This window comes from Nicotiana tabacum, chromosome 16 (assembly GCF_000715075.1).
Source record: "Nicotiana tabacum cultivar K326 chromosome 16, ASM71507v2, whole genome shotgun sequence".
Lineage (NCBI taxonomy): Eukaryota > Viridiplantae > Streptophyta > Magnoliopsida > Solanales > Solanaceae > Nicotiana > Nicotiana tabacum.
In genome coordinates, this window is record NC_134095.1 from 153,878,814 (window position 1) to 154,022,992 (window position 144,179).

General features: G+C 38.0%; 7 protein-coding genes across 9 annotated transcripts; 2 read left to right on the forward strand and 5 right to left on the reverse strand.

Annotated features, from left to right (window-relative positions):
- Positions 1–7,092: 7,092 nt before the first annotated feature.
- LOC107808169 (uncharacterized) lies at positions 7,093–11,184 on the reverse strand. 2 transcript variants are annotated; one of them, XM_016632664.2, is made up of 3 exons: positions 10,906–11,173; positions 10,731–10,824; positions 7,093–7,966 (listed from the first exon to the last, which is right to left on the reverse strand). In XM_016632664.2, exons 1-3 carry the CDS (start codon positions 11,036–11,038, stop codon positions 7,501–7,503), a joined length of 693 nt encoding a protein of 230 aa, XP_016488150.1. In that variant the 5' UTR covers positions 11,039–11,173; the 3' UTR covers positions 7,093–7,500. The 2 variants fall into 2 exon arrangements, with proteins under 2 accessions (XP_016488150.1, XP_016488149.1); XM_016632663.2 differs by having other exon boundaries at positions 10,731–11,184.
- A 6,333-nt stretch (positions 11,185–17,517) lies between these two features.
- On the reverse strand, positions 17,518–24,487 carry LOC107808167 (DNA replication licensing factor MCM2). The gene is made up of 17 exons (XM_016632660.2): positions 24,158–24,487; positions 23,882–24,060; positions 22,775–22,953; positions 22,491–22,680; positions 22,127–22,346; positions 21,839–22,046; positions 21,624–21,758; positions 21,274–21,465; positions 20,996–21,168; positions 20,738–20,926; positions 20,507–20,623; positions 19,933–20,017; positions 19,689–19,841; positions 19,483–19,608; positions 19,190–19,372; positions 18,048–18,209; positions 17,518–17,932 (listed from the first exon to the last, which is right to left on the reverse strand). The coding sequence occupies exons 1-17, from the start codon at positions 24,421–24,423 to the stop codon at positions 17,813–17,815; spliced, it is 2,877 nt and encodes a 958-aa protein (XP_016488146.1). The 5' UTR covers positions 24,424–24,487; the 3' UTR covers positions 17,518–17,812.
- A 2,512-nt stretch (positions 24,488–26,999) lies between these two features.
- On the forward strand, positions 27,000–31,648 carry LOC107808168 (putative protein S-acyltransferase 7). Its single transcript, XM_075233485.1, has 5 exons — positions 27,000–27,538; positions 28,519–28,701; positions 29,427–29,735; positions 30,580–30,813; positions 30,897–31,648. The coding sequence occupies exons 1-5, from the start codon at positions 27,422–27,424 to the stop codon at positions 31,203–31,205; spliced, it is 1,152 nt and encodes a 383-aa protein (XP_075089586.1). The 5' UTR covers positions 27,000–27,421; the 3' UTR covers positions 31,206–31,648.
- A 573-nt stretch (positions 31,649–32,221) lies between these two features.
- LOC107808166 (uncharacterized) lies at positions 32,222–33,801 on the reverse strand. The gene is made up of 2 exons (XM_016632658.2): positions 33,126–33,801; positions 32,222–32,888 (listed from the first exon to the last, which is right to left on the reverse strand). The coding sequence occupies exons 1-2, from the start codon at positions 33,689–33,691 to the stop codon at positions 32,474–32,476; spliced, it is 981 nt and encodes a 326-aa protein (XP_016488144.1). The 5' UTR covers positions 33,692–33,801; the 3' UTR covers positions 32,222–32,473.
- Positions 33,802–40,926: 7,125 nt separating this feature from the next.
- LOC107808170 (small ribosomal subunit protein eS27y) lies at positions 40,927–42,314 on the reverse strand. The gene is made up of 4 exons (XM_016632665.2): positions 42,183–42,314; positions 41,932–42,033; positions 41,813–41,841; positions 40,927–41,238 (listed from the first exon to the last, which is right to left on the reverse strand). Exons 1-4 carry the CDS (start codon positions 42,183–42,185, stop codon positions 41,112–41,114), a joined length of 261 nt encoding a protein of 86 aa, XP_016488151.1. The 5' UTR covers positions 42,186–42,314; the 3' UTR covers positions 40,927–41,111.
- A 29,658-nt stretch (positions 42,315–71,972) lies between these two features.
- On the forward strand, positions 71,973–79,738 carry LOC107769077 (uncharacterized). The gene is made up of 4 exons (XM_075233486.1): positions 71,973–73,350; positions 76,857–77,428; positions 77,568–77,787; positions 78,305–79,738. The coding sequence occupies exons 1-4, from the start codon at positions 72,127–72,129 to the stop codon at positions 79,655–79,657; spliced, it is 3,369 nt and encodes a 1,122-aa protein (XP_075089587.1). The 5' UTR covers positions 71,973–72,126; the 3' UTR covers positions 79,658–79,738.
- Positions 79,739–108,315: 28,577 nt separating this feature from the next.
- LOC107793082 (protein NRT1/ PTR FAMILY 6.1) lies at positions 108,316–112,014 on the reverse strand. Of its 2 annotated transcripts, none has more exons than XM_016615363.2 (4): positions 111,866–112,014; positions 110,747–111,280; positions 109,913–110,493; positions 108,316–109,540 (listed from the first exon to the last, which is right to left on the reverse strand). In XM_016615363.2, exons 2-4 carry the CDS (start codon positions 111,206–111,208, stop codon positions 108,613–108,615), a joined length of 1,971 nt encoding a protein of 656 aa, XP_016470849.1. In that variant the 5' UTR covers positions 111,209–111,280; positions 111,866–112,014; the 3' UTR covers positions 108,316–108,612. The 2 variants fall into 2 exon arrangements, with proteins under 2 accessions (XP_016470849.1, XP_016470850.1); XM_016615364.2 differs by having other exon boundaries at positions 110,747–111,275; positions 111,866–112,010.
- Positions 112,015–144,179: the final 32,165 nt, after the last annotated feature.

A 144,179-nucleotide genomic window follows, 5' to 3' on the forward strand; every position in this document is an offset into this window, starting at 1 on the left:
TTTTAATTTATAATTTTTTTAGTTTTTCAAATACAAAATAAGAAATATGATGACGCGAGACTTGACAACCTCAACTATACTATGACAAACTGTTACACCAACTAAAAGACTGAATACAACCATACAAGACTAGAAAGCAAAAAATAATATAAAACAGACTCAAAAATAAAAAGTCTCCTCAAACAGCTCCCAAATGTGATGGTCTCAGGATATCTGTCGTGCTCGAGCTCTGGTAAATGAATCCATACCTGAATGAGAAAAATAATACCAAACAGATTAAATGACTCGAGACACTATGTGAGACCACACCTCCTATTAGACACACGCAAGATATGATTGGGCTAGTTTTGAAAATTAACTTGCATGGCCAAGAGTGGCTATTAATGCAAACTCAACAAGATTGACCTCATGGACAAGGAAAATGCCTCACTAAGGCTTTTATGGATTCAAACTCCGAACATCATGGCCCAAAATTAATTTGCGAAAATGCCCCATTTTGCAAAAATGATCGATATGGCCCGAAGTGGCTAAAGATACAAATTCAAAAGGACGGACCTTAAGGTAGTGGGACACTTAGTTGCGAACTCAGGATCCTGAGACATGGGTCAATGAACCACTTTTGTGAAAATGACCTCATTTTGCAAGAATGGCCGATGAGGCCAAAAGTGACTAAAGATGCAAACTCAATAAGGAAGTGCCTTAAAGTAATATGACACCTAGTTGTGGACTCAAGATCCTAAGACATGGGTAATTGAACCACTTTTGCAAAAAATAACCCCTTTTGCAAGAATGGCCGATGTGGCTAAAAGTGGCTAGACATGCAAGATTTGGCTAAGACGCCGCAAAACCAAGAACCTAAGACTCACTAGGAAAACTGGACCCTATGTAGGTTGCCTACGTATCTTGCCCCGAAAGACGAGAATCAGGTTCGCGTAGTTCGGGCAGATCGAACATGGAAGAAAGCTTTAAAAATGAAGTGCAATTAGTTTGGAAAAACTATTATTTTTTTGTCTTTTTTGAAAAATGATGGAAAATGTAAAGTCTTTTGGATTTTATTTTCTCTTTTTTTGATCTTTTTTGGAAAATGGTGGGAAAGTGCAAAATCTTTTTGAATTTTTTTCATTTTCATTTCTTTTTGATTTTTGGAAAACTATGAAAGAAAAATGCAAGTGGGCCCTACTTGCTTCATTTTATACTTCACCCTCAAATATCGTTGGTCCGCCAAATAACCCTTCTACCCTGAAGAAATGCAGCATGTAGCACATAAGGATGATTAAATGTCTTTTTGGGCCATAAGCCCATTTTGACGTAATTTGGATAAACCTCCTACAACGGGACACGGTGCTTGAGACCGAACCCTTCTAGGTTTAAATGATATGACGCAAACAAGAATGTCCTAAAGGCTAACCTACGTTTGGGGTTCACTAGACAAGGCAATTTGGGGCGACACGTGGTCGATGGCGGCTCATGTAGCTATCCGCCCACTCCACACTTCCACGCCGCCCCCTAAAGACACGGGTGACTCACAAAAAGCCGTGTATGCTCAAACGTACTCCGGAAGACTTGTTGCAGAAAGAAGACTCGGGGTTATGCAAATGATGACAGTTATAAAGCAGTAAACACATAAAAAAAATAAAAAAATGTAAACATATAAACAACTAGCAAATAATAACAAAGTATAAAACATAAAAGTCAGATAAAGCTAAAAAACATAAACACCTCAACCGGACATTCTAAAAGTCAACAAGATCAAGTATCAGCTCAAACCTGCAAATCCCCAACAGAGTCGGCAGAGATGTCACACCCCTTTTTTTAACAAACTTTCACTAAACCCTCTTAAATTAATAAAAGATTTAATTAAAGCTTGAAAAGGTTTTTCAATTAGAAAGTGACAAAAATATGTGTTCAAAAGGAAATAACTCAAAGTCGCCACCTGACATTGATTTCGGTGTGTCAGGTCACCGTTTTTAAAAATGATTTTTCCTTTAAAACACTTGGGACTCCAAAACTGAGTCTGCACCAGAGATTTGGGTAAGGGGGTTCATTTGACTCGGGGAGAAGATGTTAGGCACTCCCCAAGTCCAGTAACTAGTACGGTTGCATACTTGATCTAGTTGGCTTTTAAAATATTTGAATTGAGGTAATAACACACAAAAAGAAAATAAACAATCAAAAGAGGCTCGAGGTCGTCCCCACCTAAATAAAAGAAAATTAAAAGAAGAAAAATTAAAGTTCTAGATTATCCTACACTACTTCTTCTACGATGTTCGCCATGACCTCCAATTACATTCACTTCGGGGCATACCCCTGAAATATCATATATATACAAATCCCTCGGGGCATTCCCCGGATAAATTTAACTAAGGGAACGACCTCCCACCTCAAAACTAACGAAAATCCTAAGGCTTGCCTACCCAAATGTGGTCGGCCTAAGCATATTCCTAGCGATGTGACAATTAAAAAAAGGTAAAATTTGTTTATCCCGAATCCCGCAACACAATTCAGGTCATCGAAGGCATCAAATTCTACTTCTTCCTTTAAATCATAAACTGGTACCAAATCTAATTACCAATATCACAAACATGAAGCTAAAGGAACCAACAGCATCAAAATTATGGCATTTTCAAGCAATTATTTTCTTAATAGGACAAACAATTAAGTGACGTGGTCAACCAACTTCCTTACCCTAAGCAACGTTAATTTCTCAAGAACTCAAAAGCAAATCCAAAGGCATGCAGATATTTCAGTTGAACACGAAAAAACACAATTTGAAAATTAAAGGATGAACAAGAGTTTAGAGTTGGACTTTGGGTAGCAAAAATCCTTTCCAATATATTAAACATAATCTCCAGATCAAATCTTACACCAAGAGGCCATGGGGTGATATAGAAATCCAAAATTAGCGACAAACTTTAGATGGAAGGTTGGACCACCATCGAAACAGCGCCGGCGACCTCTAACTTGAACGGATTTTCGGAACTCGAACTTCGATTTCGCTGGAACAGTCATGGAAATGGACTATTTGGGGTGGTTTGCGGTTGTTAGTCCCCTGTACTCTCTACTGTTCATGCCTGTGTGTATGTCGCAGCATTTCCGGCGAGTTTGCCGCTGGTTTGGTGAGAGGAGGAGTTGAAGGGTAGTCTGATTGATGGAGATCGGTGTTCTCTTGGGTCTGTTCGGTTGAAGAAGAAGGTCTGGGTGGTGTCCATTTGTCGTTCAAGTTGCTCATCTGATGTTGAAGAAGAAAACGAGGAACAGGGGGAGGGGTCGTGTAGTCTGGTGATGGCTGCCCTCTCTTTTTTGTCTCTAAGGTTTATGAAGAAGAAGGTTAATGCTCTTTTAGGGTTAGGGAAAAATTCAAGATGGGGTAATGGGCTTTAAAATTAAAAATGGGTTGGGTCCATATCTTGTTGGGTCTTATTTTGGGCTAAGAACAAATGTCCAAATCTTAGTTGAATTTCTTTTAATATAAGATAAATATACAACGTAATGCAAAAATTAATCTGATTAATTAAACTAAATTATATATAAAATATGAAACTAATTTTGGCATTTTCGAAGATTATATAAAATAAAAATAGGTTCAAAGTAATATATCCTTCTAAAAATATTTAATGTGAATTAAATAGAGAAATATGGAACTATTTTTTTTTTGTATTTTTTAATTTTGTGATAAAAATAATGTAAAAGATTCAAAATTAGTTGAAGTAACTATATTAGGCCTAAACAAAGTATTTAAGTGCTAAAATATGTAAAATCTTGGGGAGGGTCAAAAATCACATGTATACATGACCCGATCATAACAACTTCGAACAATAATAAAATAAAGGCAAAACACCTTAAAACCTCCCTAAATTTGACACAGATTATTAGTTATAGCCTTAAACTATTCATGATCTTAATTACCCCCCTTAATTTGGCCTTTTGAGAGTCATTAAGGCCGGCAGATGAAGCAAAAACCAACCTCCCCTGCCATGTGGATTTTCTCTATATGTGGCATTTGTTTGAAAAATAAAATATATTTTACATTTTTAAGTATGTTACTTTTTTAGATAATTTTGTTCGAATACAGTTTATAATAAAACCCGGATATATTACTTAGGCTATTTTTTTTATTTGGCTAAAAATAATAAAGTTTTAGTTAATCTTTTTAAAAATTTGACCTGAAAATAAAGATTTATACAATTTAAATAAATAGTCAAGGCATCTAAAAAGTTATAAAAAAATACATAGTTTGAAATCATTATTTTGGATATAATTTTTTTATATAGCTCTAAATTAGGGTGCTCTAAGAATATTTCTTTTACAGATTGTCATATTATTTTGGCTATAATTAATTATATTTTTAGAGCACTGTAATTTAGAGCTATATAAAAAGTTATAGCCAAAATAATTAATTCAAAACTATGTATTTTTTATAACTTCTTAGATTCTTTGAGTATTTATTTCAATTGTATGAATCTTTATTTTCAGGTCTAATTCAAAAAAGAATAACTAAAATTTTATTATTTTTAGCCAAATAAAAAAACAGCCTAAATAATATAGTTTTATCCAAGTTTTATTATAAATTGTATTCGAAAAAATTATCTAAAAATGTAATATACTTCAAAAGGTATTTTATTTTTTCAAAAAAATGCCACTTATACAAGAAAAATCCACGTGGCAGGCGAGTGCACCCAGACTCTTTGCCACATCAATGTACAGGGGGGTAATTGCTCTCAAAAGGCCAAGTTGAGGGAGGTAATTAAGACCACGAATAGTTTAAGGCTATAACTAATAATCTGTATCAAGTTTAGGGAGGTTTTAAGGTATTTTGCCTAAAATAAACATGTCGCAAATCGCGGGTGCATTTCGTGTAGCATGGTTTGCAACGTGTTCCAAAACGGCAAGTGTACGACAATCGTAACTTGTTCAAGAAATAATTCCATAAATCCTAAAAAACGATTAAAATAATTAAAAGCGGTTATAAAGTTAAAAATGCACAATAGGTTTAAAACATGTAATAAATCAGATAATTAGGCCAATTATTGATAGTTAAGCGACCGTGCTAGAACCACGGAACCCGAGAATACCTAACACCTTCTCCCAGGTTAACAGAATTCTTTACCCGGTCTTCTGTGTTCGTGGACCAAAAATAGAGTCAATTTTCTCGATTTGGGATTTAAAATAAACCGATGACTAGGGACACCATAAAACTATTCCAAGTGGCGACTCTGAAATAAATAAAATAATCCAATTTCGATTTATGTCACTTTCACTGGAAAAACTCTCCTATCCCCCTCAGGAAAAAAGAGGTGTGACAATTGTAAACTGTAGATATATTTTAAATAACACTCTTAAAAGTGACTACCTGGTGTCCTTGCATTTAATTTCTATATTTTGATTCTTTTTTGGGGAAAATCTTGCTCCGCCACTAACATCAGCCTAGGTGCGCATGTTCTAACAAGTTTCAATATTCAGAGTATTCATCATTAGTATACTACATTTATACTGGTCGTTAATCTATCGTATCGTTCCTCTACCCGGACTTGTAATCAGGGGTGGAGGCACAAGCCGGCCTACGGATTTGGTGGCCGAACTTAGTAACTTTTGCTTAAATAGTATATTTGGTGTTTTGATTTCATGAAATATTTATAAATATTAAATTTAAAATCCAATTAGTAATACTTGAAATTGTGGTCTTAAAATCCAAAACCCATAACTTTGAAATCCTGGCTCCGCCTGTGGCGTGAAAGTTAAACTCTTCGCGAATCTCACATATGATTAACATATAAAAGTGGTATTTTAGTCATGGATATGTGCCTAATTAATAAGTGCGAGCAGCGCAGCTGAACAACCAGGAAAGGAGTCATGTGTCGACTGTAAATCTAATCATAATAATATAATTAGAGATAATTGAGGAATCAAGAGAGAAAAAAGAAAGAAAGATAAAAGGCAGGGGATCTAGGATTTTAACTTTATGGGTTTTAAATTTTAAAACGACTAATTCAAGTACTAATAACGGAATTCTAAATTCAATATTTGTATATATTTAATGAACTTTTATACAGTATTTGAGCAAAAATTATTGGATTCAACCGAACTTGCATGCGGGCTTCTTGCTCGCCCCCGATAAAAGATGGATTAAGTAATGGTTAATCACTGACATTTTCATCTGCTCGTGTGAGTTTTGCCTCAACTATGCATGATTAGAGATAAAGAATCTTTAGCAATTGCAACTGCAAGACAAGAAAATGGAAATCAATTAACAATACATTATCTTGTCTTGCAATTAATTAGAAGTTGCATGCCAAAGTCCTAACTTGAAAGAGACTGCATACCACATATTACATATTCTTTTAGAGATATATTAATTGTCTTTAGAACTTGTGCTTCTCTAACTACTTGCAGCATAATTTATGTTGGCAGAAATTACTTAGTGGGCATTTGGACATCAGAATTGTGAAATTTCGGAAAAAATAATTCAAAGAGAAAATAGTATTTGAATGCGAAAAATTTGAAAAATAATTTTTTTGGAATTTTTCAAATTTTCGAAAAATTCCGAAATTCAACTGAAAAAAAGTGGAAAAATTTTATGGCCAAACGGGCCCCTAAAAGAAGGTCCTAGACTAAAGGAACCAAACAATCAAGAACACACAGCTACTAAAGATTACCCTTTTTGTTCCACCAATCATCGATATTGCCTCGCTACCTACATAAATGTAGGGGTAAGGCTGCGTGCTTACTATTATTATATTATTAATATTCTATTATTATCTTATTTTCCAGATTTATTACTATTGTTGCTTCTTTTATTTTGGTTAGGTTTACTATTTTGCTGGCAATACCTTTTTACCCTTGAATTTTCAAACCTGTTTTGAAAATGATTTTCTCCAACCGAAGATCTATCAAAAACAATCTCTCTACCTCACACAAGGTAGGGATAAGGTTTGCGTATAGCCCACCCTTCCCAGACCCTTGTTGTTGTTTCACCCATAACCGCTTGTACATAAGAACACGAACTATATTGTAAAGACCACAATGAAAATGATATGATACATCCTTACCTATATCATTCAAGCTGCTTTCTACAAGGTGAAACAAAATGCACAGTGAAGGGAAGAATGGTAACCATTTATCTATTAAGCTTTAATTAGCAAATCAGTTTCCAAGGTCAGTCATATTGTTTCTTTGGGTTGTAAATATTGAATTTACCTACGCACAAACATCAAATTTCTTGACCATAACACAGGAAGATGGCTATAAGATTTAACGAAATTGGCTGAAACATCAGCCAGCATAAAACAGAGCATTTTCTGCCTCTAGAAGCGAAGCAAAAAGATTGTCAACCTCTTCTTTGGAAAAAAACATCATCGTCTCATACCAATTCCTTTTCTTACCTTTACATTAGCAGCAACCAGACCATGGGCTTTGACAGCCAGCTCGATACATCCTCCCTTTCAACCACCATCAGGGGGAAATTAAAGAGGGAAAGAAGGAATGCAAAACCTATAGATGAAATCACCGTTTCTTTGAGCCTTTTCCTTTTTGCCGTTCAGACAATCTATTGTTGTCATTATCCTCCGTAGGAACTGTTTCAGCGACTGAGATATCCTTGGAGTACTTTTTCACCCTCAAAGATATGAGGATACTCGCTAAGATCCCAAGAAGAGGAAAGATGTATGACCGTAAATTGGATGCCTTAGATCCAGAGCCAGAGGATACAGCAGCACCAGCAAGACTGCCGATAGAAGTATTCTGCAAGATCATGGGAAGGCAGCCAATTGCTGTTGGAAGCAGGAAATCCAAGAAGAACCTAACTTTGGTGGCTGCCAAGGCATAGTTGATGACATAAGAAGGTATAGGTGAGAAACGGGCAAGAAGAACAAATTTCCATCCATCTCGTTCAACACCCCTTGAGAGTATATGAAAGTATTTGTTATTTTGCGCCCACCCAATAGCAGAGCTGGAACTCCGAAACACGAACCTGGGAAAGTACAATATCAGAACTGCAATCGAAAAAATCCAGAGAGGGAGAGAAATATCTACACCATTTAATAAATTAACATTCATAAACCGAACCAAAGGCTGCTTTGGATGAACAGCTTGAACATACACCTCCTGAGATACAATACACTTATTTCGCTTAAGCAGAAGGACAAGCTTAAAAGAAGGGAAAGGGAACAGATAGACAATCTCGTCACCTGAATTTCTGAAATACAACCACTATAGTATATTTTCCTTTGTCCATAGGAGTGAGAGATGAAAGAAAAGGCTGAGCCTTCCAGTTTAAATTTGTACGTTGTGGTTTCAGTTAATGGAAACAAAGTAGTCAAATCAGAAATAAACTCTTCTCATACCAATACCACCTCCAACTCCTCCACATCAGGTTGTTTATCTGCTTAAGAACAAATTAAGTTGTTATTGAGCTGATCCCACTTCTTGATTTAACACCCCCCACCCCCACCCCCCAAAAAAAATGATCGCACTTAAAACACCCCTCCCCACCTTTTTTATTACAAGTCCCCCTCCCTACATCTTTTTTGATTAGTAAGTTAGTCTTTTCTTAACACAAACAGCCAAACACTTAGTAAGGTCCCCCTCCCCCATTTTTATTTGCTCTGTCCCATTGTTTACATCCTTACACGAATGTAGTTCATTTTCCGTCAGCAACATTTTTGCCTTCTTCACTTTCTTATTCCATGGTTTAATCTAGCATGCCAGTTAGAAGAATCTAGAGGATCACTCCTTTAGAGACCTATGAATAAGTTTTTCACCAACTATAAGAGCACTTTATGCAGACCTCTACCTTGTCACTGTGGCTCATCCTTGTATACCATGAGATACCTGAAAACACAGTAAGTTTAAAGCAACACATGGTCAAGCTACAGATCTGCCACTGCCACCAAATGAACTAGCTGAATACTTCTGAGGGCAAAACACTATAAAGGCACTTAATCCTATAGGAAATTGACATTTAAGTCCTTGAATATTCTTTTGTGATCACTTAAGCACTTGAATTCTTTTAAACTCGAGATCATTACGATCTTTTTCCCCCTCTCTTCTCACTAATCTTTCTTTTCTTGCTCTGTTACTTCTTTTTCTCTTTTTCTAGCCCCTACCCACTCTTCTTTTATTCCCTTATATTTCCTTTCCTCATCAAAAGCTACCTATTTACCCCAAGTTCTAGCAATCTCGAATGGAAATACCAAATGATGTTTCCAAATGAGTCCACATGAAAATTTTAAATGCTTAACCAATCAAAAGACCACTTGAGGACTTTATCTTATTCCCCTAAAAGTTCTTTTTACCTCCAAGCAGCTTTCTCTCAAATTCTTCCTTTTGATTTACTTATCTAAAGAGTGAAAATAATTGATATCATCACTCTGTTTTTAGTATTGGGTACATCCTTCAGGCTGCAGCTTTAAACAATACCTTCAAAATTTGGGAATTTCAATAAAAAAAAATCTTCCATAAATCAGAATTCGAATATTCCATGATTCAAACAGGAAAACAATTCTACTGTAGCAACTAACATATGTTATAATGACAGTTTACTGCCTTTCCTTCAACAAAAATGCTAAGACTTTTTCCGATTTTGTTTTCAAACAGCATAAATCAATTGGCACTGATGCTTGCATTAAGGTAGGCTGCAATATTACACCTCTTTGGGGTGCTACCCTCCCCACATCTTGCGTGAACGGGGGATGCTTTGTGCACCGGTTGCCTATAATCAACTAAAAAGGTCCAAGGGCGAAGCTAGAAGGCAACTTACAAGTTCAGCCGAATCCAGTATGTTTGTCCTAAACCCTGTAATTGTGTTATGAAGTTCACTAAATAAGTACAGATAGCACTACAAACAACTTTATGATGAAACCCCTTTTCACCATTCTTAACTTTATCTCCTCATTTTGACTCACGAGAAGGAAATGATATAATTTATTGTAGACAAAGCATACAATTCGGCAGTCAAATGAAATTGGGAAACCTAGATGGCTTGATGAATTTCGAAAACCAAGTTCATGAATATCTTGTCTCTTAAATCAATCAACCACCCAAATCACAAATCCCCTATGATTTCTAGTAGACAAAATACACAATTCAACTGGCAAATGGTATTCCAAACCCCAAACAATCTTTCTCAATTAAGCAAACAAATTCACGAGTATCTACTCTCGTTTTTCCTTGTTTTTAATAACAATGGTGTCAGGACCAGCTTGTGCGCCTTAAGGGGTCGTTTGGTATAATGGTGGAATATCTCACGATATCCCACGCCCATGGGATTAGTTAATACCCCACCATTTCAGTGTAATAATTGTCCTGGAATTAGCTAATACCCCAAACCAAACATGGGATAAAGTTAATCCCAAATTCTATCCCGGGATTATTATCCTTATCCATGTACCAAACGATCCCTAACTATTCCACCTGGTAACTTCTACCAGCACAGATACCAGATAACTTAATCCACCAAGGCTTACACATATGGGAAGAAATCACCCAGTATTCTTTACCTCTGCTGCGATTCCTCTATAATCAGTCAACTAAACCCCAACCCCAAATCAGTTAGCTCCACTATTTTAATCCTCTAACCCATTTTCATTCCCAAACCAAAAAATCTTCTTAAGGCAAATCAAGGATTATGTAAATCTCACACCTACCCCTACACATATAACAAGTTCTCAATATAATAGTATTTGTCTCAAGCTGAAAAATGAAAACACATAGGCCAACGAGAGAGAGAGAGTTACCTGCCGATCCAGAAAGAGAGAGAAGCACCAAGGATTTTAGCACAAAAGACGCACAAAACAGCTGGGAAGAATCCAAATAGAAGAGAAGCGCCAGCTTCAAAGAAAACAGCGTAAGGCAAGCACAGGGCTAATGTAACTGTATGAAGACCCACATATGCAGGGATCGCCCAATTACCTAATCGATCTGACATTTGCTTTAACCATTCGATTGCTGCGTCTTTTTCGAAACCCAGTTGATTGCTTAATGCCTTTGTTATTGCTATTATCGCTACCACCACTGCTATTGTTACCCATTTCCCCTTCCCCATTTTTCACCTTCCTCTTTTATCAATCCTTCTTTCGCTATATATAGTAAGAAGTTGGCGAATTTGAAAGTGAACTCCGTTGAATTTGCCTCTCTCTCTTTTACAATTCTTACTTCTCCCTCCGTTGCAGCCGATCAGTAGACTTTTCTACTTGTTTTTTGTTGTGCGTTTTTCATATAAGTAGGTCGCTTGTACCAAAGGCGACCTACTTTAAAATATTTTATTACACTTTTTAAAAATATTTTTAATAGTAAGTTGCCTAAAATTATATTTAACTTCTTATTTTACTTTAAAAAGAAGTTTTTGTAGTGACACTAATATTATGACATGTTTAATGTACATAAATTTGAAAAGTATTATAGTCCTATGTTATTAGTACATATTTAAAATCACAAATTTTGAAAATTTTTGTTTCCTTTGTAATAAACTTTGTGCCTCTCTACTCCTCGGGTAGGGGTAAGGTATACGTACACACTACCCTCTCCAGATCCCACTAATAGAATTTCACTGGATTATTATTGTTATTGTTTTGTAATAAACTTTACGGAAAAGGGTCTAATCTGTCCCTCTACTATCATCAATAATTTAAATAGCCCTCTGTTATACTACTAGAGCAACCAAACCCCTGCCATTATACTATTAAATACAAATACCTTTATTTTAACATATGGGCCACGTGTCAACACCAAATCATCTGGTTAGATTTAGCACAGATTCGGCCTAACCCATTACCCAATCCGACCCTAAAATATTAGACCCTTCACCCTTATTAATGTATGAACCCTAATTTGTTCACTCATATTTGCAGATGTCCCTCCCTCTCTCCCACAACTCAAATGCTATAACTTCTCATTCAAATTTCTTTGTTCTTCTTCGACCAACACATCAGATAGTCTTGGTTCAATGTCTAATTCTAGTGTTACATCGAGAAGAAGGTGCTACTGTGGGGAGATTGCGAACAACTTCACTTCGATGACTACAAACAAATCCGGAAGGAGATTCTACAAGTGTGCTTACCCTGAAGTAAGTGTGAATTTCGTTGTTGATTCATTACTCGTCGATACATTTAAAGTTTTATTTTTTCTGCTATTTAACATAGTTATTGAATGTATTTGTAAGAACGAGTCATGTGGATATTGGGAATGGCACGACGAAGCCCTCTCGGACAAAGTGTTGATAGTAATCAACAATTTCAAGTCTTAATTAGATGCTGCCAATGTCAAAATCAGGACGCTGAATATGTTGTTGGATGCATGCAAGCTTAAAAAGGACAAATTGATGGAAAAAAGTTGATGTTTTGGAGGCTATAAATGATGTTAAAGTGAATAAAGCAATGGAGAGGGAAGTGAAAGTGATGCACATGAAGATGTTCATTATGGTTGCATTTGCATTGTTAGTCGGATTTATTGTGGCATTGTTGATGAAATGAATTTTGCATTTTCTGTAGTGCGGTAGGGTTTTGATGAAGTTAAATGTTGTAAAATCCAGATTTTCATGAATGCATTTTGTGTAGTGCATATGGCATTTTGTGTAGTGCAGTATACCTTTCATTTTCAAATTTATTGTGTTGGTCAGCTTGATTGTAATCACTAAATATAGTTCTTTATATGGTATGTTACGGTCCAGTTTAATAGAATAATGCAGAGTAAAACTAGGCAGTTCACTAACAGTAAAAATCTCGGCATCCATTTTAATGCAGTTAATTCAGTCTATGATGCAGTAAGTACATAACATGAAGTTCTGTACAGAACAACTTAAGAACAAAATACCGACCCTAATGCAGTAAAAAAACTAGGCAATTCACTAACAATAAAAATCTGGGCATCACTCTAATGCAGTAAATTTATTTTACATATCACAATGCAGTAAAATCTGGACAGTTATCACCAACGCAGTAATTACATATCAGAAGTACTGTCAATGCAGTAATTACATATCACCAAAAATAGTAAAGTTAGTAAGTGAAACTGATGATTGGATGTCAAACTATAATCCCAAAAACTAACACAACCTAAATCATACTATGACATCCAATTCAATTACCAATACCAATATTAACAGAATATTAAACAGGAGACTGTCATTAAGTTTGCAGTAATTACATCCCAAAGTAAACACAAAACTACATAGAACAACTTGATCATTTTCCTTTTCTTATCTTCAGCTTCTCAATCTTCTGTTGCCTTTGTATTTCTAACTGATTTGAAGTTATAGCTGCTTTACCCTTCCACATCAAGACTGCTGGTGAATATGGAAGATTTGTGGGCTCACTAATACCAGTGTGATCACCAGTAAAGTTGATTGATCTTGTCCCAGCTAGTAAGTTTACTTGCTACCTCAGTTGAAGTCTTGTCTTGACTTCTAATATCACCATTGGCCTAACCACAATATCTTCATCATGTTCCATCTTTGGAAAATTTGGAACCATACTTGATTCAACAACTCTAGGTATAGGCATGAAGCTAAATCCATTTTCCTGACTTGATTGAGTCATTTGCAGTGCTGAACAGTGTATTTCATCTTCTATTTCAGAATCTAACAAAGTTCTTGTTCTTTTGAAAGGTTGTTTTCCCTTGCTTAGTTGTTTTCCCTTTGGTTGCTATTAAAAAATAAAGTTAGAAAACATAAATAGGTACAATTTCAGTATATGTGCAAATTGTAGATAATCTGAGCACAAGTTCTTGCATTATGGTTTAATTGTCCACATTTATCACAAGTCGTGACTCTACCTTTTCTGGATTGTGACCACACTCCTTGCCTTTTAACTGCCTCATTCTTCTGTCTATCCCTTTTAACTTTTGGCCTGCCAGCCAACTTCACCAACTCTAGGGACTCCATTGCTTGTGATGGGTCAATTTTCCAAAAAAATTCTCCTCTAAAAGGTTGGAGATTGTGTCTATAAGTAAGTAGAAATGCCTCCTTACTGTACCACCGGTGCATCTCTGTCAAAGGGTCACCCCTGTTGTGAAGTATAGCTCTAATAGCATGGGGGCATGGGATTCATGTAAGGTCTCATGCCCTACAAGTGCACTTCTTTATGCTTAAGTTGACACAATGCTTGTCAGACCCTTCACTAACTTCATATCCTCCTTCTCCATTGAAATTAACTTTATACACTTGAGCAATCTCCATGAATTCATTGTATAGTTCTAGGCTTTTTGGACTGAACTCATTGCTCCATATACTAGCTTCAGCTTCATGTTTTGTCATCATGTTCATAACTTTGAGTCTAATGTCTTCCAATATATTAATGATTGGCTTTTGCCTTGCTTCCAAAATTCATGAATTAAATGATTCAATCAAATTGTTATCAACTGACTGATTCTTGCAAATTGTATCTAGATAATCTCTACACCAAGATGGTGGTGGGTACTTCAATAAACTCTCTGCTGCATCCTTGTTCAACTCTCCTAGCTTGCTTAGTTGGCCTTTGAAGTCTTCTTCATAAGTGCACCATGAACACCACCAAAGCAGTTTTTTGCTTTCCCTAGTATTGTATGTCTTGCACCAGTTAGCCTCGATATGTCTAACACAAAACTTATGATGTGCTTGTGGTAGAATAATTTTAATTGTCTTAATTAATCCCTATAACAAATTCAAAAAACATGCAGAAAGAAAAAAAAACGTCAGAAACAAAAACTGGACAGAAGTAGATGACAACAGAAAGAAAATAAAATTCAAAAACAAAAACTGGACAGAAATAGATGACAACAGAAAGGAAAAAATCTAGAAACAAAAATTGGACAGAAGTAGATGATAACAGAAAGAAGAAAAATTCAGAAACATTACCTTTTGCATGTAGGACATGAAGGTGATTCCTTCTCCTTCCTTAAGGCCTATAGATCCCTGAAGCAATTGTAGGAACCAGTTCCAAGAATGCTTTCTCTCTTTATCAACGACATCCCATGCCAAAGGATAAAAGTGGTTTTGTGCATCCTGTCCAACAGCAACTAGCAATTGACCATTGGCTTTCCCTTTTAAAAATGTGTCATCTACACTAATGAATGATCTTAACCCTAACTTGAAAACCATATTCATAGCTTTGAATCAAACATGTATCCTCAAGAATCTTCTTTTCCCATTTTCAAGTGCATTTTTTGAAATGTTAATCACTATATCACTGCCTGGATTACTCTCCCTCAATTCAATGGCATAAGCATCAAGTTTGTTGTACTCATCTGCAAAACTCCCATCTAAGGTCTCCAATATCATTCTTTTTGCCCACTTGCACTTCCCATGACTCACATTTAACTCAAAAATTCTTTTCAAATCAAGTACCATCTCCCTTACCTTATACTTAGGATTATCCTGTAACTTTCCCTTAAAGTAATGTGCAATGGTATTGAAATCAACAGTACTATTATTATATGCATTGCCACAATTATGTTCTGACTCTAATGTCTTTACAGTAACCCTGCATTACCATCTTTGAATATTAAACAAACAAAGGGACAACCCACAATGCATCTATACCTAACCCTCATTGGGTCACTCTTCCTCAATTTTAAGACTTTCTTGTTGGCTAGAGCATACAACTTCATAAACTTCCTAGCTTCTGGTATGTCCTTAAAGGCCATGCATTTATATATCTCCTTGTAATCATTCAAATTCTCAATTATGTCTTTTTTGTGTGTGTTTGGAGTAAATGTAATTCTTCAGAATCACATCCCTCAGAATCAGAATTAGAGTCGGTTCCTAATTCACTTAAGCTACAGTCAGTACCAGCCTCGTCTAAACAAGGATATGATTCTCTATAATCAACAATACTGGGAATACACTCAATAGGGGTGTCACATTCATCCACAACATATAGGTTCACTACATTATATTCATTAGAAAGCAAGGATACCAGCTGTCTAATCCCCACATCCCCTTAAACCTCATACAATTTACCAGAAGGTCCGGCAACTATAAGTTGTTGAACCCCTACAAACCCTAGCTCAACTATAAATTCAGATTCTATATCTATATAAGAAAGCAAGTCTGAAACATACCCTGACAATGTGTGCAATTTATTCGTTGTGTACACAACTTCAGGATGTGTAACTCATTCACCTTCATAATTGAATATTAAATCAACTAAGATCATCTCCAATAATCTAGTAAATATGGCAAATAAGAATGGTTAGCAAATAGTAAATGAACCAATATAAGCTGAAAGTAGAAAAAAAGAGGAACAAATATAGGCAGAAAATGACATGTGAGACAGAGGGTCCCATGAATAAAGAAATACAATATGTACAAAAGAATCCACAAAAAGTTGGTCACCCCTTCATAAAAAATTGACAAAGAGAGCAAAGATGCACTAAAATCCAACCACCAGAATAGTTTAATGAAGCAGTTGCATTCAAGGGTCCTACATTTAGGACCACCTTAGCTAATAAACAAAGAAAAAGCACTAAAACTGTGTCAACATCATAGAAAATTCAGGCATTTTTCCCGGTAAGACAAAAAACAAATCATAATACACTTAAGAAACCACCTCTGAGAAAAAATCCTAAACCAGAAGACAATAAATCCACCTTGATATATACCTATACGAATTTATTAGCATAACTAAAGCATGCAACCACTACAAATCGGGACCACCTTAAAACTGAAACATGCAACAACTACAAGAAAATAAATTATAAATTATAATAAAGCTTAGATGTTGTCCAAACCAAAACCTTAGACCACAAAAATGAGAATAATATAACAAGCAATCAGCAAAACCGTTCAACAAATACTAAAATCAAGCAATTTAATGAAGAAAAGACTGATTTTACACCAAGATCATATGAAATCGGCAGTTTGGAGTCACCACTACCGCTGGTCTCTTAGATCTTCGAGAGAGTGAAAAGAAAAAGGGGAAATTGACCAAATGGTCTGTCACAATCCATATTTTAGAGAAGGGTTGGATCGGTTTGGGTAATGGGTTGGGTCGGATCTGTGCTAAATCTAACTGGATGATTTTGGTGTTGCCACGTGGCCCATCTATTAAAATAAGGGTATTTGTGTTTAATAGTATAACGTCAGGGGCTTGGTTGCTCTAATAGTATAACGGAGGGCTTATTTAAACTATCGATGATAGTAGAGGGGCATATCAGACCCTTTGCCGTATATTATATATCGGCCGACTATTTTTAATTTTAAGCGATTAGATGGGGTAGTTGATTTAATCAGACATACCTTGCTAATGAAGGTTGCAAGGTTACAACTTACAACTTATATGTTAAATGGGATTTGTTTATGAGAATCTTTTGTTTTAGGTTTTGGAATTTTTTTTTTCTTCTTATTTTGGAAAACATGCTTATGCTATTAGGATTTAGGACTGGAGAATTGGATTTGAAGTAAGATCTGGATAATTAAGTGGAGTTGAAATCCATATCTTATGCAGGAAACTGCCTTACCCTCATAATTAACATTCATTATATTACGTTTATTTTTAAAATTTAAGATGACATTGAGTAATTCAACTAGAAATTATAAAGGAACTGTCATACTGCCAAAAAGAACTTCATTTTACCAAATCAAATTGATTTCTCTTGATACAATTGAAACCAAAGAACACATTCTTGTGTAGACAACTGCCCACAAGGCTGCAACTAACTTCCATGTGTTGGGCGTTGTATGGAAAATTAAGTTAAATATCAGAGCTTAGTTTGTATACAATTCGAGAATACAATTAAATTAAACCACAGGATTAACCAGCCATGACTAAATCTGAAACACAGATATATCATGTATCTAATACAAATCTTGAAACACTGCAACATATACCACCATCATCAAGCTTTAAGACGATGCCCTTTTATGCCTTATTATACCTCGTTCCTTGTCCAACTCAAAGTTCGCTTTAGAAAAGTCATTGCTTGTGAAAAATGCTTTGAGATCAGTAATGCCATAATCAAGTGCCTGCGCGGATTTTAGTATGGAAATGGATTAGCAACCAGTTGCGCACTTTGGGAACTAACAGATAAAGATCATGCTTCAGTATCTTGGGAAGATAAGGCATTGCAAGTATAATTACCTTGCTTTGAAGCTCATCCACTTTGATATCAATATGGTCTAGATTGGCAGTAGAACCCGAAACAATTTCCTCAAATTGCATTGCGTCGTTTACAAGCCCACGTAGGAGGTGAAGAATGATAGCATTGAAATCTTTTTTGTATGTCATGTACTTTTTGAAGCTCTGCATGAAAATACAAAGCTATTTCAACTGACTCTACTGAGAACTATTACCAGGGCATATGAATGTATCACCAACACACACATCTAGCATCAGAACAGATGGAAAGTCTGACATGGTCAACTTAGGACAAGTTTCTTTATTTGACATGTAGAAAGTGGGTGTAAATTGTTGTCACTCAAAATTGATCAAATAAACAAAGAAAAAAAAGTGTATTAGTAAAGAACTCTGGGTCCTAAACTATTATATCTCAAATAATGGCCGTGGCAGAAGCTCAAAGTAAACCATTTAGTGGCTACATCTCTAATTGAACAACCACCTGACTAAATTTAGAGAGGAACCTAATTAATTCAGAGAAGCAACTGACTAAGACACCAGACATAAAAGAGGAATTAAAATTGAAAATATATGTAAAGTCTCTGATAAAATGTTGGAACTCAATTTTTTTAATAGCTAGCTCGACTACATTAGTTATTTCCCTTTATTTGGAATACCAAAATTTTGGGAGTTGCATCATTCATTTTTTCCTTACTGTGCAATAGAAAGACATTTTCTTTGTTTATTTTCTTTCATTTGGAACAATTGAGACCCCACCACATGTCCAAAGGTTTTGTGAGATAAAGTGTAAAATCTCTCGAGAACATATAGGTCCATTCTCAGTTATTTTGGTCAAAGAAACGTTCACTACGTTTAGAACACCGATAGTGCTTCAATTAGAGCACTGATACTACTTCAATCAGATGAATCTTGTCATGAAAGCAGGGAAACTTTAAATATTTGGTTCTAGGAGGGTTTTGCTGGAGGAGATTTTGTTATCCCGTCCTCCAAATTAAAATGATCAACAGATATATAAGCATTACCAAAAGTAAGGAATGCAGAAAAAAGAAACCTAAGCTGAACCTTTTGTGGTAAAGGGTAAAGCGATCATGTCTTATGTAGAGGTCTAACATGCGAGACAAGCAGTAAGAGTGCTGATTTATTACCTTTTGCAAAGCTTTTTGCACCCCGAATTTCTGAGTTGATATAAATGAATCTAGGAGGACACGAATTGCCATGTCCACATCTTCTTGAGTAACATGTTGTCTAAGATGCATTCTTGCATGGGCTTCAGACATCCTTATCATGGATTCAATGTGCCTCACTGCTATGGGAACTCCTTGTCCATGCTGTACATGCACATGGAATAATACGTAAGAGAATGCCTCATTAATAAAAAGTTTAAATTAGCATACTTTAAATAGTCCAAGAAAAAAGGTTCAACGAATGACAATCTCACCGAAGATTCTCTCCTTAATTCAGCATAAACCTGTGTGAGCTTGTCCAAGTCCCCATCGTGCAATTTCGGGAATACATTCAACTTTGCATAAGTTATGTACTTCTTTAGCAACTCTTGAGGAATTATCTGCGGGGGGAAAACTTGTACAGGTTTTAAAAAACCATAATGTTCAAACAAATAGTCAAAAAACGAGCTACAAGGACAACCTCAGGGTCAGTTGGGGCCATAGCAGCACGGGCATCATCCCGTGAATCAGTAAAGGATTTCTCATCTAAAGTAGCACCTTTTGCTTGTGACCTGAAATGACTATCAACTACAAATTTTGCAAGCATCTCGTCTATGACTGGATCAACCACATCCTGCACATAATCAATTCCCTTCAGGTCAAAAGTTGCTGATGGAAAAGCTACATCAGATGTGACATGGCTCCAACAGAATGAGGAATATAACCTTGACCACGCAGAGTACATCAAAGCGAGAAATGATTGGATCTGTTAATTCAACATTTTGCGTCAAAGTCTTCGAGGAATCATATCTACAAGAACGAAATTAAGAGAAAAAAGTCACTCAACCAAAACAGGAAAGAAATGTCAGAAAAAGACGAACTTTAGAGCATAAGTTGCTTTATACGATAAATAACGACTTCCAGAAAGCAGAATACTTGATTCTACCTAATTGTATCTGCACATTAGAACTTCAAAAGCATGGGTTGGGATTGGATTATGTGAATGTGAGGTAGCAAGGCTAAAGACAGGAAATGTTATGCACTTGCAGTACAGCAAAAGAAAATGGAAACCTAAAATTAATGCATAGATTAAGCAAATGTTAAGAAGGAAGCCAAGATCTGGCGATCAAAGATGTAGCGAAACCACAGCTATAATGCAGGGAGTAAGCTAGAGTTCCAAGGTGGTGCCTAATAGCTGGTATCTGACAAGTAGTAACATCAACTTAGAAGGAAATGTCTACAGTTAGGACTACACAATCATCCTATTTCTCAATCCATCAATATTCAGTTCTCATATACCTTCCTCCAATAGGATTTGCAGCAGCAATAACAGAACAGCGGGCCTGGAGAGATGTGACAATGCCAGCCTTCGATATGCTTATACTCTGCTGTTCCATTGCTTCATGAATACTCACTCTAAACCAAAAATACATAAATGATGAGAGGAATAAGAGAAGCAGGAGAATGTTATAACCAGAAAATGATGTACGGAAGAGCGGCTAAAAGTGCACAGCTATCAGATTTGCATACCTATCCTGATCATTCATCTTATCGAACTCGTCAATCAAACAGATTCCTCTATCGGCCAGAACTAGTGCTCCTCCTTCAAGGGTCCATTCCCGAGTGGCAGGGTCCTTGTGTACTGCTGCCGTAAGCCCTACAGCAGAAGCTCCTTTTCCAGTTGTATAGACAGCCCGCTGTCCTGTCTTCTCTACGTACCTGAAAGGTGTGCATGGTGATTACAGTATTCATAGATTCAAAATCAGGTCATTCTAGATCTCTACTTACTTGAGGAACTGTGATTTTGCAGTGCCCGGATCACCTAGCAGGAGAATATTTATGTCTCCTCTCAGTCTGTGTTTTCCTTCAACATTTTTCTCTTGGCCCCCAAACATCGCAAGAGCTAAGGCGGTCTTTATATCTTCATGACCATAGATTGATGGAGCAATGGACTTAGATATCTGAGAGTGTTAAAGAAAAATACATGAGAAAAGAGATTGCTGGGATAGTCTACAAATTGAAAGGACAAATCAAACTTTCAATTGACACAAAGCACATGTGCGTACTCGTTCTCCAATTCGGGGGTCTTTTGCCAGCTTTTCAATTTCTTCCTTGTCCTCCTGAGTTAGCTTGTAAGCTGAAAAGAGGTCTTGCTTTTTTGTGACATAATTTGCTTCAATCACAGTAGCAAAGACAGGAAACCCATTCTTGGTATTCAAGGACAAGTCAAAGTTATTTGTGTAGACTCCTGTGACTTCCTGACATTAGAAAGAGACACTTACTGTCTTTAGGAATAAAGTCTGGGAACACTTTTAAAGTACATAAGTTAAGGTAATGCTCAATAATGCACATGCCAAAATATTCGTTTAATTTGGATTAAGTTATCATAAACAAGCCAGAAAAGATGGAGCTTTACTATCTCTTCTCCTGGTCGGGCACAATCAATAAGATCATTCAACAGTATCACTTCCTTGTATCTAGGAAGCCGACCAGCTGGAACAATTCCTGGGCTTTCTTGTAGTGTCAGTTTCTGGTAGTTCCTGTATATTGTCTGCAAAACAATTAGGAAAGGGAATAAGATTACCGACTTTGTAGTTTTCTTTCTATAGGAATATATAAAACAAAGTTTACCTGCTCAACATTGACAGTGAATGGTCCTTTGGATTGGCACTCTGGGCAAGAACCAACCTTGACTTCTGAGTATGAGTTCTGGAAAAAAGGACCCAAAATTGCTCCACACTTGTTGCAATCATATTTCACTTGTTGCAGCTGGGGAAAGACACCAGAACGTCGGGTGACAACTCCACCAATACGAATCATTGTATTCAAATGGATCTGCCTGCGAAGAGTAACAAATTCAAGTACAGCTATGTTTATGCTAGAAGTAGTCAACAAAAGTAGACAAGTAAAGGATTTTACCTTATATTGCGAATCTGATCATAAACAGGTAAGTTGGTAATCCTGACATAGACTTTTTGATGAATTTGCTTGTAGTTGGGATGAAGATCAAAGACAACTTTGTTAGCAATTTCTTCCATCACTTCAAGGACGGATTGAGGTGCATCTGCCAGCCAGATGGCAATATTGGGATGGACATATATGAATTGTTTGTAATCAATCTCAAGGCTACACTTGTTAACTGCATATAAAAGATGAACAATTTAAAGAAGAGCTAAATTTATAAAAGATCTCCGTAGAACTCGTAAATGCTAAATTCAATCTAGACAAGGTCAGCAAATTTAGTCACTAATGAGTTGACAAGTTATTAGCATAGTGTTTTTACCTGATACCATCTCATTAATCTGTCTAAGATATTCAAAGTCCCCATGCTCACTTTTCGGATTTACATATGTGAGTAAGAATTCCTTGAACTTCTTTGCAATGAAACGCCGGACTTCATCTCTAGTTACCCACTCCCTAAGTGTTCCCTGAACTCTGTACATCTCAAACTCTCCTTCATCATTTTCATCATCCTACAGGGAAAATCCAAAAAAAGTAACAGATATATTCAGGAAATTCTATTATTATTAGCCTAAGTAGAAAGGTTAAAACAACGAAAGCACAAACCTCATAGGCATCATCATCAGTTTGATCAGTCATTGGCACATCCTGGCTAGAATTTACTCGTTGTGATGCTCCTGGTGAACTCGGCATTGCATCAGTATCATCAAAGTTTCTTTGTGTGTTGGTGGGCCTGAAATCAGCTCTAGTCCTTTTCGATGGCCTATAGTTGTCATCATCAGTATCTGTAGCCAAATAGATGAACGTTAGCTGTTGTGCTTTCAATCTGCTCTAAAGTCAAACAGATTAACATAAGGCAGTAATCCCATATAATTGTACCTCTAAACAAGTTAAAACTCACATATATTATCTCCTACCAGAAGCTGGTCAAACCTTAACGATCAGGAGTTCATGAAAATCAACCTCTGTTCAGTAGCAGAGACACCAAAATAATTCGAGGGGCTATGGCATAACACCTATTTCAAAATTTGGAAATAGTATTTGGCCCTTTCGTTTAAAACCCCTTAATTTTGTGCACCAAAACATTCATCAGATGTTAAAGGCTAGGTTACAGCTGCCCCACAATTTTTGTAGTGGGCCAGTATGAACTAACCATTATGTAACTGTACATTGTAACCCTATCATCTGTAAATATATGGATTACATGAGAAGAAAGGGGGCCCTTAATCATAAAATAAGAATCTAAACACACCACAAAGGTTCAAACTGGAGCCTCAGAAATAGAACAATATAGACATAGCAAACAACAAAAACTGGGGAATCTAATCATATCAAAACTCTAAAAAGGAAATCTTGAAGATCCCTTGTGATACCCTTTTCTTTTTAGTCTGTTCTATAAAGAATACTAACATCCCTCTATGGTTAGAAACAATTTAACTCTAAATATCTCATTTATAGCCACAGCAATTTCTACGACTTGTTTTAGACCAAAAGTTTCTTTCTTTCTTAAAGTACTAGTAATAACAAATAAGGAACATACACTAAATGTGATTATTATTTATTGGTAGCTTTGTAGCAAGTAATCACTGAGAAAATTCAATAAATCGCATATAACATGCAAGTTACCACAATCCAACCATGAAATCCATGTTAATGAGTTTCATAACCAGTGAAAATAAAACTTAAGATAGACAATACTTATAAAAAACACACCTTGATCGTGAAGAAGTTGGGGAAGCTTGCGGTTCGTGACCTGTACATCTCTAGTGTCAAGTTCCACTTCAGCAGCCCGACGATCCGCCATGATTTGATCCAAATCTCTTTCATCCTCCATCGAATCATCCAATCCCAACGATTCATACTGATCATGCTCTTCCATCCTCCGATAATCCCTGCAATTTCGTTGCCAAATCCAAAAAATCAATAACAACATCAACCTTAATAATTCATAATTACACTTTTATTTAATTTAACAGTAGAAGTACTAACTCGAGGTAATTATCGTTGAAAAGGTCCTCTCCGTCTTCTTCCTCTTCGATATCTTCTGGCTCGTCTCGAATGATATCGGGATCGACAGAGGCTTCATCTTCTTCGGAGTAATTTTGGCTAGTGTTGAAAGGGAGCTGATCAGTGTTGAATCCTACGGACGTCGGAGAATCGGGAGTTGACACCGGATTTCCATTTCTGTGATCTGACGATGACGGAGAACCCGCCGGAGGACGAGCACTATCGCCGTTAGAATCTTCGCCAGCCATTTTCTCTCTCTGTTTATCGCTTTCTACTAGGCGTGAAGTTTCTGTAGGGTTTTGGAAATGAAGTGAGATTGAGCGCCGTGAAGTTATATGTCTTGTTCGTTTTGGCGGGAGAAGTTGGCGCCAAAAACACGAATGGGCCCAAGCCCGTTGGGCGAAGGTCGGAAGCTGACCCAGTATTGCAGTAGAAATGATACTACGTGCCGCTCCAAAAGGCTAATATTTAGGAATTAAGCAAAGCGTCCTAAATTTTAGTTTTTCAGTTTAATTATTCGGGACAAAGATATTTCTAATTGTCCTGAAATTAAGATTTTTAGTCTAAAATTTCAGGACAAAATAAGTGTTGGCTAATCATTAAATAATATCCGTGAAAATGGCTATATGTGCACTTGCCCCTAATAACGATGGGGATAATCCATTGATTCAAAACCCATAATCTCAAATGTGTTATAATTGTTGCCTAATTGATTTTCTTTGCTAAACTATACTTACTACTAACATCAATTGAGTACACCTTAATTTCGAATTTGTTTAGTTGAGTATATTACTTATTTATATCGATGTTTTAACATTAAGGTCTATACTATTCAGAAATTTATAATATTGATTGCTTTTATGCTGATCGTTAATTAAACACTCTCCTTTTATATGGGTTTTTGTCACAAACTCAAAAAAATACACTTTCGTTTACTAACTACGCGGAAGAAAGTAAATGCATACTAATAGCTCGTTTGGCCAAGCTGTAAAAATCAGATTATTTTGAGAAGTGTTTTTTTCAAAAGTGTTTTTCTCAAAAGTATTTTTGCTGAGAAACGGTTTGTGTTTGACTAATTAGCTTGGAAAACACTTCTGAGCATCAATTATTGTTTAGCCAAGCTTTAAAAAAACTGCTTCTAAATGTATTTTTTTCAAAAGTGCTTCTCAAAAAAATGTTTTTGGAGAGAAACTACACTTTCCTGCTTCTCCAAAACTGCTTCTGTTTCTCCTCAAAAACACTTTTTTTCTTCCAAAAGCTTGGCCAAACACCTCAATTTTTGGCCAAAAGTGTTTTTGGCAAAAAAAAAAAAAACACTTTTGGCTAAAAATAAACTTGACCAAACAGGCTATAATACTAGTTTTTCATTCGTCGTTACAAAAAATAAGAGAATGTAGTGTTACTTAAGTCCTGTATGTAATTAAGAAGAAATGAATGGGCAAGTGTTAATACTTTGGGGTCCAACCCATTGTTAAAACAAATATAAAGAATAAGTGAAATAGGCATATGCCTGTAGATAGGTTTGCAGAGAGATTTGGAGCCAAAGAACAATTCTCGTGTAGCATTCTTGGAGGCTACGTATTTCCTCCTATAAAAGGAGAGCTCTTTCACTTCTTTCAACACATCAATAAAGAGAGAAAGAAAGAGTGAGGCAAGACATGATATAAGAAAATAGTTTGTGAGGAAAATAGAGAGTGAGCGATATTGTAGTGAGGTGGAATATCAAAAGAGGGTTATTTCTTTTGAGTGTTGTAGTGGTCTTTGTAGTATTTTACTCGGGCCTACAAAGTGTAAAATTCCTTACTATAGTGATATTAGTTGCTCCTCTCGGGGTCGTGATTTTTTCTCTTATTCAAAAGAGTTTTTCACGTAAAAATTTTGGTATCATTGTCACTCTTTTATTCTTGTTGATTACTGTATCTGACTGCTATATTATTATTCCGCTTTTAATACCATGAATATTATTATTGTGGGGATTTATTCCCAACAAATACTTATTCGCACTCGTTGTTTAATTCAAATTAATAATTTAACCACAATAACTAAAAATTAAATTAAGAATATATAACACTTAACTATGATTGAGCTATACAGACACCTATTAAGACATTTACCTTATATTTATTGATTTGGAGTAAACACTGAATATGAGTAAATTCGTATCCTAAGGATAGATTCATTCAGCGAGCTACTAAGCTAACATTCCCCCTCGATATCTCGGAAGACTAATTCTTTGGGAGTGGTTTGAGTAGGGGTGACAAATAAGAGGGTTGAGCCTGTCAAAATAAAATAAATTAATAAATCGATCATGATCCAACACTCCCAAAATTTGATTTTATCTGAATGAATTAGGTCAAGATGAATCAAATAATAGGTCATGACCAACCCATTTAATATGATTCAACATTCTCTCTTTTTATTGTAGTTTTTGAAGAAAAAAAAGTAAAAATTACTGTATTTTTTAAAATTATTAGCCTAGATTATTTTTAGAAGGGGAGAGAGCAATAGTAAAATTGTTTCTGTGTGACTCATAGGTCATGAGTTCGAGTCATGGAATCAGCCACCGATACTTGTATCAGGGTGCACTGCTTATATCACACACCCTTGGAATACAGCAGTTCCCCTAACCTTGCGTAAACGCGGAATACTTGGTAGGAGGCAATCCTTTCTTTTGTTAGCTTAAATTCTTCCAATTTTACTATCCAAATTTGCATAGGATAACAACCTTGTGTGTATAAGAAAAAAAAGATGGTCAAAAATGTTGTGGTAGAAGAGAATAAGCTTAACGACCCGAGTGAGCGGTGGACCATTAATTCAGTTAAGACTCTTGTGCTCCTCATATGGTTGGACTGGTTTTGCTTCATTTCTCATCATATTGCATTATCCATCTTCTAATTCTAACGCCCAAATGTAGTCATTTTCCCCCTTCTTTCTTCCTTTTTCTCGCCCTCTCTCTCCTTACAACAAAAAAAAAATTGAATAATCATAACAAATTCCCAAGTAATATTTACAGAGGGAGAGAGTCATATTACATTACATAACTATTTTCATTCATAAAAGAAAAAAGAGAATTTGGGTATTTAGTTTGATCAAAATATTGTGTGATTTCACAGGGAAAAATAAAAAGGCATTTATGGCAAGGTTGTTGATTGAGGCTGAAGCTATAAAGATTGGATAAAGACAGCAGATGCTTTATATTGAAATTGATTGGGGATCGGTGAGATCTCCGTCAGATTGTAAAGGAAAATGTATTCTCCTCCATTGTCTTCTTCGAGCCACGACCGATGCGATTCGAAAGCGCGAATCAACAACAATACTAATAGCTCACAATTGCGACTTTATCAAATTTGGCAAGGAAGAAATGTAACGTTGGCCCCTTTTTTCTTCTTTGTTCTATGTTCTTTGTGTTTCTCCTTATAATTATGTTTTTGTTTGCAAGCACCATGTTGTTCAATTATCATCTTTAACATTCAGTTTTATTCTACAAAAGTTACAAATTTAACCACCTTAGTGGGCGTTTGGACATAAGAATTGTAAAATTCCAAAAAAGGGTGAAAAAAAATTTCAAGTGAAAATTGTATTTGAAATTTAGAGTTGTATTTGCACATGAATATAATTTTGGGTTGTTTTTGAAGTTTTGTGAGTGATTTGAGTGAAAATTTTGAAAAACAGCTTTTTGGAGTTTTTAAAAAATTTTCAAAATGCATCTTCAAGTGAAAATTAGAAATTTTATGAACAAACGCTAATTTCGAAAAAAGTGATTTTTTTTTTTGGAAAAAGGGGGAAAATTCTTATGTCCAAACAGGCTCTTAGTTTATTCAAAACAAAAAATCAGTTGGAGGGACATGGTCAGTGAGGATTCCTATAGCCAAACTCCAATTTGCTTGGGACTACGCCCTACTTAATTGTTTTTGTTGTTGTTATAGTCATCTAGGCAAAAAATGTGACGCCCATCATGGAGGGTGGGTCGAAGAAAAAGATTAGCAAGCTTCTAGGCTAGTAAACTTCCGAAGAAGGATTGCGTATGACATCTTAGGAAAATCCTACATAAAAAAATTAGAGAGATCATTGAAGTGATAAGTAAGACAGAGCACAAGTTCACATGGCATGCGTGCTTTTGGGCTCAATGATAGCGTAGCCCAAGCGATATATATATCCGTGAGGCTTGTTAGGCCAAAGTGGACAATACGTGCCACGGGTTTGAGTTGTGACCAAAAAAAAAAAAAACAATCATTCAACTATGCATTGTAGACTAATTGATGTAAGGGAAAAAATATGCATTGTAGGCTATCATGTACCAATAAATCCCTACCATCTGATTATAGTCTTTTATATTTTTGCAGAGATTCTACCTTGGAGGCAGACTTGTATTTGGTCCAGATATTAGAGCACTGTTTCTTACCTTGTTCTTAATCCTAGTTCCAGTAGCATTATTTTGTGCTTTTGTTTCAAGAGGACTCATCAATGCATTTCCCCACCGTTTAGGCTATCTTATTGTGGCCATATCTCTTCTCTTCTCAGTCTTTGTGAGTTTTCCTCTTCTTTTACTTGTCTATTACTGATTATCTGCTTCGAATCTATCTTTATCTGCTGTTACTTTTAACACCATCAACGTTACTTTTAGTGAATGGGAGCCTTGGCGTAATTGGTAAAGTTGTTGTCATGTGACCAGGAGGTCACGGGTTTGAGCCGTAGAAACAGCCTCTAGCAGAAATGTAGGATAAGGCTGTGTACAATAGATCCTTGTGGTCCGGCCCTTCATCGGACCCCGTGCATAGCGGGAGCTTAGTGCACCGGGCTGCCCTAACGTTACTTTTAGTCCCTCGTCCACTTCTAGGTAAATGCCATTCAATCAAAGACATAAACTGGATCAAACTATGTTATAGAGTCTGCGTACACACGTAGATCTTAAACTCGTTACTGTTCTACCAGGATAAGGTATTGGATTGCCATGTTATTAGCACAGTTCATATGTTGCAGTTGTCAAAATCATTTACAAATCATGGTTCTTGTTGTTCTTTTGTTCAATTCATCCATATTAGCCTACGAATATTCTTCTCATAATCTCCAAGAAAAAAGAATTTACTGTAATTATGCGAAGTTTGGTAGCTACTTTATCACTCGATTTATTCTAAAAAGAGAACAGCAAAAATTTCCACTTCCCGTTTTGGTTCTGTCTTTATCTGTCAAAAATTATTTAGATATTGTGTATAACAGGTAATGTCTAACATATTGATATAAATTATTGCAGATTGTAGTTCTTCTATTGCTAACTTCAGGAACAGATCCTGGAATTGTTCCGCGGAATACCAATCCTCCAGAACCTGATGAAGAATTTGAAACCTCTAGCATCTCCACAAGTTGTTTAGGAAGCCAGATTGGTCCTCTCAGTTTACCGCCTATGAAAAATGTTACTGTCAATGGAATAGTTGTCAAAGTAAAATACTGCAAAACGTGTATGCTATATCGGCCACCACGCTGCTCTCATTGCTCCATATGCGACAATTGCATTGAACGCTTCGACCACCATTGCCCATGGGTGGGACAGTGCATTGGGAAGGTAGGTCTGAGCAATGCCTGCATTTCAAAAGGTTTTGTCATTTGGATAAATTGTGCTTTAGCATCTGCTTAATGTTGTCACTTCTGCCAAACATAGTCTTTCATGTTAACTTTTTACATTATTGGAGCCGATCGTCTACTCAAAACAACCTGTCTATCTTCATAAGATAGGGGTAAGGTTTGCGTGCACATTACCCTTCCAAGACTCCACTTGTGGGATTGCGCTTGGTTTGTTGTTGTTGTTGAAGCTCTTGTTAAAAGTTCTTGTAGATGATTTTATTATTTCTCATCGTTTGAGTTAGCTAAGGTTAAAGGTGTTGCATTTATACTGTGCATTCTTTCTGCTTTTTTTTTTTTGCATCTGTTACTACAGTTTGGAATTTGCCTCTTTTAGACTCTGTTAAGAAATTAACTGAAGATACTTCACATATAGCTTCTTCTTCTTCTTTTTTTTTTTTTGTTCGCAAGTCGCAACCATCTCATTTGTGTATATGCTTTTTCAATTATCTCTGTTGAAGTGTGTGATCATCTCGTCTAAAAGCTTAAGCTGTTAGAGAGAACACAATTTTATTTACTTAATTATGTCTTCAACACGTCCCCTCATGCGCGGGCTTGATTCTTGGTGATGAGCCAAGCACGTGGAAATTCTTTTTGATATTGGGTGGCGGTACGACTGGAATCCAGGACCTCTGTCTGCTCTGATACCATGTTAACTTGTGTGACCATCTTATCTAAAAGCTTAAGTTGTTAAAGCTTAAGTTGTTACCTGGCTCTCTTTTTTACTCCTGGAATGTATTTCTTGTGTTCAATCCAAAGGCCTAATATATTTGCATTATTTCTTGCAGAGGAACTATCGTTACTTTTTCATGTTTGTTTCCTCTACGAACCTCCTGAGCCTCTACGTCTTCGCATTCTGCTGGGTAAATATAAAGAAGATAATGGAAGCGCGTGATTGTAACTTTTGGAGTGCATTTCTCAAGTCACCTGTTTCAGGCATCCTTATAATATATACATTTGTAGTTTCTTGGTTTCTTGGAGGTCTCACAGCATTTCACTTGTACTTGATACTCACAAATCAGGTCCCCCCCCCCCAAACCCCTCTTCATTTTAGTCACTTTACTCGTTCCGCTTCTCATTATTCAGAATATTGTTTTCCATGCAGACCACATATGAAAATTACAGGTATCGATATGAGAGGAAGATGAATCCTTTTAATCTTGGATGTGCTCGGAATTTTAAGGAGATCTTTTGTACTAGTATGCCAAGTTCCAGGATCAATTTCCGGGCACAGGTGAAAGTTGATCGGTCTTCAAGCCTCAACGCATCATCTTACTTGGGTGGTACTACTAATCCAGATTTGCACAAAATGAATTTTGACGTGGAGGTTGGGAGAAGACAGTCTGTTAATGCCAATGAGTGTAAAGAAATAGACAGCCGGATAAGAAGCATAGGTGCTGGATTAGACCGATGAGGACTGAGACCATAAAGGCCGTTGGGAAATGACATCATCGATAGGGTGTACAGATATTGGCTGTTGAGTTTAGAACAGGACGTGGTATGAAGCACAGCGAGAAGTGGTCATCGTTGTAATCGATCCTTGAAGTTCTAACGTAACGCATTAGCCATATCCATCCTATATGGCTAATGCATTAAGTTCATTATTTCCGTCACAATATTGCCACAGCAATTGAAATTGTAGGATCGTTGTGGCCGGAAAGGTGGGGGCTCAATAGTTATTTTACTTGTGAATGATTAGCAGCTCAAAGAAATAGTAATTCAATTTTATTATTCTTTTGATGACATAACCATTCAATGAATCTTTTGCTGATGAAGTTGTAAGATGCTGCTGCTGCTTGTTTATATTTGTAAGACTGGAGTTTCATATGGCTAGAAATGAAATTGACTTTGCATATACAGGACAGTTGTTAGCTTTGTGCCATGACTCAATGAGTACAGGGGATTACAAGTAAATATGCATGATTTTGTGCCTAAAAAGAAGTTCTTCCTTCTATTTTTCGATTTTGCTTAAACAAATAGTATTATACGTAATTAAGTAGCATCATAGTTTTTAACAAGCACATAAAACACGGTACCTAGAGACTCCTTCGTGACCTGATCCGGTTTCCTAGTACCTTGCCCTTGTATCCCCGTCCTCCTAATTGTTCTTGACACGAGTTAAGATTTGATTCGTCCATGTGGTGAGTCCATTTTTTTACCAATATAGATATAGTGCCCAAAAAAATTATAAATCAACAATAATAACGTTCAACAGGAACAGGTAACATCAGAATTAAAAATATGGTGCGATTAAAATTGAAGATAAATTATAAACATGTTATACATCTGTCAGATCACTTCAATACAAGTTATGTGTAAGGATAGTAAGACATATGAATGGAAGAAGAAATTGCTTTAGTAATTAGTAAGACCAAACAATTAAGAAGACAAACAAGCACAAGGAGAGTTAATCATTTAGTATTTTTTTATAACCATCCAGTAGAAATTCACTGGTCCGACCAATTCAAACTCCCGTGGAGTTCACTGGAAAGGAAGCTCTCCATAGCAGAAGACACATTGAAGTAAATGATACAACAACAACAACAACAATAACATACATAGTGTATTTCCACTGGGGTCTGTGGAGGATAGTGTGTATGTAGATCTTGATAGAAAAACTGTCTCCGGTAGACCCTCGGCTCAAGAAACTGTAAGTAAACGATGATGAACAAAAAGAAAATCTTATGAGAACCAATAACCCAAAGTAGTGTTGTTGGATTCATCTTGCATAATGTTACTGCTGCAATATTGCAGTGGCTGTAAACAATCATCAAACCCGAAATCGTTATAGCTCTCAGATGTTGTACCACTTGTTGTAGTGATAGTACTTCCTCCTCCTCCTGCTTCTCCACATGTCATGCCATACTGATATTCATTGTTTGTACCAAAACTCATAGCCTTCATTTCGTTCAAAAGGCTAGTACTATTACTACTGCTATATCCCATATGATCTGAAACTGATGATATTGCTGTTGTTGCTGGAAATTGAGTAGTTTGATGATTACTTTCCTCACTATAGTAGTAGCAGTTGCCGCTGCTTGTTATATCCTCTGGCAATGGTGGTAATTCTGTTGATGTTGCATTATTACTTTCGTACCTGTTGCAAAAAACATAATCAAATACTAGTTAAAATTGTACTATTCTTTTTAACAACGTAATTTTGTAGCACGAAGAGGTCTTGAGCTCCAGTTTACTGTTATGTATCATCATAAAGAATTTTCACGCACTTGACCCCAAAAAAACAGGCTCGAACATGTTAAAAGTGTATCATCATGAAAAGTGTAGTTTTTCAACAACTTTAATTTTTAGATGAAATTGTCACGCAATTCAATACCTGTAATTGTCTTCCATATGCATGCCGTAATTGGAGTTATAGTATTGTTGTAATGCAAAATCTTCACCACCATTACTAGTATTGATGTTGCTGATGGAGAAGTGACTGAAGTCCGCGTAGTTGACAACAGGAACATTCTCGGCCTGACCAAAAACCAATAATTGTTGTTGTTGTTGCAGTAGATGGTGTTGATATTCCTCGTCAGGGGAAATAAGACAAGTGACAGAAGAACCATGTGGCATGTCGGAATAGACAAAGTTAGTCCGAATGGGTTTGTTAGATTTGTTGTTGTTGCTGCGCATAGAACGTGCAGCTCTATCATAGGCCAAAGCAGCTTCCTCCGCAGTATCAAATGTTCCCAACCAATGCCTTTCTTTCGTATTCGGATCTCTTATCTCCGCAGCATATCTACCCCACGGCCTTCGCCTCACACCCAAATATCTGCAATTGTTCTGTTGCTCCTCTGCATTTTGTTTGCCATTACTACTCACATTGCTGCCAATATTCTTTCTTGGTTTTGTGCTCTTGTTAGTTGAAGAAGAAGTGGATGATTTGATGATATTCATCGTTTGTGGATCCGCCTCGTGTTGGCAAAGAGAGATAACAGAGATTTTCTGACCGGAAATTGAGATAGAGATACAGATTCTCTTGATTTAATACTGAGTACTGATGATTAGGATTTAGGATGTTTTTTTCTTGACAGAACAGTGGTTGTTTCATGTGAGTATTTATAGTGTGATGGTCAAAAAAAGATGTCATTATTTTAAAATATAAAGTACTTAGTAGAAATATGTCAATCATGAATAATCATTATCTCAAGTGAGGTTGCAGATATTAGGACTTACTGATGTTAATAATGTTGTGGGCTCAAATCAAGTTATTTTGTGCTCTAGCTTTATGTTAGATTCACTAATGATGCAAAATTTATTTGTATAATCAATTGAACTAAAAGTTAATAGCAAGTTCACATTATGGATCACGATCTGGCAACATAGAAATAGAGCGGGTAACCTGTCGTAATCGGTTAAATTATAGGCTCGTTTGGTATGAGTGATAAGAGATAATTAATATGGGGATTAAATTTGAGATGAGTTTATCCCACATTTGGTAGTGATAAAATCGCGGTATAACTAATATCAAGATTAGTTATTCCGGGATTGTAGGGCTCGTTTGGTATGAGGGATAATTAATCCCGGGATTAAATTTGAGATGAGTTTATCCCATGTATAGTAGGGATAAAATCGTGGTATAACTAATTTCAGGATTAGTTGTCGAGGGATTGAAGTATTTTTTAATCCCTATAGGAGGATGAAATAACTAATTCCGGAATAAAATACAATAGTATATTTATCTTCCCAAAAATTAAGTTGGCTGTCCTAAATCCAAATGGGTTCCACAAACTTTGCTCAAGTACTCATTTGATCATCATGTTTATTACTCATATATATCATACACCTATACTAAGAACTATGATTGTATAATACCTCCACATCATTATATCATGTGCATTCTCGTGTTCTATGCATGCCAACAAATAATTGCCATTCAACTAGCGCCGCCCCTCACAAGAAAAAAAATATTAATTAGAAGGAAAGTTTGAAATAATATTATGTAATCAATGAGAAGCTTCTTTAATAATCCAAACTTTTCTTAATTCACTGCATAGGTGCAAAGCAAAATTAAGAATTAATCTTGTCAAATAATTTTCATTCTGTCACAGCATAACAAATTGCGCAGCTAGGGGTGGCAATTTGAGCCCAAACTCATTTGACCCGTCCAAAGTTAGCTGGTAACTGACCCGCTCATTTGTTGTACTCAATCCATCTTGATCCAACTAACACATCTAAAGTAGGGCCGATTTTTAGACCAAATTGATCCATGAGTAACTTTGTTAAAATATTGTTTAATTAATATTATTTGATATATATATATATATATATATATATATATATATATATATATATATATATGACCATAACAAAATAAAAAATTCTTATTTGATAATTAAACAATTCATAATTCATAAGATAATAATACACATTAATTAAGCTTGGTAGGAATTGGACGGGTTGCATTATGACCTAAATTTTAGCCTAACTTGACCTAGCTCATCTAAGCCCAAGTTACTTTTGGGCGAGTCATATGACCTGCTCATTTATTGACTCATCCTGTTTTAACCCGTCCCAAATCAACCCAATCCGCCCACTTGAGACCTCTACGCGCAGCCAATGAAGTTATGGTACAATATTTGCAAAGTAATTAGAAAAATAACGGGTAGTCCTCATGCGACACTATTTTTTAATAAGTCGCTCGAAAAAGAATGACACGTTTTGTAGAGAAATTTTGATGGTCATACAAATGGTATAACATATTTATGCCGAGTCAAAACTCTATCTTGTTTCCTTAAAATTTATGTCAAGTCAAATTATATCACATAAATTGAACACAGATGGGATAAGTATTTGTAACAGTATAACAAGCCTTTAAGTAAATCGAAATAACTTTATAGCCTGCTTTAAAAAAAAATTTATGTACCTTTAGGTATATACAGTCAAATCTCTCTATAACAACTTCCTTATATAATAGCAATTCGCTATAAAAGCCGAGTTTTTCTCTGAACCGAATATTATATTATGTTATAATATATATTTTTTATGACATCACTTCACTATAGCAGCCAAAAAATTTCGGAACAAATAAGATTGTTATAGAAAGGTTTGACTATATATTCAAAGAGTATTCATTGTCATACTTTTCCATTTAAACCAAATAGAGATTTCACAAAACAAATTCTAATCTTTGTTTCTTTCTTTTGCTGATTTTCAAAGATACGGTCAACTAACTTAACTAACAATTGAGCCATGTTGGAATAACATGCACAAGAGATTAATATATACCTTTGTCCACATGAAGCACAAATCAAGCAACCTATCAAGAACATGATTAACTTATAATATTGTTAGAAAAATAAAGTTTGAAAATAAACTTTCTATATCTAAAATTAAGAATCTTGGGTCTACATTAAAAATAAACGACTCCACTGATCATTCATATTATTGAGTATATCAATTACTTCGATTTTGTGTGACATGTGAGTGTAATATAGCTTTTATTAGTAAACTTGACCAAATACTATTAATCATACAAAGTTCTTGAAAACCAAGACCCACTCACTCCATAGAATAAACAAGGAGTCCATTTTTAAAATAATCAATTAAAACACTTTTTATAAATAAAAAAAAAAAAACTGATTAGATATGATAAATTCCAAGATAGCTAAATGCAACTCATGATTGCTAAATAAAAATGCATACATTTCAGTCATCATTTGGAATATAGAGCTTGATGAGCATACAATCATTAATCTCATTGGCTTACATCTATCATACTTCTATTTTCTATCCCGAATATTTTTGTTAACCATTCGGTATTTGGTATTTACTGGTTCTACTAATTTAAACTAAACTAAGACAATCGAAGTGTTAGGGTAGAATATTTGTTGGGACTCGAGCGTATCCTTTATTATACCAATAAATATTATTCCCATATTTTCTTATCTTTAGATTTTTATTATTACATGTTGTTTCTCTTGCTTCGATTACCTTATTATCTTATTGTTGTTACTGTATATTTTATGGCTTTTTAACTATTGTATTTCTTTTAACCATTGTTGTGATTGTGTTCTCCTTGAGCCGAGAGTCTATCAAAAATAACATCTCCATCTTCGTAAGATAAGGATAAAGCTGCATATCTTCCCAAACTCTACTTGAGGGATTACACTGAGTTTGTTGTTATCGTTGTTAAGACAACCAAAGTACTGATGTTTCTGCTTTTGAAGTGGAGTCAAGAATGCATATGAGTAAATGTCAGTCCCCCACTAGTAGGTGCAGAAATTCTCCATGTTTATTCTGCTCTATTTGAGTTTTATTTAACACTCTTTTTAATTGCAAAGTCATAAAATTTTTCAAGGGTGTTCAAATTTGAAAGAAGTAAAAAAAACCCTGATAAAAGGTGGTTAATATATATTATATACGTCTAAAATATAATATTTACTTATATACACAGTGTAAATTTTCGTAATATTTTGGCGAAGGGGGGTCAATTGACCACCCTTAGCAAAAGGTGGCTTCGCCCCGACTCTTCTCATATATGAACGTAACTCATACCAAGGTTAGTCATGTCCCTCGAATTCAATGTTGAGAAAATTCATCATATTACGACAATTTTATACTTATTGTCAATCTATTGCGACTCTCCTTATTTACTTTTTTAGTTTCGGGTTAGTTAAGAGATGATATGACCACTTTTAAGCATATGTCTCAAGTTGGAGCACGGAGAATGAAGAAATTCCTAATAGAAAGCGTATTCTCCTTTAATGAACTCTGCGTTATGCAAATCTAAATTAATTAGCGCAATAAATTCTGAATAAAGAAAATGGAGCACAAGATAAGATTTAAGCCCACAACATGATTAACATCAGTAAGTACTAACACTTGCTACCTCATTTGAGGTAATCATTATTCATGATTGACAAGATTTCTTCTAAGTACTTTATAGTTTAACATAATGACATTTTTTTTACCTTCACACTATATATATTTGCATGAAATAGCCACTGTTCAGTCGAGGAAAAACATCCTAATCATCAATACTCAGTAGTAAATATCTTTGTCTCTTTCTCTGTTTCTGGTCAGAAGATCTCTGTTTTCTCAGTCTGTCAACATCCAGAATTTAATCATTAACGATAATATCATCAAATCATCCACTTCTTCTTCAACTAACAAGAGCACAAAACCAAGAAAGAATATTGGCAGCAATGTGAGTAGTAATGGCAAACAAAATGCAGAGGAGCAACAGAACAATTGCAGATATTTGGGAGTGAGGAGAAGGCCGTGGGGTCGATATGCTGCAGAAATAAGAGATCCGAATACGAAAGAAAGGCATTGGTTGGGAACATTTGACACTGCGGAGGAAGCAGCTTTGGCCTATGATAGAGCTGCGCGTTCTATGCGTAGAAACAACAACAACAACAAATCTAACAAACCTACTCGTACCAACTTTGTCTACTCCGACATGCCACCTGGCTCTTCTGTCACTTGTGTGATTTCCCCTGACGATGAATATCATCATCATCATCATCTCCAACAACAACAATTACTCGTCTTTGGTCAGGTCGAGAATGTTTCTGTTCCTGCTGTCGACTATGCTGACTTCAGTCAGTTCTCCATTAATAATGGCGGTGGTAGTGGTGGCGGAGAGTTTGCATTGCAACAGTATTATAACCCCAACTACAACGCACATATGGAAGAAAGTTACAGAATTTTATTTAAAAGTTTAAGTTGTTTAAGAAAACACAATTTTAATTAAAAAGGGCAGCTCGGCGTATTAAGCTCCTGTTATACGTGGGGTTCGGGAAATTAAGGGTCGGACCACAAAGGTCTATTGTACGTGTAGCCTTACCCTGCAAAAACAGCTCGAACATGTGACCTCTTGATCACATATCAACAACTTTCCCAGTTACGTCATAGCTACACTTCAAAAAAAACACATTTTAATTATTTAATTAAAAATGTCTTAGCACGCTCTGGCCTGACTTTTTTTTGGGGTAACAGCAAAACTTGAACTCAGGACCTCTACGTGCAGTAAAATTAAGTTGTTCGAAAGAATACAATTTTAATTATTTTATTTATGTTTTTGACAACAGGTGTGATAGTAATAATGCAACATCAACAGAATTGCCGCCATTGCCGGAGGATATAACAAGCAGCGGCAACTTCTACTACTATAGTGAGGAAAGTAATAATGAAGGCGCTCAATTTCCAGCAACAACAGCAATATCATCAGTTTCAGATCATATGGGATATAGCAGTAGTAATAGTACTAGCCTTTTGAACGAAATGATGCCAATGAGTTTTGGTACAAACGACTACGAATATCAATATGGCGTGACATGTGGAGTATTAGGAGGAGGAAGTACTGTCACTACAACATCTGAGAGCTATAACGGTTTCGGGTTTGATGATTGTTTACAGCCACTACAATACTGCAGCAGTAACATTATGCAAGATGAATCAACCAACAGTACTTTGGGTTATTGGTTTTCATAATTTTTTTTTGTTCATCATCATTTAAATTCGTCTCTGGTTAGGGAGCACTTCGTCTAATCCTCGAATCAGTGAGTTTCAAATACTATATGATAAAAAAAAATCCGAACATTCCTCGAAGATGAAGGCTCTTTACTACTAAACCATTATATGTTGAAGGTAAAATTGGAGTTTGATTGCAAACTTCGGTTAATTTCTCCTTGTAATTGTTTTTGTCTTCTTAATTTGGTCTACTAATTAGTACTACAGCAATTACCTGTTCCTGTTGAACATTATCATTGTTGATTTATTGCATTGCTTTTAAAAAAAAATTCCCTGCTATATCCATATTTAATATACATAGTATTAGCAAGAGTAAGTGACCCTCAATCGTTCTAACAATAATTTTTTTAATAGAAATTCCTGCTATATCCATATTTAAATACATAGTATTAGCAAGAGTAAGTGACCCTCAATCGTTCTAACAATAATTTTTTTAATAGAAATTCCTGCTATATCCATATTTAAATACATAGTATTAGCAAGAGTAAGTGAAATAAATAATACAGACAGACATCTCTATAATAGCACCGCTATATAATAGCCATTCTATTATAAAAGTCAAGGTTTTCTCGGAACAAATTTTTATCTTATGTCATATTATGTCTTCAATAACAACACTTCTCTAAGAGGTCGTTTGGTTACGGGGCAAATTACTCACGTAGTAATATAGTTAATGTACATGTTTCATAACTAATGTTGATGTTTGGTTGTTGTTATGCATTGGGGATATAAGTAATACATAGATAAGTTATACAACAAATCTATATAATATTTATGCAACGTATACTAAATAATCAAATGAACACAAAAAAAACCTCATATTTATTTAAATTACACATTGTATAATTAAAATAAAGTAAACATTTAACAAAAATTAATCTCTACATTACAATCCATAAATTACTAATCCATGCATTATTACTTACCCAACTAATCCCTTCATAATTAAACCATGTATAACTAAACCCTACATTACTAATACCCACATAACTCTAACCATCAACCAAACTACACCTAAATACACAAATTAAAGACAACGCCATATCCTTCATGAAATGAAGAATAGGCATTAAAATCGACGGAAACAGAACAGATAGCAGCCTACTCTAATCGTCATGTTCAAGGAAATCTACTGTTGACTATGACGGGCAAACCCATCCACGAGTTTCAACTCTGCTAGAAATTTATGAGCATAAAATGGTAGAGGATGCTGACTAAAAACACAGGTGAATCACCAAATAAAGGTACTAGAGAACAGATGATGCCAACAGCTACATCTCAATCCCAAGAAAGTTAAGTTCTATTACATAAGTTCAAACTGGCATTCATCCTCACTCACCATATCACTTCCTTTTTGCAATAGTGCTAGTTCCATTTGTTGTCTACCACATGTTAATAAATTCAGTTTCACAACTTCAAAACCACTAAGAAAAAGTTGCCATGTTCGCAAATGAATCAAAACAGCAGTTCAGTAACAGACAGCAAATCAAACTATACCAAAGCAAGTAGAACTCACCCGACACAGAGACATACAATGACCACATAGGCTATCAGATACATTCAAGTTCTAAAAAAATGTAAGTTCAAGGAAATATCGATCACCACAACATAATTTAACAAAAAGAATAGAAAAGTACTTTCAGGGAACCACCGCATAGAAATAACATTGCAGTAACATTCCAATTGGGATAACTCAAATTAGAACCATACCATAATCAAGTCATAGTAGACTCAAAAACACTTGTTCTTAATTAAGACTAAATAGTGAAAATGAAAATAGAGTACTGCATCAAAATTCCCATATGAAGATTCATTTCAATATAAATCGAATGCTATCTCTCTAATCTCCCTTTCTCCTGAAAGAACATCCCTCGGTAAGTCTAGCACGACCACCAGTAGGCTGGCACAAAACTGTCTGGCAGTTTCCGCAAACAACCACCGTCTGAGAATGGCTGAACACAGTTGTTCTGCATGATTTAAACATACAATCAAACCAGTGAACTCCTAGAATATACTCCCTATGTTCCATTTTATGTGGCAGGTCAAGTGTACGAGATTAAAACTATTAAATTTTTAGTGTGAATTCAAATATAAACTCTTACAAGTTTATGGAAATAAAATTAACATGTAAGAAACTAAAATTAAAGTACTCCATCTGTCTTATTTTGTGTGGCACGCTTATTTTTAGCGAGTCCCCGCAAGAATGACGCCTTTCTATAGTTAAACATAATTTAACATAAGACTTTCTTTTTTACCTTACACAATGATTAGAGCCAAAAAATGTCTATGATTTGTTTTAGACACAAATATTTCGGAAGTCTTTGTTTATTTCTTAAAGTTTGGCAAATATCATGACATAAATTGGATCAGAGGTTAGTCCCAACGGGTTATTGATTCAAAACAATTAAAACTATTTTAGAAAAAAAAACATGATCAAATGAAATACTTTTTAACTCCCAAACAGTAATAGTGCCACATAAAGACTGGAACACAAGGAAATACTAAGCTAAACATAATAAAACCAAAGGACAAAGATCTTACATGTTAAAGCAGCCTTGGCACTTAACATCCTACAGAGAAAACAAAGCCACACATAAATTATAAAATCCAAAAACAATTCATAAACAGGAAATCATTTTCACATTGGAAAAAAAATGTACCATGAAGAAAGAGTTAGGAGACTGAACAAGACGTTTGAGCTTATGCTTCCTCTTTTCAACATCTGCTGGCGGGTTCAACGAATCGTAATCATTTGAAAGAACCTATAAAATTTAAAATTAGCAGATATAATTAAGCAAATTAAAATCGTAATCATTTGAAAGCACATATAAATTTCAAAATAAGCAGATATAATTAAGCAAATTATATAATCGTTAAGAAAATTGAAATCGAGATCGAGACGGCAAGTCACCATTTTCGCAAGATGAAATGAGAGTGAGGGGAGGCTGTGTGTTGCGCCACAAGCAGCGAAGATGGAGATGGTGTGAGAGAGGGTAAGAATTAGGGTTTTGTGGAATATATAGTGTGTGGCGAATGTTGTGGGCCGTGGATTTGTAGTAGGTGTTAATCTGGGCCGTCATTTAAGGTTTCTTGCTCTTTAAGGGCTTTGAGTTTAGGTTTTTTTCCATTCGCCGACTTCACACATTACTGCTTTCCTCTTTATATTTCCACAATTTTCTCTTTTTACCCCATAATTATTATTTATTTATTTTTGGTCAAAGGGAAAATTTTGTATACGTAGACATGTGATTTTTGACCCTCCCCAATATTTTTTATATTTTAGCATGTAAATATTTAGTTTAGGCCTAATATAACTATTTCAACTATTTTTAACTTTTTTACTTTATTTTCGTCTTAAAAATGGAAAATACGAAAAAATATATTTTTAGCTTACGTATCTTTCATAAATTTAAATAAAAATATACAAAAATAGTACTTATTTTTATCTTTATATAATTTTGAAAATAAAAAAATATATAATAGTTTCATGTTAGCCTTTGGCATGAGGTAGTATTTTTATCTTACTTTAAAATGAGTCAATTAAGGTGTTGGATCATAATTTTAAGAGTTTTAGAACCCAATTCTTGGCCTAATTCGGATTAGTCCATTAAGCCTAGGGACCCTTCTAGACTCTTCTTTGGAATAAAAAAACAAATAAAGAAGACCCTAAGAACTTAATAAAAAAGACCTAGGGATTAATGGGCAAAATACACAAAGATACACCTAAACCTAGACTCTACATATAAATGAGCTTAAAAAAATCAAAAGAGAAAGAGAAAAAAGGCTGAACGAAAAAGCTGAAAAGCTGCGCAAGGAACGACCCCTCCCCCCCTCGGATCGTCTTCTCCGACCCCCTCTCGCCTGTTCATTTTTCTTCAGCGTTTTGAACAGAAAACGACCCCGACTCCATCTTCTCCAAACGACCCCCCCCCCCCCCCTTGAGTCTTCTTCTTCAGTAGCATAAGCCCAAAACAATAACTCCTCGCCGAAAAACCAGAAACCCACTGCCTTATCCAGGAGTTTTGTGCGTTGCCACTGCTTTGCCATATTTTCCGGTGAGTTTCGAGTTCGTCGAGGTCCCTCTGAAGATCGTCTTCTTCGCAACCCCTGAAACCAACAACACCCAACAACGAAAAGAGGCAAACAACGTTGACCATGGTTGCTTGAAACTCGTCAGAAAAACGAGCCCCATCAGCTCGTCGGATTTACGAGCTCCAGACGCAGCCTCTAAAACCAACGACACACAACAACCAACTTCTCCATAGCTACCAAGCTCCATCACAAGCTCAAACAAGAAAACAACCACGACACACGTACTCGCTGAAAACAGTAAGGAGTTCACAAGCTCGTTTAACACTTTTCCGGCGAGTCTCGAGTTTTTCTGGTCGAGTTTCAATGACTATTCTGTTGGTTCCTTGTCGAGGTTGAATCCATCTTGGAGTTCGTTTGCGAGATCCGTACAGCACCATATATTGAAGTGTCGGGTTCGTCGAGGTCCCTGGTGCAAGCTTTCCGTTTAGTCGTTGATTCGAGTTTGCCGCTGAGGTCGTCATCGAGTTTTCTGGTCAGTAAAGGTCCTGCTAGCATCGCCAACGTATGTTCCGGTCGAGCGCTGGTCAGTTGTTGGCTTGCCGTTCAAGGCCCGTTGGGATCCTTCTCACTATTTTAGATTTCTCTGTACTAGAAGACTTCAGTTTTTTAATTAAAAGGTCAGTTCCTTCCTTCACCGCATTACTCCATTTTCGAATAGTTTTGATAGACTTTGCTGGTGCACCGCTGCTTCATTTTCATTGATGCTTGTTTTAGAATAACGTATATCATTAGTAGTGTACGCCTTAACTGCTGATGTTTGGTTGTCTCTGTGAATTAACTTTCGTTGTGTGGAACCAGGATAAGTATACGCCTTAACAATAATTTGAGACGTAGGTTTAATGTTTAAAACACGTAAGAGCGATAAATATACTATAAGAGATAACGACGAGACTGTTCTGTTTGGATTAAATCACATTAGTTTGGATTTGTGTCATAGTTTAATTACATATTGGTCTAATAGGTAGAAATGACCATTTCTGATAAATTGATAGCATAAAAAATAAGCGTGTAGTTGCTTTAGGCGCGCTATTTAATAATTTACTTTCCTAAACTCGGGTGCGCATTTATGTGACCTAAATCCAAATCTCAACAATGTTATATGAAATGTGTTGCGAACTACGGGTGCATTTATGTGACGTGGTTCGAGACATATTTTAAATGACGTTGTAATCTTCCTAAAAATAATTAAAAGCGGTTATAAAGTTAAAGTTGTACCATAGGCTAAAATATGTATTAAAATCAGATAATATGCCAATTATAACAGTTGAGCGATCGTGCTAGAACCACGGAACTCGGGAATGCCTAACACCTTCTCCCGGGTTAACAAAATTCCTTACCCGAATTTCTGTGTTCGTGGACTGTAATACAGAGTCAACCTTTCCTCGACTCGGGATTTGAACCGGTGACTTGGGACGCCATAAATTATCCAAAGTGGCGAATCTGAATTTTTAATAAATTAATCCCGTTTCGATTGTCACTTTAAGTTGGAAAAAACTTCCCTTATATATACCCTTTCGGGGTGTAGGTGTAAAAAGGAGGTGTGACAGCTCTAGCGACTCTGCTGGGAATCGAACCCAGAATCTCTGGTTCAAGGTTCAGAATTCGAGCTTAGAATAATTGTTGTATTTGGCTTTATTTATTATCTGATTTTATTCACATGTTTGGGCCTAATGTGCTAAATGTTGCTTTTACCGCTTTGATATTATCTGAACTGTATATAAACTGCTATGAAACCCTTCTCTTCTCATCTTCGGGGATGTGCTCGCTGGTCGAGACTCCCTATTCTGTTAGTGTCATACCTTGAAATAAGAAAGAGGCTCGGACAAGTTACTAAGCCGGATGACCTTTTGGTTCCCGGTACGTAACCCTCTCCTCAGCTCGAGTTGTCCGCTCGAGTACACGAGTCTAGAACAAATACTCAGGTTTTGAACCTAGAATAACTCAGCTTTATGTCGGATCCCTAGTAGGAACGCTTGTTTGCATCATGTGCACTTGACTTAAGGGACTCAACACAGGGGTTGGGTCCGTCTAGGACAGGTATACCCCAAAAAATAACAGATCATCTTGATGCATCTTATGTGCTACATGTTGCCTTCCTTCAAGGGTAAAAGGGGTAATTTGGTGGACCAATGATAATTGAGGGCGATTGAAGAAAAAAAAGAAAAAAAGAGAGGATGAAGCGAGTAGGACCCAATTATATTTCTTGTTACAGCTTATTAAGAAAAAGAGCATGAAAACTTCAAAAAGATTTTACACTTTTATCATTTTTTAAAAATCAAAAAAAAAAAAGAAAAAAAAATCCAAAAAGATTTTATATGTTTCATCATTTTTCGAAAAAAAAGAAAAAAAATGTGTTTTCTATATGTCAGTTGTTTTTTTGTTATTCTCGTCCATATCCAATCTGCCCGAACTACGCATACCTGATTCTCGTCTTTCGAGGCGTGATACGTATGCAACCCACATAGGGTCCGGTCTTCCTAGTAAATCTTAGGTTCTTGGCTTTGCGGGGTCATAGCCAAATTTTGTACTTCTAGCCACCTTTTGGCCAAATAAGCCATTTTGCAAAAATAGCCTCAATCATGTCTTGCATGTGTCTTAGGGAATGTTATTGTCTCACATAATGCTAGTTTAAGTTTTTTCATACAGGTGCGGATCTACTTACTAGAGTTTGAGCATGACATATACCCCAGGATCACTGCATTCAGGAGCTGCTCGAGGAGCCATTTTATGTTTTTGAGTCAATTGTTTTTGTTTTATTTTCTAGTCCTGTTTAGTAGTATTTAGTCTTTTAGGTGATGTTAGAGTTTGTAATAGTCAGGTTAAGTTTGTCGAGTCTTTTTTTTATTGTATTTCTTATTTTGTATATGGAAATGTGTTACAAGTCGAAAATCCAGAAACAAAAAAGAAGAAATTTTGCGTTTTTGTTATAAGAAATAAAAAAAATTCTCCTTTGAGATTATTTTTCCTTTAGGCAATTAATATCTAGGACTTAAAATGAATTATTTTTATATTTCCTCTATCGACTCCCCCTTTTTCTCTAACCGTGGGGTCAGAAATTGGGTATACAACATTGGGAAGGACAACTCTATTCCCTTTCGAGAATTGGGTTTCGGAATTTGAAGAGTCGCCACCTAATGATTATAGTGAATTAAGACACTTTTTTAGAAGAGTTTGAGTTGGAAAACCAGAGTTCGGGTAAGGGCTAGAAATTATCTCGAGGGGAAGGTGTTAGACACCCCTCAAGATCCAAAATCCTTCTTTAAGGTATTAATTCCAAAATCCAAAAAGATTTTCTTTTGAGGTGTTTCTTGGGGAAATTAGTGAAAAATAAAAAAAAATTCTTTTTATTTTTATTAGAACTTTAGGATATTGTACATAGAAAAAAAAGCATACTTTATCCTTTGTTTATCATTAGAAATTCTTCTTTAGGCAATTAAAATTGAAATCCAAAAACATTTTGTTTTATCTTTTTCATTGCTTGTTTCGAAACCTTGATCAAATGAAAATTCTAAATATTTTTCTGTGGTTCACTCTTTAGGTTTTCTTCCTAAAAAAAAGGAATAAAAAAATATCTTTCTCTTCTAGAGTTTTTCCTTAATAGAGTATTTGTTTCAAAGAAAAGAAAAATCCGTTAAACTTGAGTTTAAAATAAGTTATAGAACATTAAGTTTAGAAAATTCAAAAAAAAGATTTGCTTCATTTATTTCTCTTTGCTCATCAGAGTAGTCATTAAGGTAAAAATAAAATAAAAAATTAGCTCATTTACTCCATTCTCGATCTGCCCGAGCTACGCAAAGATCTGATTCATGCGGCGTCATGATACGTAGGTAACCTACATAGGGTTCGAACGAATCATTTTTTTAATTTATTAAAAGAAAATGAAAAAGAAAAAAAGAAGAAGAAAAAAAGGAGTGAAGTCATGGAATGTGAGAAATGAGAAGGAAGAAAAAGAGAGATAATCAGAAAGAAAAAGGGGAAGGAAAATGAGCGAGCTAAGAAGTGCTTGAAAAACAAAGAAAAGAGAGGTTGAAATGAACAAATTGGGATGATGCTAAATGACCTTCATACCCTCGAAGTCATTTTAGAACCAATAATTGCGACTAGGTGCATTGCACGCAATATGATATTATATTATGTTAAATGCCCAAACGCTAACGTGATGACTTCATTTTGTTATATTCATAGCAGAAGGGTGGTTGGTTTGTGGTTTTAAAGTGGTAACTCTGCTCTACAACATAAAGTCAAAGGCAATGGCAGACAACGGCAGAACTGAGTTGGTTGATACCGGCGCTCGAAAGCAGTTGGTTGAGCAGGACAATGGGTTGGTTGAAGAGGTAAAGATGTTGAGGCAACACATGGCATACATGTATCAGGCTTGGATGACTGGGATGGTACCACCCCCGCCACCACCTAGATTCCAAGATGTCGCCCTTACCCAAGCTCCAAACATAATGTCAGACGATCCTCCATACTCTCCAGATCTACCCACTTATCACAGCTTTCCCAACCGTCTTAGTAGCTCCATCACTCATCCTCCAATTAGCTCTCCCCAAAATCGCCCTCTTGTCTTATCCACCATCCCCAACAATGAACACCCACTCAAAGCTCACGATGCCCAATATTACCCCTCAGAGGTTGCCTACAAGGTTCCCAACTCATATAAGCAGGGCCCGCGGGATGAGCCTCATGTTGAAAATGAAAAGTTCACAGGAAGAAAGGGGCGAGATGGGATACTAAGGAGGCTGAAAGGCATAAAACAATCTATAAATAACAAGCAAGGAATGGGAGACCAGGGTAGCATGTCTTACAAAGAATTGTCTATGTCCCCCGACGTTTGTCTGCCTGCGGGGTTTAAAGTGCCAAAGTTTAACTTGTATGATGGGTGTGGGGATCTGGTAGCTCATTTGAGGGATTATTTCAGTGAAATGAGAAGTGTTGGCGAGAAAGATGATTTGTTGATGGCGTACTTCAGTGAGAGCCTGACTAGGGCAGCTTTGGAATGGCATAATCGTCAAGATGTTGGTAAGTGGCCTACATTGGGTGACATGACTCAAGATTTTGTTCAATACTTTCAATACAGATCAGGTGTTACCCCAGACCGCTCCTCCCTATCTAAAATGGAAAAGAAGCTGGAGGAAAGCTTTAGGGAGTTTGGGCTCAGATTGAGGGATCAAGCCGCTCGAGTCAATACACCGATTGGTGAAGAAGAAATGGTTGAGCTTTTCCTACAAGCTAGGGGCCCACCTATTTCAGTCATTTGATCCTTGCCTTGGGAAAGCCTTTCAAAGATGTGTTAAAAATAGGGGAGCTAGTAGAAGAGGGAATCAAGTCAGGCAAAATCATGAGTTGTTCTAAAGACATTTAGAACACCCCAGTAAGCTTGAGTGGAAGAAAGAGAAACAGAAAAGATGATCCGATGGGCTTTCCCGATCAACACTTCCTGCCTCGACATCGTCCCCGTGGATATCCTTGTGCGCCAGATGATCCTCCCCGATGCCACTTCTCTCCACGGAACTCCCAAAATTGTACATCACTTTTCCGGTACCCAGCTCCACCCCCACGAGCCTGCCGAAAACCCCCTGGATCATGTTTCCGGCCCAATCAAGCATTTAAGAATGAGAGGTTGCTGAACAAAGAAAAGGCTTTCACCCCTATTGGAGAATCGTATGCCAGTTTGTTCCAAAAGTTGAAGCAATTGGACATATTGAAGCCAATTCATATGAAAATGCCAAACCCTCTGTCAAAGAAGTTTGATTTTTCTCAAAGGTGCGCATATTGCTCAGATGCCCCAGGGCATGACATAGAGAAGTGTTGGAATCTGAAGAAAACAATTCAGAAGCTTATTGATGCAGGCGACATTGTCGTACAAAATCCAGATGCAGCAGACACTAGCCAAAGTCCATCGCCTGTGCATAATAAGACACATATGGTGGGTATGGTTTATTTTGAAAAGGAATGTGAGAACTAATCTGGAAGCCTCGGAGGTCCACGTGCTACTAAGCTTTCAGCGCTATCAGGGGTTGATCTTAAGAACGAGCCAGCAAAAGGAACCCAAAAGTAATTTGTTAAGAACAATGTGATGAAAACTTGTGGAGGTCCTAGTATTGCTGATGCATAATTCAGTGGCTAAGATACCCCACTTGGTAATTGGAAATACGCTTCATTTCTTGGTCAGTCGGAGATGAGCTTGGTGGTTTAGTTTGTTGTCATTTCTGTTGTCCGGGTTATTGCAGGGTTGTAATCCGGATATCGTCTTGTGACTTAAATCCTTCTATCCTTTATTTTGTCTAGTTCCTTTAGTCGTATTATCACACTTAGTGTTTTCTAGGTCTGTTCTAGGTTTGTAACCCCAGTCTAGTTTGTCTGTTTTGTTGTCCAAATCCCTTTCACCATCTGTCTAATGCAATTTTCTATTTTTTGTTATTTTTGTTTAGTTCTCTTTTCCTTTTATAGTCCTTTTTCTATTGACTCTAATGACATGACATGCACGCGTAATTCTCAGTCTGGTTTTAAAAGTCAGTTTTTTCACGAAGCAATGAAACAATGTTAAAGATGTAGGGACATTTGAGGTAAATAAGTGAAGGCATTTTGAGATCACTTCAAGCCCGAATTGTGTGAAACTGGGGCAGATAGAACATAAAAATACACTATTAAAATGCATCATACTACATCGGGTGAAGATAACGGCAAGTTTGCCCCGAATTTGTAGGGGTCCGTTTGTGGTAGTGAGAGTGGGAGTATTGTCCAATGGTGCTTTGTATGTAACAGATGTAGAAGGCGAATGTGTGGATATGGTCATCAAGTTTGGCGCAATCAAAAGATGTTACGAATGTTTTCCTTAGTTTGTTTAATTATGTTGTTTGTACTTGGCATGTTTTGAAGATTGGAATGACTAAGACATTTTGTTCTGCTATCTAAACACCTTATCCTTCGTTACCCCTTTGAGCCTTGTTTATTTTCTTTTGTACCCCTCTTTCGGAATCAATAGCAAAGATCAAAAACACAAACGTGAAAGATAAGTAAAGGAAAAGGAGAAAAGAAAAGAACGAAAAGGGGAGAGAAGAAAAATGAAAATGAAAAAAAAGGAAAAAAGAAAGAAAGAAAAGAATGAAAAGAAAAAAAAAGGAAGAAAAACAACAAAAAGAGAAAAAGAAAGCAAAAAAGAGAAAGAAAAGAAAGAGAAAAGAGAAAATCACAACAACAAAGTAATCCCTATGTCATAAACTACGTTCGACCTGATTCCTTTTAAGGATACGTCGGCAGCCTCACGGTTCGGTCTCATCAAAATAAAAATCCAAAAGTTCCCAAGCAAGAAATTGGGGTAGAAGTTGTGGTTGTTGCAAGAAATCTGATTCCAAAGGTTGTAATTTTGAACCCACTTAAATTGTTTTGAGCCGTTTATACCCTTTCTTTCTAATTCTGTACAAAAGCCCACGTTACAGTCCAAAAAAAGACCTTCTGATCAGTATTCGAGAAATGCCGAGTCAAGCAGGTAGAGGAGAATCATATCAAGGGCAACACTTTGGTCCAAGCAGGAAAAAATGAAAATGAGAGAGTCTTAGTGGTGAAAGCCTTCACATGCACCGTAAGGCGATGGAAAGCTGAGAGAAATAAAAAATGAGAGAAATAAAAATGAGAGAGTCTTATAGGTGAAAATCCTCGCGGGCACCGTAAGACGACGTAAGTTGAGAAAAAGAACAAAATGAGAGAGACTTGATGGTGAAAACCCTTCGGGCACTACAAGTCGAATAAGAATTGTGAATCGGATTGGATAATCAGAGCATTGAAGCCCAGTTTCACGGTTTAAAGGTACAACAAGAGTTGAACATCAGGCTTACTTGACAGAATAGGCCACAGGTGCATGTCATGGTCATTAGAGTTGGTATCCACAACTGATAAGTTTCTACTTTGTAGTTTTCTCGTTAGGAATCATCTTTTCTATTGTCCTTCACTCTATTCTTTTTGTCTTATTCACTTCCTCTTCCTGAGTCTGTGTAGTTAGAACAAGTGAGAAATGACTTCAAAATTTGCCACCAGCTGTCCAATTGCACAAAACGGGGTCTGGCTAACACATCAAAATGTCATAAGTCAGAAAAGAACAACAAGCGCATTGTGCTGGTAATAATCAACATGCTTTGGGATCCTTGTGAAATACAAAGGCTTGGTACATATCAATTCATGAACAATGCAACAAGATGGAGGGTGTTAGGTGAACGAATCAAAGGTATTTTCGGTGAAACACAAAGGTTTGGTACATATCAATTCATGGACAATGCAACAGATGGAGGGTGTTAGGCGAATAGATTAAGGGTGTTTTATGTGATAAGATTGACAGAGAAAGTGGTTAACCAATAACAAGCAAGGTCTTCCAAGTGGAAATCAAAGTTATCATGGCAAGTGAAGGAGCAATAGACCTCAAGGCCAATGCCAGTGGGTTGAGTCAGGAAAGAACAACATGCACATTGAGTGAATGGTAATTGACGTACTTTGGGATTCATGGGAGACACAAAGGTTGGTAAATGTTACTTCATGAGTAATGCAACAAATAGAGGGTATTGGGTCTGAACGGGGAAGAGGTATTTTTTGTGATAAGGATGACAGAGAAAGTGATTAGTTAAGGAACAAGCAAGGTCTTCGAGTGGAAATAGGTTATCATGAGAAGTGAAGGAGCAATCGCCCTCAAAGTCAAGGCCACAAACCAACCACCATATTTTTAAACTGACAAGATTTTTCTTTGATTTGAAACAGGGGCAGGAAATCTCGTGTTACAACCCATATCCGCATGTGTTAGTTCATGCCATATATTAGTTAACATAAATCCAAGAAGGAATTATCTTTGAGATGATAAGAAGTCAATCCTATTGGTCTTAAGTGATACAAGAGTGTATAAGGGTGATTAACTAGTATTAGAAGTTAAACGAATCAAGGATGTTGTAACTCGTATTTTCAGGTAATCTAGCGGTGTTTAATACACTCAAGAGGTCATTTATTAAGGTATTTTAATCATATAATATCTGTATCATAAGTCTTGAAGTCAAACGAGTTATGAAACAAAAGTCGACAAAAGTTGTCGCAACTTAGGTTCATAATTTTACTTAAACATTAGGTCAAATGTTTCTAATATTTTCTCATAATTTACAAGGAATTACGGGGTGATCTACCAACAAAATTAAATATCTATGAGTCTAATTTCCAACGCATTAAACCGTTCATCGATACGATCTCGGAGTAGAGAGATATTCACATTTTCGCGAGACTGCGCCAATCACCTCTCTATGGGGCCCACTAAGTCGGTTTAAGATATTTGGACCTATATAGGATGCCTCCAACCCGTTTTAAGTCATTTCTTTTCACTATTTTCAGACCTTAGAGCCTTAGGAACATCCTCTCAAGGTTCTCTCAAGATTCAAGACCCAAAAAAGGGCAAACAACACAAATCAAGTGTCGGGAATTCCGTGGCGCTAGTAAGTCTCTTATTTTTCTTGTTGTTGCTCATTTTTGTGTCGTTTCAGCTCATGTGGGAGGTTGTTTTAAAGGGTTTATGTTCTGTAAATACTCCCTCATGTTCTTAATATCAATCCTAGGTGATTTCAAGCCTTCTAAAGTGATTCTAGTGCCGAAAAACACTAATTGATCGCTAATTTCGCTTTTTTGTTGTTGTGGCAGCATTGAAGGGATATTTCGTGGAAATTTAAGGTCAAATTGGAGTTGTTCTTTCTGTATAAAGGTAAGGAACCTCTTACTCTATATGTATTTAAGATTATCCAAGTTGCGGCTAAGCCATTGAAGCTAGAACTTGTGAGATATATATCGAAAGGCTTGGTAGTAATGTTATTGTTTTGTGGACTGTTTTGCGTTGTTGTTGGGCTGCGTATTTTACTACTATCTTGTGGAGTTTTGGAGGAGGAAGGGTATGGAGAAACACCATATATATGTAGGGTTATGGGCTGATAGTTATTCATAACATTTCCAGGTTGTTTGACACGACTACGGTGGTCGTCGTATGTATGGAGTGATTAGGCTATGTGTGGACTATTTTGGGAGGCTCAATATGTTTATTATTGATGTTGTTTGGGCTGTTTGGTGACTCTTTTGAATGGTGTGAGGTCATATATATAGGGGAGGTGCTGTCCGTTTCATCGTAAAATAGGTTGTGGTCGATACATAATAGTTATGACGCTTAAATAATAACGATAGTATCGTTTCTCTTATTGTAGACTAAGGAGTTTTGACAATTGCATAGCTTGAGATTGGGGCAGTATATACAAGGTATGTGAGGCTATCCCTTTCCTTCTTTTGCACGACTCCGATTGTACATAATGTAATGAACGAGCTTCCAAGATACTCTACTCTTAGAAGCTAGCAGTACTTACATTGTTTTCCCTCTTATGGAATGATTGATGTTAATGTTGCTTCTCTTATTCTTATGTTATCAATGTTGTTCGTACTTCCTAAATCTTATAAGGTTCATAGTGAAGAGTTAGTCCTAATAACGTGTATAGAGGATACCGACCTTACGTCACTCCGAAAGGTTTAGAATGTGATTCCATGAGTCGAGCATGCATTATATATATATGTATCTATTTTACTCTACCGAGACACGCTATAGTTGGCCGGGTACGGCACCTATTGTGCAACCACTGATCAGTTGGGTTTTACCGAGCTCCACGTGGCCGGGTACGATTCTACCGAGCCTATTATGGCCGGGTACGATATGATGATGATGATGCCCACAGAGGCAAATGCTTTAAAGGTTTATATATTTATACATATGTATCATGCATTTCATGTAAGTAGCCCTCAGAGGTACTAAGATGTTATAGGTTGTATATTCTCTATCCTTGCTTACATTACTGATCGCATTTATGGTTCCTTGCCTTATATACTCAGTACTTTATTCGTACTGACGTCCTTTTATTTGTGGACGCTGCATGTCGTGCTGCAGGTCCTGATAGACAGGCAGGTGCAGCTCCCCCACCACAGTAGACTGTCCAGTTCAGCGGTGATTGGCGAGATCCCTTCTCCGGACTTGCCTTGGTCTTGGTATGCAATTTTTGTTATAGACATTATGGGTATGTCGGGGCCCTGTTCCGACTATGTTGCAACACTTATGTTCTGTTAGAGGCTCATAGACAGGTGTCGTCTCATGTATAGTTTGGTATGCCTTGTCGGCTAGTTTTTGTTGTATAGTCTTTCATAGTAGCGAGGTAGCTCATACCTTATACGTAGTTTCTTGATTGTCTGGTCATCCCCTGCTATGTATGTTCATGCCGTCATATTTTATTGCTGGTTGTCCATGATCTAGGTCTACCATTTATATTGATCTCGTCAGTCTTAAAAGATAATAATGAAGGTTAGATAAAATGTACGTTGGTGCTCGGCAAGTGTGGTCGGGTGCTAGTCATGGCCCTTCAGTTTGGGTCATGACATCTCGTTTGTTTCGGAGAAACCCACCGCAAGGAAAGGCAAGCACCAGACAGGTTTGACCGTAAACTCTCAGGACCCGCCTAGATAATGGGATTTAATTTAAAGTTTTCAGGACCCTCCTAGAAAATGGGATTTAGTTTAAAATTCAAAACAATTATGAGTAGCAAGATCTAGCATAAGTGCGCCCCAAAGGAAGATAAGTAGGCTTCAAAGTTTACATGTTTGACATAGGATTCAATTAGGAGTTTTCAGGACCCTCCTGAATAACAGGACCTAGCTTTAGGATTTCCATTGGATAACAAGGTTTAGAGTAAGTTCTGTTATATGGTAATATAATTTAGCCGTGAAATTGTCACTCTTAAGGTAAAACTTGACTTTTGATTTTCAGGACCCTCCTGGATAATGGGACGTAGTTTAAAACTGGCTTGCATAACAAGATTTAACGGAAGTAACACCTTTAGAAGATATAACTTAGATTTAAAATTGTCGTTTAGTTAAGAGTTGTTAGGACCCCCTGGATAATGGGACCTAACTTTTAAATTCTTAGTAATATGACTCAATTTAACACTCGCATATGTGCCCAACTACCAAACTGGGGCAGAAAAATTTTCTTTGTTTTGTCTATTTTTGTTGAAATCAGGTACCCGTTTAGAGAATAGGGAGAAGTAGTTCAAGTTTAGCAATCAGGAGCCCGCCTGGAGAGCAGGGAATACATTCAAGTTTAGCAGTCAGGAGCCCGCCTGGAGAGCAGGGAATACATTTCAAGTTAGAAGTCAGGAGCCCGCCTGGAGAGCATGGAATACATTTCAAGTCAGCAGTTAGGAGCCCGCCTGGAGAGCAGGGAATACATTTCAAGTCAGCAATCAGGAGCCCTCCTGGAGAGCACGGAACACATTTCAAGTTAGCAGACAGGAGCCCGCCTGGAGAGCAGGGAATACATTTCAAGTTAGAAATCAGGAGCCCACCTGGAGAACAGGGAATACATTTCAAGTCAGCAATCAGGAGCTCGCCTGGAGAGCAGAGAATACATTTCAAGTCAGCAATCAGGAGCCAGCCTGGAGAGCAGGGAACACATTTCAAGTTAGCAGACAGGAGCCCGCCTGGAGAGCAGGGAATACATTCAAGTTTAGCAGTCAGGAGCCAGCCTGGAGAGCAGGGAATACATTTCAAGTACAGCAGTCAGGAGCCCGCCTGGAGAGCAGGGAATACATTTCAAGTTAGCAGTCAGGGGCCCCGCCTGGAGAATAGGGTCAGTTTTTATTTTAGTCAAGCTTAGTTTATAGTTTTCCTAGTCTATTCTTTAGTTTACTTTTATCATGGCATCAATAGTACAAGTGGTTTACAATTTTGCTAACAACTCACAAATCTTCCTAGTGCAAATTGGGGCAGAAAAATTTCTTTGTTTTGTCTGTTTTGTTGTAATCAGGCGCCCACCTGGAGAACAAGGGGAGACAACTCAAGTTTCTAGAAAAAGCACTGTCGAAGGAAGATAACTCGAGTTTCAAGGAAAAGCAATTTCGAAGGAAAACAGTTCAAGTTTCAGGGGAAAATGGTTCAAGGTGCAAGGGAAAACAGTGTCAAGTAACAAGAGAAGACGGTTCAAGTTCAGCAATCAGGCGCCCACCTGGAAAAAAAGGGAATTCAATTCAGAATGCAATTCAGCTCAGTAACAAAAGAAGCTCGCGTCAAGAATGCGAATCAGCAGTCCTAGATGATCAACAGAAGTTAGTCACAACAAAGGAAAAAGAGAGAAAGGCAACAAGTTAACCCAAATGCAGAAGTTGATGAAGGATGTGAGCTCCTCAAGACATGGCCGAGGTCACAAGCACTACATGTCCGGTCTTGGTCCGAAAATCTGAAGAAGAACGAGCTAGCACCTGCAACTAGCAAGCGTTAAGGTTCAAATCTAAAGTCTGCATGAAGAACCACTCAAGACTCAAGATCAAGCTTCAGAAGACTTATAGATAGGAATCTCGTAACTCATAGTTGATAAGGCTTAGCTAGTCTTTTTCATGTTTTGATTTTTGATGTAATAACAGGACTGCGGACCGGAACCTCGGCGGAACGGCACCTCGACCGAATCTCCACCTCGGTATACTCCATCATCTCACTCACCTCTGAACTACACGTGGCCTAATTCCTTTATAGCCAAGGATATGTAAGCAGCTCAGATACCAGGGCTCGGTCACATTCCCACTTTCTCTTAGCTTTAGTCTCTCCCAAATAAGGGTCGGGTCAAAAACCTGTCTAGTCATTCTCTGTCTGAAAACGCTTCGCGTTTCCAGTCAAAGAGGGGCAGCTGTAGAATTGTGATTTTTGACCCTCCCCAAGATTTTTTTATATTTTAGCATGTAAATATTTAATTTAGGCCTAATATAGCTATTTCAACTATTTTTTAACTTCTTTACTTTATTTTCCTCATAAAAAATAAAAAATTACGAAAAAATATATTTTTAACTTACGTATCTTTCATAAATTTAAATAAAAATATACAAAAATAATACTTATTTTTATCTTTATATAATTTTGAAAATAAAAATATATATAATAGTTTCATGTTAGCCTTTGGCAAGGGGTAGTATTTTTATCTTACTTTAAAATGAGTCAATTAAGGTGTTGGATCATAATTTTAAGAGTTTTAGAACCCAATTCTTGGCCCAATTCGGATTAGTCCATTAAGCCTAGGGACCCTTCTAGACTCTTCTTTGAAATAAAAAATCAAATAAAGAAGATCCTAAGGACTTAACAAAAAAAAGATCTAGGGACTAATGGACAAAATACACAAAGATACACCTAAACCTAGACTCTACCTATAAATGAGTGCTTAAAAAATCAAAAAGAAAGAGAAAAAAAGCTGAACGAAAAAGCTGAAAAGCTGCGCAAGGAACGACCCCTCCCCCCATCGGATCGTCTTCTCCGACCCCCTTCGCCTGTTCATTTTCTTCAGTGTTTTGAACAGAAACGACCCCGGCTTCATATTCTCCAAATGACCCCCCTTTGAGTCTTCTTCTTCAGTAGCATAAGCCCAAAACAATAACTCCTCGCCGGAAAACCAGAAACTCACTACCCTAGCCAGGAGTTTTGTGCGTTGCCACTGCTTTGCCATATTTTCCGGCGAGTTTCGAGTTCGTCGAGGTCCCTCTGAAGATCGTCTTCTTCACAACCCCTGAAACCAACAACACCCGACAACGAAAAGAGGCAAACAACGCTGACCACGGTTGCTTGAAACTCGTCGGAAAAATGAGCCCCAGCAGCTCGTCGGATTTACGAGCTCCAGACGCAGCCTATGAAACCAAAGACACACAACAACCAACTCCTCCATAGCTGCCAAGCTCCATCACCAGCTCAAACAAGAAAACAACCACGACACACATACACGCTGAAAATAGTGAGGAGTTCACAAGCTCGTTTAACACTTTTCCGGCGAGTCTCGAGTTTTTCTGGTCGAGTTTCGATGACTATTCTGCTGGTTCCTTGTCGAGGTTGAATCCATCTTGGAGTTCATTTGCGAGATCCGTACAACACCATATATTGAAGTGTCAGGTTCGTCGAGGTCCCTGGTGCAAGCTTTTTGTTTAGTCGTTGATTCAAGTTTGCCGCTGAGGTCATCATTGAGTTTTCCGGTCAGTAAAGGTCCTGCTAGCATCACCGACGTATGTTCCGGTCGGGCGCTGGTCAGTTGTTGGCTTGCCGTTCAAGGTCCGTTAGGATCTTTCTCACTATTTTAGATTCCTCTGTACTAGAAAACTTCAGTTTTTTAATTAAAAGGTCAGTTCCTTCCTTCACGACATTACTTCATTTTCGAATAGTTTTGATGGACTTTGCTGGTGCACCGCTGCTTCATTTTCATTGATGCTTGTTTTAGAATAATGTATATCATTAGTAGTGTATGCCTTAACTGCTGATGTTTGGTTGTCTCTGTGAATTAACTTTCGTTGTGTGGAACCAGGATAAGTATACGCCTTAACAATAATTTGAGACATAGGTTTAATGTTTAAAACACATAAAAGCGATAAATAGATTATAAGAGATAACGACGAGACTGTTCTGTTTAGATTAAATCACATTAGTTTGGATTTGTGTCATAGTTTAATTACATATTGGTCTAATATGTAGAAATGACCATTTCTGATAAATTGATAGCATAAAAAATAAGCTCGTAGTTGCTTTAGGCGCGCTATTTAATAATTTACTTTCCTAAACTCGAGTGCGCATTTATGTGACCCAAATCCAAATCTCAACAATGTTATATGAAATGTGTTGCGAACTACGGGTGCATTTATGTGACGTGGTTCGAGGCATATTTTAAATGACGTTGCAATCTTCCTAAAAATAATTAAAAACAGTTATAAAGTTAAAGTTATACCATAGGCTAAAATATGTATTAAAAATCAGATAATATGCCAATTATAATAGTTGAGCGACCGTGCTAGAACCACGGAACTCGGGAATGCCTAACACCTTTTCCCGGGTTTACAGAATTCCTTACCCGGATTTTTGTGTTCGCGGACTGTAACACAGAGTCAACCTTTCCTCGACTCGGGATTTGAACTGGTGACTTGGGACACCATAAATTATCCCAAGTGACGACTCTGAATTTTTAATAAATTAATCCTGTTTCCATTGTCAGTTTAAGTTGGAAAAAACTCCCCTTATACCCTTCCGGGAGTGTAGGAAAAAGGAGGTGTGACAGTATATATAACTAGAAATTACATTGCAGATTACTAGCTAACTGGGGGTGTTGTAGCACCCCTAAAACGACCGTGTTTTGTTCAATTGTATCAATATTACATGCAAAAAAATCCTAACTACTTCAGTTCCTAGAATGCCTGTCCAAAATATATCATTTGCAAACACCAGAGGAACTACTAGCATGGTAGTTCTACCCAAAAAATTAGAATCTGCTGCCTCATTTGCAAGTGCGTCAGCCACTCTATTTTGCTCCATGTAGTTGTGTCTCGACACCGCCTTGTCCATCTTTTGCATCAATAACCTGTATTTACAAATTATAGGATCATAAGTTATATTGCATTTGAGTAGCATTTTTATTAATTCAACCAATCTGTAGCTATGTCTAAAGGAGCCCGTCCATTTTGTTCTGCTATTTGGAGACCATTTAGCAGTGGTTTAGTTCTGTCATAGTGTTGGTGGTGTGTGATATGTTTTCCATATACCCCATAATCCAGTCCCCATTATAATTCCGGAATACCCCACCAATTCCCCCAATGCTTGGGTTGTCCTTAGCTGCCCCATCCGTATTGAGTTTATAGTGCCCCCTCATGGGGGGTTACCATTTAACTATGTTATGGAATGGCTTCTTGATAACACCCATCATATAGTAATCAGTTGATTTGGAGATGGTGTTTTTAGCCGAGATGTCTTGATAACACCCATCATATAGTAATCAGTTGATTTGGAGATGGTGTTTTTAGCTGAGATGTTATCTTTCTTATTATTGAAAAGGTTGTGGTTTCTTGCTAGCCAGATGTGCCATAAGCAAAAGGGAAGGATGTTTTCCAAGGGATAACATTGTTAAATGACAGAGTCTTTGGCTTGTTCCAGGTGGTTGGCCAAAGCTGTGCTGAGAAGATGGGATTCCATTACTGGCTTTTAGTAGTTCCTTTGGCTATTAGTTCTTGCCAAAATTGGGTTGCAATAAGGCATTCAAAGAAGATGCGGTCACTAGTTCAGGCATTGTTGAGCAAAAACAACATTCAGGATTGCAATTAATCCCAATTTTGTGCAGGAAAGCTCCAGTAGGTAGCCTATTGATGATAGACTATAATTACGTATTATAGTCGATTATTACACTCTAATTTACTGTACTTTAGTTGAGCTTGCGCTTTAATCGCTAGTGTTTTGCCCTAATTGTGTTTTTTATGTCATGTAGGAGTGATTCCGAGCTATGTAGATTTTATAGAATGAATTCAAGTAATTTGGAGCTTTGAAGTCTGAGTAAAAGCCCAAGAAATTAAGCCGGGATCATATTCGGAGATCAACAGATAGAGCAACGAAACGAAGAATCGAGTAGGCATATTGCGTATTGTCTAGTAAAATACACATAACTTTTCTCTCAGAACTTCATTTGGGCTCTACAATATATGTTTGGAAAGCCAACTCAAAGGGCTACAACTTTAGTGTTTTACATTTTTCCAAATGCCAAATAGAATAGGGTGAAAAATGCCTAACAATTGCTCCGCGGTCAGATCCGTGGTCGCGGACAGAACACTGGTCAAAATCCGCGGCCGATCCGCGGCCGTGCACGTCCTATCGAGGAAAAGTGTCCTTTTTCGCGTAGGAGAAGGTGTAATTATTTGGGCACAACCCTACTTAGTATATATATACATGGAAAAATGGTATTTTAAGGACCTTTGACATAATTTAAACCTAAGGAGGCCAAGGAGACCGGAGATTCGACCTAAGAAGGCAAGAACACACCAGGATCAAGGCGGAGAATTCTTCTACAAGTTTCTCACTTCCTTCTTCCTATTTCTATTATTGGTGATGAATTCTAGTATTGTATTTTTGCATACTATTATGAATAGTTAATTTATTATCTAGGGTTTTGATGGAACCTTTTGTAGGATAAATACTTGTTATATTTTTATATAATTGAGCCGTTGAATTTCTATACTTGTTCAACTACATGTTTGTTGTTGTTGATTGAATGACCATCAATTGACTGTGCCTATTTAGTGTGTACTGCTCGAGAGAGAGTACATATTTAGGTAGTTGTTGAATAACGTCACTCCTAACATATGTGAGAAATCAATACAGTGGGTTTAAAGGCAGGTTTAGAAATAACAAATCTTGACGTGGTTATAATAACCGGTTAGATAAAGTCAACTAGCGTATTTCGAGAGAATATGTCTAGTAAATTGTTATAATTGCTCGAGAGAGAATTATGTCACCTAAAGTGCTCACGATCAGTAGAGAATACATTGGCAAAATTGTAGGGAACATAGCTAGAAGGATTCCGACAATTGGGGAAATCATAACTCTAGACCTCCTTAATTTAGTCTCCAACCTTTTGTCTCGTTAGTTGATAATTTTACCTCTTTCTAGTAGTTGCTAGTTAATTAGTCAGAAATATAAGTCTCAATCTTTGTAATTTAGAAAATTATTCAAACTTGTCTTCTTAGTGATATTAAACAGTTATAACTAAGCCTTAGTTCTCTGTGGGATTCGACTCCGGACTTTTAGACCGGATTGTATTTACAGCAACCGCTTATCCTTTTTAGGACTAGAGTTGGGCGTGATTACATATCATGTGCAAGTAACCAGATGAAGTTTTTTTATTTTGTTAGGAACTTTTAACCTCCAAATCCAACTGAAGTTACCTTCCTCTTCTTTCAATAGATTCTTATTGTTGTTTCCAAGGAAGATATAGGCTGATTTGATGGTGAAAGACCTGTTTGGAGTCAACCCCAATATTAGCCTGTCTTCCTTGGCAGAGTTAGTAGGGATGAAGGTTGATTTGATTAAGTTAGTAATGTTCTCAGGGATGTCTATGGAGATGGATTAGGTATCTTAGTTCCTGAATCGTAGATAGTGTCCACTTTGGTAGCCATGTCATTTGGGGTTAATAGACCCTCAATCATGTCCCTAATTGCTGGTTGGTTTGGGATCCAGGCATCATTGATGAAGCTAACCCTGTTTCCCTTGTGTACAACCCATATACTAGCCTTGTTACATGTGCCCCAGCCTTTGAGAATACTTTGCCAGGTTGGAGATTTGAGCTTCTTGGGGGTATGGTTCCAGTTACAGTGCTTTGAGATTAAGACTCTAGCCCATAAACTGGAGGTGTTATGATAAATCCTCCAGGTCTGCCTAGTGAATTTGTCCCAGCTAACCAGATGCATTTTTTTTCTTGTTTGGAGTAGTGCCTTGGATAAAATTCCTATGGATTCTATTAACTTGGTTGGTAGTCTTAGTGGGCAATTTGATGTATTGCATAGCATGACTTCAGATGCTATTGAGGGAGGCTTTGGCAAGGATGATTCTTCCAGTCATATTTAGATAATTTATTTTTCAGTCAACTAGTTTGGATTGCATATTGTCTAGTATGAAATGGAAATCACTACTGGTGGGTCTCTTATGGAACATAGGAACCCGATGTATTTACCAAATGATGTAGTATCTTGGATTGAAAGGGTATTTGTGAGGCTTTTCATTGTGTCAGGCTTTGTGTTAGAGGAAAAAAGAACCCTGGACTTGGTGAGATTAATTTTTTGCCCAGAAGCATCACTGAAGGACTGTAGGATAGAGTAGATTGTGTTGCAGTTTCTAATGTTTGCTTTTGCAAATAATGTAAGGTCATCAGCAAAGAAGAGATGAGAATTTTTTGGGCCAGACCTACTGATACTGATAGGGAGCCATTGTTTATCCTGAACGACTTTATCAATTGACCTGAAGAGCCTCTCCATGCACATAATGATCAGGTAATGGGAGATTGGGTCCCCTTGCTTGATACCCCTAGAAGGCTTGAAGGTGTAAGTCCACCATTCACTAGGATGGAGATGTTTGACAAGCTAATGCAGGATAGGATTAACTTAGTTAGCCCGGGTGGGAAGTTGAAGGCATGTAGTGTATCTCTAATGAAGGAACACTCCAACCTGTCACATGCTTTCTCTAAGTCAAATTTGAGAATCATATGAGCCTGGTTCCCTTTTATTTTTCCAAAATGGGTAATGTATTATTAGACAATGATGGCATTGTCTGAGGCCCTTCTATTAGATGGAAACTGCCCTGGCCAGGGCCAATTATAGTAGGGAGAAAAGAGAGTTTGATTCATGGTCTTATCAATGGAGTATGTGTCAAAACATGACTTGCAAAAATCGACTACTGAATTTCCCATAAGCTCTAGTGCCTTTGGTAAAAGAATGGGTGAAGCTCATCAGGGCCAACGGTCTTGAAAGATCTAAAGGAAAAGATGGTCATTTAGATTTCTCTATTCTCTAGGGACCTATCCAAGCTGTATCTTTGGAAGTTTGAGAGAATATGGGTCATGTCCAGATGACAGGTAGTGAAACTGGGTGCTTGAGTGTGGGAGGAAGTGTAAAGGCTCTTGAAGAAGTGCATTATAGAAGCCTTAATGTCCCATTAGTCATAGAGCCAATTCCCACTGTCATCTTTGAGCGACAGGATCCTGTTCTTTCTTCTCTTGTAAAGGGTGAAGGTGTGAAAAAACCTGGTGTTGGCGTCGCCTTTAGTTAGCCAACTAACCCCTGACTTGAGTTTCCATAAGTCTTACTAATTCTTGAGGATGAAGTCAAATTCTTTGGTCAGGTTACTTTCCAGATTCAGTAGGTAATTGCTAAATTGGTAACTGGGTGATTTTTGGATCCCAACAATTCTAGCCAGAATCCTTCTCTTTTGGTGAAAGATATTACTAAAGGTATGTCTATTCCACTGGGTCATAAGGTTTTTGAAGGTGTTTGATGATTGGATTAGGGGTGGGTTATTAGTGAAGGCCTCATTAATGATATTAGGAAATGAGAGGTGGCTAGTTCACATTGATTCAAACCTGAAGGGCCTATTAGAGTTATCGATAGAATCCCCTTTTAGCATTATTTAAACAGGGTAGTGGTCTGAGTGGATCCTAGGAAGTTGGTTAACACTAGCCTCGGGGTACTGAGAATCCAGCAGTCGTTAGCAAAGCACTTATCTATCCTTTCTAAGATTAGACTACTTCTATTTTGTAACTTTTATTAGTCCAGGTGTACTTATTGCCTTTGTATCCTAAGTCAACTAGTCGACATTCATTGAGGCAGATTCAAAAGAGGTTGCTACGGCTTGAGTTAATGGGGTTACCCCCAAACTTATTCCTGGCTTTTAAGACTTCATTGAAGTTTCTACCTACGAACCAGTTCCTAGTATTGCTTTTAAAGATAGTAACAAGACTATCCCATAACAATTTCCTATTAGCTAATATAGTGCTAGCATAAATGGCTGAAAATAACCAAGGAGTATGGGATGGGAGTACATCCACCATGGAATGGATGCCCTGAGGGGTAGTAGATACCTCATCAACAATGATGCAATCCTCTTTCCATATTATAACAATCCCACCTGACAACCCTACTGTGGGAGACTAGATAAACATATCGAAATGTAGCTCTTCAGTTAGTTTTTTATGGTCAGCCATCTTAGTTCTAACAGAACCAACAGTGCTGGTTTGTGAAGCTACACCATATTAAGGCAGTGCCTCTTGAACTCTGCGCTGTTTTTGCCCCTAACATTCCATATGATGTAATTCATCAGGGGTGGTTGGCGGTTGGGGGACCGGTTTCTGTGAGCCTTTTCCATTCCCTAGGGAGACCTCACCGATTTCTTCTGGTTCCTATTCTTCATGCTCAGTACTGGGGTCATATTGAAGAGTGGTTTGGTCACACCCTGATTGTAATGAGAGACTAGGCTCGGACTACACTTGGTCACGACCTTGAGACACAGAAGCACAAGAACCTCACTGCTCTCCACGCTGAACTCGATTGCTCTGACTGAGTCTAGTAGGAGAGAGGGGTCGTAGGCTGTTCCCTCAATTTCCAACGGGCTTTTCCTTTTCAGAAGCTTTAGGGCTTTGTTGATCTCCCTTGTAATGTTTCTTAGTGGTAGCGACTGGTTCTTCTCTCTGGAGCAGAAGGTGATTGAGTTTGATGGGATTGGGACTCAATAGTCACAAACACTAGAGACATTGTTGAGTCTTACATTTTCGGGTCTGGGAAAAAGGGGATTGATTGGAAAAATTGGGAGATGAGGGTGTCGATCATTAGTGGGTCTAGATTGGGTTGCATATTGTTGTTGCTTGTCATCGCCTGTAACAGGCTTGGGCCAAAGGCTGCAAAGGCCCTGTTTAGGGCCTCCACTATTACCCTCGCTATATGTGCAGGGTTTTGAACATTCAAGGTGTCTGATTGATTTTCTAGGGTGAAATTGTAGGCCAAGCCTTGGCCTTGAAGTGCCACTTCCATCCACGATGCCAGTAAATGGTTTGGCAACAGTGGAAGAGCCATCACAATGGTGAGTGGCTGATGTTTTTTTTTCATTTTTGTATTTTTTTTCTCGTTGGGTAAGGTTGGGGGTTATGTTAATGAGCCGGCTCATAATGGCATTGTTTGGTGTCGAATCTTGATCAGTGGAAAGGTCATCGGTTATTTGATCTAGTAAATTTAATTTGGAATTAATGTGGTATCTGTTGGAGTGGACAGAAGGTGTCATGTCATATGAGATTGGGTGAATTCTCATATGAGGTACTTGAGTGTCCATGGAGTGTGGTGAGTTTTTCCCATTAGAGCACTCCGCTAGGAAGGGAATAGGGCGCACATAGGTATTTAAGCAAGAATAATTATTTGGGCTGGGTGGGTCCAATTGTGTATGGACCCTATTGGGTGATTGTGTAGTGGCGTGGTGGCCCAAGACCACATCCCTAGTTGCGCATAAGTTTGGGGTTGGGCTAGTGATATGGGCCTCCTGATATGCATCATTAGCGGGCCCATCTGATTTTTAGATATCAGTTCCATTAGGCCCCGTTCCTTCTTTGCTTGGGCTGGGCCCTCGTGGGTTGGGATGCTGGGGAATGGGGGGAGGGGGTGGGTGTTTTTTTATTCGTAGGGTCACTGGGCTTGTTGTAATTCTTGGGATGCATTTTACCGGATTTTGAATTATATTGAAAAGTTTTGGTTTTCAGAAACTTACGAGAGTTTGCATCGAACATCTTTACCTAGATCTTTTGTGTTTTTGTGCATGATGTTGATCACTTTCATTTCCGTTATTCCTTCCCTTCATAGGTTGTTGGCTGGGTTTCTTTCGTCTAGGGAAAGTGACTGTCTTCCATCCATCATTCTCACCCTCTTTGGTGTGTATTTCCGATTTTCCAGAGGCTTCTTGTGATGGTAATAGTTGAAATTTTTTGAATTTGTATTTTTTTTGTTGTGTGGCCAATTCTTCCACATGTTGTACATAAAGTACCTTCGCCTTCATAAATCATTGCTTGCTTGTGATCATCTATGACGACTGATGTTTCCACTAGAGTTTCAAGTGGGACTTGGATACAGATGCGTGCATACCTTCCTCTCAATGTGGAAGATGTGCATGAGTCAATTTTAAGTAGTTTACCAAGTTTTCTACCAACTTTTTCCAGTATTTCTTTATCTTAAAATTTTGTTGGTAGTTGAGGTAGGCGAATCTAGATAGCTGTGGAAGATAGTGTAGCTTCTTGTGGGACAAATTTTGGTTCCCATTTACACACGGATAGGAAATTTTCAAAGACGAACCATGGTCCTAGGTGTAATGCCTTAGCCATATTTTCCTCTAGACCAAATTTGATAATGAAGAAGTCTCATCCTGAGTCAATCAGGATTAATTGTTCGGATGGTTTCTATAGGTCAAGCAGTTTAGATCGAGGGTAATGGTGAGACATTCTACGACCAAATACCTTTATGATTACTGAATCGCCATGGTTGGTATATGCGTTTATTGTCTTCTTGTGAGAGAGCAATTGAGCCTTCAATACTTTTTCCTTTATTATCTTTGATGATTTGTGAGAGATCCTCATCGTAATACTCTGTTTGGCTTACTGCCTGCTTGTCGAGTAACATTTCCTTGTAGGAATGTATTGTTGTTTCTTTCACATCCATTTGTTTATATTTATCTGGTGGTTCCGGTGATATAATTGGCGGTGTAGTGATTGCGTCCATGTAGGTATTCTTAGAGAGAAGGGAGAATTTCTCTTTCTAGGAAGTCTATGAATTGTAATTTTTTTCTTTTAAATCTCCTTCTTTCCCGACAAAAAAAGTCGAATATTTCAATTTTTGCTGTGAATTCAAATAAACTTTTTAAAAAGAGAATGAACATTAATTAAAATTATACAATATGCTATGAAATATACAAGTTATAATATTATCTTTCATGACAAATATGTGTTATGTACTTGTGTACTAAATACTAATCAAGATACAAGTTTAATACGATTGCATTTACACCTATCAATTTCTTATTCTTAAGTAATTTAACTCATCACAAAATTTTAAAAATAAAAAAGACTTTTGAACTCGTTATCTTAAACATGACATAATTTTTGCGTGGCTATAAAAAATATAATATTTGTTATTATAAGCATAATATTAAGCGTTGGCGTTTGGGCAATCTAGATTGGATATGAAAATTTTGATTTGAATTTTCTACTTTCGCCTCCTTCTATCCCTGAGCCAAGCCACCCCTGATTGTGTTATAGATTTAGTTTCCCAAGAACAATCAAACGGTTCGTAACTCTAATTGCGTGACGTGATTGAAGAAATGATAATCCAAATCCAATTCAAATAAGCTTGGAATGGATCGAATTTTTGAATTTCGATTTCAAATGAATTGATTTAGATATTTTCGATTTTCGATTTTGAGTTTATTAGTTGAGCTTCTTCTTATTCACCTTACAAATATGAATTCCAAATGATTGCTTAATAGTTCATTATTCTCACCACAATCATCCAAATAAAGTACTTATGCAAGTAATAAAATCATTATCGAGGAAATGCAACAAGGACATAAATAAAGCCAATAAGAATTAACAATAGTAAAATCAAGTCCAAATAAAAAGAATTATACCAGTGACTTAGTAAGTAATATTGAAAATATGAGCTAATGTCTAATGAGTAGGGCATTAGACAACTATTATCGGGCATATAGATAATAGACTAATATCTAACAGATATCACCAATTATAAGGCATAACATTTTTGAATTTTTGGATATTACTAAATCCATCATCCAATTCGAAAATCCAAAAAGTTTGGATTTCAATTTCAATTTCGGATGTGCCCAAATTATGCCCACCCCTACACAGTACAATATTTGTGTTGCTTGAAACTTGTATTGTTAAACATGTCATCATATTTGTGTGGCTATAAAATTTTCTCACTAAGGTTAAACAAAAAGTTTAAAATTGAGTTGTTATGAAATACAAAAATGTATCATTCTTTTTTTTTTTTAAAACGAACTAATAAGAAACTAATATATAACGGATTATCATATAAAAAAGAAGAAGCTATTTCTAGATTCAATAATAGTGTCTTTACAAACAAATCCTTCAACATCTTATTTCCAAACACTTTCCTCGTTGCCACAAGATCACAATGTTGCCACTAGAAATGGTCATAAGTGAAAAAATTCGAACAAAAGCATTTCTCACTTTTAAATAAAATTGTTTTTTATGATTAAAACATGATAGCCATACCAAACACATAATTTATCAGTTAATTTGTCGCGCTGCACATGAACTAATTAATTTATTTTAAGTAAATCACAAATATCATTTTTAATTTTAATAAACAACTTGGTCGAAAGTTCGAAACCATACTTTCCCAACAACATAATATCATCCTCAACAATTATATTATCATTTACAAGTATCACTTCAATTACTTATCCCAGCCTTAATTTAACCACATTGCATAACAACTTATAATCATATCCTATCACCAGTAGTACTCTAATCATACAATATCGTCCTTATGAAATACTTTAAAAATTTATTTATCCATCAAATTGATTGTCAAGACAATCAATATAAAGTCGGTCAATATAAATTACTTACGTATTGGATGATTTTAAAAATTAAAAAAGATTACCACTCACCACTTTTTTTAAAAAAAAACATAAAGAAGTTAAGGACTACTTATGTCTTGAATGATTTTAAATAATTAAAATTTGTGATTTAAAATATTAAAGTACAGGTTGACTTCTCTTTAATCTTTTTCCCTCATTCCCATTGGTCCAAAGCACTTTATCGATTTACTAAGCAATCTAACCTATCTTATTTTTCTTTTCTTTTCTTTAATCACAATGCATAATCTCTTTTATTTATTTTATCATCCATTAATAATACAAACGAAATGAATTTCAAAGGGTGAGAATGGCTGCAATTGTTTAATTTGAACTAGAAAGCAAGCTTTTTATTAGGACGAATTAGATCTTTTTTATTTTAGAAAATAAATTTGACAGTTCGACTCATTCACTAATTCATTATAGGAAAAAATCTAATTATTCTCATTTTTTCTTTTGTTTAATCACATGTTCTCCACTGTTTTAAGTTGGTAACTAACAATGTTATAATCTCTTTAGTTTGCCTTGTTATCCCTCTAATTGAAATTGATTATGCAAATACAAAAGAAAAGAATGTTCTAAGGGCAAGAGAGGCTGCAAATTAGGGGTGTTCAAATCGAACCGGAAAATCGTACCAAACCGAAAAATCAAACCAAATCGATTAAAAAACCCGACTAGGTTTGGTTTGACTTGGTTTGATATTGAGTAAAAAAAACCCGAACCAAACCGACATATAAATATATAAATTATATTTATTTTTTAAGACTTTATAGTGAATTTTCTTTAGAAAATGTAAAAATATTTGAGATCCTCTCATGTATTAACCTTGAAAGCGTAAATTAAAGAAAAATTATTGTTAGACGACTAAGAAAATAACTATCATGTGTTACTAAAAAAATTCTCCCATTAGAATATTTTAATAGATCATATGTTTGCCAATTTTTTTCCATATTTACTAAACATATATTCACTTATTAAAGCTTTACCTATAATTTTAACAAAGTAAGATCGAAATAATATTCATGTAATAAAAAAACCCGGAAAACCCGACAAAACCGAACAAATCTAAACCGATATAGTTGTTTGGTTTGGTTTTGATAAAAACCGAACCAACCCGGTCCATGTACACCCCTACTGCAAATATTTAATTATTTGAATTATAGACTAGTAACTTTATATTAGGGTTATCACTCCGCGATATATATATATATACAGGGGGATGTTGTCTCTTTCGCTACCATTATCTTATTATCTAATGGAGCATAAGCATGTCAAATTAGGGATGTTGTCTCTTTCACTCCGATTATCTTATTATCTTGCCTTTGCTATTGTTTTTTTTTTTTTTTTTGCGTCTTTCCTCCGAGGGTCTATTGGATTCTCTCTACCTTCATAAAGTAAAGATAAGATCTATGTGTTCATTATCCTTCTTAGAATCTACCTATAGAATAATATAGTGTTTGTTGTTGTTGTTTAAAATGGAGCATAAGAAGGTCTCCTTATGATCCTTAAGATGAATGTTGCCTTTAGAAATGAAAGCACCAAGCCACCACTCTACGAATTAGGTACATTTTAAGGTGGATGACTTCAAGAGATTATCATAATTTTCGTGTGATATTTCTTTTAGGTTTATGATGCAGTACTTGTTATAACTGGTGTAAACAATCATAAATATTATGATTTGCTGTAATATTTCTCTAGTAAAATCTTGCATCCTTCAATGCCATGACCTTATAATGATGTAGTTTAATTTGCCATGAGATTTAAAAAGTAAATACAGATGAAATTATTATTCTTTTATATGCTGTTGCGCTTTCAACATTCTATATAGAGCCAACAATTATAGAGTGTCATTACTCGTAACCTATTTAATTATATTTGTTTAAATGCTAACAAAACAAGTTCAAATGCAAGAACATATTTACTGAAAGAAATATGATTACTGCAATAAGATATTCGGTTCATCATCCCCTCGTTATCATAAACGTACTATGACACTCGCGTGATTATATAACTTTTTGAAATTTGTGATATTAGATAAACCATAGCATTTATATAATTATAAAATTCTTTTTAAGGTTAAATAAATTCAAATTTTGAATTATTTTAAATATAAACTATATTTTTTTATATCGAAATTAAGTACTATTCCCTCCGGTCCACAATAAGTGATCAATTTGCTTTTTTATTTTGGTTCAAAATACATGTCCATTTATATAATCAAGAAAGAATTCAATTTATTTTTATAAAATTACCATTATGTACATATCCATAAAAAGTTTTCTTACACCTCACATTAAATATTTAATTAAGGGTAGTTTAGTCATACTAGATATTTTTATATAAAATTTAATATTTTCTTAATGGACGTGCCAAAAACAAATTAATCACTTATTGTAGACCAGAGCATAAATAAAAAAATGAGAGGGAGAGAATAGTGAATACCATAGATCGAGTGAAATTTGATAAAGAAACTTGTCAAGTCCAGCATTATATTATATAGTTGATCTTAATCGGTGTCATAAACGGTTCGATCATTGAATCAGCCAATCAAATTCGAGAATAAAAGATCCAACGGTCCTAAGAGTCTCAAACACGTCAACTCAATTTTACACACTGTCACTCGTAACTCAGTAATCGGAAACTCGTAACGCGGATCAGCTAAACCTTAACAGATCACACAACACGAAAACTCAGTGCAAAATCTTCGTTACAATCGCCGGCGGGCAGATCGGAGAACGAAAATGTTGCCGCCGGAGCTCCATCCGCGGACGTTCCGTCCGTACATATCAGCCTCAACTAGTGCGCCTTCTCTCTCCACCTCCTTCGACGGCGTTTACAGTCCCGAACGAAACCCTAACGGTGGTAGCAGCAGCAGCTCCCTCAACAGTAGATCTCTACGAAACTCTCGATTCTCGCCGTCGGCGTTCGTTCACAACGCTCGAATCGCTGTTGCGTTAGTTCCTTGCGCCGCTTTCCTTCTTGACCTTGGCGGCACTCCCGTCGTCGCTACGCTCACATTGGGTCTTATGATAGCTTACATCCTCGATTCACTCAACTTCAAGTCCGGTTCGTTTTTCGCCGTCTGGTTTTCACTCATCGCCTCTCAATTTGCTTTCTTCTTCAGCGCATCACTGTTCGGAACTTTCAATTCGATCATTCTCGGCCTATTCGCTGTATCAGTTTGTAGTTTAGCGAATTTCTTAATCGGTGTGTGGGTATCGCTTCAGTTCAAGTGGATTCAAATTGAATATCCGACGATTGTGCTTGCACTCGAGCGGCTATTGTTCGCTTGTTGTCCGATTATTGCTTCTACAGTTTTTACCTGGGCAACAGTCTCTGCAGTTGGTATGGTTAATGCTGCTTATTATCTTATGGTGTTTAACTGCATTTTCTATTGGCTTTTTGCGGTGCCTCGTTTATCGTCGTTTAAACTGAAGCAAGAAGTGAGTTACCACGGTGGTAGGGTTCCAGATGACAATTTTATCCTTGGGCAGCTTGAGAGTTGTGTACATACGTTGAATCTCTTGTTTTTCCCTCTTTTGTTTCATATTGCATCGCATTACACAGTTATATTTGTATCTGCGGCTTCTATTTGTGATCTGTTTCTGCTTTTCTTCATTCCTTTCTTGTTTCAACTGTATGCCTCGACGAGAGGGGGGTTATGGTGGGTGACGAAGAATGAGCATCAGTTGCAGAGCATTCGCGTGGTGAATGGAGCTATTGCTTTGTTTGTTGTTGTCATTTGCTTGGAGGTTAGGGTTGTGTTCCATTCGTTTGGACGATACATTCAAGTTCCACCGCCGTTGAATTACCTGCTTGTCACTATAACTATGCTGGGAGGGGCAGCTGCAGCTGGTGCTTATGCTCTTGGTATGGTTTCTGATGCTTTTAGCTCACTAGGATTCACTGCTTCAGCTGTCATTGTAAGTTCTGCTGGCGCGATCGTGGTGGGATTTCCTGTTCTGGTATGTATTGGCATGTTTTTGGTCTTCTTAAATTTACTTTTCTGTTATTCTTTCCATTTCCATGCTGTGCTTTTGTTATTTGACCTTTTCTATTATTGACAAGTGAAGTGAAATTAGCTTACGTTTGCGCCTTTCAACATGGTGAACCCAGTGTAGTTTCAGAAAATTGTTTGTTGAAGGACCCGGTACCTGTGATGGTGGGAAAGAAGGTAGCATGTGGAATAGTCGAGGTGCACACAAGCTAGGCTGGATACCACCTGTCACCAGAAAAAGAATCACTTTGCCTTAATCCCAAAGCTAATTTGGTTGTTGACAATAAATTCTTAAACTTTGCTAACTTTGACTTTTATTTTAGATCTTCATTTATGTGGGAAAATGATACGGACAACAACAACAATAACAACCCAGTATAATCCCACTAGTGGGGTCTGGGGAGGGTAGTGTGTACGCAGACCTTACCCCTACCCTGGGGTAGAGAGGCTGTTTCCAAATAGACCCTCGGCATCCTTCCCTCCAAGAACTCCCCACCTTGCTCTTGGGGTGACTCGAACTCACAACCTCTTGGTTGGAAGTGGAGGTTGCTTACCATCAGAGCAACCCCTCTTGTCACGTAATGTGAGATAAACGTGAAATATCCAAAGAAATTCAAGGGAAGATGTTTTTTTCAATAGAGGTAAGTGAAGATGCTTAAAGAAGACAATTCAACATTCTCCTAGTTTGATGGGCACCCTTGGAACACTTGGTTGCACTTTGATTGAGGAATCTTAAAGTTCGACGAAGTAATGTGGAGGGTGATGTTACATGCCTTTAGATGAGCTAGTAGCCATTGGCCATAAATTCCTTCACCCACAGTGTATCTCAATCTTGAGCTATCAATATTAGTTAATCAATTAAGCGTCAATCTAAAATTAGTTAGGATCAGATATGCTAACTGTCTATATCTAGTCTCTCTAGTTTGCCCCATTTTATTCTACAAAATAATTTTCTTTTAAGACGAAACAGGGATTCGCTAAAACTTAAGGTTCTTTAAATCTCACTTGTATCTCTACACTGCCATATAAACCTCTACATTGACACTGATCGCTAACCAGACCAAATACATCCAACAAAAACTAGGCCTAATGCAAGTGAAATTAATTTCAGTGAGTTGGTATTATCCATAATGATTGTTTGCTTCTGCTACGTAATGTTCTTCGTTTAGTTATTGATTTGAGGAGATTGTAGGTGGTTGAAGCAACATACCGTCATGCATTTCTAGGGCGAACTTAAGAGGTTATATTTTTAATATATGTGGAACATGGCCAAATCATCTCATGCGCCTCTCTTTTATTCTACCTCCATGTATGATACTTGTATCCTCTATAAGAAATTATTTTTCCTAGCACATTCATCTTGACATCATTATTTTTGCGATGCTCATCTTGCGGATATATTGGACCTTTAAGGTTTACATGTACTCTCATATAATGTTGTTGATCTCACAACCGTTTTGGGAACTTGTCTTTCACTTTGTTACAATTTTTCCCGACACCCGTAGCCTCTATTTCAACACTTATATTTTATTTTTTGTTTACATCTTCATCTATGATCTATCATGCCTTTCTTCTGGAACTAAGGTTGGATGTTTGAATTGTTTGTATTAGGCACCACAATCTTATCTAATTTCTTGTCTCCCTTCTTATGGCGGCTAAACTTGTGGTGCATATATTCTGTCAAATGTCAAATGGTAAATCATGTAGTAAAGATTGCCCAAGACTAAAGAAGACAACAACTCTTTCCCTTGCTAATTTGAGATACTTAGCCCCGTCTTCTGTCTGGACATTTGTAGCATGAACAACATAATATGGAAGCCTAACCTTAGGTAAAATAATGATAAAGACGGGGCTGCCTTTGATACCATGTAAAGAAAATTGACCTAGAGCCTAATTCAATTCCAAAAACTAACTCTAAAGGTGAGGATTACCCAAGGCAATGTAAGATTACAACAACTCATTCCCTCAACCACTATTTATTCCCTCTGTTTAAGTTTATCTGAACCTATTTGATTGGACACGGAGTTTAATAAATGAAAACTTTTAAAACTTAATGGTCTTAAACATGCAATAACATTAGTGTGGTTATAAAACTTTTGAAATTTGTGGTCTAAAACATGCGATTATATTTGTGTGACTATAAAAAGTTGTTATGAAGGGTAAAATAGGAAGTTTAAGTTAAATTGTTTTTAAATTTAGGAAGAGTCATTCTTTTTGGAACAAACCAATAAGGAAATAAAGTCACATAAACGGGAAGGGATGGAGTAATATTGACATTCTTAACAATGTTTGCTACGAACTTGTCATTTCATGGTCTATTTTGAAACTTAGATCCGGCATTCTGTGGGTGATATAGAATTCTTTAAGAGAGTATAATATACTGAATGTCTGCTAGATTTTGACTTTATTATGGACATGTAATGAGGAAATGAGTGCTTGAATTAGGTGCCTCATCCCAATCAGCAAGTTTTAGTAAATGTGGAGTGGTTTGGTAGAACTTGGGTGATCCAAGAACCATGAAAGCTAAATTTAGTTGGAATTGTGATAGGTGGAAAGGAAGACGGGCATGAAATGTTGCTCCTCTGGCAATTATGTAGGTTGTTTGGAGAGAGAAATATGAGAGCTTTTGAGGGTGTATAGATGAACTTTGTAGAACCGCGGAATACCCTCTTATTCCTTATTTCCTTATGGTGCACCCATGAAGGTTGCTTTATGTATAGAAGATTGGGTGTTGTTTGCAGAAAACCTTATTTGTTTGTAAGTTTTTTACTTTTTGGTATACTTCCTGTATACGGTTTTTTTTGTGCCCAAAATATGTTGACAACATTATTACTTAATAAAAAAAACGGTTTCATGTGGCCTACGTCTTGGTCAATCCATAATGACCAGGATATTAAGGCTTGTGACTGCATTTAGTGTCTAGTTGCACTAGTGTTGTGAAACAGAATTGCAGCATTATTGGAGAGTCACTTGAGGGAAGTCATTCCTTTTCTTTTCTCCCCTTCAATTGCGGCGCTGTGGCATATCCGCTGTGCATTTAAAACCAAATTGATGAATGTTAAGTGAACCAAAAAAGTTTATTTAAAAAAAAAAGAAAAATCTCCAGTTCACTGATTAGTGGCAGATACGACTCTATGGCAGTACTGGATATAATTGAACCCACTGTTAATTCTGTGAGCTTGAAATGAAAAGGTAAGCAAAAATTTTGGCGAATTCTTGGTGCATATCCTTGTGGTGCCGTGAAAGAAAATTAAATCTACTTTCCTTGTGGAATCTTTGCCATTAAATATTAAAAATGGATATTTGAAAAATCTAACACATTGAAACAGCATAAAAATTGTTGCTTGAATGTGTCGGAGAAGCTCTCAGGCATTGGACCACATTTTAGTGATCCATACATTTGACTTTTTTTAACCAATGAAAAACTAAAAAAAATATTGGACATATGTCAATGATCTTTACTTCAATATGCAGTTTGTTCCACTCCCAGCAGTAGCAGGATTTTATTTGGCTCGTTTCTTCACGAGGAAGAGTGTCTCGTCATACTTTGCTTTTGTTGTGCTTGGAAGCTTGATGGTTATATGGTTCGTAATGCACAATTACTGGGATCTAAACATTTGGATGTCGGGCATGCCTTTAAAATCCTTCTGCAAGCTCATTGTTGGTAGTGTTATCCTAGCAATGGCCATTCCTGGTTTAGCTATTCTCCCAGCGCAATTTCGCTTTCTGACCGAGATTGGTTTGATTGGCCATGCTTTGCTGCTATGCTATATTGAAAATCGTTTCTTTAGTTACTCTAGCATTTACTATTATGGGTTGGAGGATGATGTGATGTACCCAAGTTATATGGTAGTCATAACTACTTTTGTTGGTATGGCGGTTGTGAGGAGACTTTCCGTGGACAACCGCATTGGATCAAAGGCTGTTTGGATTCTAACTTGCCTATACTCCTCAAAGCTGGCTGTGCTTTTTATCACGTCAAAGGGAGTTTTGTGGGTGTCAGCTATCCTCCTGCTGGCTGTTTCTCCTCCCCTGCTTCTTTACAGGTATCTTCCTGGTCCAGCTTGATATGTTATCTGCAACCCCCACCCCCCCACCCCAAATAAAAAATAAAAAAAACGAAACTCACCAGCACTAAAAAGATTGTGTTCCTTCTTCCAGATTCCTAATTTGTTTATCTTGCAGGGATAAGTCAAGAACTGCCTCAAAAATGAAACCTTGGCAAGGTTATGCTCATGCTGCTGTTGTTGCTTTATCAGTTTGGTTCTGTCGTGAAACAGTATTTGAAGCTCTTCAATGGTGGCATGGTAGACCTCCTTCTGATGGTTTGCTTTTAGGCTCCTGCTTGCTCTTGACGGGATTGGCTTGCGTCCCGATTGTTGCACTTCACTTTTCACATGTTATGGTATTCCCCCCAACTTATTTGTTGTTGTATTTGATGCTTTCTTATTAATAGAATTGTTGATGATTAGAACAGTGATTGTTAATAGATAAAATTTATTACTCTAAAAGGAAATGTGCTAACATGTTGATTTTCTGTTCTGAACCCTCCTCTTAATGAGAAAGATAATTTATTTACTATATAATTACAGATATCCAGAATAATTAAGTGTTTATACATCTGGGATTGGGATGGAATAATGTGAATCTTCAAATCAAGACTGTTTGCTTACGCAGATCCACTCTCTGTTAGTTTGCTACACCTCATTTGGGAAGCCTAGTTCATGTTATCTTTTGCTCTTAACTGTTCTTTAAACATTTCATGGTCATAGAATAGGGATACTTATATTACAAACACGTGGAAGTGCAATATCCTGATAAGTATCTTCTTGTTTTGCGTAAATAACCACTTTTCTGGTTGCTTTAGTTGGAGGGCTTGACTGGATGCAACTAATTAGGAGCTTTTTCTTTTTATCTTGCAGTCTGCAAAGAGATGCTTGGTGCTGGTGGTTGCAACAGGTTTGTTGTTTATCCTAATGCAGCCGCCAATCCCCTTGTCATGGACTTACCACTCGGACGTAATCAAAGCTGCTCGTCAATCTGCTGATGACATTTCTATTTATGGCTTCTTTGCATCAAAGCCTACGTGGCCCTCATGGTTGCTTATTGTTGCAATTCTGCTCACCCTGGCATCTGTTACTTCCACCATCCCCATTAAATACGTCGTTGAATTGAGGACATTTTATGCCATTGCTATAGGCATTTCTCTTGGAATTTACATATCAGCAGAATATTTTCTCCAGGCTGCAATCCTCCATGTTCTCATTGTTGTCACCATGGTCTGTACTTCAGTATTTGTTGTTTTCACTCACTTCCCATCTGCTTCAAGCACAAAGCTTCTGCCATGGGTATTTGCACTTCTTGTGGCTCTCTTTCCCGTGACATATTTGTTGGAGGGCCAGGTCAGAATAAACAAAACCATCCTTGGAGATAGTGCGGTGCAAGATATGGGAGAAGAAGACAGCAAACTGGCAACCCTTCTGGCCGTTGAAGGTGCAAGGACTTCCCTTCTTGGCTTATATGCTGCAATCTTTATGCTTATTGCACTTGAAGTGAAGTTTGAGCTAGCTTCGCTGCTGCGAGAAAAGGTAGTAGATAGGGGTGGAGTTAGACACAGCCATTCAGGTCAAAGTAGCTCTAGTACTGTTCCCCAGAGATTAAGGTTCATGCAGCAACGCAAAGCCTCTGCTGTTCCAACCTTTACAATCAAGAGAATGGCTGCTGAGGGTGCCTGGATGCCTGCCGTTGGTAATGTTGCTACGATCATGTGTTTTGCTATATGCCTGATCTTGAATGTCAATCTCACTGGTGGCTCAAACCGTGCTATTTTCTTCTTGGCACCTATCCTGCTGCTGCTTAATCAGGATTCTGATTTTGTTGCGGGTTTCGGGGACAAGCAAAGGTACTTCCCTGTTGTTGTTGTTATCTCTGCCTACTTGGTGTTAACCACCCTGTATAGCATATGGGAAAATGTATGGCACGGGAATGCAGGGTGGGGATTAGATGTAGGAGGTCCAGATTGGTTTTTCGCAGTCAAGAATTTGGCACTTCTCATTCTAACATTCCCAAGCCACATCCTTTTTAATCGCTTCGTGTGGAGCTACACAAAACAGGCTGAATCTATGCCGTTGCTGACAATACCTCTTAATTTGCCATCAGTTTTGATGACGGACATTATCAAGGTTAAGATATTGGGACTCCTTGGAGTTATATATTCTTTAGCCCAGTATCTGATCTCTAGACAACAATATATTTCAGGATTGAAGTACATTTAGTCAAACACAAAAATTTTGTACTATATGTTTTAGCAATTTTCAAGTGAGGAATGAAATTAAAGATTTTCTTGCCATTGAAAATTGTTCTGTTATTTATGGATTTTATGCGCCCTTGGTTTCTCCATGTTGCTATGATTACGAGTTTGACCTCGTATGTGATTAATCAGTTGATGGCATTGTGTAGCTCTTAATGCCTGGTGAAAATATTCTTGGTATTCTACCGAGTTTTATTGAAAAACCTGAAGTACTCGGTAATGTTGTATAGGTTTTTCTTTTGGGTGTTGTAGATATGTGTTGTTAGATTTCTTGTTCTTGTAATTTATAGTGTGAAAGCAGAAAAGTATGTTGTTATTGTTATAGCGGAATTGGAGATCTTGGAAGGCAAAATGAAGAAAATGAGTCGGATGAAGATCGTTTGGCATATTTATTTTTAGTGAAAAGTATTTGATTCTTCTTCGTCGTCTTGTTTCTGTTTGCTTTCATTTGGAGCAGACATCATATTCTGCCTTATGAAAGGGAGCCTTGGAGCAATGGTAAAGTTGTTTCCGTAGGTCACACGGAAACGAGCCGTAGAATTCGCCACTAATGGTTGCATCAAGGTAGGCTGACTACATTACATTCCTTGGAATACGATCCTTACCCGAAATGCGGAATGTTTCGTGTAGTCGGCTGCCCTTTTATCATATTTGCCCTTAGTGGTGAAACATAGACATCGATATTACTTTTGGAACTTCATAATAAGTTGTGAAATATAGTTATGTCAATATTTCGTATGAAAAACAAATTATACTCGTAGTCATCACCATAATTTATCATAGCTAAAATTATTAAGGCATGCATATGCTTGTTTCCACATATGCAAGGTCATAATCCTCAAGTACTTATAAAATCATGCCTTTTTTGGATAGGAAATTATGCTAAATTAGAGAAAAATCAGTTAGAGATATATTACTAGTTAACATGCGTAGACAGGGCCGGATGTAGTGTTGTGACTACGGGTTCAATTGAATCCATAACTTTCGACGCGGAGTAAAAATTTATATGTAAAAATTCACTAAAATTACAAAAAAGTAGATTTGAACCCATAGCTTTAAAAATATAATGGGTTCAATGCTAAAAACCTTAAAAATTAAACCCATCGGATTTAAATCTTGGATCCGCCTTCTGTGCATCGACTAATCTGCTTAATTTAGTTGCCTTATCCTTATGTTTGTTTGACTCAAAAGATATCGAAACCTTTTTGAATAAATCAATCAAAGAGAATGAAGGGGTAAATTTTAGTCAGACATAATAAATTCCAGATCAAAGAGCTAACAGTATAAACAATACATAAGATAAAGAGCTATAGTCGATCTTATTGAAGTTCAACATTGTGATTCCCATCAATTGATGGGTGAGATAGCTTGACATGTTCTTTTGCAAATTACTTCTTTCCTATGAAGATTACAAGAAGAGGGCTTGAGAGAGAGAAGGGGGGAGGAGACCGCCCATTCTCGAGGATTTTTCCCCACTATATATAGTCAAGGCATCCTTGCCATTTACTTGGTCTGACGTTCTCCCGCACCAAGGGTGCCTTGGTCATTCTTTTAGATGTTTCTCCTTCTAACTCGACGGGTGTCGAGAATGGGATGTGGAGTGGGCTATATTATCTTTTACTGCCCGGTCACTTCGGCGAGACGTTGGTCAGCTTGGCCGTGACAGTCAGATTTTGACCAATACAGTTAGTCCCTCTGTCTGTCGAGGTCGTCCCCTATCAGGCCCGGTAGACGGATCATGATTGCTACGAATTCGAGCGAAATCTGACTTCTCGTTCCTTAGTTACGTTACTTGGGTTTTAGCGAGGTGGCAGCGTTCTTTTGATACCCGTGAACCATTGTGGCTGTTTCGGAACTAAAACGTCATTTGGTATAAAAGCGTTATTTCGTGGTTACCGCTATTATGACAGACGTTCCTGGGGAACTGAAACGTTTCGTGCCCTATCAGGTTTGAATAGCGACTCTTGGGTTTCGTGCTCAGGCGATTTATGTCACTTATAAATAGAAGGAACTTATCATTCGATTGACACTCTTCTTTACCTTTTGCTCAAAAGAATTCTGCAGATATACTTTCTTCCTGATACTCCAAGTTTTCGTTTGTCCTTAGTTAACTGAAAATCTTTATCCTTTCTTTCTGTTGCCTTTCTGCCGCATCTTCTGGACAAAATGGCTGGTGATTCCTCTCGCACCGATCTCCCTGTTGCAATTTCGGCACCGGAAAGTGCTGCTCAGGCCACTGGAGGGGTAGATGCGATGGAAGACGAGGAGGTCCCATCGATAGTTGAGATTTTGCCTCGCCCTGGGAGAGAATTGACCGACTTCAGCAGTCGCGCCGGGACGGAGCCGGAGCCTGTCCCTTCTGTTATGAGAGAAGGAGACATTGAAGAGTTGAAAACCAGGTGGGGGGGTCCCCGACTACGTCGATATGTGACCGGCGGTAGGAAACGACATAGTTCATTTTTACCATCCTGGGTATTGTGTATTTTATGCCTACCCCTTTCTTATTGGATACACACTTCCCCTCCCTCTCCTGGTGGTAGACTTCTCCCGTTTTTATGAGGTATGCCCCTCCCAACTTTCGCCGTACCTGTACAAGTTGTTCCTTATGTTGCTCAAGTTTGCAGAACTCGCCGGTCGTGAGATCACCTTGGATCACCTGCTCAGTAACTTTGCCCCTCAGCTCATCTGTGGCTCGATGCTTCACATGCGTCCTCGGGGAGTTGAAGAGTTTGGTGGAGAAAATGGACGACAGGACTAACCGTCGTTTTTATGAGAATTATTTCTATGTGCGGACTGAGCACATTGTGGCGAATCCAACGGGGTTTCCTGAGAAATGGAATTTGCACGTAAGTCTCATGCTTCTAGTCGGAGTTATATCTGACCATTTTCCGTTACAGTACTAAACCCTGTTATGTCTTTGCAGTTGAGAAATTGCCTCCTCCACCTGTCGAAAATATCCGTGAGTGGATGAGCGCGATTCTCCCTCATACGGCGGAGGTCCGCACGTGGGCGACCTTCTATGACAAGTATGGGCGCATGCCTCTTTCTGGTAAGATGTCATTTCTGTTCGCCGTTTTTCTCTTTTCCCTCTTTGTATTTAATTCCTCACGTGCTTTTCGTCGGTGTCAGGGAATGTGCGCAGAGTGAGGGCTCCTCCGTTAGCTTTTCGGCAGCCAGCCTCATTTACTCGCCCAATCGCGGTACCTGCCGCCCGACCTTCGTTGAGGGCTGCTTCAGTTGAGTCTGCGGCCTTGGTTACTCCTGCGAGGACCGCTTCTCAGGTCGAAGTTCCGACCCGTGTCGTTCGCCCGAAGGGTGAATCTCCGCCCACTGGGGAAGAAGAGGGGCCATAAAAAATGGCAAGTGGAGTTCGAGACAGCGCCCCCAACAGTGATTCATCTAATCGACTCTCCTTCGATGGGATCTGGAGAGGGGGTTGTCACGGCTCCCCCCGTAGGGATGGAACCAGTCGTTGCCTTGGCTCAATAAGAGATTCCCACCATTATCGGTGGTCAGCAACCTATCGTGGTGGAAGGTCAGATTTCTGGGGCCGCCATTGTGGTTTCGGACGTACCCTCATCATCCGCAGTTGGTCGTGCTTCCTCTTCCGCTGCTGAAAGAGGAAAAGGCGTGGTGGTCGACGATTACGAATCCGAATCAGACCTCTAACCTGATGATGTCAGGATGTTTGAGGAGGGCTTTACTCACTCGGTGGTTCGTGCGGGAGGTTCGGCCCGTATTCTTGATATCCCTTCGGATGTCAATCTCTTGGGGGACATAGAGGATCTAGTGCCGCAGTTTAGCATGCTATGCTCCGCAGCCGAGAATGCGGCCCTTCAGATCGTTCCCGATGCTGACTTGATGGACGAAGTGGCCGCTATGGGCTTAAGGGTATGCTACGTTTTCTTTCGCTTTTCCCTCGTCTTTCTTGATGATATGATTCTAACCCGTCTTTTCATTTTTCAGATGTATATGGTGGAAGTGGAGAGCATTCGGAGGGCCAACATTCGGGCCAAGATTTTTTTGAAGATGTTGGAGAAATATCGTTGCTACCGCAACAAGTGTCGCGAGATGCATGAGCGGCTGAAGGCAAACCCCAGTAATCGGGCTCTTGGCAAGGAGTTGGAGAAAAAGAACCAGAAATTGATGCAGGCTATCCGCAACAAGAGTGTGCTTGAGGAGCAACTTCAGATAAAGGACGAGGAGCTTGAATTGGGCAAAGGTGTCGCCACAGAGTGCGAGCATCTGCAGGAGAAATTGAGGTCAATGCAGTCGGAGATAGATCGGAACTTGATCAAGATCGAGGCGCTAAGCGTAGAATGGATGGGGAAATTGGCTGGGCTAGAGAACAAGGTTGCTGGGTTGGAGAGCATCAAGAGTGCTTGGTCCGCGGCTTCAGCAAGGGCGACAGCCCTGGAGAACACCATCCGCGTCCTCCAGTCCGAGTAGGAGTCAGAGAGCGACGAGCACCCTTATGGAGGCAAGGCTTGAGGAGCGCATTAGCGAGATTGACCGAGAGACATCAGTTCTAGGAGATCAGGTCGTAGCACTGGAGGCAGAAAATGAGCGGCTGTTGGCTCAGATTGAACCTTCCTCCACCGCCGTTCCTTGCCATACGCACGAGCTTTGGGTTTACGCCGAAGCCCAGCGGGATATATACAAGAGTTTGTGAGAGGCGGCAGGTACTGTGACTGAGGCTGCATATGAAGAGGCGCGAGTGAAAGCGCGGGAGGCTTGCATCAATTGCGGATATGACGCGACGACACCAGAAGCCAATGGGGCGTGGACGCCGAAGAAGAACTTCCCGGAGATGACAGTGGAGAGGGTGGTGATGATGATGCAGAATAGAGGGATAATGATATTGATCTGTTTTTCGTTACTTGTTTTCTTCCCCGTTTTTTGTTCGTAGTCGATTGTTTTCGTTCCTTTCTATTTTTTTCCCCTTGTATTTTTTATGCTGTTGACTTTGGACTAATGTAATCCACGACCATTTGCCCGGAGACTTTGTATAAAGAAGAATTTTTCGCTGTTATTTGTCTTGTATTCTACCCTTATTTTCGTTTCACGTGATTTCGGTGCGAGTCATATTCCCAAACGGTGAGTCCCGGTCTTTTTGCACTTTCTGGTGGTCCTTGGCCATAGGAATATTTTACACATTCTCTTTGGCGATGGGTTATGGCCTTAAAGGATGTTTGCCAAAATATTAACCCGTCGTCGTTCGATCGAGATCGAACTCTTCTTTTTGGCTAAGGCCCTCGGCATTATAGGGTGTTATTTCGAACTTATCAAAATAGTAACCCGTCGTCATTCGATCGGGGTCAAACTCTTCTTTTTGGCAAAGGCCCTTGGCCTTAAAGGGTGTTATTTCGAACTTATCGAAATAGTAACCCGTTGTCGTTGGATCGAGGTCGAACTCTGCTTTTTGGCGAAGGCCCTTGGCCGTAAAAGGTGTTATTAAGAACTTATCAAAATAGTAACCCGTCGTCGTTTGATTGAGGTCGAACTCTTCTTTTTGGTGAAGGCTTTTGGACTTAACATGTGTTATTTCGAACTTATCGAAATAGTAACCCGTCGTTATTCGATCGAGGTCAAACTCTTCTTTTTGGTGAAGGCCCTTGGCCTTAAAGGGTGTTATTTCGAACTTATCAAAATAGTAACCCGTCGTCGTTTGATCGAGGTCGAACTCTTTTTTTGGCGAAGGTCCTTGGCCTTAAAGGGTGTTATTTCAAACATATCGAAATAGTAACCCGTCGTCGTTCGATCGAGATCGAACTCTTCTTTTTGGCGAAGGCCCTCTGCATTATAGGGTGTTATTTTGAACTTATCCAAAATAGTTACCCGTCGTCGTTCAATCGAGGTCGAACTTTTCTTTTTGGCGAAGGCCCTTGGCCTTAAAGGGTATTATTTCGAACTTATAAAAATAGTAACCCGTCATCGTTTGATCGAGGTCGAACTCTTCTTTTTGGCGAAGGCCCTTGGCCTTAAAGGGTGTTATTTCGAACTTATTGAAATAGTAACCTGTCGTCGTTCGATTGAGGTCGAACTCTTTTTTTTTGGCAAAGGCCCTTGGCCTTAACGAGTGTTATTTCAAACTTATCGAAATAGTAATCCATCGTCGTTCGATCGAGGTTGAACTTTTCTTTTTGGTGAAGGCGCTTGGCCTTAACTGGTGTTATTTCGAACTTATCGAAATAGTAACCCATCGTCTTTCGATCGAGGTCGAACTCTTCTTTTTGGCGAAGGCCCTTGGCCTTAATGGGTATTATTTCGAACTTATCGAAATAGTAACCCGTCGTCATTCGATCGAGGTCGAACTCTTCTTTTTGGCGAAGGTCCTTGGCCTTAAAGGGTGTTATTTCGAACTTATTGAAATAGTAACCCGTTATCGTTCAATCGAGGTCGAACTCTTCTTTTTGGCGAAGGCCTTCGGAATTATAGGGTGTTATTTTGAACTTATCGAAATAGTAACCCGTCGTCGTTTGTTCGAGGTCGAACTCTTCTTTTTGGAGAAGGCCCTTGGCCTTAAAAAGGTGTTATTCTGAACTTTTCGAAATAGTAACTCGTCGTCGTTCGATCGAGGCCGAACTCTTTTTTTGGGCGAAGGCCCTTGGCCTTAAAGGGTGTTATTTCGAACTTATCAAAATAGTAATCCGTCGTCAATGGATCGAGTTCGAACTCTTCTTTTTGGTGAAGGCCCGTGGCCTTAAAGGGTGTTATTTTGAACTTATCAAAATAGTAACCCGTCGTTGTTCGATCGAGGTTGAACTCTTCTTTTTGGCGAAGGCCGTTGGCCTTAAAGTGTGTTATTTCGAACTTATCGAAATAGTAACCCGTTGTAGTTTGATTGAGGTCCAACTCTTCTTTTTGGTGAAGGTCCTTGGCCTTAAAGGGTGTTATTTAGAACATATCGAAATAGTAACCCGTCGTCGTTCGATCGAGGTCGAACTCTTCTTTTTGGCGAAGGCCTTCGAAATTATAGGGTATTATTTCAAACTTAGCGAAATAGTAACCCGTCGTTGTTCGATCAAGGTCGAACTCTTCTTTTTGGCGAAGGCCCTTGGCCTTAAAAAGGTGTTATTCCGAACTTATCGAAATAGTAACTCGTCGTCATTCGATCGAGGTCGAACTCTTTTTTTTTTTGGCGAAGGCCCTTGTCCTTAAAGGGTGTTATTTTGAACTTATTAAAATAGTAATCCGTCGTCGTTGGATCGAGGTCGAACTCTTCTTTTTGGCAAAAGCCCGTGGCCTTAAAGGGTGTTATTTCGAACTTATCAAAATAGTTACCCGTCGTCGTTCGTTTGAGGTCGAACTCTTCTTTTTGGCGAAGGCCTTTGGCCTTAAAGGGTGTTATTTCGAACTTATCAAAATAGTAACCAGTCATCGTTCGATCGAGGTCAAACTCTTCTTTTTGGCGAAGGCCCTTGGACTTAAAGGTTGTTATTTCGAACTTATCAAAATAGTAACCCGTCGTCATTCGATCGAGGTCAAACTCTTTTTTTTGGCGAAGGTCCTTGGCCTTAAAGGGTGTTATTTCGAACTTATCAAAATTGTAATTCATCGTCGTTAGATCGAGGTCGAACTCTTCTTTTTGGCGAAGACACTTGGCCTTAAAGGGTGTTATTTCGAACTTACCAAAATAGTAACCCATCGTCGTTCGATCGAGGTCGAACTCTTCTTTTTGGCGAAGGCCCTTGGCCTTAAAGGGTGTTATTTCGAACTTATCTAAATAGTAATTCGTAGTCGTTCAATCGAGGTCGAACTCTTCTTTTTGGCGAAGGCCCTTAGCCTTTAAAGGTGTTATTTCGAACTTAATCAAATAGTAACCCGTTGTCGTTCGATCGAGGTCGAACTCTTCTTTTTGGCGCATGCCTTTGCCTTAATGGGTGTTATTTTGAACTTATCGAAATAGTAACCCGTAGTCGTTGTCGCACCTCCTTTTTACCTCCCCCGCGAGGGTGCGTAGGAGTTTTTTTCCAATTAAAGGACAGTCGAAACGGGATTTATTTCTTTATTTCAGAGTCGCCACTTGGGAGATTTAGGGTGTCCCAAGTCACCTATTTTAATCCCGAATCGAGGAAAAGAATATGACTCTGTCTATTTAACAGTCTGTGCACCAGAAATCCGGATAAGGAATTCTGTTAACCCGGGAGAAGGTGTTAGGCATTCCCGAGTTCCGTGGTTCTAGCACGGTCGCTCAACTGTTATATTCGGCTTGATTATTTTGATTTGTTAAATACATTTTTATTGCATGATTTTATTGTTACCGCTTCTATTTAGATTTAAAGACCCTTCTTTGAATCGAATCACGCGTACGTATATTCGTGTTATAAATTATATTTTTTAAAACATGCGGAGTTGTGTCACGCGCACGTGTACACAATGATATTGATAATATAATTATTATTATTTTCGAATTTTTTTTTATTATTATAAAAATAGACTTAAGTTCGAAATTGTGCTTAAATAAAATTAAGAACGTCTGTCGCTCTTGTATGATTAAATAGTGAACTGCACATCTCGGGTTATATGAAATTAATATTGATGATCTCCGAAGAACCCCTTTTTATTAAAAATTTGCTCGAAGTTGCGCGAACGCATAATCCAAATCGCCTTTAGAAGTATAATCAAGTCACGCGAACGCATCCTTAATTATGCAAATATTCTTGACAGTAATATAAATTCTCTACAAATGTTTATTGCATCCATCTATTTTTAAATGTAAGAGTCATGAGAAATCACTATTTGAGATGCCTCTAAATTCCTTGAAAAGAATTCACAATTCATTAAGTGTTGATCGCAAATTATATTTTTTACGTGTGAATTATATTCCTCAAAAACCATGAGTTTAAAGAGTAAAATAAAAATAAAATAAAAATAAACAACGTGTGATTAATACTACCATTTTTATGGTAAATACAATATTTATCTACCCAAAAAGCGAATTGCGTATAAAACTTAGGAAAACAATTGATTTAATAAATGAAGTAATATTTTTGAAGAATTTTCATTGTTATATTTGGAGCAAACGCTATTTACACATTTTTTGACTTAAAAAGTTACAATCTATAAATCTCATCCTTCTTTTACACCACTTGTTTTTAGTCCGAGGTTATAATTGTTTGGTTAATTTTGCTTACGAAGATTGGGTTTGAGATAAATAAACCAATTCTTATATTCTGCCTATGCGAATATTTGCAAACACTAACTCTATATTTTGTAAAAAATCATTGACATTATTTCATATATTAAAAGAAATGAGTTGATCGCGTTCCTAAAATAACTAAGCCATTTGTTATTAAGAAAGAGAACTAATCTACCAATTGATTTAATACTATATTAACCAACTAAAACAAAACTGAAACTTAAACTAATAAAATTTAAATGAGTAGAAAACATCCTTATAATCAAACTTCATTTACTTGCCATGTTGAAGCTTTTCATGACATGAATTTTCAGATATGTACCTGATATTGGAAGCAAAAGAAAATGATGATGAGAATCAGCAGCAATAATAACAGTACAATAGCAACAACTGCCCAGCAACAGTAACAACCCAGTAACAGACCGGTGGAGTAGTAATCCCAAAAACAAAAGCTTTAAGCTTTAAATGAAACAACAACCATTAATACTAATTTCAAACAAAGAAAGAAAGCAGTAGATTTTTTTAGTTTTATTTTTATTTTGAAAGCTTAAATATTTTTCGGAATTTTTCTCTCTATCTGTGTGTGTATTTTTTTCCCGTATCTCTCTCCCTATTTCTCTCTGTATTTCTTGTTATTATGTCTTGTGTTCAAGACTTCACATATATATAATCCCATCCCATAAATCCTTTAATCAATTAAATCAATACTTTTTCTCTACCCAACCCATTATCTTTCCACTCATCCCCATTACATTAAATAAACATATCACACCACCCCATTATATTTTGTCCCCCATGCTTTATTTAAAATAATGCAAGATTCCCCTTTAATTTAAATCTTGTCCCCCCTTTATATTAAATAATCATATCACAACCCACCCCATTTCATTTTGTCCCCCATGCTTCAAATAAACAATTTCAAAATGTACAATTCCTAAACTACCCCTTCCGACCTTACTGAAATTACCAAACTACCCCTGAACGTATTACAAATTTACCAAACTACCCATCAGCTATAACACATCAATTAATCAAACTTAACCAAAATATAGACAATATGATCAATTTCTAACAATGTTCAAACAACAATATGAACATGGATGAACATCATAACAACAATATCACATGAACACGATTTTAACAACATTTCAACAACAAATCACATGAACACGAATTGAACAACAAAGAACAACTAAAATTTGATTGAACAATATTTTAGCAACAAACAATCCTATTTTCGGATTCAACAACAACAACAAACAAAGTATGAAGATTTCTAAATTCAATCATATTGAACTTAACATCAACTCTAACAACATTACAACAAACAATTCTTATATTAAACTTTAAACAAGATTATGAGAACAATTCAAGCAATAATCATAAATGGTAAACAAGAAATCAAACTATACAAAATTCGGATTCAAGATCATCCAAACAAAGTAAGAACATGAATGAATCTATTTTAACACAAGCATGATGGATTTAAACGATTAAACCAACATATTTCTTTAACACAACTAAATTCTTTAAACAAATAACAAGATCGACGAAGAAACAATTATGAACTTAAACTTGAACTTAACAATATTAACAATTTCTAACAATACATAAACACATGAAACAAATTGAAGAAATAATTAATTAAATTTCAATTTGAATCTAACAAACATCAAACTAACAAATTCTTACTCAAACAATACAACAAACATGAAATAAACATGAAAACAACTAATTAAACTTCCATTTTAAAATCTGAAAATTGATTTAACAAATAACACATGAACATGAACTAAAAATTAATTCAAACGATAAACAAAACAAACATTTGTTGATTTTAGATTCGAAAATATCAAAACAAAATATGAACAAAATAAAACTCAAAAACTACTAACCGGATCGAAAGACGAACAACGACCAAACAAACAACGAATCTTGACGATGAACTCACGACGTACAGGATCTTCACTTGACGAAAAACCCTCCACCTTTGACGGACTATAACCGGACTGCCTTGTGTCGTCAACAATAGTACGAAGCGGCGAGTAGCAACACGACGCCAAGAAGCAGCAGCAGTCCGAAGCAGCGAGCAGCAGCAACTGTCGACGACGTCCATGGCGGAATGGACTGCTCCCGATGGCAGCGTGCGAGCTTGGTCGTGACGAGCAGCGGCGATGGGAGCTTCGAACAACAGCTGACTCATCGAGGCTATGTTCGTTTGGTTGTTTGGTTGAGACAGAAGCAACAACGACATAGACGTTGAGCTCAACGAGCTTCATCAATGGCGGATAGGGTTGGGGTCGCGAAAGAGGTTGTGTCGTTTGGTGGTGTTTGGACGGTGCTTGGGTGGTGTTCGACGAAGGGGGGTGGCTGCTGGGTAGCCATGGCAGCTCACTATTTTGGAGATGGAGAAGAAGAAGACAAGGGGAGGGGGCGGATGGCTTTCCTTAGTTTTTAGGGTTTTTTCTTCTTTTTTCTTTTGTTTTGTGTCTTTGAAATGCAAGATAGGGGTATTGGGTCTTTTGGGTTATGGACTGGGTCGACCCAGTTCGAAATGGACTGGGTCGTAGGGAAGATTGGGCCATTTTTGGGCCTGTGGCTTGAAATTGAAGAAGAGGCCTAATTCCGACTTTCTTTATATTTTCGCTCTCTTTTCTTCTTTTATTTTTTCTAAAACTAAATTATAAAAATACTTAAACTATTATTAAGAACTAAATTAAGTTATAAAAGCGCAAATTAACTCCCAATAACAATTAACGCACAATTAAGTATTAATTAAGCATAAAATTGTATATTTGGACATTAAATGCTAAAAATGCAAACGATGTCTATTTTTGTAATTTTTAATTTTTGTAAAACAAATTTAATTAATAACAATTGTAGAATTAAATCCTATATGCAAAATGCGACATATTTTTGTATTTTTTATTAATTTAGCAAATAAACATGCACAGATAAATACAAATAATTATTCAAAATATCACAAAACATCACAAAATTGCACACCAAGAAAAATTACTTTATTTTTGAATTTTTTGGGAGTAATTCTCATATTGGGCAAAAATCACGTGCTTACAGTCGTTCGATTGAGGTCGAACTCTTCTTTTTGGCGAAGGACCTTGGACTTAAAGGGTGTTATTTCGAACTTATCAAAATAGTAACCCATCATCGTTGGATCGAGGTCGAAATCTTCTTTTTGGCGAAGGACCTTGGCCTTAAAAGGTGTGATTTCAAACTTATCGAAATAGTAACCTGTCGTCGTTCGATCGAGGTTCAACTCTTTTATTGGCGAAGGACCTTGTCCTTAAAGGGTGTTATTTCGAACTAATAAAAATAGTAACCCGTCGTCGTTCGATCGAGGTCGAACTTTTCTTTTTGGAAAAGGCCCTTGGCCTTAAAAGGTGTTATTTCGAACTTATCGCAATAGTAACACGTCGTCGTTCGATCGAGGTCGAACTCCTTTTTGGCGAAGGCATTTGGACTTAAAGGGTGTTTATTCGAACTTATCGAAATAGTAATCCGTCGTCGTTCGATCGAGGTCGAACGCTTCTTTTTGGCGAAGGCCCTTGGCCTTAAGAGGTGTTATTTCGAACTTATCGAAATAGTATCCCGTCATCGTTCGATCGAGGTCGAACTCTTCTTTCTAGCGAAGGCCCTTGGCCTTAAAGGGTGTTATTTCAAACTTATCGAAATAGTAATCCGTCGTCGTTCGATCAAGGTCGAACTCTTCTTTTGGCGAAGGCCCTTGGCCTTAAAGGGTGTTATTTCGAACTTATCGAAATAGTATCCCGTCGTCGTTCGATCGAGGTCGAACTCTTCTTTCTGGAGAAGGCCCTTGGCCTTAAAGGGTGTTATTTCGAACTTATCGAAATAGTAACTCGTCGTCGTTCGAACGAGGTCGAGCTCTTCTTTTTGGCGAAAGTCCTTGTCCTTAAAGGGTGTTATTTCAAACTTATCGAAATAGTAACCTGTCGTTGTTCGATCGATATCGAACTCTTCTTTTTAGCGAAGGCCCTCAACATTATAGGGTGTTATTTTTAACTTACCAAAATAGTAACCCATCGTCGTTCGATCGAGGACGAACTCTTCTTTTTGGTGAAGGCCCTTGGCCTTAAAAGGTGTTATTTCGAACTTATTGAAATAGTAATTCGTCATAGTTCGATTGAGGTCGAACTCTTCTTTTTGGCGAAGGCCTTTAGTCTTAAAAGGTGTTATTTCGAACTTATTGAAATAGTAACCCGTCGTTGTTCGATCGAGGTCGAACTCTTATTTTTGGCGCATGCCTTTGCCTTAAAGGGTGTTATTTCGAACTTAACAAAATAGTAACCCGTCGTCGTTCGATCGAGGTTGAACTCTTCTTTTTGGCGAAGGACCTTGGCCTTAAAGAGTGTTATTTCGAACTTATCAAAATAGTAACCCATCGTCGTTGGATCGAGGTTGAACTCTTCTTTTTGGCAAAGGACCTTGGCCTTAAATGGTGTGATTTCAAATTTATCGAAATAGTAACCCGTCGTCGTTCGATCGAGGTTGAACTCTTTTTTTAGACGAAGGACCTTGTCCTTAAAGGGTGTTATTACGAACTTATCAAAAAAGTAACCCGTCGTCGTTCGATCGAGGTAGAACTTTTCTTTTTGGCAAAGGCCCTTGGCCTTAAAAGGTGTTATTTCGAACTTATCTAAATAGTAACCCGTCGTCGTTCGATCGAGGTCGAACACTTCTTTTTGGCGAAGGCATTTGGACTTAAAGGGTGTTTATTCGAACTTATCGAAATAGTAATCCGTCGTCGTTCGATCGAGGTCGAACGCTTCTTTTTGGCGAAGGACCTTGGCCTTAAGAGGTGTTATTTTGAACTTATGGAAATAGTATCCCGTCGTCGTTCGAACGAGGTCGTACTCTTCTTTCTAGCGAAGGCCCTTGGCCTTAAAGGGTGTTATTTTGAACTTATCGAAATAGTATCTCGTCGTCGTTCGATCGAGGTCGAACTCTTCTTTTTGGCGAAGGCCCTTGGCCTTAAAAGGTGTTATTTCGAACTTATCGAAATAGTATCCCGTCGTCGTTCGATCGAGGTCGAACTCTTCTTTCTGGCAAAGGACCTTGGCCTTAAAGGGTGTTATTTCGAACTTATCGAAATAGTAACTCGTCGTCGTTCGATCGAGGTCGAACTCTTCTTTTTGGCGAAGGTCCTTGTCCTTAAAGGGTGTTATTTCAAACTTATCGAAATAGTTACTTATCGTTGTTCGATGAGATCAAACTCTTCTTTTTGGCGAAGGCCCTCAGAATTATAGGGTGTTATTTTTAACTTACCAAAATAGTAACCCGTCGTCGTTCGATTGAGGTCGGACTCTTCTTTTTGGCGAAGGCCCTTAGCCTTAAAGGGTGTTATTTCGAACTTATCGAAATAGTAATCCGTCGTCGTTCGATTGAGGTCGAACTCTTCTTTTTGGCGAAGTCCTTTAGCCTTAAAAGGTGTTATTTCGAACTTATTGAAATAGTAACCCGTCGTTGTTCGATCGAGGTCGAACTCTTCTTTTGGCGAAGGCCCTTAGCCTTAAAGGGTGTTATTTCAAACTTATCGAAATAGTAACCCGTCGTCGTTCGATCGAGGTCGAACTCTTCTTTTTGGCGAAAGACCTTGGCCTTAAAGGGTGTTGTTTCGAACTTATCGAAATAGTAACCCGTCGTCGTTGGATCGAGGTCGAACTCTTCTTTTTGGCGAAGGCCCTTGGCCTTAAAAGATGTTATTTAGAACTTATCAAAATAGTAACCCATCGTCGTAGGGTCGAGGTCGAACTCTTCTTTTTGGTGAAGGACCTTGGCCTTAAAAGGTGTTATTTCGAACTTATCGAAATAGTAACCCGTCGTTGTTCGATCGAGGTCGAACTCTTCTTTTTGGCGAAGGACCTTGGCCTTAAAGGGTGTTATTTCGAACTTACTGAAATGGTAATGCGTCGTCGTTGGATCAAGGTCGAACTCTTCTTTTTGGCGAAGGACCTTGGCCTTAAAAGGTGTTATTTCGAACTTATCGAAATAGTAACCCATCGTCGTTCGATCGAGGTTGAATTCTTATTTTTGGCAAAGGTCCTTGTCCTTAAAAGGTGCTATTTCGAACATATCAAAATAGTAACCCGTCATCGTTCGATCGAGGTTGAACTTTTCTTTTTGGCAAAGGCCCTTGGCCTTAAAAGATGTTATTTCAAATTTATCGAAATAGTAACCCGTCGTCATTCGATCGAGGTCGAACTCTTCTTTTTGGCGAAGGCCTTTGGACTTAAAGGTTGTTTATTAGAACTTATCGAAATAGTAATCTGTCGTAGTTTGATCGAGGTCGAACTCTTCTTTTTGACGAAGGCCCTTAGCCTTAAGAGGTGTTATTTTGAACATATCGATATAGTATCCCGTCGTTGTTCGATCGAGGTTGAACTTTTCTTTTTAGCGAAGGCCCTTGTCCTTAAAGGGTGTTATTTTGATATTATCGAAATAGTAACCCGTCGTCTTTGGATCAAGGTCGAACTCTTCTTTTTAGCGAAGGACCTTGACCTTAAAAGGTGTTATTTTGAACTTATCAAATTAGTAACCCGTCGTCTTTAGATCGAGGTCGAACTCTTCTTTTTGGCGAAGGCCCTTATCCTTAAAGGGTGTTATTTCAAACTTATCAAAATAGTAACCCGTCGTCGTTCGATCGAGATCGAACTCGTCTTTTTGGCAAAGGCCCCTGGCCTTAAAAGGTGTTATTTTGAACTTATCGAAATAGTAACCCATCGTCGTTCGATCGAGGTCGAACTCTTCTTTTTGGCGAAGGCCCTTGGCCTTAAAGAGTGTTTATTTGAACTTATCGAAATAGTAATCCGTCGTCGTTCGATCGAGGTCGAACCCTTCTTTTTGGCGAAGGCCCTTGGCCTTAAAAGTTATTATTTCGAACTTATCGAAATAGTAACCCATCGTCGTCGGATCGAGGTCGAACTCTCCTTTTTGGCGAAGGCTCTTAGCTTGGCCTTAATAGGTGTTGTTTCAAACTTATCGAAATAGTAATCCGTCGTCGTTCCATCGAGGTCGAACTCTTCTTTTTGGCGAAGGCCCTTGGCCTTAAAAGGTGCTATTTCAAACTTATCGAAATAGTAATTCATCATCGTTCGATCGAGGTCAAACCCTTCTTTTTGGCGAAGGCCCTTGGCCTTAAAAGGTGTTATTTCGAACATGTCAAAATAGTAACCCGGCGTCGTTCGATCGAGGTCGAACTTTTCTTTTTGGCAAAGTCCCTTGGCCTTAAAAGGTGTTATTTCAAACTTATCGAAATAGTAACCCGTCGTCATTCGATCGAGGTCGAACTCTTCTTTTTGGCGAAGGCCTTTGGACTTAAAGGGTGTTTATTCGAACTTATCGAAATAGTAATCCGTCGTAGTTCGATCGAGGTCGAACTCTTCTTTTTGGCGAAGGACCTAAGACTTAAGAGGTGTTATTTTGAACTTATCGAAATAGTATCCCGTCGTCGTTCGATCGAGGTCGAACTCTTCTTTTTAGCGAAGCCCCTTGTCCTTAAAGGGTGTTATTTCGAACTTATCGAAATAGTAACCCATCGTCATTGGATCGAGGTCGAACTCTTCATTTTGGCGAAGGCCCTTGGCCATAAAAGGTGTTATTTCGAACTTATCGAAATAGTAACTTGTCGTCGTTCGATCGAGGTCGAAGTCTTCTTTTTGGCGAAGGCTCTTGGCCTTAAAGGGTGTTATTTCGAACTTATCGAAATAGTAACCCGTAGTCGTTGGATCGAGGTCGAACTCTTCTTTTTGGCTAAGGCCCTTGGCTTTAAAGGGTGGTATTTCGAACTTATCGAAATAGTAACCCGTCGTCGTTCGATCGAGGTCGATCTTTTCTTTTTGGCGAAGGTCCTTGGCCTTAAAGGGTATTATTTCAAACTTATCAAAATAGTAACCTATCGTTGTTCGATCGATATCGAACTCTTCTTTTTGGCGAAGGCCCTCAACATTATAGGGTGTTATTTTTAACTTACCAAAATAGTAACCCGCCGTCGTTCGATCGAGGTCGAACTCTTCTTTTTAACGAAGGCCCTTGGCCTTAAAGGGTGTTATTTTGAACTTATCGAAATAATAATCCGTCATCGTTCGATCGAGGTCGAACACTTCTTTTTGGCGAAGGCCCTTGGCCTTAAAAGGTGTTATTTCGAACTTATCAAAATAGTAACCCGTCGTCGTTCGTACGAGGTCAAACTCTTCTTTTTGGCGCATGCCTTTTGTCTTAAAGGGTGTTATTTCAAACTTATCGAAATAGTAACCCGTCGTCGTTCGATTGAGATTGAACTCTTCTTTTTGGCAAAGGCCCTTGGCCTTAAAGGGTGTTATTTCGAACTTATCGAAATAGTAACCCATCGTCATTGGATCGAGGTCTTACTCTTCTTTTTGGCGAAGGACCTTGGTCTTAAAAGGTGTTATTTCGAACTTATCGAAATAGTAACCCGTCGTCATTCGATCGAGGTTGAACTCTTCTTTTTGGCAAAGGCCCTTGTCCTTAAAGGGTGTTATTTTGAATTTATCAAAATAGTAACCCGTCGTCATTTGATCAAGGTCGAACTTTTCTTTTTGGCAAAGGCCCTTGGACTTAAAAGGTGTTATTTAGAACTTATCGAAATAGTAACCCGTCGTCATTCGATCGAGGTCGAACTCTTTTTTTTGGCAAAGGCCTTTGGACTTAAAGGGTGTTTATTCGAACTTATCGAAATAGTAATCCGTTGTCGTTCGATCGAGTTCGAACTCTTCTTTTTGGCGAAGGCCCTTGGCCTTAAGAGGTGTTATTTCGAACTTATCGAAATAGTATCCCGCCGTCGTTCGATCGAGGTTGAACTCTTCTTTTTAGTGAAGGCCCTTGGAATTAAAGGGTGTTTATTCGAACTTATCGAAATAGTAATCCGTCGTCGTTTGATCGAGTTCGATCTCTTCTTTTTGGCGAAGACCCTTGGCCTTAAGAGGTGTTATTTCGAACTTATCAAAATAGTATCCCGGCGTCGTTTGATCGAGGTAGAACTCTTCTTTTTAGCGAAGGCCCTTGGCCTTAAAGGGTGTTATTTCAAACTTATCGAAATAGTAACCCGTCCTCGTTGGATCGAGATCGAACTCTTCTTTTTGGCGAAGGCCTTTGGCAATAAAAGGTGTTATTTCGAACTTATTGAAATAGTAACCTGTCGTTGCTCGATCGAGGTCGAACTCTTCTTTTGGCGAGGGCCCTTGGCCATAACGGGTGTTATTTCGAACTTATCGAGATAGTAACCCGTGGTCGTTCGATCGAGGTTGAAATCTTCTTTTTGACGAAGTCCCTTGGCCTTAGAGGGTGTTATTTCGAACTTATCAAAATAGTAACTCGTCGTCGTTGAATCGAGGTTGAACTCTTCTTTTTGGCGAAGGTCCTTGGCCTTAAAGGGTGTTATTTAGAACTTATCAAAATAGTATCCCATCGTCGTTGGATCGAGGTCGAACTCTTCTTTTTAGCGAAGGACCTTGGCCTTAAAAGGTGTTATTTTGAACTTATCGAATTAGTAACCCGTCGTCTTTCGATCGAGGTCGTCCCTTCTTTTTGGCAAAGGCCCTAATCCTTAAAGGGTGTTATTTCAAACTTATCAAAATAGTAACCCGTCGTCGTTCAATCGAGGTCGAACTCTTCTTTTTGGCAAAGGCCCTTGGCCTTTAAAGGTGTTATTTTGAACTTATCGAAATAGTAGCTCATCGTCGTTCGATCGAGGTCGAACTCTTCTTTTTGGCGAAGGCCCTTGGCCTTAAAGGGTGTTTATTTGAACTTATAGAAATAGTAATCTGTCGTCGTTCGATCGAGGTCGAACTCTTCTTTTTGGCGAAGGCCCTTGGCCTTAAAAGGTATTATTTCGAACTTATCGAAATAGTAACCCACCGTCGTTGGATGGAGGTCGAACTCTTCTTTTTGGCGAAGGCCCTTAGCTTGGCCTTAATAGGTGTTGTTTCAAACTTATCGAAATAGTAATCCGTCGTCGTTCGATCGAGGTCGAACTCTTCTTTTTGGCGAAGGCCCTTGGCCTTAAAAGGTGTTATTTCGAACTTATCGAAATAGTAATTCATCATCGTTCGATCGAGGTCAAACTCTTCTTTTTGGCGAAGGCCCTTGGCCTTAAAAGGTGTTATTTCGAACATATCAAAATAGTAACCCGTCGTCGTTCGATCGAGGTTGAACTTTTCTTTTAGGCAAAGGCCCTTGGCCTTAAAAGGTGTTATTTCAAACTTATCGAAATAGTAACCCGTCGTCATTCGATCGAGGTCGAAATCTTCTTTTTGGCGAAGGCCTTTGGACTTAAAGGGTGTTTAATCGAACTTATCGAAATATTAATCCGTCGTAGTTCGATCGAGGTCGGACTCTTCTTTTTGGCGAAGGCCCATAGCCTTAAGAGGTGTTATTTTAAACTTATCGAAATAGTATCCCGTCGTCGTTCGATCGAGGTCGAACTCTTCTTTTTAGCGAAGGCCTTGTCCTTAAAGGTGTTATTTCGAACTTATCGAAATAGTAACCCGTCGTCGTTGGATCGAGGTCGAACTTTTCTTTTTGGCGAAGACCCTTGGCCATAAAAGGTGTTATTTCGAACTTATCGAAATAGTAACTTGTCGTCGTTCGATCGAGGTCGAAGTTTTCTTTTTGGCGAAGGCTCTTGGCCTTAAAGGGTGTTATTTCAAACTTATCGAAATAGTAACCCGTAGTCGTTGGATCGAGGTCGAACTCTTCTATTTGGCTAAGGCCCTTGGCCTTAAAGGGTGTTATTTCGAACTTATCGAAATAGTAACCCGTCGTCGTTTGATCGAGGTCGATCTTTTCTTTTTGGCGAAGGTCCTTGGCCTTAAAGGGTATTATTTCAAACTTATCAAAATAGTAACCTATCGTTGTTCGATCGATATCGAACTCTTCTTTTTGGCGAAGGCCCTCAACATTATAGGGTGTTATTTTTAACTTACCAAAATAGTAACCCGACGTCGTTCGATCGAGGTCGAACTCTTCTTTTTAGCGAAGGCCCTTGGCCTTAAAGTGTGTTATTTTGAACTTATCGAAATAATAATCCGTCATCGTTCGATCGAGGTCGAACACTTCTTTTTGGTGAAGGCCCTTAGCCTTAAAAGGTGTTATTTCGAACTTATCGAAATAGTAACCCGTCGTCGTTCGTACGAGGTCAAACTCTTTTTATTGGCGCATGCCTTTTGCCTTAAAGGGTGTTATTTCAAACTTATCGAAATAGTAACCCGCCGTCGTTTGATTGAGGTTGAACTCTTCTTTTTGGCAAAGGCCCTTGGCCTTAAAGGGTGTTATTTCAAACTTATCGAAATAGTAACCCGTCTTCATTGGATCGAGGTCTTACTCTTCTTTTTGGCGAAGGACCTTGGCCTTAAAAGGTGTTATTTGGAACTTATCGAAATAGTAACCCGTCGTCGTTCGATCGAGGTTGAACTCTTCTTTTTGGCGAAGGCCCTTGTCCTTAAAGGGTGTTATTTCGAACTTATCAAAATAGTAACCCGTAGTCATTTGATCAAGGTCGAACTTTTCTTTTTGGCAAAGGCCCTTGGCCTTAAAAGGTGTTATTTAGAACTTATCGAAATAGTAACCCGTCGTCATTCGATCGAGGTCGAACTCTTTTTTTTGGCAAAGGCCTTTGGACTTAAAGGGTGTTTATTTGAACTTATCGAAATAGTAATCCGTTGTCGTTCGATCGAGTTCGAACTCTTCTTTTTGGCGAAGGCCCTTGGCCTTAAGAGGTGTTATTTCGAACTTATCGAAATAGTATCTCGCCGTCGTTCGATCGAGGTCGAACTCTTCTTTTTAGTGAAGGCCCTTGGCCTTAAAGGGTGTTATTTCAAACTTATCAAAATAGTAACCCGTCGTCATTGGATCGAGATCGAACTCTTCTTTTTGGCGAAGGCCTTTGGCCATAAAAGATGTTATTTCGAACTTATTGAAATAGTAACCTATCGTTGCTCGATCGAGGTTGAACTCTTCTTTTGGTGAGGGCCCTTGGCCTTAACGGGTGTTATTTCGAACTTATCGAGATAGTAACCCGTCGTCGTTCGATCAAGGTTGAAATCTTTTTTTTGACGAAGTCCCTTGGCCTTAACGGGTGTTATTTCGAACTTATCAAAATAGTAACCCGTCGTCGTTGAATCGAGGTCGAACTCTTCTTTTTGGCGAAGGTCCTTAGCTTGGCCTTATTAGGTGTTATTTCGAACTTATCGAAATTGTAACCCGTTGTTATTCGATCGAGGTCAAACTCTTCGTTTTGGCCAAGCCCCTTGGCTTTAAAGGGTGTTATTTCGAACTTATCAAAATAGTAACCCGTCGTCGTTCGATCGAGGTCAAACTCTTCTTTTTGGCGAAGGCCCTTGGCCTTAAAAGGTGTTATTTCGAACTTTTCAAAATAGTAACCTGTTGTCATTCGATCGAGGTTTGACTCTTCTTTTTGGCGAAGGACCTTGGACTTAAAAGGTGTTATTTCGAACTTATCGAAATAGTAACCCATCGTCGTTGGATCGAGGTCAAACTCTTCTTTTTAGCGAAGGACCTTGGCCTTAAAAAGTGTTATTTTGAAATTATCGAAATAGTAACCCGTCATCTTTTGATCGAGGTCGAACTCTTCTTTTTGGCGAAGACATTTGGACTTAAAGGGTGTTTATTCGAACTTATCAAAATAGTAGCCCGTCGTCGTTCGATCGAGGTCGAACTCTTCTTTTTGGCGAAGGCCCTTGGCCTTAAAAGGTGTTATTTCGAACTTATCAAAATAGTAACCTGTTGTCGTTCCATCGAGGTTGAACTCTTCTTTTTGGCGAAGGACCTTGGACTTAAAGGGTGTTATTTCGAACTTATCGAAATAGTAACCCGTCGTCATTGGATCGAGGTCGAACTCTTCTTTTTGGCGAAGGCCCTTGGCCTTATAGGGTGTTATTTAGAACTTATCAAAATAGTAACCCATTGTCGCTGGATCGAGGTCGAACTCTTCTTTTTAGCGAAGGACCTTGGCCTTAAAAAGTGTTATTTTGAACTTATCGAAATAGTAACCCGTCATTTTTCGATCGAGGTCGAACTCTTCTTTTTGGCGAAGGCATTTGGACTTAAAGGGTGTTTATTCGAACTTATCAAAATAGTAACCCGTCGTCGTTTGATCGAGGTCGAACTTTTCTTTTTGGCGAAGGCCCTTGGCCTTAAAAGGTGTTATTTCGAACTTATCGAAATAGTAACCTGTTGTCGTTCGATCGAAGTTGAACTCTTCTTTTTGGCGAATGACCTTAGAATTAAAGGGTGTTATTTCGAACTTATCGAAATAGTAACCCGTCGTCATTGGATCGAGGTCGAACTCTTCTTTTTGGTGAAAGCCCTTGGCCTTAAAGGGTGTTACTTAGAACTTATCAAAATATAACCCATCGTCGTTGGATCAAGGTCGAACTCTTCTTTTTAGCGAAGGACCTTGGCCTTAAAAGGTGTTATTTTGAACTTATCAAAATAGTAACCCGTCGTCTTTCGATCGAGGTCGAACTCTTCTTTTTGGCGAAGGCCTTTGTCCTTTAAGGGTGTTATTTCAAACTTATCAAAATAGTAACCCGTCGTCGTTCGATCGAGGTCGAACTCTTCTTTTTGGCAAAGTCCCTTGGCCTTAAAAGGTGTTATTTCGAACTTATCGAAATAGTAAACCATCTTCGTTCGATCGAGGTCGAACTCTTCTTTTTGGTGAAGGCCATTGGCCTTAAAGGGTGTTTATTTGAACTTATCGAAATAGTAATCCGTCGTCGTTCGATCGAGGTCGAACTCTTATTTTTGGCGAAGGTCCTAGACCTTAAAAGGTATTATTTCGAACTTATCGAAATAGTAACCCATCATCGTTGGATCGAGTTCGAACTCTTCTTTTTGGCGAAGGCCCTTAGTTTGGCCTTAATAGGTGTTGTTTCGAACTTATCGAAATAGTAATCCATCGTCGTTCGATCGAGGTCGAAATCTTCTTTTTGGCGAAGGCCCTTGGCCTTAAAAGGTGTTATTTCGAACTTATCGAAATAGTAATTCATCATCGTTCGATCGAGGTCAATCTGTTCTTTTTGGCGAAGGCCCTTGGTCTTAAAAGGTGTTATTTCGAACTTATCGAAATAGTAACCCGTCATCGTTCGATCGAGGTTGAACTCTTCTTTCTGGCGAAGGCCCTAGGTCTTAAATGGTGTTATTTCGAACTTATCGAAATAATAACCTGTCGTCATTCGATCGAGGTCGAACTCTTTTTTTTGGCAAAGGCCCTTGGCCTTAATGGGTGTTATTTCGAACTTATCAAAATAGTAACTCGTCGTCGTTCGATCGAGGTCGAACTCTTCGTTTTGGTGAAGGCCAACGACCTTAAAAGGTGTTATTTCGAACTTATCGAAATAGTAACCTGTTGTCGTTCGATCGAGGTTGAACTCTTCTTTTTGGCGAAGGACCTTGGCCTTAAAGGGTTTTATTTCGAACTTATCGAAATAGTAACACGTCGTCGCTGGATCGAGGTCGAACTCTTCTTTTTGGCAAAGGCCCTTGGCCTTAAAGGGTGTTATTTAGAACTTATCAAAATAGTAACCTATCGTCGTTGGATCGAGGTCGAACTCTTCTTTTTGGCGAAGGACCTTAGCCTTAAAAGGTGTTATTACGATCTTATCGAAATAGTAACCCGTCGTCGTTCGATCGAGGTCGAACTCTTCTTTTTGGCGAAGGCCCTTGTCCTTAAAGGGTTTTATTTCGAACTTATCAAAATAGTAACCCGTCGTCGTTCGATCGAGGTCGAACTCTTCTTTTTGGCAAAGGCCCTTGGCCTTAAAAGGTGTTATTTCGAACTTATCAAAATAGTAACCCGTTGTCGTTCGATCGAGGTCAAACTCTTCTTTTTGGTGAAGGCTCTTGGACTTAAAGGATGTTTATTCGAACTTATCGAAATAGTAATCCGTCGTCGTTCGATCGAGGCCGAACTCTTCTTTTTGGCGAAGGCCCTTGGACTTAAAGGATGTTTATTCGAACTTATCTAAATAGTAATCCGTCGTCGTTCGATCGAGGTTGAACTCTTCTTTTTGGCGAAGTCCTTTGGCCTTAAAAGTTGTTATTTCGAACTTATCGAAATAGTAACTCGTCGTCGTTGGATCGAGGTCGAACTCTTCTTTTTGGCGAAGGCCCTTAGCTTGGCCTTAATAAGTGTTATTTCGAACTTAACGAAATAGTAACTCGTCGTCGTTCGATCGAGGTCGAACTCTTCTTTTTGGCGAAGGGCCTTGGCCTTAAAAGGTGTTATTTCGAACTTATCGAAATAGTAACTCGTCGTCGTTCGATCGAGGTCGAACTCTTCTTTTTGGCAAAGGCCCTTGGCCTTAAAAGGTGTTATTTCGAACTTATCGAAATAGTAACCTATTGTCGTTCGATTGAGGTCGAACTCTTCTTTTTGGCGAAGGCCCTTGGCCTTAACGAGTGTTATTTTGAACTTATCGAAATAGTAACCCGTCATCGTTCGATCGAGGTCGAACTCTTCTTTTTGGCGAAGGCCCTTGGCCTTAAAGGGTGTTATTTCGAACTTATCGAATTAGTAACCCGTCGTCGTTCGATCGAGGTCGAACTCTTCTTTTTGGCGAAGGCCCTTAGCTTGGCCTTAATAGGTGTTATTTCGAATTTATCGAAATAGTAACCTGTCGTCGTTCGATCGAGGTCGAACTCTTCTTTTTGGAGAAGGCCTTTGGCCTTAAAGAGTGTTATTTCGAACTTATCAAAATTGTAACCCGTCGTCGTTGGATCGAGGTCGAACTCTTCTTTTTGACGAAGGCCCTTGGCCTTAAAAGTTGTTATTTCGAACTTATCGAAATAGTAACCCATTGTCGTTCGATCGAGGTCGGACTCTTCTTTTTGGCGAAGGACCTTGGCCTTAAAGGGTGTTATTTCGAACTTATCGAAATAGTAACCCCTCGTCGTTGGATCGAGGTCGAACTCTTCTTTTTGGCGAAGGCTCTTGGCTTTAAAAGGTGTTATTTCGAACTTATCGAAATAGTAACCCGGCGTCGTTCGGTCGAGGTCAAACTCTTCTTTTTGGCGTAGGCCCTTGGCCTTAAAGGGTGTTATTTCGAACTTATCAAAATAATAACTTGTCATCGTTTGATCGAGGTCAAACTCTTCTTTTTGGCGAAGGACCTTGGCCTTAAAGAGTGTTATTTCGAACTTATCGAAATAGTAACCCGTCATTGTTCGATCGAGGTCGAACTCTTCTTTTTGGCGAAGGCCCTTGGCCTTAAAGGGTGTTATTTTGAACTCATTGAAATAGTAATCCGTCGTCGTTCTATCGAGGTCGAACTCTTCTTTTTGGCGAAGGCCCTTGGCCTTAAAAAGGTGTTATTCCGAACTTATCGAAATAGTAACTCGTCGTCGTTCGATCGAGGTCGAACTCTTCTTTTTGGCAAAGGCCCTTGGCCTTAAAAGGTGTTATTTCGAACTTATCGAAATAGTAACTATTCGTCGTTCGATCGAGGTCGAACTCTTCTTTTTGGCGAAGGCTCTTGGCCTTAAAAGGTGTTATTTCGAACTTATCGAAATAGTAACCCGTCTTCGTTCGATCGAGGTCGAACTTTTCTTTTTGGCGAAGGCCCTTGGCCTTAAAGGGTGTTAATTCGAACTTATCGAAATAGTAATATGTCGTTAGTCCCAGGTTTTGGAGAATCGGACATTTTCTGGGGGAGTCCCAGTTCGTTTGACATTGCTTGCATCAGAGGGTTCAACGTCGGAGAATTCTAAACGTTGTTGTTTCGCTTAGGTTCATTCTGTGCACACATTGTAGTTTCCTTGCCTGACTCCTGCCTTCCGGCTTGGAGTGTCACCGACGGGCGGTATTTCGGTTATTTTGCAGTAATTTTTCGTTCTTTAATTGAGATGTTTCTTTACTCGCTCGCTCGTATGGCTTTTGTGTTCCTGCTTGAGCAAAGAGCAGAAGGTGAGTTAGAATGATACGTTCCTTACCCCCACCCGGTGGTCCGATGGAAGAAAACAGGTTGGTAACATTGTTTGTCTTGTTTGGCATTTCGATGGTTGATGGGGCGAAGATTTCTAAATTTGGTGATTCTACTCAGCTCTCCTTCCCCTACCGTGCTGCGCCTTTGTCCCGCGTGGGTTGGGTTTTTCCTGCGCACTTTTTTCGGTGGGTGATCATATTTCTTGTCTTTGATCTGGGAGAGACTAGGAAATTTCGCTTAGAAATCCCCATAGACGGCGCCAAATTGTTTGACTCAAAAGATATCGGAACTTTTTTGAATAAATCAATCAAAGAAAATGAAGGAGTAAATCTTAATCAGACATAAAAAATCCAGATCAAAGAGCTAACGGTATAGACAGTACATAAGATGTAAAGAGCTATAGTCGATCTTATTGAAGTTCAACATTGTGATTTTCATCAATCGATGGGGGAGATAACTTTACATGTTCTTCTGCAGATTACTTCTTTCCTATGAAGATTACAAGAAGAGGGCTTGGGAGAGAGAAGGGGGAGGAGACCGCCCCTTCTCGAGGATTTTCCCCCACTATATATAGTCAAGACATCCTTGCCATTTACTTGGTCTGACGTTCTCCCGCACCAAGGGTGCCTTGGTTATTCTTTTAGACGTTGCTCCTACTGACTCGACAGGTGTCGAGAATGAGATGTGGAGTGGGATATGTTATCTTTTACTGCCAGGTCACTTCGGCGGGACGTTGGTAAGCTCGGCCGTGACGATCAGATTTTGACTAATACAATGTTGATTCTGTTAATTCTGTATATATACGAGATAATACTTAGCTAAATATTAACCATCTCTAAGCTTAAATGTATCTAATTATCGACTAGAATTCACATTCCTTGTTAACAAGCTTAGTTTCAAACCAATCCCCAATTCGGTACTAAAGCTATAGCTATCTTCAATCAATTCATTCAATTTCGCACTACCTTCCGGTAATTAATGGTGGAAGGTAGACTTATATTATTTGCTTTGTTCTAATATAGTTTTAGACTAAATGGCTCGTTTGCTTACTTTACCTACTTGAAGAAAGAGAATAACTTTGTTTTATTTCCGGATTTATGGATTTATTGCAGCATTGGACGGGCTAGATTTGTCAGTTAATATCCTAAAAGATCAGTTGAGCTAACCTGTGGTGTACCGGTTGATATGCTAATAGCAGCACCACACAACTAAGTTGCAGGGGGCGGCTCGACATTATATGGGGCATAAGGCGAAAGTGGGGCCTTAAATTTTTTTAATTTTTTTAACTCTTCAACTTTTCTTTTCTTTTGGATTTTTGAATAACCTTATGCATATTTTCTTGTTGACATATTTATATTCTAAAAAAAATTAAACAATATGTATGGAGTAAAATTAATAAAATAATAAATAACAAATAAAAATAATACTAGAAAATTAGAATGATATTACCCAATGACTGACTAATTCAAGAAGTTTGAAGAGACTTTGATTCCAAAATATCTTGTTGTTAGCTTGTTGGAGTCTTGGAGAAAGAAAGAAATTCAGTAGAAAGAAGATGAACATGAATATAGAGGAAGGAAGAAGGGTATGTCTCATATTTGGAGTATGACGAGTGAAATGAAATCGAAACGTTGGAATTACTTGGGAAGAAGAGTAAAAAGTAGAATTGTTAAATCAAATCAAATTGAAAACTATTTTTCTACTATTTTAAACTTTACTTTATTAATATATATAAAAGTCTTTCTTTCTTTTTATATGAAAAGTACAAAAATAATATATATATATATATATATATATATATATATATATATATATATAAAATTTATTTTTATCCATATATATATTAAATATCAAAAACTCTTCCACTTCTTCCAACTAAATGCCCCCCCCCCCAAAATTGGGGCCCAAGGCACTTGCCTTACCCCATAGACTATTAAAGCCGGCTCTGCTAAGTTGGTGGTCTGAAGTCGGAGGCGGACCTATGCATGATTGCATGTATCGGACCCTGTTAATTTCGGTAAATTTTTTGAATATATAAGTGTATATATTATAAAAAGGATCGTATATTTTGCTTGGAATCCACTAAGATCAAAAGTTCGAACAGGCACTGGTTGAACAGTTCACTCATGTGCCCCGCCACCTTCAAATCCTGAGTTCGCCTCTGCGTAAAGCGATCTCGTACTAGACGAAACAACTTTTACTTACCATAACAGAACTGAAAGAAAGTCAACATATTCTTGAAATTGTGGTAAGTCTGGTTACCTCTTTAGTTGCCGCCATCTATAATCCATCCAGCTATAAAAGATGAAAATGAGAAACAAATTTTGAGATATGTAGAAATTAATGTTGAAATATATCCTGGAGTTATAGTCTTTTCTATTTTTATTCTCTCTACTCTTCCCTTTTCTGTTAGCTCTTGGCACAAACATATGTATTTAATTCGCCTAAAACGATATAAAAAAACATAGATCATTGAAAAAATGATTTAGTTGAAAGCTGAATTTTTAGAACATGGACAATTTCAAGAATATTACAAAGTTAAGATCAAGCAATGCAAATTGATATATCCTATCTCTAGGAACTGAGAGTTTATCTCTACTTCCTTTCTCATGTCTTAGCTTTTCTTAGCTATTTCTATGTCACTTACAAGAATAGAACTTGTCGAACACAATGCTTCAAACAATGAGGGAATGGATTTTTTTGTCTTTTCATCTTTGTTAAGGAACAACTATATATGGTTGTTGACCGGTAGTGGGAGGCCTTCTCTCACTTTAGTACTACTCAGCCAACCACACTTAACTTTGGAGTTCTGACGGGATCTGATGCATTAGTGCTGGTATGATCGGATCCAGGTCCGTTCTCACTTGATCTGTCGGTTGTCTGAATCTCATCCTTCGTTCTGTACTGATAACGATTTGCTGCGTAAAGAAAAGCAGCAAAATTGATGACACTCATGATTGTGAGGAGCCAATAGAAGTAATCAAATCTCCCCGTGTTTATATTCTGGGAAAGCCATGATTCTCGTCTTTCGCCTTTTCCCCTAGTGACAGATTTGACTACGGTGTTCAAAATGGAGGCTGCAAAGCAGCCAAGACCACCGGCCACTGCAGCATAAGCCGAACCGATGCTTCTCATTGCATCAGGAGCTTCTTCATATAAGAATTCAAGTAATCCCACTATACAAAAAACTTCAGCTATCCCAATCAGGCAATACTGGATTAGTAACCAATACGCGCTGAGGTCAGGCATAGGAGTCAAGAAGCTAGCCTCGTACTCATGTTGTATTGCGTAAGTTCTCCGGTACCTCTCAAAGACTCCAGCCCATGCCACCGAGAGGATTGAGACAGCCAAACCGATCCCAACTCGTTGTAGCTGAGAAGCACCGTGAGGGTTGCCAGTGATGCGCCTGGATATTGGAACGAACACGGAGTAATAGAGTGAGAGCAGCAGGAAAATGCTGAGGCCTGGAAATACTGGCATGCATGTGACAGGAAGTTTTAGATGTCCCATGTAAGTGTTCAATGTATACGCTTGCTGTACCGATAGAGTCAAGAACTCTGTTAAGATGACATTTATCATTATAGTGCAGGATGGAATTGGAATAAGTTTTAGCAGGATTTTAACTTCCTCTACTTGAGTCACCGTGCAAAGCCGCCACGGATTTGTACCATCGTCTTCCTTTAGCTGCAGAGCCGCTTTGTCCAAACATCTACATTGATCATATATACATATATATAGAGTATTAGATTGTGTTGAAGACATAGTTAAGTAAATTGTTGGAAAAGAGTCCAGCCCTAGTTATCCTATATAAGCACACATACAATGGACGGTGGACAGCTAAACAGATACGGGATACAATATTTTCCCACGCTCACATTTCTATTGCTTATAATTAGGGTTTAGATTGTAGAATGTGATTTAAGGGGGTTGCTCCGACATAGCGTGACAACTACCACCGGCCAGTATGTGTTCCTTCATAAATCAACGTGTCTCTAACAAACAACTTAAGCTTTTAGATAAGACGCTCACACAATTCAACGGTACGGAAGAAGTGAAAAAAAGGAGCAACCGTTGAATTTACCTGAAATCATCAGTGTGAGCTATCTTGTTGCTTCCTTTGATAGCAGATCTTTTACCTGGAAGCTCATACAAGCCCACAAACTCACTGCTTTGAAAGGAAGCGTTCCTCTTGCGGAAGGCAGCAACGAGGACTTGGGCCACACGCGTAAGAGGACTGCCTCCGGGCAGCCTATGCCTATATAAAGGGGTACCAGCAAAGAACAACATGTTGGAAAGGCCCATAGCAATGGCCAAAGAACCAAAGGCAGCTCCCCATCCGTGTTTAATCTGAATATACACGACTGCAGTGAAGGCCACGATCGCCCCAACTGTGACCGACAGGTAGAAGAAGTTGAAAAACCTGTCCAGGTGTGACCTATAGTTCCTGCTTCTTTCGTCAAATTGATCAGCCCCGAATGATGAAACACAAGGCCTTATCCCTGCTGCTCCGAACCCCGTCACATACAACACCGTGTAAAGGTACGTCATTTGCCAAGATTTAGCTGGCTTGCAGTTGCCTAGAAGAAGAGCAATCTGATCACACCCTTCTTGATTTGGAGCAAATACCTTCATCGTTGCTAATAACGTTATTCCTGTTAATCCCTACATAACCATAAATAAGAGGAGAAAACAAAAAAGTTAACCTTTTATCTTCTTCACTTGATTGAAATGATCACTAGCAGTTGCAGATGCAAAATTTGAGGAATGAGTTCAATCGACCATAAATATATATGTAAAAATCCTGTAAATTAGCATGCTTTGAACCCATATTTTCAAAGAACTACGAACTTTGGATCCATAAAGATTAAATTCTGGTTACCGGAAAAATACACTAGACAAGCATTTTATTCATTACCGCAAGATAAATGGTGGTAAAGATGGCAATAGTCCAGTATCTACCGAGGTAAGCATCAGCGATGAAACCACCAAGCACAGAGGATGCCTGTGATATACCTAAAAAATTGTTAACTGCATTGGCAGAGGAAGAGAAAGGGCGGTGCATAACGTAGAACATGAAGGCAACCATGTTGACAGATAGGCCAAAGTAAGCCATTCTCTCAGCCATTTCATTTCCAAATATGAACAAGGCAGCTATCCAGCCACCGGTCTTTGACATATCGCGGATAGGCTTCCCATGTATGTTCACAGGAGTAGCTCCTCCTACTCCGGCACTGTAACCACGCCCCAAAGGCGTTCTCCTACTATCCGATTCAATGAAGTAGATTCCCAACTTCTTTGATCCCCGTTTCCCTGAATCAGAATTATTCTCTCCCAATTGAACTTCAGGTGATTTGATTTCCCTTTCTTTACTTCCCATCTTTTCACATCTACAAGTTCCCTCCCCTGCCTTCTTTCTTTTTCACACACACTTCATATATATACACCTACACTGGAAACAAAAAGGAGAGTGTGATCTTATTATATGTGGTTATTTTATAAATTTTTTGCAGCATATGTATATAGTTCGAGATGAAAGCAATGTGTTCAGTTGAAGTCATAGAAACCACCCTAATTGCCCTTTGAGTGTACACATACACTCGGTGGCGACAGGGGCGGAACCACAGTGTTGGTAGCGGGTTCGACTGAACCAAGTAGCTTTTGTTCAAACCATGTATTTGTATGAAGGTATCCAATGAATATGTATTAATTATTAATTTAGAACACAGTATTATAATCCCGAACCCATAAGGTTCAAATCCTACCTCCGCCTTTGAGTGGCGAAGTCAAGAAATTCAATAAGGGTGCTCAAAATTTCAACACCCTTTGCCAATGGGCTATACAAGGATGTTCAAAGTTTATTTTTTAACCAATAACAATTATGTATTATTTTTCTGCGAAGGGTGTTCAATTGACCACTCTTGGCCGTACATAGCTTCGCCCCTGCATACACTAATACTTGAGACAAACACTCAAATAATGAAGATTTTGAATAGTTGTACATTTGCTTGAATCAAATATGCAGTAAGTAACATACCTTGATATTAGCAGATGGAAAACAAACTCTGCTGAATACTTTGACCAACTTCGATGGGAAGAAAAAAAGGGTCCAAGTAGTGATAGCTTAACAAAGTTGGGGAGTAGTAATAAAACCGAAGAGTGTAAAGGTCATATTTCAAGACAGATAGGAAATTAAAGCAGAGAAGGATTAATATGTATTGCCAGTTTGTTAGGTAGCTAGGAAGTAAATGTACTTCTCCATCAATCCATTCATTGACACTATATATGGAAAAGATATACTTTTGAGTTTTGAGTTTTGAGGGAGAGCTTACTACTTTCTACTACTCCACTATGTACTCTAAATAGTATAATAATAACGTTAATAACTACTTTCCACAAGCAGAGTCTGAAGAGAGTAGTGTGTACGAAGACAACTTTAGAGGGCAGAAACGTTGTTTCTAATAGACTATCGGCTAAAGACAAAACATTAATACAACAATAATAATAAATTCAGTGAGTTTCCACAAGCGGGGCCTGAAGAGAGTAGTGTGTACGCAGACAACCCTGGAGGGCAGAAATGTTGTTTCTAATAGACCCTCGGCTAAAGACAAAACATTAATACAAGTCCTATAAAAAAAATCAAATATTCAAACATAAGTATGTGACATTGTGTTAACAGAGGCGAAGCTAGCCTTTAGTGTGCGCCGAACCAGTCACTTTTGCTTGAACAATGTGTTTATACAAGAAAATTCATTAAATATATATAAATATTTAATTACGAACCCAATATCTAAAACGAACTATGGGCTCTGTGGAAAATTCAGAACCCATAAATTTCAAATTCTAATTTGGCCTCTAAATTTGTGTATACAAAGTACGTCATAGTATTATGTATAAGCAGAGGTAGATTTAAGATTTGAATTTAATGTGTTCATTATTTAAAGTTCTTAGCACTGAACTTACTGTACTTCTGAAATTACGTGTTCAGAATCTAGACCTAGTGGTTTAGAATGAATATGATCATATTATACATGATATATTTTTATTTTTTTGTACATGTATACACCTTCGAGATGAAATCAATGAGTTTAGTTGGACCGTCTTGAATTTGCTTCTACCGCAGAGCAGGGGGTTCAACCTTGTTGTATTTATATTAGAAAATTCATTAAATATATATAAATATTTAATTGCAAACCCAATAGCTAAGACAGTTATGGTTCCGTAACAAATTTAAAACTCATAAACTTCAATAACTGATTCCGCCTATGTACATATACATCAAAATGGTATGTATTTAAGAATAAGAAAAGCGAAAAAAGTAGGAAAGAAAATTAAATGAGGGTATCTTCCAACTGCAGCCAACACATGGAACATTTATTTGCACTATTAATGAAGCCAAAAAATGTTAGTAATCAGTAGGGAATAGTCCCACTCATTTATTGCGTTTTCTTCCAAATACAGATGGTAGTTCCCTGCTACACCCTACTATTGGATTGTCAGGCTTTCAGCCCATTGCTAAAGGCCCAATCAAGTTGTAAACGAGTCCGGAACGACTATTTGAACTCAAGAGACCAAAATAGGTGAAAAAACGAGCTGAGTACCATTTTATATACTGATCTTAGGGTGTGCGTGTACCAAATACAAATAAATATATTATTTTAAAAAATATAAAATATTATTAAATAATGTGATTGGCTTGTAAAATAAAAGTTAAAAAAAGTATAAGCTACTAAAAAATGAATGTTGATCGCAAAGAAATCTTAGCCATAGAAGTCCTCAAGTACATAATTGTGATTTATGAGGACTTTTGGGAGAATATTTTATGAAAATTGTTGATATATTTGTGACCTAAGGAAACAAATGATAAGATTTCTCAAATAAAATAAATTTAAAAATTAAATATTTTGGTTTTTTGGGAATAAAGATGTTGGCTTATAGCCCATAAAAAAATTGAATAAGCGAAAACATCTAAAAGTTACTAATGTGGGCTTAATATTTTACAACAAATAATTAAATATATATAAATATCGAAAATCTTCATTTGTTGAAATAATTAAAAAGACGATGACAATTCGTTAAGAATAGATTTCATCTATAAGTTGAATATATTTTTTTATTAAAATTAGGACACTAACGATGATATCTTTCTTCTTTCATTGGTTAACAAAGCAAATTGCATATCTTGCTGAGCCTTAAGTTTTATTTTTCTCATAAATAAAAATATTTTCTTCTAGTTCTTCATGCTTATAGGCATGCGTGAGCCCTATATATTATGACTAGTGCATCGAAGTTCATATATAAAAGGATTTAATATGCAAATTGTCCTTAATTAAGTTGACGCATAGTATATCACTATTTGAAACTTAAAATGAGACAACTCAATGCAAAATATATATACACACACACTGTTACGCAACGCCTTCCTGATGATCTTTGGAAGGGCAATGTAAGGCTAAGCAACCGATGTCAGTGCGGTTGCTGTCCGCCAATGAGGTCCTCGCCGCACGCTAGACTAGATTGTCAGTGCCGTGCGGGAAAACCAATGTCGTGGGCAATTGCGGAAGCTGAGAGAAAATTGGGTTTTGAATGATGATGATGATTTTATTGCTGAATGAAAATGATGATTACAATGATGTGGTGTCGAGGGGGAGAGACACTAGAAAATGCTGATTGAAATGTTTGATTGTTTGGTCCCCCTTAATAATGCTTAAAAAAAATAAACCAACATTACAAGACTAGTCCTAATAAAGCTGTAGAAGCACACTGAAATGAAAATGATGTAAACTAGCCTATGATTACAATGAAAAGGACTTAGATTATTACAAGGAAAAACTAAGTCCGATGGCAGCATCTTTGTCTTGCGGGTCAGGGTCTGCGCGCGCGTTGCTGTGGGCGCGCGCGACACTTGATGTGCTGGCCTGAGGCTGGGCACTGGTGCTTGGCATCAGGGTCTGTGCGCGAGGCGCTGTTGGAATGGGCCTGCAGCTGGGCGCTGGCGAGGCATCAGGATCTGCGCGCGCGGCATTGTCAGGACGCGCGGCGCTGTTGTCAATGACCAGCCCTTGGGCGCTGGCGAGAGGCATCGGTGGGGTGACAGAGGCACATGCGCGCTTGTCACTTGGCGCAGCCAAGACCACGGGGCCGACCATGGCGCTAGGCATTGTGAGGCTTGCTAGGCCGCCATGGGGCGCGGCCAAGGGGTCATGGGGCATGTCTGGAAAGCAGCCCATGACAATACACATACATTTTTGTATGTTTTATACAAGAAGGATATAAATTTTATATACTTTTGTTGCTATGTGATAAATAGTTTTGGTCACGAACTAAAAGTGATTTTTGCTCAAAAATATATTATTGTGAACATTACAACAAAAACTAAATGGAGTACTATTTTTGGACAATAAAAGTACTTCATCAATCTCCATACTTGAAATATTTTTAAGTGATGTAGTAGAAAGAAAGAAAGAAAAGCGAATTTGAAGGGGAAAAAAAGAAAGCAAAAAGGTAACAAAATATGAAAAAATAGCTCAAATAAGGGCAACTGGAAAATAGAAAAGAACAGAACGGAAACAATCAAACAAGGAAAGGTCTTCCCCATCGCAAGACATATAAAAAAAGCACTTACGTGTCACACCAGTTTCGATCCCGGAAATAAACAAAATAGAGGCCTATAATTAAATCTCTAAACCAAAGCACTCAGCTCAGCTTTTATTTTGTGGGTGCTCATCTCTCGTATATTTGATTTTTCTATTAATTTCTCATAAAATACACGGACCCTACCCTAAAGATAATGGGTGCTTAAGCACCCACGCCACTAAACGTGGATCCGCCGTTGAGTGCATGTAATACATGCGCTATACTCCAATAAATTAAAACTTTCCTTCTTCTCCAGCAGTCGACCAGGGGCGGTCCAAGAAGATTGGTGGCCTAAAGCCAATTTTTAATATGAGGCCTTTCAGAAAGAAAAAAAATTCATCTATATTTTTAATTGAAATCTATTTTTCTAGCTTTTTAAGATGTAAAGTTATTAATAGTTATATCTCCTAAGATATTGTTGATCTTAGATAATATAACCAGATTCAAGAAGTTTATAACTTGATATCGAAATAATTTTTGATGTTCTAATATATTTGTTGAAACGCTTGAAACTTGAGCTGAGGGGGGAAAAAGGAAAAAAAAAGAATGCGCAATATAGTTTTATTCAACGGTACTCTTCAACTCTTGTTTTTATAGAAAAAATAAAACTCTTTTCTTTCTACAGAGAACAATATAACTTATCGAGAACTTAAGCTTTTTGTAGAAACCAAGAAGAGAATATAAGAATGTAGTACCCGTTTTCTGATGAGAAAGATAAAAAATAAGACTTGGACTATTGAAGATACCAAAAAACGGATTCTAAAAGTTTATTCTCATTTTTATTGAGAAATGTAAAAGGAGAATAATAATATAGGTACCTCACTAATGATGTCAATCGTAAAATTTATATAATGAAAAGTTTTATATTCATGACAAGGTTTTAAGTGGAGTGATGTTCTTTCTCCAATTTTTGCTTAAACAGTTACATCAATACCAAATTAAAAGTTATCTTTACTTTTTATAAAATATATTTTAATTTTAACATATCCAATATATTTAAACCCTACCTCTAAAGATTATTGTGAGATATATATAATCCAACTTACCTTAATTAGATATATTGGGTTCGAGTCATGTGGTTAAAATAAATCCTGTTAAAATGTGTTCTCTCTTTTACTAGGCCTTACACGGTATGAATCTAGATTAATCGGGGTATTAATACAAATACAAGTAGAAAAGAAAAAGAAAAATTTGTAAAAATAGCACGGGCTAGTCAGTTTTCGAACTGGTCATTCAAAAATAGCCAGCGTTTGCAAAATCATTAAAAAATAGCCTACTATTTTGCTGCAACACGGAAAGTTCCAGCATAATATACTGGAGATCGGTGCACCTGTGTATGAACTTCCAGTATATTATGCTGGAACACTAACATGCGGAAAGTTCCAGTATCATATACTGGAGAGTGGAGCACCGGTGCTTCAATCTCCAGTATATTATGCTGGACCAGTATATTATACTGGAGTTCCAACATAAGTATACCAGGACTCCAGTATATTATACTGGAGTATTTTTCCGGCTTTTGAATAGTGTTTTCGTTCAGATTTATCTTTACATAAAAAATGGTTAAATTTCAATTACTTTTGAAACTGTGACTATTTTTGAATGACCGTTTGTAAATCTGGTTATTTTTTAATTTCTACCGAAAAATTTGGGGGCCTAAAGCCTTTGCTTTAGTGGCTTGACCCTTGGATCTCCCCTGCAGTCGACGGTCCCCTCCCCGTTGGCTAAGATTTTTAAAAAAGGAATTTTTACATTCCTATGCCATATAATAAACTATATTACCCTAAATGTTCATGTTTAGTAAATTAACCTACCTACACAAGTTTTGTTTACAATATATACATATTCCACCTTAAAAGGCTCCCAATCCATTATTAGTGCTTTTAATTAAGGGATTTAGTTACACCCTTTTCCTCATCTTCTCTTTCCGTATGTTTCCACTCATATGTCACAATTCGGTGGATCTATCCTCCTCTAATTTTCTGATGTTACAGGAAATAGGGTTTTTCTAACGGAGAAAACGTAAAAAAATCGTTATAACCATTGCCACAAGTATTAACAAAAATCACGCGAATTCGAACTCATACTTCATGGGCAAAAAGACATAAGAAACGAGGAATCTGGAACGAGAACAATCTGGAAGATTTTTGCTTGCCATTTTTCTTGTTTTTATATTTAAACATGAAAAAATATCAGCCAAAATTTAATGCAAATAATTTATTTTGTTAATGAATCAAAATCAAATCTGCCTTCGTGAACTTGTACACGTAAATTGTTGTCAGTCCCAAATTGAATGAAAGAAGAAGATTTCGACGGCTAGCATAAAACATAGTGCAAGAATGGTTAAATAAGTGAATACTACAGATAGAATGAATACCTATTCCTTATTACACAAATACATTTTTTATACAATTTTATAAAATATATCTTTTGTATATTTTGTATCTGATTTATACATAGTAAAATAAATTTCATACAACTAATTATATATCCAACTTATCTACAACTTATCTACAACTTTCACATATTATTTCTACCCATTTAAATATAACTACAATAACATACAACTTAAATACAAATTTTATCCAAAATTTATACAATATGTCTTTTGTATATTTTGTATCTGATTTATACATAGTAAAAATAAATTTCATACAACTAATTATATATTATACAACTTATCTATAATTTTCGTCTATTATTTCTACTTAGTTATATACAACTACAATATAATACCACTTAAATACAATTTTTATACAATGTTGTTCAACTTTCATAAATAAAAAAATATTATGTATGTCATGTCTTCTTCTTCTTCTTCTTCTTCTTTCTTTCTTTCTTCTTCTTCTTCTTCTTCTTCTTTCTTTCTTCTTCTTCTTCTTCTTCTTCTTCTTCTTCTTCTTCTTCTTCTATATGAAATTCAGCCAAAACCAAGTCTAATTTTCACCAAAACCCTTCAAAATTGAGATATAAACTCCAAACCATATTCCCAATTATTTGTAACAACACCCAATCCTAACAAATAATGATTTTTGAAAACCCAAATTCGAATTCAAAGCTTCAAAGCTTTTTAATGGCTGTCAATGGTGGAATTGCTGCTCTCTTTTCCTTTTACTTTATATTAGGGGTGACAATTTGAGCCCAAACCCATCTAACCCGCCCAACCCACCCAGAGATTAATGGGTTGGGTTATAAATATTTTAGCTCATGGGTAAATTTGGGCTGGGTCCAAGTTAACTAATTATATTTTATAGCTCATTCTGACCTATTAAACAACCCAAATACAACCCATGAAACTCACCTATAACAAAAGGTATCTTAACCCAACTTATATAAAAATTTATTTAGTTGCCCCAATTTTACTTTTTTTTTTTGTATTTTCAATTTTATGTTATTTTGTTTTTCTGCACCATCCACCCCCACCTCCCCACCCACCACCCCCGCAAAACCTCCTACCCCTAATTTTTTTTTTTACTTTATTTTTTGTACTTTTAATTTTCTATTTTTTTTCCTGCACCAACCATCCCCCACCCTGCCCCCTGCCCCCTGCCCCCGTGAAAACCCCTTCCCCTCAAATTTTTTTTTTACTTTTTTTGTTTTCTCAATTTTCTATTTTTTTTCCTGCATCCACTCCTCTCCACACACCCCACCCCCACCCCCCGCAAACCTCTCAAAAAAATATTTTACTTTTTTTTTAAAATTTTCTATTTTCTATTTTTTTTCGTTTTTTTTGCACTACTCACCCGCCCCAACACCCCTACCCTAACCCCACTCCACCCTTACCCTAACCCCCAAAAGAAATTTCAACTTACACATTTAAGGTAAAAGACTTTTTTTTATGCAAAATGAACATGGTTCTAAAACGTGGGTCAAATTGGGCGGGTTGGGTTATGACCCATTGTTTAACCCATCTTGACTCAGCCCATCTTAGCTTGAGTACACTTTGGACTGGGTTGAGCAATGACTCATTTATTGACCTAACCCATCTTGACCCGCCCAAATTCAGCCCAACCCGCCCATTTGCCACCCCTACTTTATATTACTGAAATTTGGGATTGAGAGATAGAGAGAGTCGTAGAGAGAATTCTCAATTCTTTGGAACAACATCCAATCCAAACAAACAATGTCTTTTGAAAACCCAAATTCGAATTCAAAGCTTCAAAGCTTTTTAATGATTGTCAGTGGTGGAGGGGTTATAGATTTTCGCTGGTTTTAAAAGAGGAAATAGTGGGTGATTGAAGAGAAAATCGTGGGGTGTGGTTTGATACGTGGGTGAGGGGGTGAGATTTGGAGAGAGAAACTTGGGGGGAGTGGGAATATACGGTAGAGTTGAATTAGGAGACTAATTAATACCATTAAAACCCCTAAAATGTACATAAATGAGAATTAGGTATATAAAAGGTAATTATATTAAAAGTTAAGCATGAAAGGTAATATAATTTACTATATGGTATAGGAATGTAAAAATCCCATTTTAAAATTCTTTTCTTCCATTAAAACCCACATAAGTCCCATAAAAAAGCTCGGATTTTATGTTTTTTTTTGAAGATTTATGGTCTATCCGTGGTGTAGAATAAATTAAAGTAGGTGATCGAATTTCGAGAAACGGTGGTCCAAATTCACATTCAATCATTCCAATTTTTTTTCAAAATTAATGTATTTTTAACACTGTACTTCGTATTAAATATTTACATTATATGTATTACATATGTATTAACTATCGCGCACTTTAGTTCGGATCTTTTGTGCACTTTAGTTCCAAGTACGATGAACAAAACTGCTTGGAATCATTTTGTTGTAACAAATCAAAAATGAATGTAAACATATAATGTATAATATAGGAAGCTACGGCAGAGAGATAGAACTATATCGAAAACCGAACTAAACCGGGCAAAAGAACCATTATTTTTTTGGTTTTGTTTGGTTTTGATTTTAATAAAAAATAATCAAAAAAATCGAACCAAACTGACTATAGAAATGACTATTTAAAATTTATTATTACACTTATATATATGTGTATTTTTATACAAAATTTCTAAAATTTTAATGCTACATGTTAGTCATTTGCATTTTTAGTCTAATTCTTTACTGTTATAATAATCTAGTTTTTTGCGTTTATATTCTAGTTTGATTTAGTAATTTTGTTTTGCTAAGTGTCACACCTCCTTTTTACATACCCGCGAGGGTGCAAGGGAGTTTTTTCCAATTAAAGGACAATCGAAACGGGATTGGTTTATTTATTTCAGAGTCGCCACTTGGGAGATTTAGGGTGTCCCAAGTCACCAATTTTAATCCCGAATCGAGGAAAAGAATGACTCCATATTACAGTCTGCGTACCAGAAATCTGGATAAGGAATTCTGTTAACCCGGGAGAAGGTGTGAGGCATTCCCGAGTTCCGTGGTTCTAGCACGGTCGCTCAACTGTTATATTCGGCTTGATTATCTGATTTTATACAAATGTAAACTTATGTGCAAAATTTAACTTTTAACCGCTTTTATCATTTACTGTTATTTTATCAAGAATTGCAACATCGTGGAAACAAATCTCGAACCACGTTACAATCAATGTACCCGTGGTTAGGGCTACATTTCAACTCTGTTGGGATTGGGATTTGAGTCACATAAATGTGCACCCGAGTTTAGGAAGATAAATTATTAAAAGCGTGCCTAACGCAACTAGCGTATTGTTATTTTGGGGAAGGCCATAAAATTAGCTAAACGGCCTGTCCCGAATTCTAAGTGTTTTAATATATATACATTTAGAGGGCCCCGCAGCTTGTGCATTTTTGTTCGTCGAGGCTCGTCTCATTCATTATTTAAAACAGAATTTGCAACGTCATGGAAATGCATCTCAGACCACGTCACAATCAATGTACACGTGATTAGAGACACATTTCGATTCCGTTGAGATTTGGATTTGAGTCACATAAATGTGCACCCGAGTTCAGGGAGATAACATTATTAAAGGCGCTCCTAAAGCAACTAGCGCATTATTATTTTTTGGTAGGGCCGTGAAATTTGCTAAATGACCCGTCCCGGAATCTAAGTATTTTAATATATACATTTTTTGTGAAGGCTCCGCAATATGTACATTTTTATTTTTTGCGAAGCTTGCCTCGTTTTTTTTTATTATTATTATTTTTATTTTAAAAGGATGTCATTTTTACGCCTTTAACCATACTAAACCTTACCGCTTCTTTACAACTAAAATCTCATAACTTGTTAAAAGTTTAATAAAAGAAGTTAAGCGAATGAGTGTTTCGGGCGTAGTAACAACAGGTACTAATACTAATTTTGTCCAAATAAACTAAGAAAACGAAGGGAAAAACGAATCAACGTCAAACTGTGTCCTAGAACTCCTAATACAACTAAATCAAATGACATCAAGTAAACAAGAATAACATAACACAAAGATGAACCAAAATGCATACGGTGAAACATAAGCAGAAAATTATCATACCAATTTCTATATTGCATCTTCGAACATTTAAAATAGCGTTTCTTTATCTAATACATTGAGGTTTACTAACCTGAACAAACAGAAACGCATAGAGCCATGGACCAAACCTCTACAGCGACCAACCTCGACGTACCGGACCTCGACGAACAAAACGACCTCACGGAAAACTGAAAGCTCGGCCCGAAAGTGCTAACAACCTGCCATGCTCGCTTCTACTGACTTTTCTCGACGCAGCAGATTGGTGCGAAGAGATGAAACAGAAGGGGTCGAGGGGGCAGAGGTGTTTGACGACGAGGGAGTAGGGGCTCGTAGGGTTTTGGGTGGTTTGTTGACGGTGATGATGGAGGAGGCAGAAGCAGCTGCGATGCCAGCTGGGGACGATGGTTGTTTTGGTGGTGGCGATGCAGCAGCAACAACTGCTGCTTGACGGGTGGTTTCTGGAGGTGGAAGCAGCTGCGGTGGTGGTGTTCGGTGGTGGTTTTGGCTGGTTGCGAGACGACGAGGGAGATGGTGTCATCGGAGCAGGTGGTCGTTTGGACGTGGTGTTCAGGTGACGACGGTTATGGCGTTGGAGTTTTGGAGGGGACGGGTGGTCGTTTGGTGGTGGTTTGAGGCGGAGAGGGAGCTGGTGTTTGGACGAGATGGTGATGCGAGGAGGATGATGAGTGAAGCAGCAAGGGTGGACTGCCGGTGGTTGTAAGGTTTGGTTGCGACAGTAGGGGTGCCGGGGAAGGTGACGGAATGGTGTTGGTGAAGCTGGTGTCGACGCTGGATGGGTAGCAATGGTGGCTTGTTGACAGTGGTGATGGAGGAGGCAGAAGGAGCTGGTTGTTTGGGGTGGTTTTGGCGTGACGACGAGGGATTAGGGTTCAGTAGGTTTTTTGGTTTTCAAAGGAAAGGAGGAAGACGATGAAACAGTCCTCCTCCAAGGTGAACAGTCGTTTTCAAAAAATTTCCCCCCTGTTCGTTGGTTCTCTTCTTCTTTTGAAGAAGAAAGGTGAACAGTGCATGTGGGTTCTTTTTCCAAGTCCCCCTCTTCAATTTTCAAAATCCTCCCTTCAAAATCTGTCCAGTCCGTGTATTTGTGCCCATTTGCCCAGAAAAATGAGCCCCACGCGTGGTGGGGTTCGAGGCTTGTGTTCCCCACGCGTGGTGGAGTTCCCCATGTGTCGTGGACTCGGTTTATTATGGTCTAGGTCCGAAAATTAGGCCTAAAACCGGGTAGTTTGAACCCGAATATTATTCTTTTGCCCGGACCCGAGAAATAGGCACACGACGTTGCTCAACTAGTCCTATGTAAGCAAAATAACTAACAAAAATAAGACTAATATTTAAACAAAACTATATCTTTTTAAGTATATTTTTTCAAGATTTAAAATAGCTACAAAATGTCAATAAAACTATTTTTTGTAATTTTCGTTTTTTATATAAAGATAAAATATAAAGTAATATTTTTGCATTTTTTCCAAATTTAAATGACTACAAAACATTAATAGAATTATATTTTTTTGTAATTTTCGAAATTATATAAAGTACAAAAATAAAGTGCAATTTTTGTATTTTTCAAGTTTATGAGAGATACATAAACTAAAATTTATATATATATTTTTTGTAATTTTCTTTTTATTTTTGTATTTTTCAAGTTTATAAGATATACATAAACTAAAATTTATATATATATTTTTTGTAATTTTCTTTTTGCAACAAAATAAAGTAAAAATAGTTAAAATAGCTATACTAGACCCAATTTCACATATTCACGCTAAAAATGTGAAAATTCTCGGGGAGGGTCAAAAATCCGGTGTCTACAACTGCCCCTCTTTGACTGGAAACACGAAGAGTTTTCCGACAAAGAACGACTAGACATGTTTTTGACCCGACCATTACTTGGACGGACTACACTAAGGAAAGGAAGGGAATGTGACCGAGCCCTGGTATCTGAGCTGCCTACATATCCTTGGTTATACAGGAATCAGGCCACGTGTAGTTCGGGAATGAGAGATGGTAGATTGTACCGAGGTGAAGAGCCGATCGAGGTGCCGTTCCGTTGAGGTTCCGGTCCGCGGTCCTGTCATTACAACAAAAATGAAAACTGAAAAAGACTAACTAAGCCTATCAGCGAATAGTTACAAGGATTCCTATCTTTAAGTCTTCTGAAACTTGGTCTTGAGTCTTGAATGGTACTTCATACATACTTTGGATTTGAACCTTGATATTTGCTAGTTGTAGGCGCTAGTTCTTGAGCAGGCCACATTTGTTCTCCACTTCCGTACTTTGGATTCATGTTTTTTTCTCTCTCTTTTTTTCTTGTTGTTGTTTTTTTTTTGTGACCAGCCTTTTGTGAATGCTGGGGATTTTTTGCTGTAGCCTTCTGCTTCCCGGTGCTGGGGATTTTTATTGCTTCCTGCTAGGGATTCCTGTTGTATTCCTCTGCTTTATTGATTCTAAGTGTGCTCCTTTCTCATATGAGCGGGCTTTTGACTTCAATACTTCAATTGTATTCCCTTATTCTCCAGGTGGGTGCCTGATTTCTATTTCTCTTCTTTATCCTTGTTCTCCAGGTGGACGCCTGATTTCTTTTTTTCTTTGTCCTTGTTCTCCAGGTGGACGCCTGATTTCTTCTATCTTCGACATACAACAACCTCCGTTCCACAGGCGGGTCCCTGACAACCAAAACAAACAAAACAAACAAAATTTCCTAACCCAGTTTGTGCTGGGAAGATTTGTGATTTCTTCCTTTCTTTGTCCTTGTTCTCCAGGTGGACGCCTAATTTCTTCCTTTCTTTGTCCTTGTTCTCCAGGTGGACGCCTGATTTCTTCTTTTCTTTGTCCTTGTTCTCAGGTGGACGCCTGATTTCTTCCTTTCTTTGTCCTTGTTCTCCAGGTGGACGCCTGATTTCTTCCTTTCTTCGACATACAACAACCTCCGTTCTACAGGCGGGTCCCTGACAACCAAAACAAACACAACAAACAAAATTTCCTAACCCAGTTTGTGCTGGGAAGATTTGTGAGTCGTTAGCAAAATTGTAACTCATTTACACTATTGATGCAATGATGAGTAAACTAAAGACTAGGCTAGGATGTGCATCTCCTACGAGTAAAACAAAAACTTTTGCTAGCAAATGCGTCTGCTAAAATAAAACCTCAATGACTCAAACTAGGAAGTGTCTCCTATGGTCGAATCGGAATGAACTAAACTAGGAAGTGCGTCTCCTATGGTCGAACTTAAAATGGATCAAACTAGGAAGTGCATCTCCTAAGGGTGAAATCTCAATTCCGGAAGTGCGTCTCCTGCAATAAAATATAACCTGAAAAAGCCAAACTAGGAAGTGCGTCTCCTATTGGTAAGATTTAAGCTTAGGAAGTGCGTCTCCTATGGTAAAACTAAACTGAGGAAGTGCGTCTCCTATTGATAATGACATGCCTGCATTTATACTTGTGGGCGACCTAGAATATGGAATGAACAGACAAAATGTATTCACGCATTATACTGGTGGGCGACCTAGAACATAATGTATTCCCGCATTATACTGGTGGGCGACCTAGAACATAATGTATTCCCGCATTTTACTGGTGGGCGACCTAGAACTTAAATGTATTCCCGCATTTTACTGGTGGGCGACCTAGAACTGAAATGTATTCCCGCATTATACTGGTGGGCGACCTAGAACTTAAATGTATTCCCGCATTTTACTGGTGGGCGACCTAGAACTTAAATGTATTCCCGCATTATACTGGTGGGCGACCTAGAACTGAAATGTATTCCCGCATTTTACTGGTGGGCGACCTAGAACTGAAATGTATTCCTGCATTATACTGGTGGGCGACCTAGAACTGAAATGTATTCCCGCATTTTACTGGTGGGCGACCTAGAACTTAAAAGTATTCCCGCATTTTACTGGTGGGCGACCTAGAACTTAAAAGTATTCCCGCATTTTACTGGTGGGCGACCTAGAACTGTAAAAGTATTCCCGCATTATACTGGTGGGCGACCTAGAACTGAAATGTATTCCCGCATTATACTGGTGGGCGACCTAGAACTGAAAGTATTCCCGCATTTTACTGGTGGGCGACCTAGAACTGAAATGTATTCCCGCATTTTACTGGTGGGCGACCTAGAACTGAAAGTATTCCCGCATTTTACTGGTGGGCGACCTAGAACTTAAAAGTATTCCCGCATTTTACTGGTGGGCGACCTAGAACTGAAATGTATTCCCGCATTATACTGGTGGGCGACCTAGAACTGAAATGTATTCCCGCATTTTACTGGTGGGCGACCTAGAACTTAAAAGTATTCCCGCATTTTACTGGTGGGCGACCTAGAACTTAAAAGTATTCCCGCATTTTACTGGTGGGCGACCTAGAACTGAAAAGTATTCCCGCATTTTACTGGTGGGCGACCTAGAACTGAAATGTATTCCCGCATTTTACTGGTGGGCGACCTAGAACTGAAAGTATTCCCGCATTTTACTGGTGGGCGACCTAGAACTTAAAAGTATTCCCGCATTTTACTGGTGGGCGACCTAGAACTGAAAAGTATTCCCGCATTTTACTGGTGGGCGACCTAGAACTTAAAAGTATTCCCGCATTTTACTGGTGGGCGACCTAGAACTTAAATGTATTCCCGCATTATACTGGTGGGCGACCTAGAACTTAAATGTATTCCCGCATTTTACTGGTGGGCGACCTAGAACTTAAAAGTATTCCCGCATTTTACTGGTGGGCGACCTAGAACTTAAAAGTATTCCCGCATTATACTGGTGGGCGACCTAGAACTTAAATGTATTCCCGCATTATACTGGTGGGCGACCTAGAACTGAAAGTATTCCCGCATTTTACTGGTGGGCGACCTAGAACTGAAATGTATTCCCGCATTTTACTGGTGGGCGACCTAGAACTGAAAGTATTCCCGCATTTTACTGGTGGGCGACCTAGAACTTAAAAGTATTCCCGCCTTTTACTGGTGGGCGACCTAGAACTGAAATGTATTTCCGCATTATACTGGTGGGCGACCTAGAACTGAAATGTATTCCCGCATTTTACTGGTGGGCGACCTAGAACTTAAATGTATTCCCGAATTTTACTGGTGGGCGACCTAGAACTGAAATGTATTCCCGCATTATACTGGTGGGCGACCTAGAACTTAAATGTATTCCCGCATTTTACTGGTGGGCGACCTAGAACTTAAATGTATTCCCGCATTATACTGGTGGGCGACCTAGAACTGAAATGTATTCCCGCATTTTACTGGTGGGCGACCTAGAACTGAAATGTATTCCTGCATTATACTGGTGGGCGACCTAGAACTGAAATGTATTCCCGCATTTTACTGGTGGGCGACCTAGAACTTAAAAGTATTCCCGCATTTTACTGGTGGGCGACCTAGAACTTAAAAGTATTCCCGCATTTTACTGGTGGGCGACCTAGAACTTAAAAGTATTCCCGCATTATACTGGTGGGCGACCTAGAACTGAAATGTATTCCCGCATTTTACTGGTGGGCGACCTAGAACTGAAATGTATTCCCGCATTATACTGGTGGGTGACCTAGAACTGAAATGTATTCCCGCATTTTACTGGTGGGCGACCAAGAACTGAAATGTATTCCCGCATTATACTGGTGGGAGACCTAGAACTTAAATGTATTCCCGCATTATACTGGTGGGCGACCTAGAACTTAAAAGTATTCCCGCATTATACTGGTGGGCGACCTAGAACTTAAATGTATTCCCGCATTATACTGGTGGGCGACCTAGAACTTAAATGTATTCCCGCATTATACTGGTGGGCGACCTAGAACTTAAAAGTATTCCCGCATTATACTGGTGGGCGACCTAGAACTTAAATGTATTCCCGCATTATACTGGTGGGCGACCTAGAGCTTAAATGTATTCCCGCATTATACTGGTGGGCGACCTAGAACTTAAATGTATTCCCGCATTATACTGGTGGGCGACCTAGAACTTAAATGTATTCCCGCATTATACTGATGGGCGACCTAGAACTTAAATGTATTCCCGCATTATACTGGTGGGCGACCTAGAACTTAAATGTATTCCCGCATTATACTGGTGGGCGACCTAGAACTTAAATGTATTCCCGCATTATACTGGTGGGCGACCTAGAACTTAAAAGTATTCCCGCATTATACTGGTGGGCGACCTAGAACTTAAATGTATTCCCGCATTATACTGGTGGGCGACCTAGAACTTAAATGTATTCCCGCATTATACTGGTGGGCGACCTAGAACTTAAAAGTATTCCCGCATTATACTGGTGGGCGACCTAGAACTTAAATGTATTCCCGCATTATACTGGTGGGCGACCTAGAGCTTAAATGTATTCCCGCATTATACTGGTGGGCGACCTAGAGCTTAAATGTATTCCCGCATTATACTGGTGGGCGACCTAGAACTTAAAAGTATTCCCGCATTATACTGGTGGGCGACCTAGAACTTAAATGTATTCCCGCATTATACTGGTGGGCGATCTAGAACTTAAAAGTATTCCCGCATTATACTGGTGGGCGACCTAGAACTGAAATGTATTCCCGCATTATACTGGTGGGCGACCTAGAACTTAAATGTATTCCCGCATTTTACTGGTGGGCGACCTAGAACTGAAATGTATTCCCGCATTATACTGGTGGGCGACCTAGAACTTAAATGTATTCCCGCATTATACTGGTGGGCGACCTAGAACTGAAATTATTCCCGCATTTTACTGGTGGGCGACCTAGAACTGAAATGTATTCCCGCATTTTACTGGTGGGCGACCTAGAACTGAAAGTATTCCTCTCGTTATTCAGGTGGGCGCCTGTCTAAACTAAGACATAAAAGTAATCCTATCGTTATTCAGGTAGGCACCTGCTATGAAATTTAAAGACTGAAATGTGTTCCTCTCATTATTCAGGTGAGCGCCTAGTTTCTTCCTTCTTTGAAAATAAGATCCTATTTGAGGGCGGATGATCCCAACATATCCTATTTGAGGGCGGATGAACCCAACATATCCTATTTGAGGGCGGATGAACCCGACATATCCTATTTGAGGGCGGATGAACCCGACATATCCTATTTGAGGGCGGATGAACCCGACATATCCTATTTGAGGGCGGATGAACCCGACATATCCTATTTGAGGGCGGATGAACCCAACATATCCTATTTGAGGGCGGATGAACCCAACATATCCTATTTGAGGGCGGACGAACCCAACATATCCTATTTGAGGGCGGACGAACCCGACATATCCTATTTGAGGGCGGACGAACCCAACATATCCTATTTGAGGGCGGACGAACCCAACATATCCTATTTGAGGGCGGATGAACCCGACATATCCTATTTGAGGGCGGATGAACCCGACATATCCTATTTGAGGGCGGATGAACCCAACATATCCTATTTGAGGGCGGATGAACCCGACATATCCTATTTGAGGGCGGATGAACCCGACATATCCTATTTGAGGGCGGATGAACCCGACATATCCTATTTGAGGGCGGATGAACCCGACATATCCTATTTGAGGGCGGATGAACCCGACATATCCTATTTGAGGGCGGATGAACCCGACATATCCTATTTGAGGGCGGATGAACCCAAAATATCTTTAAGACTTGAAAATGTCTTACCTCGAATACTTGCTGGGGATTGGGATGAACTTTCCTTTTCTACCGCGGATGAACCCAACATATCCTATTTGAGGGCGGACGAACCCGACATATCCTATTTGAGGGCGGATGAACCCAACATATCCTATTTGAGGGTGGATGAACCCAACAGATCCTATTTGAGGGCGGATGAACCCAACATATCCTATTTGAGGGCGGATGAACCCGACATATCCTATTTGAGGGCGGATGAACCCGACATATCCTATTTGAGGGCGGATGAACCCGACATATCCTATTTGAGGGCGGATGAACCCAACATATCCTATTTGAGGGCGGATGAACCCAACATATCCTATTTGAGGGCGGATGAACCCAACATATCCTATTTGAGGGCGGATGAACCCGACATATCCTATTTGAGGGCGGATGAACCCAACATATCCTATTTGAGGGCGGATGAACCCGACATATCCTGTTTGAGGGCGGATGAACCCAAAATATCCTTAAGACTTGAAGATGTCTTACCTTGAATACTTGTTGGGGATTGGGATGAATTTTCCCTTTCTACCTTCCCCATTTATTTTTTATTTTTATTCCTTTTTTTTAATCATTATTATTATTAGCTTCTTCCTTTGAAGACTAACTCCTTTGAGACTTGTTTTGCCTTAACCTGAAAGGAACCGCTGAGGATACCGATTTTCACCAAACTTGTGTTGGACTCCTCAAACCTGCTAGGGATAACACTGTTGGGATTATTTACTTACCTGTTGGGGGTAAAACGTTATCAGCTAGGGATAACGCTGTCGTGGATAATACTGCTGGGGAATTCTGGTTCCTTCAGAACCAGTGCTTCACTGAGCTCAAGTTTTATCCATTTGCTGTTGGGGGCAACACTGGTTCTAAGACCATTTCCCTTGAGGCTGACGTTATCTTTATTCCTCCCTGAATGGGTATCTGACTTTCAGAAAATTTTCTAAACGAAAAGAAAATTTTCTGCCCCAGTTTGATAATCCCTTGTGGCATGCATTTCTGTCATCAATGCCACTTTATTTACCTGTTAGTTTAAAACACGGTGGTTGGTTGTGATACTCCCACTGGGATGGTTTTCCCTTTCTCCTTCCTTGCTCTGCGTTCCACAACTTGTTGGGGATGATATTGTGTGCTGGGGATAATCCCTTCCTGCTGGGGATATCCCTCTTCTTTTGTGGCATAGCTCGGAAACTGGCATTTTCCCGACCTTTTAGTCTAGTATGGATTTCGCCAAATCATGCTCACTACTCTCCTTGCTCTGTTCATGGGCCTTGGCCTTGAGGTTTATAACCTTGGTTTTGGCAAGGATATCTCTCTTGACGCTCGTTAATCCTTTTGTCAATTCCCTTTGTTGGGGATATTTTTTTTGACACTGGCCTCGCGCTTGTTCCTTGCTGACTATACCATTTGGATGTACTAGTCAGATCTCATCTTGAAAAGCTGATGGCATATTTGAAGTCATTTCATACTTGTTCTGACCAGACAGACTCTATTGGGGGGTTTTTCTATGAAAGGAGAAAGATAAGAGAAACAAAATAAAAGACAAAGGAAACGATGACTCTTTTACAAAAGAAACTATAAATAAAAATCTATCAAACGCAGATACCGACTCTAATGGCCATGACATGCGTATGTGGCCTATCCTCTACCGTCAATCATCTTTCAAGATCTTCAATTGGCGATTCCCCATCTGATTCTCAATCTTATTCGACTTGTAGTGCCCGAAGGGTTTTCACTATCAAGTCTCTCTCATTTTTGGTTCTTTTCTCAGCTTTCATCGCCTTATGGTGCTTGTGAAGGTTTTCACCAATAAGACTCTCTCGTTTTATATCTCTCCAGCTGGGGATTTGGAGTGTTGCTGGTATGACTCCTTCTGTTGGAGATTAGAGTCCTTTCTGCTGTGGAACAGAATGTTATGTTCGCCGGTAAGACTCTTCATTTGTCTGACTTGGCATTTTTTAAAGACTGATCAGAAGGTCTTTCTTTAGACCGTAATGTGGGTTTTGGATAGGTTAGAAAGAAAGGGTATAAAAGGCTCAAAAAATACATTAATTTTTGGGGTTATTAGTTACAACCTTCGGAATTAGATTTATTTACAACAAACGCAACTTTTGCCCCAGTTTCTTGCTTGGGGATATTTTAATTGATTTTTTTCATTTTTTCTTTCAAAACTATGACCGAGCCGTGAAGCGCCTACGTATCCTCTTTGAGGAATCAGGTCAAACGTAGTTCCCAATTCCTCTTTTTCATTTGACTTTCTTTTTTTCTTTGTTATCATTTTCTTTTCTTTTCTTTTCTTTTTTTTTCTATTTTTTTTTCTGATTCCGAACGAGGGGTATGAAAGAAGATTAATAAGGCTCAAAAGGGGTTAACGAAGGATAAAGTGTTTAGGTAGCAGAACAAAATGCCTTCGTCATTCCAATCTTCATAACATGCCAAGTGCAAACAACACAATTTAAATTTGTTCATTTGGCACTTCTAAAGCACCGTTGGGTGACACTCTTATTATCATGAATGACCCTCATGCCAATTTGGCGAATCTTGCTTTTAACGGTTTTCTTTGTGTTTAACTTGCCCCAGTTCCACATGACTCGGGCTTCAAATAATCCAAAACCGTTCTTATTTCCTTTGAATGCTTTGATCACCTTCCTATGGTTTTATGATTAACTTTTAAGATTAGGCCCAAATTGGGTGCGCATGTCATGTCCCTAGAATCGGCATTGAACGAAATGATAGAAGGACTAAACAAAAGACGACTGGAAATAACAAAAGACCTGCTTTGCATTAAACTACCAGCGAAATGGTTTGAATAATAAAATAGACAAAACAACCAGAATAAAATCCTAACACCAACTGGACAAAATTTAAACAAACTGCTATGACAAAAATGGAAAGATATGAAAGTTTGACACAGGACAAAATCCGAATTACAATCCTAATAATCCGAACAAAAGAAATGACAACAAAATAAGCCACCAATGCCTCTTTCTTGTTAACCAAGGAACGGAGCGTCCTCCCACTTTATCAAAACTGGCATCTTAGCCACTGAGCTTTGTATCAATACTGCCAAGACCATTACCAGCTTCAATATCATCAACCTCCGTCAACAAGTTCCCACTAGGATTCACGTGCTTCTGTTATCAGGCCTGATCCCCGCAGAGTGTATATCATGAGGTGCAAGTAAAGGATTCTGAGTGTCATTGTCCGACTTACCACAAACCAACCACCTTAACTTTATTTGTGAAACAAACAGGTTAGAATGGACTCAGTCGGTCCTCATTATTAACAACATCTTTTTTCTTTTTCTTTTTCTTTTTTTTGGATGATGTTTTTTTTTCTGTTTTCTTTTTTTTGGATGATGTTTTTTTTCTTTTTTCTTTTTTTTCTCTTTTTCCGTTTTTCTTTCTCTTTTTTTTCGATTTTTTTCATTTTTCCTTTTTGATTTTTTTTGATTTTTTTTTGTTGTGGTCGAATCTTATGGAGATTGCCTACGTATCATGACCCCGCATGAATCAGACCTTGCGTAGTTCGGACCAATAAGAGATAAACAATAACAAACAATTTTTTTCAATTTTCATATTAAAACAAACTGGGTTTCAAAGGTTTGAAGATGACCTACAAACTCGAAAATCAAATAACCCATATACTTTAATCAAGAGATTTATAAACTCAAAAACAAAAGGCTAACTCCCTTTCTCTGTTCGACAAATGCAACCAAATGGTTATTTTTGCAAATGTGGCCCCTTCCGAATTTCACATGAATTTTGAGGCCGGGGAGGATTATTTTATGACACTTTACCAACTTGTCTATTCTTTTACGAAAATAACCTTTCGACAACATGAAAGATACTCTAAGGCTATTTCGGCAAGAACGGTTTAAGACGCGGCCGAAGCTGACTCGGCTTATTATGACAAAATTCAAACGGTATTCACCTGACCACCGACTCTTTATTTTTTTTCTTTTCAAATTATAATAAAAACTTGGTTTTGCAAACACGGCCCTTTAGCGCCTCCGGGACGAAGATTTTTTAAGGCTGAGTGGGTCAACTGGATCAAAATAAAAAATGACCCGAAGGTGTCTGTTTATGCAAAGTCAGCCTTCCGGCGTCCCTTTCGAGAACATTCGGCTATGTTTTGACAAAACAGCGTAACCCGACTTCTTTATGACAAAATTAAAATTTGACATATTTTTTTTATTATTATTTATTTGTTTTTGGCTTTTTAGCAAAAGGTGGGGTTGGACCCGATGAGGGTTGCGTACGTATCTCACATCCGGTGAGAATCAAACCCGCGTAGTTCGGGCAATCAGGAATAAGTAGATGAACTAACTCCCTTTTTTTGTGAATTTGTGAAAGAACTACTTTAAAAGAATAACTTAAGTATTTTTTTTTTTGGATTTTTGATTGATCTTCTTTTTGAAAGAAATACTTCTAAGATATATTTTTTGAATTTCATTTGCTTTTTTTTATTCTAAAGAAGAAGAAGAAAGTATTTTTCGGAATTTTACTTTTGATAAAAGAAATGCTTCTCAAAATGTTTTTGAATTTTGAATTTTCTTTTCAATTTTGAAAGAAGAATCAAAATATTTTCGGATTTTTATTATTATTATTATTATTATTATTTTGAATAATTAAAAAGACTTTCTAAAGAAGTATATATATATTTTTTAAAACAATTAGAAAGACTTTCTAAAGAAGTCATTAATGGAAAATATTTTTGGATTATTTTAATTTCGGCATTTTCATAAACAAATAAATAAACCTATTTTAAAAACAAGACTTTTTTTTTATTTAGAAAAACAAGACAAAAGAATGATGATTTTTTCTACTTTTCCGTTGCTTTTAATAAAACAAACTAATAAGACATATATTTTTTTTTATTTTCTCAAAATTCCGGTAGAGTTTCGACACTACTTGGACATTTGCTTTTTTTTTTTCCTAACAATAAGTAGTCACATCTCTACACTGTTATTTTCTCCTCTTTTCCACTATTTTCTAATTTGTGGATGATGATGAAAACATACACAATCTTTCTTTTGAATTTTCAATGTTTTTTTTATATATACATATATATTTTATTTTTTATATTTATTATATTTTCAAAAATGTGGCATGGGGGACATAGGGAATTTCAAGACTTCTTGGATTCCGCAAATGTTCCCCATGTGCTTTTCCCAAAAATGAAGCGTGGGGGACATAGGGAATTCCAAGACTTCTTGGATTCCACAAATGTTCCCCATGTGCTTTTCCCAAAAATGCAGCGTGGGGGACATAGGGAATTCCAAGAATTCTTGGATTCCACAAATGTTCCCTAGGTGCTTTTCCCAAAAATGAAGCGTGGGGGACATAGGGAATTCCAAGGCTTCTTGGATTCCACAAATGTTCCCCATGCTTTGATTAAAATAACACCATGCTGGAAATGACCAAATGACCCATTCGCCCTTGACTAAATACAACATGTAGCACATAGGATGCCGAAAGATGGTCTATTATTTTCAGGTTGCTTGTCCTAGACGGACCCAACCCCTGTGTTGAGTCCCCTAAGTCAAATGCACATGATGCAAATAAACGTTCCTACTAGGGATACGGCATGTGGCTTTGTTATACTAGGTTCAGACTGTCCCAAAGGCGAATTGAAGAAAAATATAACACCGACAAACTCAACGTATTCAATAAGGACAATGACAACACATCACAGATAAAAATTCCACCATACTAGAAAACACCAAGTCCCGTTACTCCATCAACCCAAACCTGAACATTCATAGTCCGACTGCCTTTCCTCCGCCGGAAATAAAATTCTGAATTTTTGAATCTTGCATTGAGTAAACATTCTTCCAAGTCAAATACACAGGGGAAAACATCCTACACCACCTTTGTAGTACCATTACAATTCCTCGATTCCCATTTTATAACATGCACTTCACGTTGCATAAGATTGAATAAGAAGGAAATGAAGGCATAAGCCTCAGAGGAATCAAATCGCATGATGAGGAATCAAGAAGGGAAGTGCTCCTAATAGTCCTGTAGCCTCTCGAAGATAAGTACAGATGTCTTTGTACCGATCCACAAGACTCTACTAGACTTGCTTATGACTCGTGAGACCTAAGTGAATCTAGTACTCTGATACAATGTTGCCACGACCCAAAATCTGTTAAAGGTCATGTTGGCACCAGACACCACTATCAAGCAAGCCAACACTAAATAATTAATTAAATTCTCATTTTAATATTTTTGAAATCATAAATTTCCTTCAATTTAACTAGTAAAAGATGAACTTTACAGAATAATAATAATATTTTCCAATTTCAATACTGAATATCCCATAATCATCCCAGAACCTGGTGTTACAAGTGCATGAGCATTTACTAGGAATTAAAATAAAATACAATAACTGTCCAGAATATAAATTTAGACAGAAAAGAAAAATACAAATACTCTGAAGGAGACTCTGTTGGTTGCGGATCATCTCATAAGATGCAACTCATCTAAGTCACCGTATCAACCACGCCGTTGCGCCTACAAGGACATTAGACGTACATGTGCCTGTACAACAAAATATACAGCAAGTGTAGTATGAGTACGCAAACAATGCATACCCAGTAAGTATCCAATATAATCACGAAGAAGTAGTGACGAGAGGTCGACTCCGACACTCGCTATGGCCAACAATAATATACCGATAATATGATAAATTATGAATTTCTTTAAGGCATCTGTAAACTCAATAACATGAAACAAGTAAACAATTATTTTGTTAATAGGAGATTTTCAAATTTATTTTCATCTTTTAACAATTTATATCTCCCGCCAATGAGGCCACATCAATTATCAAAAATTCCAAAACAGTCAATTAAGTCATGCACAAATCATGTCGAGGACATACAGCCTGATCCAACATAATATTTAAATTGTGCATTGCCGAGGGTCGAACGGCGCGAACCATAGATGCATCTATTTACCCCGCTCGCGAATTATACATGCGACGCGGTCAAATATAAATTTAAGAAATTACCCCGATCGCGGATCATACATGCAACGTGGTCAAATATAAATTTAAGGAGTTTCCCCGCTCGCGGATCATACTTGCGACACGGTCAAATATAAATTTATCATTAAATCATAACCCTTTCTTGATTCTTTTCAAAATAAAGACAATTCAACTTGAAACTTTTAAATCCTTAAAAATCCTCAACTTATTTCCATTTGATACAATTAACAAATATAATCAAGTAACGGTGTTCATAAAGCATAGTGTAAACCTAAAACTACCCGGAAATAAACAAGAATAGTAGCTACGTACGGACTCTCATCACCTCGTGCGTACGTAGCCCACAAAAATAGAAGTACAAATCGAATCATTTCACCTATGGGATAAATTCCTTCTTACAAGGTTAGAAAGGAGACTTATCTTGCTTCGAAGTTCCATAACCGGCTCCAACATCGCTCTAACACCTCAAACTGGTGTCCATCTCTCCAAAACTAGTCAAGCAATGTGCAAATAATAAAAATATACTCTAATACTCATAATAAATTAATTTGTAACAACTCCCAACTCCGCTCGAAAAGTCAACCCTCGGGCCCACATGCCCGTATTTCAAAAATTATTGAAAATATATATTACCCATAACTCATATGGTCTATATCCAGAAATTCATCCAATTTCGTCCATGAATCGACCCTCAAATCAAGGATTTACCATTTTCTAACTGTGGGGATCAAAATCCCAATTTCTACAATCCAAACACAGATAAAAATATAAATCAACAGAAATAATCATGGATAAAGATTAAATAAAGGTCAAATATTTACCTCCTTGTTGAGACGAGAACAACGCCGCAAAAATTACCTCAAACGGAGCTCTAGAACTCAAGATATGCCCAAAATACTAAAATTCTCGGTTTAAAACATTGTCCAGGCGATTTTCTTCATCGGCTTCGCGGGACACCTTCGCGTTCGCGAAGAGAAATTTTTACATTGACCAGTCAACCCAGAAATCCTTCTTCACATTCGTAAAGAACAAATCTTCACACTAGAAACCAACAATTTTGTCTGATACGGAAATGGGCATAACTCCCTCATACGACATCGAAATTCAACGATTCTTATTGTCATGGCTCCGTAATTACGATACGGATCTAATGGTTCAATCCAATAACAAATAAAAGGTTGTTTTCTCAATATAATGCCCTTGATGCCCAAAGAAACGCCGCTGAAACATCAAATAAGATTGCGAAACAACCCAAACACCTCCGAAACACACCCGAGGCCCCTGGGACCCCGTCCAATCACACAAACCAGTCCCATAATATAACAAGGACCTGCTGGAGGTCTGAAATCACAACAAACAACATCAAAATCATGAATCGCACTCCAATTTAAGCTTAATGAACTTTGGAACTTCAAACTTCTACATTCGATGCCGAAACCTATCAAATCACGTCTGATTGACCTCAAATTTTGCACGCAAGTCACATTCCACATTACGGACCTACTCCAACTTCCAGAATTGGATTCCGACCACGATATCAAAAGGTCCACTTCAGGTCAAACTTCTCAAAAACTTCAAATTTCTAACTTTCGCCAAATGACTCTAAAATGACATACGGACCTCGGAATTCATTTTCGGACACGCTCCCAATACCAGAATCACCATACGGAGCTATTCCCATGCTCGAAATCCCAAACGGACATCGATGCCATTGAAATTCACTTCAACCCAAATTTATGAAATTCTTCCAATATGCTAACTTCCACAATAGGTACTGAAACACTCCCGGATCATCCAAAATTCGATCCGAACATGTGCCCAAGTCCAAAATCATCATACGAACCTGTTGGAACCTTAAAATCTTGATTCCGAGGTCGTTTACTCAAAATCCAACCTTAGTCAGAATCTTCCAACTTAAAGCTTCCAAAAATGAGAATTTTCTTTCCAAATTAACTCTGAACTTCCTAAATTTCAATTCCTACAATGCGAACAAGTTGTAATACCTGAAGTGTATCTTCTCGTGGCCTCAAACCACCAAACGACGTGCTAGATCTCAAAATAACCGGTCAGGTTATTACATATGCGGTGTTACATCCTCCCCCCTCCCCCAAGAATATTTGTCCTTGAATGTTTAAACTTGCAAGATGTACATGACATACTCATCAATTATAAATGTATACACCTCCCCGGGCTATACTCAAATATCGGGCTCTCACGGGGTTGGGACATCGTCATTCCTTAAAACTACTTGCTAATCCCTTCGTCACCAATGAGTCTGTTAATCTATATTCTAGGCACTAGCACCTACTTGCTGTAATCTTAATAACAGGGTTCATAAATTTCTATTCCATTATACTAACTTTCCCAGAATCTTGCGCTATCTGCGGAGGAGGCGCCCTCATCTACGCTGAATCCCTCTAATTCTGAAAACTTGAAGTTCTCGAGCCTTGACCTGATTCGGAATAAATAGATCCCTCATAACGCGGCCTCTGCAACTATCGGATACTATCAATAAAATATGGTGGCATAGGATTGCCCTAAAAATCCTCAAGTTGTCTAACAGACCTAGCCCTCTTATGCTGACCCTCATCACGATACCTCGTATTGCTACCGTTTCTGATCCCCCAAATTCTGAATGTAATCCTGGATGCGGGAAATATCCATACTATCGAGCAGAGCGGCCGTGGAACACTCATTAATCAGGTGCGGCCCAAGTCCTACCACAAACCGATGCACTTAGTCACTCATGTCAGCCACAATCGAGGGGGCATACCTTGCCAAGGAATCAAACTGGAGACTATACTCCCGCACACTCATATTCCCTTGTTTAAGAGCCAAGAAAATGTCTACCCATGCCAAACAAATATCTGGCGGAAAATAATGACGCAAAAAGCCCCTAAGAACTCTTCCCATCCTGCTGGAGGTGCATTTGTCCCTCTAGACAATTTCCAAGTTCCATACCATTGAATCGCAACATCCCGCATTCGATAAGAGGCCAACTTTACTGACTCAGTGTGTGATGCATGCATCACCCTCAAAGTCCTTTGCATCTTATTAATAGGGTTTTATGGGTCCTAATCCTTGTTGGATTTGGTAAACACTAGAGGGTCCAGGTTGATGAAGTCTTGAACTCTCGCGCTAATAGACCTGTCAACGTAACCAACATTTATACCTACCTGGCACTGAGCCTGAGTGGCTACCAATTTAGTCAACAATCATACTGCACTTCACATATCCATATCCTCATCCTGAGAAACAGGTGGAGGTACTGGGTTCCACCCCAGCTCCTCGGGTGCATGCAAAATTAGAGAACTATGCGAGGGTGTCACACATCCCCTCAGGGCCTCACTCTGGCCCTCACTAGACAATGGTGCTCTGCTCATGCCCTAATCTACCACTGCTTTACCCTTTTGACTAGTTGTAGCTTTCCTAGTCATAGGCATCGCTGTATATATAAAAAAGTTAAAGGTCAAGGGCTTTATTCCCTATGACTTTGCTCTATTGCACGATCTAATATCAAGAAGGAAGGGTAACCGGTCTCTAAATGCCCTGTAGTTTCCTGATTATACAACGTGGTGTACAACACATTTATAAACAAGACCCTAATAGACACAACTTGTAGAAAACCTTAGGATAGACCGCTCTGATACTAAATTTGTCATGACCCAAATCGGAGGACCATGACTATCACCCGGTGCCTACTTCAACTGAGTGCTACTTACCTTATCCTTATTTACTATAAGACTCATCATGGGTCATTACAGGCCACATCGATATACACATATATAAAAGTAATGACATTAGAACTTAACTCGCATAACCAACTTATAAATAATTTATACAGATACATGGGGACCAGCAAGGCTGTCATGATTGCCTAACATGCCATAACTAAAACTATATAGAAGATATTGTCTGCAAAACCTCTAAGAAAACATGAACATAATATATATGTCGGATAGGCTCTTGACATCCTATAAAACAAAATAACATATACATAATGTGACTTGGTAATACTCCAGGAAGAAGTGGAGCTCACCAACCAAAAGTTGATATTTGGAGGCAGCCTACAATGGAGGGTCCTCGCCTCGTCTATCTACACTTGCATAGCATGAAGCACAGTTCCCCCAGGCGAAGAATGTACCGAATATATAAGGCATGAATGAAACATAATAATATGACACTATTATTAAGAGGGATAAGAATAAACATGTAATATCTGACCCACCACTAAGGGCCATAACATGCATAATAAATTCAATCTTGTATATACATATATATAGCTACAATACCGTAGTTCTGAATACAACATTATCGTGATGCTAACTTCCAAACTGATCAATGGTAACTGCCCGACCGGTCATAGCGGGGTGGTAAATGCATGACTGGCCGACCGATCGTAGCTCGACGTTAAATGCATAATTACCCAATCGGCCGTAGAGCGATGGTAAATGCATGACTGCCCGACCGGCTATAGATCGGTGTTAAATGCATAACTGTCTAATCGGCCGTAGCACGGTGGTAAATGCATGACTGCCCAACCGGCCGTAGCTCGATGGTAAATAATGATGCATGACTACCCAACCGGCCGTAGCACGATGGTAAATGCATATGTATAACTACCCAAATGGTCGTAGCATGGTGGTAAATGCATGACTGATCGACCGACCGTAGGAAGGTGGTAAATGAAGATGCATATAACACTGTATTATGAACATTAACATCTTTATCTGTGATGACCCAAAATATTATCTTTAAATTAAATAATTATCTAGGTATTTTAAGACCTTGAAAAGTACTATTAATCATTTCTCGACTTGCGTGCGCAGGATGTATAATTTTTCGGAAGGGTTTTATGTGAAAAATAGATTAAATGTGAATTAGAGCTTTAAAACTCAACTGAGTTGACTTCTGTCATCATTTTGAGCAAACAAACCCGGATCTGAATTTTGACCATTCTGATAGTTCCGTATCGTGATTTGGGACTTGGTCATATGTCCGAAATCAAATTTGGAGGTCCCTAGCTCAAATTATCGTCATTTAACGGAATCTTGAAATCAAAGGCTAAATATTTCTTAAGTTTGACCGGAGATTTGACTTTTGAGCAAACGACCCTCTTAATGGAATTTTGATGATGCAAATAGATTCGTATGGTTATTTCGGACTTAGGCACATGTTCAGATTTGGATTTGGAAGTCCATAAGATAATTCGGCGCATTTTGGCGAAAGTTGGAAAATAGAAGATTTTAGGAAAGTTTGACCGAGAGTTGACTTTTTGATATTGGGGTCGGAATTCGATTCTGAAAATTGGAAAAGCTCCATTATGTCATTTGTGACTTGTGTACAAACTTTGAAGTCATTCTGGATTGATTTGATATGTTTCGGCGCAAAATGAAGAAGTTGGAAGATTTGAAAACTCATAATTCAATTCGATGCACGATTCATAATTTTGGCATTGTTTGACGTAGTTTGAAGCCTCGATTAAGTTTGTATTGTACTTTGGGACATGTTGATATAATTTATTAAGGTCCTGAGGGCCTCCGGTGGATTTCGGAAGGTTAACGGAATGGATTTCGGACAAAAAACAACTGCTGGTTTTCTGCTGTAGAAGCTGTCTATGTACAACAACTGTGCAACCGAGGAGTCTATTTTGGAAGCTTATATGTCAAAATCTATAAGGAATCTGAAATTTGAAAAACATGGAGATTGTAGCCCTTGCATTCTTGTTTCCAGAAAGCTAAACCGTTAATCATTTGGACATTTGTACAGAAAGTTATGATCGATTTGTTATGATCCCTGCAATTGAGCTGAATAATTAGGCTAAATAAGTAAGTATGGTTGTTAAGGATCGATGTGGGGTGTTGAAGAAAGGAGCTGAGGATTTAGCATTGGAAATGAATGACTCAGATTGAATATGGATTAATGAGCTTCAAGGGTGAAGATTCTGCCAGCTCAGTAGGGCCAACTCAGCAGCCATTCTGTTACATAAGCTAACAGAATGCAGAGAGGAGCATATACCCGATAATCTAAATTCCTTTATTCTCTTTCTTCTCTTCTTCTTCTTCTTCTTCACTTCTCTTCTCTTCTAACAGTAAATTTCCTTTCCAATTCTATAGATCTTAGCCATGCAATGATATTCCTTAGTTTATTTCATTCTAGTTAAGTAGTTCATTTTGTAATCGTATTTCAATTAATGAAAATTACAGAAAATTGTCTCAAAAAAGCGCATTCTATTTTATTGTTTGATTGACAAATTCAATTTATAGTCAGTTCCTGACATTTGGTATTAGAGCCTTCATACCTGCGACCAGTGAATTGTTAATAGATGAAGGCACGAGGATGCAGACCATGGATGCAAAAATCACTCACCACGAGGAGGTATTAGCTGAACTCACTACTGGGCAGCAAACCTTGAAACAAACACAACTGGGTATTCAAGGCACTTTGGAGCAAATTTTGGATAGTTTGACTACGTTGGAAAGGCCACCAGCGAGAGCATCAAATCTGGGTGATGGCTTACTTCAACTACCAGCCCATGAAGCGAGGCTGAACAGACATGTTGGGTTTCTTATTCCCTCTCCAAATGAGAATTACCCAGTTTTGAGGGCAAGGAACCAAAGGTATGGCTTCAAAAATGTGAGAGGTACTTCAAATTGTATAGAACTGCAGATAACTTGAAGGTTGAGGCTGCTGAACTTTATTTGAATGCTTTAGCTGAAGTATAGCATAACTCCTTGACATTGAGCACTAGAGTACTAACTTGGGAAGAAATTAAAGCAGAACTGTGTACTAGATTTGGAGAAAATCTGATGGAGGATGTGGTGGAGGAGTTTAACAAACTCCAACAGACGAGAATAGTAGAGGCGTTTTTGGGCAAGTTTGAGGACCTTAAGGCTCACATGCTTATTAGAAACCCTGTTTTGAATGAGTCTCATTTTCTGTCCAGTTTTGTGGGAGCTCTCAAGGGGGAAATTAGGTATGTTGTTAAGTTGTTCAAGCCTACGACCTTAAGCAGTGCTATTGAACAAGCAAGGTTGCAAGAAAAGGCTATAGATGCTGTGCAAATGAAGGATAAACCAGTGGCTAAATCTGGCCCTTCCCATGTTAACTATGCTACTGCTAGGACCTCAGCAACTGCTAGTCATGCACCTGTTACATTCCCTAACACTAGGAACAACAACCATCCAGCCAGTAGGAACAATACTTATAGGTTGAGCCCTGAAGTGTATGAGTACAGGAAGGCCAATCAGTTGTGTTTCAAATGTGGGGAAAAATACACTCCTGGTCACAGGTGCAACAACAGACAACTAAATTGTATAGTTGGACCATATAAAGGACCTGTTGAACCCATAAATGAAGCAAATGATCTGTAGGATGTGATGATAGAAGGGAAAATTCAGCAGAAAGTACTGGAAGCTGTGTGTCTAAGTGCCTTATCTAGTAATTCCTCAGGGGTGAATTCCATACTAGTTAGAGGAATCATTAGACATAGGAACCTCACTATTTTGGTAGACCCAGGAAGCACTCACAACTTCATTGATGAGTAAGATGTTAAGGACATTGGCTATGCACCACAATATAGCAGCCCAATTAAGGTCATAGTAGTTGATGGCAATTATGT

Excerpts from the sequence above, each read along its gene's own strand:
- LOC107808169 (XM_016632663.2), bottom strand. The coding sequence starts at position 11,038 with ATGGGGAAGGGGAAATGGGTAACAATAGCAGTGGTGGTAGCGATAATA. Across the intron at positions 7,967-10,730 it reads CTCTCTTTCTGGATCGGCAG|GTTCGTGTTTCGGAGTTCCA; the intron begins GTAACTCTCTCT and ends GTACTTTCCCAG.
- LOC107808167 (XM_016632660.2), bottom strand. The coding sequence starts at position 24,423 with ATGGCTGGCGAAGATTCTAACGGCGATAGTGCTCGTCCTCCGGCGGGT. Across the intron at positions 21,759-21,838 it reads TCACTGTCAATGTTGAGCAG|ACAATATACAGGAACTACCA; the intron begins GTAAACTTTGTT and ends ATTGTTTTGCAG. Across the intron at positions 17,933-18,047 it reads TGGATGAGCTTCAAAGCAAG|GCACTTGATTATGGCATTAC; the intron begins GTAATTATACTT and ends AAATCCGCGCAG.
- LOC107808168 (XM_075233485.1), top strand. The coding sequence starts at position 27,422 with ATGTATTCTCCTCCATTGTCTTCTTCGAGCCACGACCGATGCGATTCG. Across the intron at positions 27,539-28,518 it reads AAATTTGGCAAGGAAGAAAT|AGATTCTACCTTGGAGGCAG; the intron begins GTAACGTTGGCC and ends ATATTTTTGCAG. Across the intron at positions 30,814-30,896 it reads ACTTGATACTCACAAATCAG|ACCACATATGAAAATTACAG; the intron begins GTCCCCCCCCCC and ends TTTTCCATGCAG.
- LOC107808166 (XM_016632658.2), bottom strand. The coding sequence starts at position 33,691 with ATGAATATCATCAAATCATCCACTTCTTCTTCAACTAACAAGAGCACA. Across the intron at positions 32,889-33,125 it reads CATATGGAAGACAATTACAG|GTACGAAAGTAATAATGCAA; the intron begins GTATTGAATTGC and ends TTTTTGCAACAG.
- LOC107808170 (XM_016632665.2), bottom strand. Across the intron at positions 41,842-41,931 it reads CTCCTAACTCTTTCTTCATG|GATGTTAAGTGCCAAGGCTG; the intron begins GTACATTTTTTT and ends TTTTCTCTGTAG. Across the intron at positions 41,239-41,812 it reads TGCCAAGGCTGCTTTAACAT|AACAACTGTGTTCAGCCATT; the intron begins GTAAGATCTTTG and ends TAAATCATGCAG.
- LOC107769077 (XM_075233486.1), top strand. The coding sequence starts at position 72,127 with ATGTTGCCGCCGGAGCTCCATCCGCGGACGTTCCGTCCGTACATATCA. Across the intron at positions 77,429-77,567 it reads CCTCCCCTGCTTCTTTACAG|GGATAAGTCAAGAACTGCCT; the intron begins GTATCTTCCTGG and ends TTTATCTTGCAG. Across the intron at positions 77,788-78,304 it reads TTCACTTTTCACATGTTATG|TCTGCAAAGAGATGCTTGGT; the intron begins GTATTCCCCCCA and ends TTTATCTTGCAG.
- LOC107793082 (XM_016615363.2), bottom strand. The coding sequence starts at position 111,208 with ATGGGAAGTAAAGAAAGGGAAATCAAATCACCTGAAGTTCAATTGGGA. Across the intron at positions 110,494-110,746 it reads TTACCACCATTTATCTTGCG|GGATTAACAGGAATAACGTT; the intron begins GTAATGAATAAA and ends ATGGTTATGTAG. Across the intron at positions 109,541-109,912 it reads GCTCACACTGATGATTTCAG|ATGTTTGGACAAAGCGGCTC; the intron begins GTAAATTCAACG and ends TGATCAATGTAG.